Consider the following 108,975-nt stretch of genomic DNA (forward strand, 5'->3'; position numbering starts at 1 on the left):
ATTTACATGCAGCTGTCCAACTCGCCCAACACCCCTTGCTGAAGAGACTGTCTTTTCCCCATTGTATATTCTTGCTTCCTTTGTGGAAGATTAATTGACCATATGTGAAGGTTTAAAGAACAGAAATCTTTATTGTTATTGTTTTAGTCAGATAGTAAATGAATTAGCAGACACTTAATGTGTTTCATGAGGACAGTTGGTACCATGTTTTCTCTTGCAGTGCCTGGCACTTAGTGAATGAACATATATCTTTGCATAATTAATTAATGGTATTCACTTGGGGGACCCAATACAATTATATGTAATTCATTAGCATTGTAAGAAAACTTAGAAGTTAACTAGTATAATTTGCATTTTTTAATTCAGGAAATTGAGACTCAAATAACTAACCAATTCATATATCTAATTAAAAGTGACCAAGTTTCCTTATGACTAGGTCAGTGTAGAGACGAATTTAGATTGTACTCATGCAGGAGGCAAAGTTCATTTTCTACTGACTTGTTCTATGCCTTACGTAGTATTGTTAAATCTGTCCTCAATGTGTTGGTGCTCATATATTTGAAGACTACACAGAGGTTAAGAAAATAAACTCAGGTCCAATTCAGAAGTAAACAGGCTCATCAAGGCCACAAATACCAAAACTGTCTTGAGAGTTCTGTGTCTCTAGGGATTGGTGCACTATCTGGCTTATGGCAGGTGCTCTACAGGGCTTCCCAGGTGGTGCCAGTGGAAAAGAATCTGCCTGCCAATGCAGGAGATGTAAGAGATGTGGGTTTGATTCCTGGGTTGGGAAGATCCCCTGGAGGAGGGCATGGCAACCCACTTCAGTATTCTTGCCTCGAGAATCCCCATGGACACAAGAGCGTGGTAGGCTACAGTTGGATACAACTGAAGTGACTATCACATGTGCAGGTGCTCTATTGTTGCAAGAATAAAAGGGTAAAATAAAAGAATATAAATTAAAAAGTGCTTTTAAATTTTTAAAGCTCTTATTCATGGGAGATTTGCCTGTATTTTAGTAAAGAGTAGCAAACTATAGCCATGTGAACCAGTGAACACAAGGGCCTTTGAAACCCTGAGAGCAATTTAAAGCAGCAAATGGATATCTAAAGTAGCACTTATTGTGCAAACCAATCCCAAGGGAGTGTGGAACACTGTCTAAAGGGTATTGCTGGGTGGATCAAATATAGAATATTTTCCAGTTTCATTAATTTGAGTCTGGTCAACTAAACACTCTTAAAAGGGAAATTTGGAAAAAAAAAAAGTGAAATTTGTAAGAAAAATAGAAAAATAAATGCATAAAATGAAATCCAAAGTACTAAAACTGATGGGATGCAAATTCACAGATGTAGAGAACAGACTTGTGGTTGCCAGGGAAAAGAGAGGGCAGAGGGGGGAAGGAACGGGAGTCTGGAATTAGCAGAGGTGAACTATTATATATAGAATGGATAAACAATTAGATCCTACTGTATAGCACAGGGAATCTATTCAATATCCTGTGACAACCATAATGGAAAAGAATATGAAAAATAATATGAAAAAATATAACAGTCATTTTGTGGCACAGAAGAAATTAACACATTGTAAATCAGTTCAGTTCAATTGCTCAGTTGTGTCCAACTCTTTGTGACCCCATGGACTATAGCACGCCAGGCTTCCCTGTCCATCACCAACTCCCAGAGCTTACTCAAACTCATGTCCATCGAGGTGATGATGCCATCCAGCCATCTCATGCTCAGTCGTCCCCTTCTCCTCCCACCTTCGATCTTTCCCAGCATCAGGATCTTTTCCAATGAGTCAATTCTTCGAATCGGGGGCCAAACTATTGGAGTTTCACCTTCAGCACCAGTCCTTCCAATAAATATTCAGGACTGATTTCCTTTAAGATGGACTGGTTGGATCTCCTTGCAGTCCAAGGGACTCTCAAGAGTCTTCTCCAAGCACCATAGTTCAAAAGCATCAATTCTTCTGTGCTCAGCTTTCTTTATAGTCCAGCTCCCATATCCATACATGACTACTGGAAAAACCATAGCTTTGACTAGACGGACCTTTGTTGGCAAAGTAATGTCTCTGCTTTTTAATATGCTGTCTATGTTGGTCATAGCTTTTCTTCCAAGGAGTAAGTGTCTTTTAATTTCATGGTTGCAGTTACCATCTGCAGTGATTTTGGAGCCCCCCAAAATAAAGTCTTTCACTGTTTCCACTGTTTCCCCATTTATTTGCCATGAAGTGATGGGACCAGATGCTATGATCTTCGTTTTCTGAATGTTGAGCTTTAAGCCAACTTTTTCACTCTCCTTTTTCACTTTCATCAAGAGGCTCTTCAGTTCTTCTTCACTTTCTGCTATAAAGGTGGTGCCATCTGGATATCTGAGGTTCTGGATATTTCTCCCAGAAATCGTGATTCCAGCTTGAGCTTCATCCAGCCCAGCATTTCGCATGATGTACTCTACGTATATAAGCTGCTGCTGCTGCTGCTAAGTCGCTTCAGTCATGTCCAACTCTGTGCGACCCCAGAGACGGCAGCCCACCAGGCTCCCCCATCCCTGGGATTCTCCAGGCAAGAACACTGGAGTGGGTTGCCATTTCCTTCTCCAGTGCATGAAAGTGAAAAGTGAAAATTGAAAGTGAAGTCGCTCAGTCGTGTCCAACTCTTAGCGACCCCATGGACTGCAGCCCACCAGGCTCCTCCGCCCATGGGATTTTCCAGGCAAGAGTACTGGAGTGGGGTGCCATTGCCTTCTCCGACATATATAAGCAGGGTGACAATATACAGCCTTGACAGACTCCTTTCCCTATTCAGAACCAATCTGTTTTTCCATGTCCAATTCTAACGGTTGCTTCTTGACCTGCATACAGAATTCTCAGGAGGCAGGTCAGGTGGTCTGGTATTCCCATCTCTTTCAGAATTTTCCACAGTTTGTTGTGATCCACACAGTCAAAGGCTTTGCTGTAGTCAATAAAGCAGAAGTAGATTTTTTCCTGGAACTCTCTTGCTTTTTTGATGATCCAACGGATGTTGGCAATTTGATCTCTGGTTCCTCTGCCTTTTCTAAATCCAGCTTGAATATCTGGAAGTTCATCGTTCACGGACTGTTGAAGCCTGACTTGGAGAATTTTAAACACGTCCTTCTACTCCGCCATTTTTCAGGTTGGGCAGCAGCCACCGTCTCTCCAGGGATCAGGACCATCTGTGCAGTGGGGTCTCCACGTTTCCTCTCAGTCTCTCGGGCGGGGTGGGCAAGTGAGGGGGATGAGAAAGGTGGGCGATGCCCTCGACGCTGGGCTCCTCACTGGCCGCAGCGGCTCGTTGCCCCAGCAGGCTGCCCGCCGGCAGCAGCCATGTCTGGGGCATGTCAGTTCGCCGCATTGTAAATCAACTATACTTTAATAAAAACTTTTAAAATGTCATTTTCTTCTCATGTTCAAAGTATAAAGTACAGATAAACAAAAAGAGAAAAATAATTCTGTGACCCGAAGAGAACTGAAAGCATTTTAAAATGAAACCTTCAGATATGTGTGTGTGTATATATATATATACACACATATATTAGCAGAAGGTTAAAATGTGACTCTTTCTGTTCACTTTCGGCTGATGCCCTAAAGGTTGATAAAAATACAATAGGTGTCCAAAGATCCCACATCCTAAATATTCAAGTTAAGGTGCTATGACTTCTATGCAAGGGTAAACTGAGAGATTATGAAACAGGTTCTGCCAGGACTGAGCAATCACCCCATCAGCCTAAAAAGTAAGAATTGGAGTAGTGAGGGAAAATTTCATGGAAAGCCTCCCCCAGCAGGAAGAGAAGTACATTTCCTCCTTCAAAGCCAAGTGAGAGGGCCTTCTAAGACCCACTTAGAGAGCTAGACACATCCTTCTAGAGCTTGGGGACTGGTGTCTGCCTTTCGACAAGAGAAGCCCACAGATGAGCGGCTGGCTGGACCTAAGACTGAAACAACAGCAAGGAGAGGGAAGGACTGTGCTTCATGCTGGCAAGCCAAGATGTGTGAGCTTTGCCAGTGCTGTGTGGATCTGAGGAGGGATCTAGCCTGCCTTTTTTCAAAAGGAGACCACGAGGAGTTCCCTGATAGCCCAGTGGTTAAGACTCCAAGCTTCCCCTGCAGGGGACACGGGAGATCCCTGTTCAGGGAACTAAGATCCTGCCTGCCCGGTGTCTCAGTCAAAAAGATGAAAAAGGGACAACTACATAAGAGGAAGCCTGAGTGGGACGGCAGAGAGTCCAAGAGAGAGGGTTAGTGGAAGGAGATGACTGAACACTCCGTGGGTGGAAGGAAGAACTGAAAGCTTCCACCTGGACAAGAGGCTGCCTCCTCAACAATGAATCCTGGGAGCAACCTGCAAAGGCATCTGCCAGAGAAAGAGGCCGCAAAGGTGCTTGTGCCACACTTACAGAAATCAATGATGGACCTAGACAAGCATGCCAGAGGAGACTGCCCTTCCCCCAGTTGTATCCCAAGGCCCCAGCCTTGGAGGGGCGGGAGCTGAAGGGAGGCCAGGGAGCTATGAGAGAGAAGATGGCAGCATGCAGCCTCTCAGGCATCCAAGCTCACAGCAGGCTGACCTGGAAGAGAAGATTCCCTTTAAAAGTTCAGATTGAACTGCACATTCAAGTTACTGAATTAAGACTGCCCTTCTGACTGAAAGGCACCAAAAAAGCTTTGCAACCTGCCTGAGACTTCATCCACAGGCAGGAAAAGGACAAATCCAGAAAATAGGTTTGAAGTAAATGTGGGGGAAAGAAAACAGTTACTGTATTATCAAATTTGTGGCCATCTTAACGACAAAATAATAACAAACAGTAAAAAAAAAAATACTTTTAAACAAGTATTGGATCATACTGGGTTCTTATGTAAATTAAATGTTTGATGTTTGGCACATAATAGCATAATTTTGGCACATAATAAAAACTATATGAGTGTTAACTATTATTTTTCTTAATAATAAGAATACTTACATTCTAACCCGCTTTAAAAAAATTTTTTTTTCCAAACCTTAAACTTTTTATTTTCTATTGGGTTAATAATGTTGTGACAGTTTCTGTGAACAGTGAAGGGACTCAGCCATATATATACATGTATCCATTCTCCCCCCACACTCCCCTTGCATCCAGGCTGACACATAATATTGAGTAGAGTTCCATGTGCTATATTGCCTTTTAAATTTAGCAATCTATTTTCATGTTAATAAACACAATCATGGCACATTACCAGAATGTTGAGATCCACATCGTCTGTTCTATTCACTTATATCCTTCTATCTACAATAGTGACTGGCACACAACAGGTAATCAATACACAATTGTTAAATGAATCATTTCAAGTGGCTATACTGTGTTGTATGAAATGCACTATATTTATTCATTGATCTATTATTGGTTAGAAAACATTGGAAACAACCACATCTATCATCTTTCACAACAATAGACCAAACTCTAATAAACATCCTTATTTTTGGATCTTCCTCTATATCCTTCATTACTTTCTTGGTTTAAGTTCTTAGAATTGCTGAGTCAAAAGATATGAATGTTTTACTAAAACTTTGAAAACTGTTGCCAAATTGCCCTCTGGAGGGATTCTGAGGCTATGGAAGAATTAGAAATTTCCAAGCACGAGATTATTTTTATTATCTTTGCATATCACTGATATTTCCCAGTTCGAAAAGCTTTGGCATGGTTTCAACCAAGAAGGCTTTCTGCAAGTTTGAAAATTTAAGCTATATTTTGGGAACTTTTTCTAGGACATAGTTGACTGAATGAAGTGGAAGGGAAAACAAAGCAATTCAGCTGTGATGAATAACTCCTCAGCCCAGGAAGTCTCCGAAGAGAACAGATTCCTCTCCAAGTATCACGGAGAAGAATTTGAAATAAAAAATACAGCTAACTATTTATTTTCTTTTATTATTTATTTGGCTGCCCTGGAGCAGGATCTTTTTAACTGTAGCAAGTGGGATCTAGTTCCCTGACCAGGGATCGAACCAGGGTACCCTGCATTGGGAGCGTGGAGTCTTAGCCACTGGACCACCTGGGAAGTACCGACAACTATTTATTGAGCACCCACTAGGAATGGCGTGGTGCTGGCTGCTGCGGACACACAATACCCAGGACATGCCTTTCCACAGCACGGACCACTTCAACCCTCTCTGCTCCCCCTAACCTTCCTTCCCTGCCTTCTCCCTCCACACCCAGAGTATAAGCTTTTCAGGGAAGCAATTTTGTTGGTTTTATCTTGCATCCCTGTCACACAGCAGGAAAAATGAGTAGATGCAGTGCATGTTTGTGAGCCTGAACAGAACTCCCCTAGGAAAATTTAGAGGGGCTGGCCCAACATCTGGAAGCACACACGTGCATTTGAATGGCTAATGCCAGATGTGAGAAGCTCAACCATTGTCATCTTGAATTCTCACAGTAGACACTCAGGCAGATTTTGAGTTTTGAACCCCTTCTCAGATCCGTCTGCTGACCCAGATTTGTTCAGTGCCAGGATCTAGTCAGAATCGATCACTGTGATGAAGTGTCACATTGCTCCTGTGCAGGGAATAGCATACAAATATTGAAGCCCACATAAGCTTGAGGTCCTGAGCTAAGCAACCCAAAAGACTGCATGCCCTTCTTAGCACCTGTGTCTTACATCTGCTTTTGGGGTTTTGGCAGGATCTCTGAACATTATCAGTGGGTGAAGTAATATGGTAGAGACGACTGGCTGCCTACCCAATGTCCATTCACTCTGGCTTCTTCACTATGGAACTGATTATTATTAGAGACAGCAAAGTGCCTAATTACATTTGTAGGCCTCTTTGAGGACAGGGGTAGCTAATGAGATATAAAGGTAGTTGTTGGGAGAGACTTCTAGAAATATTTCTAAAGGAGACTTATTCATTTACTACATGGTTTTGCTCTTCCTGACTTTTCCCCTTCTTTCTTTATCTTAACTAAATCATAGATACAGTAGCTGGGGTTCCAGCAGCCATTCTGTGACCATGAACTTAAGGATGGATATCAGTACTAGGAATGTTGGAAAAGAAAAGATAGGAGACTTGGAAAAAATCAGCCCAAGACTGCTGCTTCCAGATTTGTTTTACCTGAGAGAAAAATATTGTCTCTCAAGTCTGTTAGTAGAAGCTAATTGTAATTGCTAATAGAATGACTTGCTATTGAGTGAAGGGCACAGTACTACCCCAGGAGCATTTGGGACTTTTGGGGAGGTGGTTGTATTTTTTTTGTTGTCACAATAAATCACACTACTTGTAATACAATAAAATGGTGGATAAGAGCCAAGGGATGTCCTGTCTCAGATGCTCATGTAGCTTTAAAATGACAACAACGATAGTATTTATAACTACCTGTGCCTCAAACTTAACTACATTTTACACATAAATAAAATGTATATTTGCATGGTTTCAGAGACACTTAATTTTCCAAGAATGCAGCTGCCACATGAAGCAAAGTAATCTGGTACTTTGGTTTTTGGAAGTTTACTAGGATTTGTTTACAGCACTAGCTGTATGCAACATGATACAATTATTGAATTGATCTACATTTATAGTTGTCCCATTTATGGTGAATGTATGAATAATTACATTTGACTCCTTCATCTTATCTTCTAAGATAGTTGGGCCCAAGCATTTCCATATTGAAATATGTATTACTTTATTAGAAATTATCTCTGTCTTATTTCTCCTTTGAATCTTTCCAGTCAAGGCAATACGTTGGTTTTATTTTTGATAAGGTAGGGGCTTATGTAGATAGGGGCTTCCCAGGTAGCTCAGTGGTGCAGAATCCGTCTGCCAATGCAGGAGATGAGGGTTCGATCCCCAGAAGAACCCTGGAGGAGATTCCCTGGAGGAGGAAATGGTAACCCACTCCAGTATTCTTGCAGAGAAAATACCATAGACAGAGGAGCCTGATGGGCTACAGTCCATGGAGTCACAAAGCATTGTACATGACTGAGTGACTGAGCCCAGCACTGCACATGTATACGTAGGTTATATTATTTTATACATTTCATCTCAGGGTCATAGTATTTATTTCATAAAAGGGAGGAAGGTATTGAACTTGACCTTGTGTCCATTGTCCTAACTGATCAGACTAATACACGTTCAGCCTTTGTCTGCCTTCTTTGTTTTCATGCTAAGAGGCAGGAAGGACTGGCCTTAGAGAGCTGAGTGTTTGGGGTTTGTATGCCAAAGCAAAACAGGCATGATTTTTACATTCATTGGTCACAAGGCTGGCTTTGGACATAAATACGGAAGATGCCTCGTGTGCAATGTCATTAGAGAGTTACTTATTTGTGAGAGACTCTAAGTATTACCTTTTTTTATGGTAATTCTTTAAGTATTACCATGCCATTTACCACTGACAACTCTATACATGTTAGTTTATCAGAGGACACAAAATTAGGACAGAACTGTCCATTGATAGGGGAGGAGCCAGGGCAAGGCACAGTTCTGGAACTCCAGGGACTCAGAAAGGAAGGAGCGGGGAGGGGAAGAAACCACAGAGGCCATCTGGGGGTAGGAAGAATGCCAGGGGAAGCAGCACGGCCAGGGGCATCGGGGGACTTGCAGCCAGCATGGCCAGCCCCCTGTTCACCCTGGTCACCCTACTGGAGTGACTGAATTAACCACATCTCACACGCCTTAATTGGAGCAGATAATTGGCGAGTTGGCTTTGTGGAGAGGAAATGTGTTCAGATAAACTTGGCAGAGTGGAACAGGAAGAATGGGACCACCTGATTCCATCTCGTGCCAAGGAGGGAGACACAGAGTGGCGGTGTCTCCTATGCAGCCTGGCCCGGGCAAGGCGAGGTGGGGAGACCCCTGTGTATACTGCAGGTCAGTGGAATCTTCCTGCAGCAGATGATGCTCAGAAGCTCTGGGACTGGGCTAGGGGGTTAAGCTGCTTTGGGCAAGTAGCTTCACCTTTCTGGGTCTGTTTCCTCACCTGTGAAAACAATTGAGGAAAAAAATGTTATGATATCCTTAAAGTCATGTCACTTCATTCCATCTAATCACAACTGTGGCTTGATTGCCTCCTCTGTGGGTAGGGCTATGCCAGGGGCTATGCCTGCTTCTTTGAACCTTATAGGAGTAAAAATGGATATAAAACCAACAAATTTAAGCATTTTTTTCAGGGCAGTGAAAATCTTTACCTTTTCCCCAGATACATCCTAACCACCTTGCACTTCAGGCTAGGCTATATCTTGATCAAAACTCCTGACTCCACCCTTCGGCCATCTTCTTTGGGGGTGTCTGGAAGAGGAACTGTTCAGAGATGACATTGCCAGGACGACAGAACCCAAATGCAGGCAAAGGTGTCATCATTTCTAAGGATGGGATGAGTGATGTTTGCCTGATGACCACCCCAGGACTGTCCGGGGCTCTTTTCCAGGTACATTTTAGAATCTTCATCCTTAGAAAACCCTTTGTTTTGAAATGCTCTCAGGTCCAGAAAGGAAGTAAGGATCAGTCAGTGATGTCACCAGTGTGAGCTCTGGAATAGCATCTTCTTTTGAAAGATGTATCCTCTTTTGCTTTTGGCCTACGATTGGTTTATGATGACTGTTTCCTGGGGATTTCCAACCTGAATGGAAAGGATCCCAGCCCCCAACTTGTGCCCACATGGAGAGCAGAGACACCTGTATTTCACTCATGGCTTTCTCTGTCCAGCCAGAGGCAGACAAAGGGCAGCCAGAGACTGAGCTTGTGTGACCTCGAGCAAGTCTCTTTACTTTTTGGAGTATCAGTATAGCAACTGAGGCACTTAACAACTTGTGTCCTTAAGGAAATGTTTAGAGCAAGTTATCAAAGCACACTGAATACACATTTGTCATGAATATTATTATTATTTTGGCTCAAGATTTATTCTTCATGATCTAACAGTTACTTAAGTGAGCATTTTCATTTAATAAAATCACTTGACTTAGAACTGTTCACGAATAAAGTACCACTCATTAAAAATGTTGAAATCCTGAAATACATTATTGTTTTTCTTATTAAACTTGGTTATCATGTATAACTTAACCTGAATTACAGGCAGTGTAGTCCTATAAAAGTGGTTAAGTGGGAAAAAAATTGACCTTGCTGTAAAAATCTTCAAACATCTCCAAAGAGAAAATGTATCAGAAAGTCTTATGTCATTCCCAAGACTAGCTTGTAACAGATTTATTCATCAGAGGTTCTATTAACATTTTCCTCACGGGGTTGTGAAGATTCAATGAGAGTATTAAGTTATTGGTGCCCAATGGGAATATAACATAGAGTAACATAGTTATTAATAGTTAATAACATAGTTGATAATAATTGATAATATAGTTATTAACATGTTTATGGGCTTCCGAGGTGGCTCAGTGGTGCAGAATCCACCTGCCAAACAGGGGACACAGATTCGATCCCTGGGTTGGGAAGATCCGCTGGAGTAGGAAATGGCAACCCACTTCAGTATCCTTGCCTGGGAAATCCCATGGACAGAGGAGCCTGGCGGGCTACAGTCCATGGAGTCACAAAGAGTCAGACAAAACTTAGCGACTAAATGACAACAAAAACAACAATATGTTTATTCTCTCAAAAATAGATACACACCTGCATTCGGGCATGTGTGCATACAGAAACATACACACACACACATGCACACTCTTCCGGTCCTCTTCAGAGAACCCAACTCTAGTAGAGACAATAGATACACTCCTCACAGTCTGAGCATGAAAGGTGGCATCCACTCTTTCCTTTCTCGGGTGCAGGTCATTGTCTGAGAAGAGTAAGTACCCCTGAGAGCCTCTGGGAGTCTAGTGCTGAATTCATACTTGCAGGCTAACTACAAAAATGAAGCTTACTGAAAAACAACCCCGACTGTCACTGAGGAAGTAATCACTGGTTTTGTGGAGCAGGCAGGCTTTGGGCTGCTGATCTGTCCAGAACAGTCTACAGGCCTGTAGCTGCACATGTTGTGGAAGGGGTACATGCCTTGTGGAAGGGATACTCATGTGCCCTGTGCATGGAGGAGAAGCTATCTGTAGGGTGGGAAAAGTCAGCTTCCTCCCAGAGAGATGGACCAGATTGCTGATGACGAGGCTTTTACAGTGCTATAAAAAAATGACGCCTTGGGATGATCCTACACAGCCTTGTTAAGGCGCAACTTTCAGAACTTTCAGGCCAGTTTGTCTTGTGTTGTTGAGTCAGCCACCGAGTCCTGACCTGTTCTTTCTCCTCCCATCACACACACCTTATCTAAGGTGTGATGTCAGGTGAAGATGTGGGTGTTAGAGATAACCCTGGCCACGTGAATTTTCAACAGCAAACAAGCAGGTAAAGTTACAGTCTCTTGTTCTGTCTACACATTCTGTCCTCACCCAATACTCCTGGCCTCTTGTCCCTTCTGGAAACAAGGGCTTGGTCTAAGGAAGGGCTCTGTGTTCTGTCAATGATGTGGTAGAGCGAATCATGGCCAACCAATAGGTATATATTCATACCCAGTTGAGTGTGCAACCTGCCTTGTACGGCCTAAGGCATACCCACGCAGTCACCCCTTGGATTGACGCTGAGAATTTCCCAGCCCCCTCAGAGAGGCATGTGCATTTAAGCTACATTTCTAATATAATAAATTCATTTGTCCTCTGGAAAAGATATCTTTGGTTGGGAGATAAGTGGGGGAATGGGAGGAGGTTTGTAAAGGTAAGACTCACGTCAATCAGCTGATCAGTTAACTTACTGAACAAACAGGTACGACATGCCCACGGTGCTCTGTGGTCCACATGCAAGGATGGCTTTGGGACTCGTACCAGGCCCTCCCTCCTCTTCCTCCTCCTCCCTCCAGCCTCACCACCACCGTCCAGGTGAAATGCCAGCTCTGTGCTGTGCTGATCAATGCTACAGCCTCCTAACTGATCTCACTACGTCTGGATTCTTTAGTTATTTCTTCTTCTTATGAACCTAGGCACATGCTTCTCTGCTAAAATCCCATTAGGGGCTCTGCCCTGGCTACAGCCTGAGTCCTGCTCTCTCTGGTGGGGGGCAGTCTTCTGTTCAGCCCCGACCACAGCCTCTGCGCATATAACTGGCTCACTAACCACACCCCTTCCTTGTTTTTTGTTTCCCCAAATGCAACATGTGCTCACAACAGGACTCTCACAGTCTGTTCCCTGTGCCTGGAATGCTTTTCCTCTCATCACCCCCAAACCTTCCACTAAACCTCAGCGCCATCCTGTGTTGCTTTCTTTCTCTCACATCCCACATCCAGTCCACCAAGAAACCAGGTGGATTTCAATATACCTCCTTCGGAATACACCCACAATCTGTCCAGGACTCACGGTCTCTGCTGTCCTCTCTCAGCTTGATCTTGGCACCAGCTTCCAACGTGGCCCCCTGCTTTGGCCTTTGCGCTCCCGCCCACCCATGGGTGCTCTCAATACAGCAGCCAGAGTGACCTTCTTAAGACACAAGTCAGATCGTGTCACACTTTTCTCAAAACCCTCCAAGGCAATGGTGGGCTGGAGGAGCTGGTCCCAGCTGGTGAGAAGGCACCCTGATATACCTTCTGTACTGTGTTCACTGGTGTCACATTGGTAGCTTAGAATAAGCCACGGTGGGAGTATTTATACCACAGAAGTTGGCAGATGCTTAAAAAAAAAAAAAGTTTCTTTTTTTGAGACTCAATTTACCAGCACACAATTGCTCCAATGGTGACCCATTTCTCTCAGAGTAAAAGTCGAACTTGTCACAACTGCCTGCAAGTCCCCCTGGAAACCGATTCCTTCTCCAAGTTCCTCCGCTTTGCTCCAGGCACATGGGCCTCCTAGCCTTCCAAGACACTCTCACTTCCAGGGACTGGCCCTGCCTGCTCCCCGTGCTTGAAACACTCCCCGCAGAGACCCAGGGGAAGGGGGGCTTATTCCTGCTCTTCTGGAAGTCCTTGCTCAAATCTCGCTTTCTTGGTGAAGCTCACCTGACCCTCTCACCATAAACTCCACCGAGCTGCCCTGTGTTCCTTCCATTCTAACCTGGAGGTACTGATTATGTTTACTAATGTTTACACATGCTCTGCATCTCCCACCACAATGCCACCTCCACAAGAGTATGGGTTGGGGACTATTTTTTTCCTCGTGCATCCCAGTATCCAAAACAGTGTCCGACACACGAGACCCTCAGTAAGCATTTTCTGGCTGACCGGCTGACTGAATCTCCAGTTGCCCACCTCCTCTGTAAACCTTCCCTAATCTCAGTACTTTCCTCATCTCCATTCACAAAAGGTCCAAATTTTTTCTCTCTGTGTTAGTTCAGAGCCTCATTGTATAATATGTGTGGCTTAAAACTCAACATTCAGAAAACTAAGATCATGGCATCTGGTCCCATCACTTCATGGCAAATAAATGGGGAAACAGTGGAAACAGTGACAGACTTTATTTTGGGGGGCTCCAAAATCACTGCAGATGGTGACTGTAACTATGAAATTAAAAGACTCTTACTCCTTGGAAGAAAAGTTATGACCAACCTAGATAGCATATTAAAAAGCAGAGACAACAAAGATCCGTCTAATCAAAGCTATGGTTTTTCTAGTGGTCATGTAAGAGTTGGACTATAAAGTAAGCTGAGCGCTAAAGAATTAATGCTTTTGAAATGTGGTGTTGGAGAAGACTCTTGAGAGTCCCTTGGACTGCAAGGAAATCCAATCAGTCAATCTTAAAGGAAATCAGTCCTGAATATTCATTGGAAGGACTGATGCTGAAGCTGAAACTCCAATACTTTGGCCACCTGATGTGAAGAACTGACTCACTCGAAAAGACCCTGATGCTGGGAAAGATTGAAGGTGGGAGGAGAAGGGGACAACAGAACATGAGATGATTGGATGGCATCATCGACTCAATGGGCATAAGTTTGAGTAAACTCCAGGAGTTGGTGATGGACAGAGATGCCTGGTGCGCTGCAGTCCACGGGGTCACAAAGAGTCAGACACAACTGAACAACTGAACTGAACTGAAGAGCTTATGCTGTTTCCTTATGATTTTATGATCTGCTTCCCCCAGCAGATGGCTGTTGGTGGGCTCTTTGAGGTACTTCCAACACCTATCCCAGTGCCTGGCACACACCACTCCCACTAATATCAGTGAACTAGAGTGGGTTGCCATTTCCTGTTCCAGGGACTCTTCCTGACCCAGGAATTGAACCTGTATCTCTTGCGTTTCCTGCATTGGCAGGCGGATTCTTTGCCACTAGTGCCACTTGGGGAACCCCCTCAATGAACCCATGAAGGTATAAGTGAGTGGTGACCAGAATGTAATTCCGACACGGATTCCTCTTCTCATCAGGAGCACCCCTCTGCTGATGGCTGTGTTGGGAAGGCCTGCAGTTGAGAGAGAGTCGGCCCTCCTTTTCTCATCCTCTCCCTCAAGCCCCTTGTCTTCTGGGGCCTTGCACAAGGGGCAGGAATGTGGCCTTGAATCCCGTGGTCTCTTGGAACGTGGCTGAAAGGAACAGGAGGGCCTAGGATGTGCTGGAGAATCTGCTTCCGGGGTTTGTAGAACACACGGCACCACCTCTCCGGGCTCTTCTCCAGCACAGAGGCTTCCTAAGGCTGTATCTCCTGGCTCAGGAGGCTGCCAGAGAGGCCCCCCGTCTTCTCACGGAAGCCCTGTCCACAAAGGCCAGCCTACCCAGAACAAAGGAGGGTCTGCGCCTTGTGGAGAGGGGTGGCTTGTCTCCTTTCCCAGCCATCAGGTGAGGAGGAAGGGTCCACGCCCTAACTCTAAGCCTCAAGGGAATACCGGATGTCCCAATGCATTCTGCAGAATGACTTAGTAATTTTCCAGTTACTAATTTGCCTTGCCTGTTCTGTTCAAACAGGCCACTTGTTTCCTCAAAAAGAATCAGGTATAGTGGGATGAGGTCACTAGAGACGTGCCTAAACAACTACAAACACTGGCCATACATAGTTCGTGCGCAAAGACACAACCAGCCACTCGGACTGTCATCTGATTTTTATCTTTTCTAGACAAATTCGGTGAGGGCGCGCCCCCTGCTGGCAACATGAGATTATACCAGGCAGAAACCTATGCTAGAATAATTAATTGGGCGTCAGTTCAGTTCAGTTCAGTCGCTCAGTCGTGTCCACTCTTTGAGACCCCATGGACTGCAGCACGCCAGACTTCCCTGTCCATCACCAACTCCAAGAGCTTACTCAAACTCATGTCCATCGAGTCGGTGATGCCATCCAACTATCTCATCCTCTGTTTTCCCCTTCTTCTCCCGCCTTCAATCTTTCCCAGCATCAAGGTCTTTTCAAATGAGTCAGTTCTTTGCATCAGGTGGCCAAAGTATTGGAGTTTCAGCTTCAGCATCAGTCCTTCCAATGAATATTCAGGACTGATTTCCTTTAAGATTGACTGGTTGGATTTCCTTGCAGTCCAAGGGACTGTCAAGAGTCTTCTCCAACACCACAGTTCAAAAGCATCATTTCTTCAGCGCTCAGCTTTCTTTATAGTCTAACTCTCACATCCATACATGACTACTGGAAAAACCAAAGCTTTGACTAGATGGACCTTTGCTGGCAAAGTAATGTCTCTGCTTTTTACTATGCTGTCTAGGTCGGTCATAGCTTTTCTTCCAAGGAGCATGCGTCTTTTAATTTCATGGCTGCAGTCACCATCTGTAGTGATTTTGAAGCCCCCCAAAATAAGGTCTTTCACTGTTTCCATTGTTTCCCCATCTATTTGCCCTGAAGTGATGGGATCGGATGCCATGATCTTAGATTTGCTGTGGTATACAGATGGGACAGGATGCCATGATCTTAGATTCTGTGTGCTATAAATTTTTATTGCTTATCTATTTTATGTATAGTAGTTTGTATCTGTTAATTCCATACCTGTGATTTCTCCCTCCACCTTTCCCTCTCCTTATTGGTAACCATAAATTTGTTTTCTATATCTGTTACTCTGCTTCTATTTTGTATGTGTATTCATTTGTATTAGTTTTTAGATTTCACATATGAGTGATATCGCTTATATTTGTCTTTCACTAACATATATCACTAAGCAGAATATTATTTAGGTCTATCCACATTACTGAAAAAGGTAGGATTTCATTCTGTTTTTATGGATGCGTTATAGTTTTATATATACTGACCTAAGAAAATATTGCCATGATTTATGTTAGACTGTTTCAGTTATGTTCTCTTCTAGGAGTTTCATGGTGTCATGTCTTACATTTAGATCTTTAAACCATTTTAATTTATTTTTATGTATGGTATGAGGGAATGTTCTAATTTCATTTTACATGTAGCTGTTCAGCTTTCTCAGCTCCAATTGTTAGAAACTTTTTAAAAGGCTAAGGCAAGAAAAGCTCTTATAATTAAGTACTATTCAAAATGCAAATGTAAGAATTTGCTCACCTGGCTTTAAGAAAACATGTCCCTAATATAGAAGAACATTGATGTATCAGTGGACTTGGATAGATTGTGAGCTAAAAGTAACACCATCCGTTGGATTTTCCAGGCAAGAATACTGGAGTGGGTTGCCATTTCCTTGTCCAGGAGCTCTTCCAGACCCAGGGATTGAACCCGGGTCTCCTGCATTGTAGGCATACGCTTTACTGTCTGAGCCACCAGGGAAGTCTCTTGCTTAATAATAGTAGCTACTAACATTGTAATGATAGTAGCTATTAATGTTTATGAAACATTTCCTATTGATTTAAGTTAATTATCGAACAATGATAATCTATTAATTATGGAAAAATAAGAGTGCTAGTTATTCTGAGCATGGGCTTCAATAGTTGTAGCGTGCGGGACTTGTTGCTCTGTGGCATATAGGATCTTAGTTTCCTGAACCCATGTCCCCTGCATTGCAAGGCAGATTCTTAACTGCTGGACCACCAGGGAAGTCCCCAGGAGTCTTTTCTTGAGTGCTCACTGCATTAGGAAAATAAAGATGAATTAGACCCAGACTCTGTGAGACCTCAGCAGCCTAACAGTTGAGTTTTCCTTCAGTAGTTCCTGGGTCTTGCCTCACACATATGTTTACAGTCTTTGTTGTGAAAAATAAAAAGAGCACCCCGAAGCTGTAGGGAACACTCCAAAGTTAGGTATCCTTTGTCCTATACACAGGTGGCAAATTGTAACCAACTGTGGAGTGGAGGGAACCCCTATTTGTAGCATCTGCCTATTTCCACAGTGTAAATCCTCCATCATGGCCAGTTTCAAGCTACCAACATGATGTCACTGAATGCAGAGTTGCAAAGATAGGCATAGCACATCACTGTATAGTATTGTATAGATACAGTAAAAGTAAATAATTCCAAGAGCTTAGATAATAGTTACATATAGCAAATATAGTGAAATAAGAAAGTGATGAATTTAGAGTATTTATGTTTGTAATATAACTTATTTAACACTCATATAGTTTAATCTTCAGTGATGGCTGTGTTCAATAACTTATTTGCACAACTCCTGAAAATTTAACAAATGGCTCTCTCAAGCTAGTAGGAGCCTGCTTCCATGCACCACAGATTTACCTGTCACAATACTGCAGGGTAGCCATGGTCATACACAGCATGTGGCTGGGAACTGGAAACAAGGTGGGTGGGATGACTCTGACCCATGGATGATCAATGACCTTGGGTCACAGTAGAAGGAAGGAGCTGGGAGTAGCACTATGAGTTACCTCAATTATGCAGGTTATTTAGTTTTCTGTTAATGGTGTATTACATTTCTCCAAACTTGCTGCTGCTGCTGCTAAGTCGCTTCAGTAGTGTCCGACTCTGTGTGACCCCAGAGACGGCAGTACAGCAGGTTCCCCCGTCCCTGGGATTCTCCAGGCAAGAACACTGGAGTGGGTTGCCATTTCCTTCTCCAATGCATGAAAGTGAAAAGTGAAAGTGAAGTCGCTCAGTCGTGTCTGACTCCTAGCAACCCCATGGACTGCAGCCTACCAGGCTGCTCTGTCCATGGGATTTTCTAGGCAAGAGTACTGGAGTGGGGTGCCATTGCCTTCTCCGTCTCCAAACTTAGTGGTTGACAATAACAGAAATTTGTCATCTCACAGTTTTGGAGGTTATTAGTCAGAAAGGGGTCTCACTGAGCTAAAAACAATCTCTTGGCAGGGTTGTGGTCCTTTTGGAGGCTGTGATCTCTAGGGGAGAATCCTTTTTCTTGCTTTCACCAGCTTCTAGAGACCACCTGCATTCCTTGGCTTTGTGGACTCCTTCTCCATCCTCAAAGCCAGCAACGTTGGGCTGATTCCTTTTCATGCTCCCATCTCTTTGGTTCTCTCTTTGGAAAGCTGATTAGCAAACTTAATTTCATGTGTAACCTTAATTTATGTAACTGAATTTATATAATTTATGTAATTGTCTGTATAATTTATGTATACATACAATATAAATGCCAAAGACTAGAACATGGATATCTTTGAGAGGCCATTTTTCTGTCTAACCTAGAATGTTATGTCTGCAACTAGTTCTGCATAGACAGGGCCCCCAAACCCTTCTGGAGAAGTTGCTTAGAGTCCTAAAAGGTGAGATACATGGAGGATTTCATGAAAGCTGCTAATTTGCCTCCGGTAATTTCAAATGGCAATAAGTTTTATGGTGACAATAAAACAGAGCAGAGAGAGATGGGAAAGGGAAATATCTAAGTAGGTGCTCAAGAAATGTCTCTCTTAATTGGCAGTGTGTGGGCTAGCACCTGAATGTTGAGAAGGATGCAACTGTACTCAGTTCTGGGAAAGGCCAGGCTAAATATAATGAGCAGCAGCACTAAGGAAGGGCTGGCGGTATCTGGGGTTTAGCTCCCTTGAACCATCCTGAATAAGTACAGTGGGTTCACTATCCAAACTCATCTCTACGTGTCTCCTATTCCAACTAGATTTAGCCTTCTAAATTCTCCCTACAGAGAAATTCTGGAGTGCCACTGGAAAAAAAAACAGGTATAAAGTTTTTGAGGAACAGAAAGTATACGAGGTGAGGGGTGGTCAGTCAGTCAGTTTAGTCGCTCAGTTGTGTCTGACTCTTTGCAACCCCATGAATTGCAGCACACCAGGCCTCCCTGTCTATCACCAACTCCCGGAGTTCACTCAGACTCACGTCCATCGAGTTGGTGATGCCATCCAGCCATCTCATCCTCTGTCGTTGCCTTCTCCTCCTTCCCCCAATCCCTCCCAGCATCAGAGTCTTTTCCGATGAGTCAACTCTTCGCATGAGGTGGCCAAAGTACTAGAGTTTCAGCTTTAGCACCATCCCTTCATAGATTGTTCTAATATAAGGCCCTCAGTGAATCAGGCTTCTCTTTGTTCATACTCTTTACAATTGACCTTCCTCCTCCTTCTATCAAGAGGCAGTGTGTATTTCTCCAGTCCCTTCAATCTAGTCAACCAGACTGATGATCTGGCCATGTGATTTGCTTTGATCAATAGGATGTGGCAGCGGTGAGGTACAAATTCTAGAACCTAGACCTTAGGAAGGCTCAAGACTCGGCTATTTGCCCTTTTGGAACATGAAGTGGGGAGGTCACAGCAACTAGAGTATGTAAAGCCTTAGTAGCATGGTAAGGAATATGGACTTTGTTCCCAGTGCTCTGTGGGTTCTTGAAGGTTTTAATAAGAATGTTATGCTTCAGAATATCACACTGCATGCTCTGTGGAGGAAAGATTTCAGCAGGGCAAGGATGGAAGAAGGGTGACCAGTTGGAAGGTTTTTTAAGGCATCTAGACAAGAGTTGGTAGCAATGGAGGTAAGAAACAGTGGACAATGAATTGGCTTGGGAAGAAAATAGTGAATAACAGTCTTCTTTCTACAAATGCAAGGCTACATAAATACATATAGAATAAAGTTATAAACTTTAGAAAACCTAACAGGTTAATGTATATAAATCTGGATGTTGTATGTGACCATTTCCTCCAGTAAGACTGGCGACAGAGAAAACCAGAGGGAAAAAAACAATTATGAAGCAAAAGCACAGAGTGGAACAGGGGTGTGAGACATGAGGTCTGAGCAGTAAAATGTTACTACTTCCCACCTGCACATCCCCTACCTCCTGGACCTTGCCCTTGGGTTAAGTGAGAGACCTCTGGGTAGACCAGCCCCACCCCTTCCCTTTAGACAGCTCTAAAGGTATCTGTTTTATGAAGGTACAAGTCCAGATAAATACCAAGGAACACGACGTACCCTTTGGCATCCTGACACCTAATCTAGGACTCATTCACTTTATTTGAACTAAATATTAAGGGTTTCCTACATGTGGACACTTAACCTAAGGGACAAAAATACATTCTGCAGTGAAGGTTGAAGGACTTGGTTCCAGTTTTGCTCTGTCAGTGTGTTTCATGTGACTTGGGCAAGATGCGTCAGGGCTCTGCGCTAATTCGGTTATTCTTCTTTCTTGCTGTGACGGAAATAGGCAAAGCGTAAGAGTTTGGTCAAATGAAAAAGTTACAAAATTTCAAGCCCAGAATTCTGATTTTTAGTAGAGCTCCTCAAAGTTACAAATCTTCAGATTTCACCTCACTGATTACTCTTTACAAAATACAAACTTTGGTGCTAACTGCTCAGGAAGACTCCTGAGAAGGAAAGTTCTTTTCTTTTCTTATTCCCTCCCCACTTTTTAAAATTTCCCTGTGTAGCATGACATACATTTTCTGACTGGATTAACATAATAAATATTAACAAAGACAATACGTCATCATAAAAGATTCATAAATTGCTTTCTTTAATCCTTTCCTTATGTCCACTCATATAAACACTCTTTGTTGTCCATTACCTCAATAATTATGTGTGGTGACTGGCCACAGGAATGTGAAACCAGGCCAGAGAAAATCTTTACTTAGCTTTTGGAATGACTGTATGGGGAGGTGCTAGTGGGGGTAGCTGAGCTCCCAGTGTCACTCTAAGAGCTGCTGCGCATAGCAGGTTTTGAAGCAGAATGGGTGGAGCTTTGAAGCTTGAAGGAAGTTCTTGATTTTCAGATGTATGCAAGGACAGAGAACGCATGACTCTACTGTACCATGAAATGATGTTTACTCAGAGACTGACAATATCATCTAACTAACCCAGTGTCAAGTCTGGTCATTGTCCATATGACCAAAGGAAGTTCCACACTGCTCTCAATGTATACATAACTGATTCCCTTTATTTGCAGAGTAGTACTCTATAAAATCATCACATCCACTGAATTAGTGAAGAGCACGGCTCCTAGGGAAAACACAGGGATAGGATCATGACAGCCTCTGGTCACACTTTTGTCAACCAAACAACATATAACCTAGTTTTCGGTGTGTTTCTATTTAAAGGCAACTTACTTAATATATATTGTTGATTCACTAACACTGAACTAATGGCCAACAACTCTGAACTTGAGCTCTGCAGCTCCTGTTTTCTTCCTGCTGTTCTCTGAGCTACCCACACATACTTCTAGGAAAGTACTCCTTTGGAGCCAAGATAGTTTGAGTCAGTTCCTGACACCTGCAACTGAAAAAAATTTCTAAAACAGTATGCTGTTAAATGTTTTAACAATCATCACGGTGTTTGCATATTTGTAGTAATTCCAAGTGATCTTCATTTATGCCACTCCCTACAAGTATATCATGGTTAGAAGTTGAGAACCATCACTGGCAAGCATATGAGTTAACAGAAAAATTCTAAAATTTTGTTATTGTGAAATGTAACACCCATACAAAAAAGGTGCACACACAAAAAATGTACCTCATGAGGAATTAACACAAAGTTAACACCTTTGTAACTATCACACATAAATAGAACATTGCCAATACTACCTGAAGCCCATCTCACGGCCTCTTCCAGTACTTATCATCCTCTTCCACCCAAAAACAGTAAAGCTCCCGACTTTTATGGCTATCACTCTTAATTTTCTTTCTAGTTTTAATACTTAGGCATGCATCCTGAATCTTATAGTTGAATTCTGCCATTTTTGAATGATATATAAATGAAGTTATATAGTATATTTTGGGGGAAATTTGGTTTCTCTTGTTCTGTATTATTTTTTGAGATTCATCCAGTAGTTAATTGTAGTTGTAGTTCAGCTTTTTTTCATTGCTATTTAGTATTCCATGATACCAATATACAATTATTTCTAGTAACTATTCATTGATAAGCTTTTTTGGCTATTATGAATAATACTGCTATGAATATTCTTGGTGAATACATGCACACATGTTTTGAGTATATACATGAGAAGAATTGTTGGATCCTGAATATGTATCTTTTCAGGTGAGTGGATAATACCAAGCTCTTTCCTAAGTGTCTCTTCCAGGTTATATTCCTACCAACATTTAAATTTTTATTTTATTTTTGGGGGGTGTTGGGTCTTCATTGCTGCGCATGGGCTTTCCCTGGTTGTGGAGAGTGGGGGCTGCCCTCTAGTTGAGGTGGGTAATCTTGTCGTGGTGGTGGCTTCTCATAGTGTACAGCACAGGCTCAAAGCTGCAGTAGCTGCAGCATGTGGGCTCAGTAGCTGCAGCTTACAGGCCCTAGACCATGGGCTTCAGTAGTTGGCACATGGGATTAGTTGCTTCATGGCATATGGGATCTTCCCAGACAAGGGATCTAACCCATGTCCCCTGCACTGGCAGGTGGATTCCTACCCATTGCACCACTAGGGAAGGCTCTCATCAATATGTTATGACAGTTTCTCATTTTATATTCTCATTCACTCTTCTCAATCTTTTAAATATTAGCCGTTTGTGTGGGTGTGTATGGCATTTCACTGTGGTTTTAATTTCACTTCCTCCTGGTTGCTAATGAAACTTAACACCCCTTTGCACGTTTAATGGCCCATTTGTGTATTTTCCTTTGTGAATTGCCTGTTGGAAGTCCCTTGCTCATTTTTCTATCTGGTTGCTGGTCTTTTTTCTTATTGATTTGTAAGAGCTCTTTATATATCTGGATAAGGGACACCTTTGTTTGATATATATATTGCAAATGCCTTTTCAGTCACTTAATGGTGTCTTTTGAGGAAGAGATTCTGCAATGTGCTCGATTTAGCAGTCGGGATTTGAAAACAATTTTTTTGCAACTGACAGAACGGCTAGATTAAGCAGTGGAAATATAAATTTCTCAGGTCAGTACATAGGCTCTCTAACCAAAGTTGCATATTCTTTCTTTGGAATGTTAGTTCTGAAATAGCATTTTATTTTTAAATAATTGAAACTTCCATTACAGTACAAACTACAGAAATACACTTAACAATATTTAATTCTGCCGCTTGGTGGTGCCATGGAAAACTAATAATAATAATTTAAAAAATTCTGCAAGTTTGCTGGATAGTAGGGCTTGGCTGTCAACTGAAAAGTATAAACAACATTTTTAAAAGTTTGTAATCCTTTCCTTACATTACAGTGGCTGAAAAGTGCATATACCAGCTTATGCTTTCACTTTAAAATTCCAGGCATACTCAGAGTCGAATGTCAAACAGGAAAATAGGAGGTGTTTTTTTAATCATGGAAAATATCAAACGTTCTAAAATAACAATATAACTAACATCCCTTTTCCTATTACCTGGATAATAAATGTTAACTTCCAGTCACATTCACTTGAAAAAATTAAATAAAAATAAAATTTATGCTTCTTTGTTCTTTTTCATTCCCCTTTCTTCGTTTTCTCACTAGAGGCAATCACAAGCCAGAATTAGATGTGTATCCTTCCAGTTCTTGTTTCTCTATTTTTAGTACATGTTCATGTGTCCATGAGCAGCACAAATGTTGCTTTATATTCTTCAAATGTATCTTTTCATGCTGTAGTATACTGCAATTTGCTTTTTACAAACAGTGTTTTGTCATGTTGATAGAGATTCATGCAGATATATACAGATCTAGGTTATTAGTTTTGTTAAACTGCAGTGCTGTAATTTATGGCAACCAAGTATCCTAAATTATTTATTCCTCTATGAACATTTCAATGTTGCAATAAATGCAATGCTTAGAATATCTAACATATAATACGTCCTCAAAACATATTTAATGAGCAAAGCGGCATAAAGTATTTCAGGCAGACTACTATTTGCTTCAATTGTCCAGTTACATGTCGTTAACGTCCACCCTATCTGCTTGCGTGGCAGGGATCATTCCCTGAAATTTCCTAAAAGCTTTTTACCCAATTCTCTGAGAAAACGCTCTGATGCAGTGCCAGTGTGGGGGCAGGGCTGGGCGGGTGGAATGGGTAGAGAATGGACACAAAGACATCTCAACGTCAAAATATAAGACAAAGGTTTGTCTGGAGCAGAACAGGGTGAAGTAGCGCGCGTTATAAAATTGGGGGAAAGTTTATAATGCAGGCCATGTCCGGTGCTACCATATCCGGATAGCAGGTAGCGGAATACAGAGGTCTTTCTCTCCGAGCACCTTCTGAAAGATGTAACCATCAAACGACAGACAGTTGCCATGGGAACCAGTGGGGGAGGACAGTGTGTTCGACCAGAATTCTTGATGCGCTTAGAATGTTTCTTCTTCCGGTCCTCGATTCTTCGCACCACCGCCCCTCTCCGCCGTCCCCCGCCCATTCTGTGGGCTCTTATCATTTTCTTCCCCTTTTAATGCTGTCCTTCCCTGTTCTGGGTCGCCATCTTGGACCATGCGTCAAGATGGCGCCCCTTGCCCCCTCCAGAGGCAGAGCCCACGAGCGCCAGAGATTCTGCGCGCGTACGTGCTCGGGCGCGGGAGGGTGGGGCGGTGATGTCAGACGTCGCCCCGCCCACGGTGGTCGCTCCACCCCTGGCCCCACTCCTCCTTCCTCTCACCCGGAGAACCCGGAAGTGGAGGAGGAGGCGCGGCGGCGGTGGCAGAGCGGGCAGGAGCTGGTGGAGCCATACCCGGCAGCGTGTCTGGGGTTGGGGGCGGGGGGTGGGGCTGAGTGGCCTGGGCAGTCTGGCCTGGACAGGGCGGGGGAGGCCATGGCCTCGGCAGAGTTGCAGGGGAAGTACCAGAAGCTGGCTCAGGAGTACTCTAAGGTACCCGTCGTATGCGGGGAGTAGGGGGTCCCCGGTCCTGCGGCCTCGGGTTGCCTTGGCAGCGACTTGTCGGGACAGAGGGAGAAGGCGGAGGGGGCATGCGAGCGCGCCCCTCCTGTCTCCTCCGCCTTCTGTATCCACCATTACCGCGCTTCCACCTGCAGTTCCCAGGAGATGGGGCCGGGCGGTGTCTGGTCGGTGTGCGTTTCTGCGGGAAGGAGCAGGAGTTTGATTCTTCCTTCTCACTGAACTAGCGGGCATGGACAGGGATGTCAGAAATCCTGGCTTCCGCCTCTGGTGCTGGTCGGGAGGGGCAGGGAAAGGTGAGGACCATCGCTTTCCTGCTGCTTCCTCAATTTTCCCAGCCCGGCGATGGGAAGGATCAAGCTTTCTCCTTTCCCACAGGAATGATGTGAGGATAAAGAGATTTATCTGCCTCCCCCCCACCCCCCACAATTAAATCTGAAGTGTGAATAGAGTCATGCGTGTAAACTACTTCACCAGAGATAGGTGGTTACAAATGGATTCAGTGCTTTGGAAAGACGTTGTCTGAAAATGATTTTGAAAGCTGGAGTGCTAGGGCTGTGTCCTTTTCTCTTTTTCTTGGGTCACCTGGAGTGGGGCAGAGCACCCAGAAGATGCTCAGAACATGTTGAATTAAGCAAAATAGTGACCTTTCCCTTTGTCATATTTATGGCATCAGTCTTTTAACTGATGGGACCCTTTTCTTGGAAAAGGGCGGTGCTGCTTTTCTGTGTAGTGTGGTTCTGCCTCAGGAATATTCTAATGAAGTTCTAAAAGCAGAATCTTGCATCTTTGGAAATAGATTCAGTAGTCATTAAACTTGGTTTTCGGTGATCTTGGCATTCAAGGGAGCATGGGGAAGCTTAGACTCTTTTTTACTTTGGAGAAACTGAGACACGCTTTAAAAAATTTCATATAACGGATATGCACCAAGGTGAAATGCATTGTTTTGTGAAAAATAAAACCTGTGCCTAAACATACACATTTAAGTCCTCACAATCACATGGAAGCCTTTTGAGATACTGTTATTCCAGTGGTGCTACTATTGGCAAGAGCTTCCCCAGTAGCTCAGAAGGTAAAGAATCCACCTGCAAAGTGGGAGGCCTGGGTTGGGAAGATCCCCTGGAGGAGGGCATGGCAAACCACTCCAGTATTCTTCCCTGGAGAATCCCCATGGACAGAGGAGCCTGGTGGGCTACAGCCCAAGGGGTCGCAAAGAGTAGGACAGACTGAGCATCTAAGCACGACCATTGGCAAAACTTCTGCATTTCCATTTGAATTTGTCTCTAAGAGCCTCTGGCAAGATGTTAGCGATGGCAAGTTTTTATTCTCTGAAGGCATTTTTTGTTTGTTTGAAAGGTCCAGAAATTATTTGGAACAAATCCATGTGATGAAGTGTGGTGGGTAGAGGATGGCAGTCCAGACACTTGGCTTTCCTATTTTGGGGTGAAAATGTTTCATGAGTATAAAGTAAGGGGATTGATTTTCTTTTCCAGATAGTAAACAAGCTCAGAAGGCAATTCCAAATGGCAGAAGAGAGTTCCAGAAATATTTTGAGCAGTGACCACACTGCTGAAATAACAGCCTCCCAAAAGTAGTGGAAACTTTGAAAAGATTTTATTCTTTTGGCTATGTAAGCTCTTTTGTTTAGCAAACAGTTATATGCCACCTGTGAACAGTCCCAGGCCCCATTGAGTGAGGCAGAGTTCCACCTTAAGGAGAACCCTTTAATAGAATATTCAAATGTTGTACATAAAATTAATACAAGACGACAAGTGTTAGACCAGTGGGCGCACAGAAGAAATGGCAGGTAAGAGTAGAAGTTACTCAGACTGGGGAGTAGCGGATAGGGAGGAAATGATGGATGGTAGTATTCCAGGCAAAGGAGACAGTCTCTGCTGACATGAAGACACGGTCAGATACATGACAGAGAGTGGTGAAGTATGGTTGGAGGGATAATTTGGACCCGATCATGAAGAGTTGTGGATGTCAAGTAAGAAATTTGAATTTTGAATAAATGGAATAGACACTAAAGGTTTTCAAATGGGAGAGTGACATTGCTTTTAGAAAGATAACTGGTAGCTATGAGGAAGATGGACTGAAATGGGGAAAGACTGGAGAAAAGGAGACCAGACTGCAGGCTTTTTGAATAGTATCAGGGAGAGTTACATAGGATTAAATAAAATTTGTGACTGTTTAGATGGAAAAGGCTTAAATTTAGGAATTATGGTTGACAAGTATGGTTTAGCTTATCTGTTTTTTGAGTGCCTGCTTTGCACGCAGCTGCAAACTTATGAAGAATATGGATGGAAGTGTCAGGGCACTCATCCTTGTGTCTCATTCATTCTGTGGGACGTGATGAATGAGGGAAGACTGAGAGTTGACCCTGAAATTAACGCATGGACTGCTCTGACAGAACACCGCTGCCAACTGGCAGAGGAGGGTGGGTCAGAAGGCACGCCAGTTTGCAGTGAAGGTTAGATGTAATCATAATATTATGGTTGGAAGGCATGCTGAGGCCATCTGATTCACATAGTAGGTTGAAGTAATGTTGGGGTCATTGTCAAAAATTTCTAGTGGAGGCAGACTGGCTGAAAGTCAGGACAAAGGCCAGAACTTTTAAAATAATTCCCCTAAACATGATAGTTGAACTTGGAGAGTTAATCACTTTAGGTAGATTCTTTGGGGAACACCTGTGGGAAGGCTGGGACAGTAGGAGATGCTAAGGGTACTGTAGGGGGTCTGCCAGCCTTGAAGTTGTCTCCCTGTTGGGCCAGACCATTTTTCATCCTTTTAACTGCATGTGATGGAAATTTCAGAATGTGAGAACAGGGATTGGTCAAAAGATTTCATGTGATTTTTGTTCCCTGTTGATTCTAGTGCCAAGCAATTTCTAGATAAGATTTGTGCTACCAGCTAAGCCTACTAACTTAGGGGTAAAGAATCCACCTGCAATGCAGGAGATGCAGTTTGATCCTTGCATCAGGAAGATTCCCCTGGAGAAGGGAATGGCTACCCACTCCAGTATTCTTTCCTGGAGAATCCCATGGACAGAGGAGCCTGGTGAGCTGCAGTCAATGGGGTTACAAGAGTCAGACTCAAGTGAGTGACCCAGCAAGCAGTGTGCATGCTACCTTCAGCCCTGTGCCTATGGAAGGGGGTATTTTACCTTTTTGTTAGCTTTGTTTGTGGGCTGATGTTGAATTTCAGTTTTGTCTCCCTTTTTCCTTATTTAGGATACAAAGAAAAATGATGTCCTTTTAAGCTATAGAAGGAGGCCTAAATATCAAGAGAGCAGCAAGCATGATCCCTCAACCAATGACACTTGCAGAATCTTCTTGTTCTTATTTAATGCAGATCTCAGTCTGTGTGCCAGGAAGGGGCCCATTTCTCCCTTTATAACTTCTGTCATAATCTTTTTTGCCCCTGAGAAAGAGCAAAATCAGTCTGAGGAGCTTCCATTAAAAGAGACTGAGAGTTTCGTTAGATAAAAGATGAACCATGGAGGCTGAAGCAGATGACAATTTCTGAGGCAGACAGGTTGCTAAAACATAAAGTGTATGGAAAGGCCAGTTAAAGTGGAGGTTAAGACATTAGTGGTTTGGGCAATTAGGCAATCATTGTAGGCTTTTAAAATTTCTGGTTTAACAGTTTTGGGGCGGGGAAGGGGTTAGAAGCTGGTTTTCAGAGATTTATGAAGTTAATAGGTAATAGTTGGAGGCTGCCTCTTTGAGATGTGAGGGAGAGTTAATCAGGGCCTCATTTTGACTACACTGTTGACTTAAGAACCAGAGACCATTTCTTACTTGGTGTGTATCTTTCTGGAAAAGAGGCTGAGGGCACACAGTCCTGACCCATTTGATTTCAGTCTGCTTTCTCTGCACAGGCTTCTGCATTCTTGCCTGACACAATGTCCGTGTGGAAACAAGTGTCAAATCTAACCATCTTTCCATTGTTTGTGGTATCCTGGGTCAGTGGTTCAAAGCGTAGCCCTGGGATCAGCAGCATCAGTGTTGGGAATGGGGTGCATCTACCCTGGATTTACTGAATCTGAAACTGGTGGTCAGACCTGGGAATCTGTGTTGTAACAAACCTCTCCAGTGATTTGCGTGCACACCAGAGTTTGAGAACCACCAAGAAATGGTGTCAGTTTAGTAGCTTTTGCTCAGATAAAGGTAATCTTTTTAAAGCTCTTTTCAAAGCTGTAAAAACCAGTGGGAAAGCTGGATCCTATTTCTCTAACGGTTTACCTTGCAATTGATGCTTCTTGTAGTTATGAAGGAGATTGCCTTTGGAAACTTTTTAGATTGGTACTCTTAGATGTGCTCATTTTAGGAAAGGATCAGTTTTGCTTACCGGACAGCAGAGCTTGGCTGAATCTGATTGCTTCCTCTTGTAAAAGAAGTAAGACTCAGGAGCTGGACTAAAGTAAAATGGAGTATCAGTTTTTCTACCCTAGTGTATTGGGTTCACTACTAAAGGTGCTGTGCACTGGAGCTTTCCAGGAGAATGAAAATGTTCTGCATGTTTGCTGTCTGGTAGGGCATCCACTAGCACGTGGGGCTGTTGAGTACTTGAGACGTGGCTAGCTCAGCTGAGGAACTGAATTTTGGATTTTATTTAAGTCATTTAAGTTTATTTTTTATTTTATTTTTGATTGCATCAGATCTTAGTTGCAGCACGCAGGCTCCTCTTTGCACCTCATAGGCTTTTCTCTAATTGTGGCATGGGGGATCCCAGTTCCCCAACCAGGGATTGAACCCATGTCCCTTGCACTGGAAGGTGGATTTCCATCCACTGGATCACCAGGGAAGTCCCAGTAATTTAAGTTTTAATAGGAACATGTGGCTATGGACCACCTTGCTGAACTGTGCTAGGTTACCCCCTAGATCAGGGCATCGCAAACGTAAATATCCGTGTGACTCACCTGAGAGGTGAAAGGGGTAGTCACTCAGTCATGTCTGATTCTTTGCCATTCCATGGACTGTAGCTCGCTAGGCTCCTCTGTCCATGAAATCCTCCAGGTAAGAATACTGCTGTGGGTTGCCATGCCCTTCTCCAGGGAATCTTTCTGACCCAGGGATTGAACCTGGGTCTCTTGCATTGCAGGCAGATTCTTTACCATCTGAGCCATCAGGGAAGCGCCATGTTAAACTGCAGATTCTCGTTCAGTAGGTCTGGGGTGGGGCCTAGATTCTGCTCCCAGGTGATCCTGCTACAGCTGTCCCTAGACCACACTTTGAATAGCAAGGCCTTAGAGAGTCAAGGGGTATCCTACTCTTAATTCAGCTGAATTGCCAAGCAGTCACTGATGAGGCAGACTGCAGAGTTGGGGTGGGGGTTTTGTCCTACTGAATTTCCCTACACGCAGGGAAATTCAGTAGGGACAAGAGAAACAGTTTTGTTTGAAGGCAGGTCTGAAAGGAGGTTTTCTTCCCAACTCAGTGACAAAAGGATCTCAACCTTTAGTACACAGTATGTAGCCCACAGTTACTTTATGCTTTTCCAGGGCGAGGAGCAAGTTAGTAGGTGGAGAGAAAGACTGAGTGGTATTCCCACAGCTGTAGAATACCTAAAATGTTACAACTGGGAGTTTTTTAAAGGCTCATCCAGGCTAGAGACACTGAAACTGGTCTGCTGGTGACTTAAGTATTCTGAAATCAGGGTTTTTGGTGAGGCTTAGGAATGGGCTTCAGGTTGTCTGCTGCATACATTATTTTGTAATAGAGAAAAGCTAGATGTCTAAAGATGTGTTTTATAGGGTTGTAAAACATGTATAAGGGCTTCCCAGATGGCACTGTGATAAAGAACCTGCCTGCCAATGCAGGAAATGCAGGTTTGATGCCTAGGTCAGGGAGATCCCCCGGAGGAGGAAATGGCAACCCACTCCGGTATTCTTGCCTGAAAAATTCCATGGACAGAGAGGCCTGGCAGGCTATAGTCCATGGGGTCACAAAGAGCTGGACTGAGCACGCACGAAAACATACATAAACGTCAGAAGGCCCATTGTATGGAAGCAGTTATGTAAGAGTGAACACAGTCTTGCTGAGGATTAAATGAGAAATAGCATATAAGCTATTCACCTCTTTCCCCACAAACTCTTCTAGTAGTTTGTGATAGAACATAGTAAATCTCTAATCTTGGGCCAGTTATTCTACCACACATTGGCAGAGCGGCATGAGAGAGATCGTAGGTGACTCACCCCACTCTCTGTGTCCCTGGAGAAACAGCTTTGTGGTAAGTCTGACTGAAGCCGGGCTGATCCAGAAGCAGAGTCACACAGAGTAGTCCGTGCACTGGTTGTCAGAGAGGTAGGCTCAGGACTTTTGAAGGTGCTGGGTGTCCAGTAGGACTATGAGGTTCAAATCATTTGGAGAAGGGCTTTAAAGAGGGACTGTTGAAGTAATGATGGTCTCTTGTAGAATGCATTGCATTTATTGTTTATTTTTGGCTGTGTTGGGTCTTAGTTGCAGCATGCAGGCTCTTCTTGCAGCATGAGGGCTTCTCTCTAATTGCAGCACCCATGGCTTAGTTGCCCCCATGGCATGCGGGATCTTAGTTCCTTGACCAGGGTTTGAACCTGTGTCTCCTGCACTAGTGGGTAGGTTCTTGACCACTGAGCCACCAGGAAAGTCCCTACGAAGGGTTACATTTAGACACCTTATAGTTACATTAGTGGTCCTCAACCTTTTTGGTACCAGGGATCAATTTTGTGGAAGACAGGTTTTCCACAGACTGGCAGAGGGGAGGGGTGGTCTCAGGATGATTCAAGCATATTACATCTATTGTGCACTTTGTTTCTATTATTATTACATTGTGATATATAATGAAGTAATTATATAGCTCACCGTAATGCAGAATCAGTGGGAGCCCAGAACTTGTTTTCCTACAACTAGATGGTCCCATCTGGGGGTGTTGGGAGGGCAATGGGCAACAGCTGTAAATATACCCACAACTTCACTCCCTCGCATGCAGCTCACTCCCTGCTGTGTGGCCTGGTTCCTGCTGCTGCTGCTGCTGCTAAATCGCTTCAGTCGTGTTCGACTCTGTGCGACCCCAGAGACGGCAGCCCATCAGGCTCCCTGTCCCTGGGATTCTCCAGGCAAGAACACTGGAGTGGGTTGCCATTTCCTTCTCCAATGCGTGAAAGTGAAAAGTGAAAGTAAAGTCGCTCAGTTGTGTCCGACTCTTAGCGACCCCATGGACTGCAGCCTACCAGGCTCCTGCGTCCATGGGATTTTCCAGGCAAGAGTACTGGAGTGGGGTGCCATTGCCTTCTTCAGGCCTGGTTCCTAACAGGCCAGTTATCAGTTGTGGAAGGTGGCCTGGGGGTTGGGGACCCCTGCTTTATAGCATTTAATGTGATAATTAAACATTTATCAAATGCTTTCTCTGTCCATATTATTGATCTTTCATTGTAGGCAGGAGATATAAGGGATTATACTGTAGTTTCTACTGTGAAGGATAGTTTAATTGGCAGATGGGACATGAGTGTAGAAATCATACATAAATTAGTGAATGTAAAATGTACTATAAAGACTGAATACTTTTATAAGTGATGTCCTGTTACTAGTAAGTGCCCAGGAAACTGAGGGCATTGTCTCTGAGGGCATTGTCTCTGTCTCTATAGGGGCACTATAGAGAATGATTGGGAAAAATTTTTGGAAGTAGGATCAGAGTAGAAAGTAGGTTCTAGAAGAACAGTTGGGGTTTGGTTGGTCAACATGAGAAAATGCTGTGTTTTTGAGTCAAGGTAAAGCTAGTCAGAAGATCACAAGACCATGAAAAATGAGTTTGAAAAGACCAGGAGGGTTTCTGAGTTGGGATTCAGAGGACTGTTTCTCTACTGAATGGAACAGTAGTGCATGGCACAGCTGCTGGAAATAGGCTGTATCATCTCCTGGAGAATTTCCTTGTCCTAATGGAGACTTCAGGGCAGTTGTTTCTCAGTTACGTCCACGTCCACTGGAGTCTCCACACTCGTCTCCTAGAGGCATTAGTGACCACCTGTAACTGTTTCTAAGACAAACACTGCATTTGCCTTCCCACTGTGGTGAATGCTGGTGAGGAGAAAGATAAGATTCTGAAAGACCAGACTGGTTATAGCAGTATCTGCATTTGACAAAATGCTGGTCAGTAATGCAGAGATGTGACAGTGGCTGAAATGCAGGAAGATGCTAAATGCCAAGTGTAATTAACAAGGCAGTGGAGAGCTCGGCCGAACTCATCCTTTTCTACCTACCAAATAGTAGAAGGGGATTTTAGATAAATATTTCTAAAAGCTGCATTTTTCTGTTGAGTGGTACCATTGGAACACTGTGTTTGAATTGTTATCAATTCAGCCAACAGTATTTTCCAAAGGAAAATCAAAATCATTTTTCTTTATGATCAGATTAACTTCCAAACAGTAGGGATTTGAAAAATTTAATTTTGCTTTTTTTGACAAAGTAGGCTGTTCAGTTTGCTTTAAATAGCTTCTAAGTGTGCCTTAGGAATTACAGGTGAGGTTTTCCTGTTTGCTTGTTTTAAAAATGTTTGCAGTTCTGGTCCTACAGAAAATTATCAGTTCAGCAAATTTCAGACTTCATCCCTAGTCTTTGAGGCAGTCAGTCAGAGGTTCTAAAGACCGCACAAAGAAGATGATCATAGATCAAAGTTAGAATGGGGGTACAAAATGAAACCTAAACCCTCAAGTAATACTGCTGTCCTTTGGCTATATGAGTTTGAAAATATTTATTGAATTCTGTTACCTAGGTTACACGTTATCCAAAAAATATATTGAGATTGCTTAAAGGGTAGTATACCATGTGTTGGAAGTCAGTACTAAAGTAGTGGTTTAATCTCTCTTTTGTACTTCTAGAGCAGATAGGCTTGAGGCCATATGGTTTCCATTGTATCTACTCATTTCTGTCACTATAACTCAAAAGCAATCATAGACAATTCATCAGTAATGAGTTTGGCTGTGTTCCTGCAAAACTTTAAAATAGGTAGCTGTCCAGTTTGGCCCAGGTACTTTAGTTTGATTGGAGAAGGAAATGGCAACCCACTCCAGTACTCTTGCCTAGAAAATTCCTTGGATGGAGGAGCCTGGTGGGCTACAGTCCATGGGGTCACGAAGAGTCGGACATGACTGAGTGACTTCACGACGACCTTAGTTTGATAACTCCTGTTCTAGAAAATTTAATGTCCACATTTTTTTAAGCAGGAAATGCTTGTATGATTATCTTTTCTCTTCCCTTTAAATTGTAAACTTTTTGAAATAGGGACCATTTCTTTTACTTCTTTCTCCCCTATATCATTAGCATAGTCCCTTTGTTTTGTTTAGTCACTCAGTCATGTCTAGTTCTTTGTGACTCCACGGACTGCAGCACGCCAGACTTCCCTTTCCTTCACTATCTCCCAGAGTTTGCTCAAACCTTTGTCCATTGAGTTGATGATGTCAACCAACCGTCTCATTCTCTGTCACCCTCTTCTCCTGCCTTCAGTCTTTCCCAGCATCAGAGTCTTTTCCAGTGAGTTGGCTCTTCGCATCAGGTGGCCAAAGTATTAGAGCTTCAGTATCAGTCCTTCCAATGAATATGCAGGGTTGATTTCCTTTAGGATGGACTGGTTTGATCTCTTTATTGTCCAAGGGACCGTCAAAAGTCTTCTCCAACACCACAGTTTGAAAGCATCAGTTCTTCAGCACTCAGCCTTCTTTATGGTCCAACTGTCACATCCATATGTGACTACTGGAAAAACCATAGCTATGACTATATGGACTTTTGTAGGCAAAGTGATTTCTCTGCTTTTTAGTCCACTGTCTAGGTTTGTCATAGCTTCTCTTCTAAAGAGCAAGTGTCTTTTAATTTCATGGCTGGAGTTACTGTCCACAGTGATTTTGGAGCCCAAGAAAATGAAGTCTGTTACTGTTTCCACTTTTTCCCCATCAATTTGCCTTGAAGTGATGGAACTGGATGTCATGATCTTAGTTTTTGGAATGTTGAGTTTTAAGCCAGCATTTTCACTCTCCTCTTTCACCTTTATCAAGAGGCTCTTTAGTTTCTTTTTGCTTTCTGCCATTAGGGCGGTATCATCTTCATATCTGAGGTTATTGATATTTCTGGCAATCTTGATTGCAGCTTGGGCTTCATCCAGCCTGGCATTTTGCATGATGTGGAGGTTTAATCACTAAATCTTGTACAACTCTTGCAACCCCATGCACTGTAGCCTGCCATGCTCCTCTGTCCAAGGGGATTCTCCAGGCAAGAATGCTGGAGTAGGTTGCCAGTTCCTTCTCCAGAGGAATCTTCCTGACCCAGGAATCAAACCTTGGTCTCCTGCATTGCAGGCAGATTCTTTACAGACTAATCTACAAGGGAAGGCCTATGATGATGTACTCTGCATATAAGTTAAATATATATAGCCTTGACGTACTCCTTTCCCAGTTTTGAACCAGTCTGTTGTTCCATGTCTGGTTCTAGCTGTTGCTTCTTGACCTGCAATACAGGTTTCTCAGGAGGCAGGTAACATGGTCTGTTAATTTCATCTCTAAGAATTTTCCACAGTTCATTGTAATCCACACAGTCAAAGGTTTTAGCATAGTCAATGAAGCAGAAGTAGATTTTTTTTTTAAATTCTCTTGCTTTTTCTATGGTGCAACAGTTGTTGGCAATTTGATCTCTGGTTCCTCTGCATTGTCTAAATCCTTGTTGTACATCTAGAAGTTATTGGTTCATGTACTATTGAAGCCTAGCTTGAAAGATTTTGAGCATTACCTGGCTAGCATGTGAAATGAGTACAATTGTGCTGTAGTTGGAACATTCTTTGGCATTGCCTTTCTTTGGGATTGGAATGAAAACAGACCTTTTCCAGTCCTGTGGCCACTGCTGAGTTTTCCAAATTTGTTGGCGTATTGAGTGCAGCACTTTAACAGCATCTTCTTTCAGGATCTGATGATCTGAACCACAGTTAGCTCCTGGTCATATGGCAAACTAGAAGTGTATCTGTTGTCCCTTTGATTCTACTCTCTTAATAAGAGCTCTGTTACTATTTGTGGAGCATGTTATCATTTAGAAAGTGCTTTGACATATCTTTTCTTATCTGATTCTCACGACAACCTCAGAAGAATGAAGATAGGGTAGGTGTATTGCCCCACTTTGTAGTCCATATAACAAAAGATTAAGTGAGTATCTCTAGTTTATATTGTCTAGGACGAGACAGAGCAAAATTTGGATCTTCTTTTGTGGTAGTGAACCCTGATCTCTAACTTTCTAAAAACAGAAGCAGCTCATCTTTTTAGTCTGTCTTGCTCAAACTGTATATCCTGCAGTGTTCCTGTTTTTCTTAGAATCTTAGCTCAGTTTTCCCTTGAGTGTCAAATGCTCAGTTTAAAGTTTAGCATTCAAATATTCCTATTCTTTTGGCACAGAAAAGGGTCATTTCTGTTTTCAAGACAGAGATGTGAGCTGCACAGAATTAGAAATAGATATATTTTTTTTAAGCTCATGGATAAAATCACCCCATTCATTTAGTTTCTCAGAGAAGAACCTGGTCTTTCATGGTCTTTATACTGAGTCCTGAGACTGTGTGTGTGTAACCCTTTGGTGTCAGCTATGCTGCGCTGGTGTATTTGTACGCACGTGCTCTGTGTTGTGCTTGTTGATAATTGCAGAAGGGGATTGCTGCAGAAGATTTATCTTTCAAATCCCTGCTGGTGATGGTGATACAGATGTAACCATGAATAAAAATTCATCAAGCTGTATAATTTTGCTTTGTATATTTTAAGATAAAGATCGACCCCAACTTAAAAAAGTTAACTACAAAAGAAACCCAAGTCCTGCCTCCCCCAAAACTTCTTCCATCTCACCAGCCTACTACTGTTCTCATTTATATTTAGCTTTATAAAACAATAGCCAGTATTGTCTAAACGGCATTATGCCTGGAGTCAGAACTACTGGAGTCTGATTCTCAGCATTGCCACTTACCTTCTCTGTACCTTAGTTTGCTCACTTGTGAAGTGGTGGTAATTATAGCACCTGTTTCATCGGGTTGTGAGGATTGATGAGGTAGTACATTACATGTAAAGTATTTAGGAATGAGCATTCAAATGCTAGCTGCTATTGTTATTAATTTCTGAATTAAACTTGCTTCTCAGTTGCTTTTGTACACTGCTTCTGCTGATGCCTGATTGTAAGTCCTCCCTTCCTGAGGCTGAAGTGAGTGATAGTTGCATGGCTAATATTAGGCACAGTATCCTGCTGGGTGTGTTGATGCCCTATAGTTTGGTTCTCTGTAGAATTCTTATTCCATACTTAGTCCAGTTGTATGTATTTTACAGGTGAATGGTATGTCAGAGTTATAAGGAAAATGGCATACTTAATACCCTATTGTATATTGTATATATATATTTTTTATTGTATAGTTTTTATTTAGGGAGGTGATTGGTTTCATGGAAAGAACCATGTACATGGGAGGTCAAGAGACCTGGATTTTAGTCTTAATTTTGCATTGTTTAGTTTTATGTCATTGGGCAGCTCAGCCTCTATGTCTTTATTTGTAGAATGGCACGCTGGTTGTCTCTGCTTTCCTCTTGAGGGCTCATTTGTATGTGAGCTGATAGTTACTCAGTGTACAGATTCCTATAAAGTGATGGTAAGTGATTTCCTTGCTGTAAGTGGTTGCTTTATATTAAAAATTAATTATTACTTCCTCTGTTTTCAGCTTCGGGCTCAGAATCAGGTCTTGAAGAAAGGTGTCGTGGATGAACAAGCGAATTCTGCTGCTTTGAAGGTAGGCTACTGTTTGTGTTGTGAGAGTTAGATTAGTGTTTAGTGAAGCTTACAGCAGGGGATTCAGCCCATTTTGTGGGTTAAATTCCCAACTCTGACACTGATTCACTAGGGATAGGGGAGGGTAATCGAATTTTTTTGTGTGTGTTTAACTTTCTTACTCATTTAGGTATGAATGTGATGTGCTTTGACTTCTTAGCTGGAGATTACAAAAATGTCTTATGGGACTGCATCTAATGCATTTCTCTCATACCCAGCTTCTTTCATAGCTAAACTCATCAGGACAAATGGGGCTTCTTATCTGGCTTGATCTGACAGCACTCTGCAGGGACTGGGTCATACTCATGTTTATATCCCTAGCATTCAGCAGATTGTCCCCTGATAAATGGGTCTGAAAGTGTGAATCATTTAGTGCATTAATCTTGCTTTGGGTTGAGCTGTTTAATAGTAATAACCTGTGTTAATGATGACTGAGTGATCCATCAGCACCTTTAACTGAGAGGAGAAATATGATGGGAGAAGAAGAATTTGTTTCTACCTCATTTTAGCAGACATGTAATAAATACTGCTTGAAAGTGTTAGTTGTTCAGTCATGGCCAGCTCTTTGTGACCGCAGGGACTATATAGCCTGCCACACTCCTCTGTCCATGGGATTCTCCAGGCAAGAATACTGGAGTGGGTTACAGTTCCCTTCTCCAGGGGAATCTTTCCGACCCAGGGATCAAACCTAGATCTCCCACATTACAGGGAAATTCTTTACCATCTGAGCCACCAGGGAGGCACAGATACTGCTTAGTGATATTCTTAATTGGATAAATTGATTCTAGGATATGGATTCCTTCTTGGCCAAGTTTCAGTAAAATACACTGCCTGCCTCATTCTTTCACTGCCTCCCTTGCTCCCTCTTCAGAAAAAAGGGCTTAGGAGTCCCTTTACTTTTCTGTCTTTCTGGAGTAGCCCACGACCAGTGACACACGAACAGTCACCAGGATCGTGAGATGCGTCCTTTCACTTGGCTAGTGTTGGACCCTTCTCTAGTCCCCTCTGTCTCTTGAGGAGAGCTCCCTCCTTGGGTGTTGTTGCACAGACTCGGGGCTGAGATGGGTCAGAGTACCTTACCCTACGCTCTCTGCACTTAAGCTGAGATGATAAATAGTCAGAATTTGTTAGCTAAGTTACTGTTTTGTTTAAATCACTGAAGAAATTGATCATTATCTATTTCCTTATGATGTCTAAAACCTACCCCTGGAGAAAGTATTTCCGAACTCATCTTAGTCGCCCGCACTGGTGTTTCACACCCTCCTGTGGCTGATTGTGTCTGATTAATGCTGGTAGCAGCTGTGGTGGTGATGGTGACAGCAGGCCCTCTCACTGAATGCTCGCCGTGTGTCAGGCAGGCATTGCACTCAGCACCTTGCACCCGTGTTCTCAGTTTTCCCAACGACCCTGTGCGGGCACATGCCACTGTCATCACTGTCATTGCAGGAACTAGGATTTATAGAGAGATTGGGATGGATGTCTTCCGAAATCAATGATTGGTTAATGGGGAATATTAGTCACCTAGTGATTAATTAATTATAAGGATGTAAAGAGATTACTTTTAATTGAACTGTGCATTGCAGTCAGCATTTTGATTATATTAGATTTGTATCTTCAGTGAGTTATTAGATGCAATGAGCATTTATTGATTTGAGTTTCCTTAAATTGAAATATAAAATAATTTGGACATGGGCTGGGCCTATGTTTACCATTGAACTTCAAGCAAACATTAAGGACTTAGTAAACAAAAAATAAAAAAGGAAATTTTTTTTCTCTTTAATGGAAACATATTCTACCCCTCTAGCTATGCCCTCAACATGCAAATAATGTCAGCAGATTGCAGAACTAGGCTCTCGTTTTTAGGTTGCTGTTTCAAAATCCACTATTCAAAATTGGGAAAGTAGCATTGACATATATATACACTATCACGTGTAGAATAGGTAACTAGCAGGAAGCTGCTCTAAAACACAGGGAGCCCAGCCTGGTGCTCTACTGACAACCGGGAGCCGGGAATGGAGTGGGAGAGGGAGGCTTAAGGGGGACGGGATATATATGCACTTATGACTGATTCAGTTGATGTATGGCAGAGACCACCACAACATTGTAAAGCAATTATCCTCCAATTAAAAAAATCCCCTGTTCATTAAAACTTGACCTCTCTTAGCTTTATAGTGGTTTCTCAATGAAGGTAAAGTAAATGTACAGATCTTTCAGTTTATGGTAGTGTATAGCCGTTTGTGTTTGATTACGAGTGAACACAAAGTTACCAGAATGTCATAAGGAAAATATAGTTAGAATAATATTATTTTTAAAAATAGAGTGAAACTAAATATTTCTCGTTTCCCATTTTCTTACCTTGTTGTGATATACACAGTACAGCGTGGTCAGTAGAAGACGTGTTGTTTACATTTTAGATTTTGTTCCTATTTTCGCTTTAAAGTGAACTGAGAATATTCTTTGTTAGGATAATAACAAAGATTTTTTGTTTGATTTGATTTTTGTCTTTGACAGATCAGAATAATTTAAAGTTAAAGAGTATTGAAAAGACTTCATTTTGACTGACTTAAATTCAAGGAGGATTTATAGGAAAAAGTGAATACAAATATATTTCTTCCATTCTTTCTTACCTGAAGGGCATCATCAGTGAGTCTGAGGTTCTCATTAAAATTTCAAATTTATAAAATTGTAGCCTCAGACTTTGTGACTCCTCACCACCAAACACATGAATAACAACATTATATAAAAGCGTGTTGTTGTGGATATTTAAGTTGTTGTTGTGGATATTTAAGTTGATCAATGTTACTTCAGTAGTAGACTCTTTAGCTTTATTTTTAAGTTTGCTTGATTGGACCAGAAAATGAAATTGTCACCAAACAGAGCTAAAAAAAACATAGGAACTAGAATGATAAACATATAACTTTAATTCCTTAAAGAAAGAGGTTTTGATTATATTTTGGTGAAACAAAAAAATTTTTTTTCATTATTTTTAAATGTTAAGACTAAATTACAAGGAATGGTCTGTTTTCACATTGATGTAGGAACAGCTGAAAATGAAGGATCAATCACTGAGGAAACTGCAGCAGGAAATGGACAGTTTGACATTCCGAAATCTGCAGCTTGCCAAAAGGGTCGAGCTCCTTCAAGATGAACTGGCTCTAAGTGAACCCCGAGGCAAGAAAAACAAGGTAGGTCAAGTCAAAACAAGGTAGGGGGACCTTGCCATTAGGTGCCGACATCTCCAGGCCACCCTGGTTTTAGCAGAAGACCTCGCCTCCAAATACTCTAAAGGTCTGTTTATTACACCTGCTTATTGGGTCCAGAAAGCAAACATTTATTATTAATGTATACTAAGTATTTATTGGGCTTCCCTAGTGGTTCAGATGGTAAAGCATCTGTCTGCAATGCAGGAGACCCGGGTTCGATCCCTGGGTTGGGAAGATCCCCTGGAGAAGGAAATGGCAGCCCACTCCAGTATTCTTGCCTGGAAAATCCCATGGACCGTGGAGCATTAGAGCCATTTTCACATGGAAATGAGTTTTCAAGAGTTTATGAGAAATCAGCATGCACATAGTTGATTTAGTGGCTAAGAAAAATGAATAGTATATCTCACATTGGTCAAAATTACTGTTTTTTTTTAGTTATACTAAGCTGCCATTTAACTCAAGGTAGGGCAGATAGAATGAGAAGCGCTGTCCACATGAAGCACTGTCTATGGAAGTGGCAGTTGAAGTACTCATACATGAGGCTTATAAGTTTGCTGCAGATGTATTTTCTTTGTTTTTATTGTTAGGAGTTCAGTTTGTGTGTGTTTTGTTTGTTTGTTTGTTTGTTATTTTAGAGAAACATTGTGTTTAATGGTAAAGTTTAGCACATTCCACCACCAGGCATGGCCTGGAGCAGCAGGGATGGGTAGGTGACCTCCGTGGAGGTTCACATGGCAAAGATGATGAGAAAGGCAACCGTTAAACAGAGGAGCTCCACAGCCTCAGACAAGGCAAAGCCCAAAAGAGCCTAGGAGAAGAGCTGCTGCTTCAGAGATGGGTTCCTGGCATAGCCAATGATCAAGCTGCCAAACAGTGCTCCAGTGCCAGCCCTGAGCCAGCCACACCAACCGTGGCAGCCCCAAAGCCAATAAACTTGGCTGCTGTGTCAATATCCCAGGAGAAAACACTGGTCTGGTACTCCTGCCTGGCCACCTGGAGTGGGACACTGCTGTGGGAAGGCTGTTCAGTTGATATCTCTGGCCTACTCAGGAAGGAGGCAAAGGCCTGATGGGACCCTGGTCGAACAGTGGATCAGAGCAGGAGGAATGAGTAGTGCCCTGGTGGTCTGTGTTTTTTCAGTCTCTTGGCTTTTACTCTTCTGTCTGATGCTCGTCTTACTCATTCTCTTCACTACATGAAGCTCCATGGAGGTCACCTACCCACCCCTCCTGCTTCGACTTCAGGTCATGCCCGATACTGGAGTGTGCTAAGCTTTACCTTTAAACACAATGTTTCTCTTTAAGTCCCCAGGTGTAAATATAAATTTCTTTCCCTTCTGGTTTTATATAGTGAGGTGAGATTCTGATTGATCTAAGATGGATGATCTGATACTTTTGATCATACTGTGGTTAAGAAGTTGCTTCTTTTTTCAAGGGCAGAAGCTAGGGACTGAGTCTTTAAAAGTCTTGGACAGCACCCCAAAAATGTGTGGACTGAGGCAATGATGACAAATGGTTGGAGGGAAGAAGGTTCACAGTAACTCTGAAGCAGTGTGTGGGGAGGAAAGAGTGCAGACTTTGGAGCTGAGCCCAGATTTGAATTCTTTGTCTTCCATTTGTAGGTCTATGACCTTAGGCAAGTTTTTTAGCCTTGCAGCCTCAGTTGTGGGAAAGACTTTCAGGTTTGTTGTCAGGATTAAATGAATCATGTAAAGTACCCAGGACTGTATGTGGATATGATGGACATGGTGACATAATTATGTCTCATTTCCCCTCCATGGAAGAATTCTCCAGAGTGGTAATTTTTCAGGTAAGTGGGGAACAGTTCAGTTTAGTCACTCAGTTGTGTCTGACTCTTTGTGACTCCATGAACTACTGCACGCCAGGCTTCCCTGTCCATCACCAACTCCTGAAGCTTACTCAAACTCATGTCCATTGAGTTGGTGATGCCATCCAACCATCGCATTCTCTGTCATACCCTTCTCTGCCTGCCTTCAATCTTTCCCAGCATCAGGGTCTTTTCAAGTGAGTCAGTTTTTCATATCAGGAAGCCAAAGTATTGCAGTTTCAGCTTCAGCATCAGTCCTTCCAATGAATATTCAGGACTGATTTCCTTCAGGATGGACTGGTTGGATCGCCTTGCAGTGCAATAGACGCTTGAGAATCTTCTCCAACACAACAGTTGAAAAGCATCAATTCTTCAGCATTCAGCTTTCTTTATAGTCCAACTCTCACATCCATACATGACTACTAGAAAAACCATAGCTGTGACTAGACAGACCTTTGCTGGCAAAGTAATGTCTCTGCTTTTTAATATGCTATCTAGGTTGGTCATAGCTTTTCTTCCAAGAAGTAAGCGTCTTTTAATTTCATGGCTGCAGTTACCATCTGCAGTGATTTTGGAGCCCAAGAAAATAAAGTCTCTCACTGTTTCTATTGTTTCCCCATCTATCTGCCATGAAGTGATGAGACCAGATGCCATGATCTTAGTTTTCTGAATGTTGAGTTTTAAGCCAACTTCACTCTCCTCTTTCACTTTCCTCAAGAGGCTCTTTGGTTCTTTGCTTTCTGCCACAAGGGTGGTGTCATCTGCATATCTGAATTTATTGATATTTCTCCCGGCAATCTTGATTCCAGCTTGTGCTTTATCCAGTCCTGCATTTCTCACAATGTACTCTGCATAGAAGTTAAATAAACAGGGTGACAGTATGCAGCCTTGACATACTCCTTTCCTGATTTGGAACTAGTCTGTTGTTCCATGTCCAGTTCTAATTATTGATTCCTGACCTGCATACAGATTTCTCAAGAGACAGGTCACGTGTTCCGGTATTCCCATCTCCTTCAGAATTTTCCACAGTTTATTATGATCCACACAGTCAAAGGCTTTGGCATAGTTAATAAAGCAGAAATAGATGTTTTTCTGGAACTCTCTTGCTTTTTCAATGATCCAGCAGATGTTGGCACTTTGATCTGTGGTTCCTCTGCCTTTTCTAAAACCAGCTTGAACATCAGGAAGTTCACAGTTCACGTATTGCTGAAGCCTGGATTGGAGAATTCTGAGCATTACTTTACTAGCGTGTGAGATGAGTGCAGTTGTGCAGTAGTTTGAGCATTCTTTGGCATTGCCTTTCTTTGGGATTGGAATGAAAACTGACCTGTTCCAGTCCTGTGGCCACTGACATGTTGCTAATTTTGTCACATGTTTTCTAAATTTGCTGACATGTTGAGGGCAGCACTTTAACAGCATCATCTTTTAGGATTTGAAATTGCTCGACTGGAATTCCATCACCTCCACTAGCTTTGTTCATAGTGATGCTTCCTAAGGCCCACTTGACTTCACATTCCAGGATGTCTGGCTCTAGATAAGTGGTCACACCATCATTGTTATCTGGGTTGTGAAGATCTTTTTTGTATAGTTCTTCTGTGTATTCCTGCCACCTCTTCTTAATATCTTCTGCTTCTGTTAGGTCCATACCATTTCTGTCCTTTACTGTGCCCATCTTTGCATGAAATGTGCCCTTGGTGTCTCTAATTTACTTGAAAAGGTCTCTAGTCTTTCCCATTCTATTGTTTTCCTCTATTTCTTTGCATTGATCAGTGAGGAAGGCTTTCTTATCTCTCCTTGCTGTTCTTTGGAACTGTGCATTCAAATGGGTATATCTTTCCTTTTTTTCTTTGCCTTTAGCTTCTCTTCTCAGCTATTTGTAAGGCCTCCTCAGACAACTATTTTGCCTTTTTGCATTTCTTTTTCTTGGGGATGATCTTGATCATTGCCTCCTATACAGTGTCACGAACATCTGTCCATAGTTTTTCAGGCACTCTGTCTATCAGATCTAATTCCTTGTATCTATTTGTCACTTCCACTCTATAATCGTAAGGGATTTGATTTAGGTTATAAAGCTCAACATTCAGAAAACTAAGATCATGGCATCTGGTCCCATCACTTCATGGGAAGTAGATGCGGAAACAATGGAAACAGTGTCAGACTTTATTTTTTTGGGCTCCAAAATCACTGCAGATGGTGATTGCAGCCATGAAATTAAAGGACGCATACTCCTTGGAAGGAAAGTTATGACCAACCTAGATAGCATATTAAAAAGCAGAGACATTACTTTGCCAACAAAGGTCCGTCTGGTCAAAGCTATGGTTTTTCCAGTGGTCATGTATGGATGTGAGAATTGGACTGTGATAAAAGCTGAGCGCCGAAGAATTGATGCTTTTGAACTGTGGTGTTGGAGAAGACTCTTGAGAGTCCCTTGGACTGCAAGGAGATCCAACCAGTCCATTCTAAAGGAGATCAGTCCTGGGTGTTCTTTGGAAGGCTTGATGTTAAAGCTGAAACTTCAATACTTAGGCTACCTCATGCGAAGAGTTGACTCATTGGAAAAGACTCTGATGCTGGGAAGGATTGGGGTCAAGGGATTGAGGAGAAGGGGACAACAGAAGATGTGATGGCTGGATGGCATCACTGACTCGATGGACATGAGTTTGAGTGAACTCCGGGAGTTGGTGATGGACAGGGAGGCCTGGTGTGCTGCAATTCATGGGGATTGCAAAGAGTCGGATACGACTGAACGACTGAACTGAACTGAACTGAATGGTCTAGTGGTTTTCCCTACTTTATTCAATTTAAGTCTGATATTGGCAATAAGGAGTTCATCATCTGAGCCACAGTCATCTCCCAGTCTTGTTTTTGCTGACTATATAGAGTTTCTCCATCTTTGACTGCAAAGAATATAATCAGTCTGATTTCAGTATTGACCATCTGGCGATGTCCATGTGTAGAATGGGAGTGTCATTGGCAGAGGCTGTTTGCTATGACCAGCGTGTTCTCTTGGCAAAACTCTGTTAGCCTTTACCCTGCTTCATTCTGTACTCCAAGACCAAATTTGCCTCTTACTCTAGGTATCTCTTGACTTCCTACTTTTGCATTCCAGTCCCCTATAATGAAAAGGACATCTTTTTTGGGTGTTAGTTCTAGAAGGTCTTGAAGGTTTTCATAGAACCGTTCAACTTTCAGCTTCTTCAGCATTAGTGGTTGGGGCCTAGACTTGGATTACCCTGATACTGAATGGTTTGCCTTGGAAACGAACAGAGATCATTCTGTCGTTTTTGATTCGGACTCTTGTTAACTATGGCTACTCCATTTCTTTTAAGGGATTCTTGCCCACAGTAGTAGATATAATGGTCGTCTGAGTTAAATTGACCCATTCCAGTCCATTTTAGTTCACTGACTACTAAAATGTCAATGTTCACTCTTGCCATCTCCTGTTTGACTACTTCCTTTTTATCTTGAAATTGGAACAGAGAGTACAAAACAGATATGTATCCGAATCACTTGGAAAACTTTGTCAAAATACACATGCTGTGGAAATTCTGGAAGACGCTTGGGGAGGGGAAATAGCCATCTGTATTTCATCCCCAGGTTAATGAGATCCTCTCTCAGGGCTGTTTCAGTAGATTTAGGTGTAATTACTTCTGAATTAGTTTTAATAAAAACTTTCCAAATTTGGAATTACTGAACAACCAGAATATGTCATTCAGCAGTGTTCCTTGTGTGAATGTATATCTTGTGTTCACATTTGGTGTTTATGTATTTGTTTATTACATAGCTGCTCCATTTTCAGAGGGCTTTCTAATCGTGGGTTCACGTTGGATCAGTAAGTGACTTCATTTTAAGTGAGGAGTGAAGTACAAGAAAGGCAGAGGAGGGTGGTGACTGATGTCTGAACAGTTTCATTGTTAGGCTGTCCCTTGAATAGTGTCATCTCTGTGTGTATTCCATGAAAACAAATGTTCATTATTGGCTCTTAAATAGTGCTATTCTTCTATGTAGAAAAAGTTAATATTGATATAAGGGCAAAAGGAATGTATTTTTGGTAGTTTTGTGCTTTTTTCCTTCTATTTATTTGTAATAGCTTTATCTTGTATTTTTATTTTATTTTATTTTTAAACTTTACAAATGTATTAGTTTTGCCAAATATCAAAATGAATCCGCCACAGGTATACATGTGTTCCCCATCCTGAACCCTCCTCCCTCCTCCCTCCCCATACCATCCCTCTGGGTCGTCCCAGTGCACTAGCCCCAAGCATCCAGTATCATGCATTGAACCTGGACTGGGAACTCATTTCATACATGATATTGTACATGTTTCAATGCCATTCTCCCAAATCTTCCCACCCTCTCCCTCTGCAGCAGAGTCCATAAGACTGTTCTATACATCAGTGTTTCTTTTGCTATCTCGTACACAGGCTTATTGTTAGCATCTTTCTAAATTCCATATATATGCGTTAGTATACTGTATTGGTGTTTTTCTTTCTGGCTTACTTCACTCTGTAATAATAGGCTGTATTTTTTAAAATTAGAAATGTATGTGAACTTTTGTATAAATGTAGTTTTGTGAATGCTGTTAATTCTTTAAAGGAGTTTAACAGCTCAGACTCATGGAATTGCTAAAACTGTCATTTTTTAAACCGGGAGATCAATTGTTAAAATGATACTTATTAACATATTTATGTTGCTGACTTTCTGGATCTACTCTGTCTTCCAGCACAACTACTCTCAAATTCATCTGCAAAGAATAGTGAGCCTTATCTGTTCTTTTTTTCCTCTCTCTTTTAAGCTTTTCTGCTCATTGCAGTATTTGCATTTCCAACTTATATCACATAGGAAAAGTTAAATGATGGACTGTATACCTTTTGCAGGATTGTTTGACAGCCGTGAACACATAGAAGAGACAAGCTACTAAGGTGATAGAAAATCTGTGTACCTTAGAATGTTTCTCTAAAGGGTGACAGTTATGTGGACATAACTTATTCTTTCCATCAGAAAAGTGGAGAATCTTCTTCTCAGTTGAGTCAAGAGCAGAAGAGTGTCTTTGATGAAGACCTGCAAAAGAAGATAGAAGAGAATGAACGGTTGCATATACAAGTGAGAAAATCTTCTATTTTTCCGTATGAGTTAAAAAATGGGTTGTATGATCTGGAATGTGGAAAAAACAACCCAGGATAGAGTATTTTGTATATGGGTAGGTGTTTTAACGTTTCCTGTGGTTGGTGGGTATGTACGTCACTGTCGTTCATTCGTTTCTAAGATCTCACATTGTAATACGGATGTGTGCTTTGAATATGCACTTGTTCAGAGAACAGCTGAATAGCTTTATATGTTAGTGATACAGAAGTATAATGGGGACTCTTCCTTTTATATAGGACATGTTTAGATGGATTATTTAGATGGGGCTTATCATTTTAATTTGTGACAGTTGGTTTTTGTCTGTTTCCCTTTTAGTCTGTAAGGTCTCACTAGGGTACAGACCATGTCACTTTTTCTGCCCAGCCTCAGAACGGCCTCACTCATGGCACGCCTTCAGATATTTATGGAATGTTGAGTAATCAATGTCTACTCCAAAACAGTCAGCATATTTTAAGAGTCATAGTATAGTGTATTCAACTCTGCCTCCTGTTTTTTCTTGTGTGAAATGGTGAGCATAATCAAACAGTGGAAAATAAATTTTCATTCTTAGTGTTTGAAAATGTTTACAAAATGAACTTTTGACCTCATGAATTTTGGGTGAAGTAGTCATAATTCTTAATTACTGTTGAATTCTCATTGGGCTTCCCTGATGGCTCGGTTGGTAAAGAATCCACCTGCAATGCAGGAGATCCTGGTTCATTTCCTGAGTCAGGAAGATCTGTTGGAGAAGGGATAGGCTAGGATTCTCATTAAGGAAAGGAGCTTTACATTACGCAGGAGTATGTTATATAGGAGTAACATCTGTTTGAATTTTGATTATTTAATTGTAGAAGTTCGCATAACAGTATAGCAAGAGTTGTGCTCAACTGGTCAGTTGAGTTAGTTCTCCGTGTGCCAGAGGTAGGTTGAAATAGAAGTCCATGAGATAGGTTGGGGAAGAAATGTAGGCTTTGAAGTCTGTTTGTGCCTGTGAAACAGTTGATAGTTAGGTAGCCCCTTGAAGCTTCAGGTTCCCCATCTGTAAAGGAGGGTCTGCAAGTAACACCGCCTCTGACCTACTGTGAGGATCCACTGAGCTCTTGCCTGTGCAGTTTCGCACACTGAGCATATGGAACCTTATGGAAGTCACTCAATGATCAGTCACTGCCATTGTTTGCTCTTCATTTGTGTGTATGAGGAGGTTCTGAGAAGAAGACGTGATCTTTTCTTTTCAGTTTTTTGAAGCTGATGAGCAGCACAAGCACGTGGAAGCAGAGCTGAGGAGTCGGCTGTCCACTCTGGAAATGGAGGCGGCTCAGCACCAGGCCGTGGTCGATGGCCTGACGCGGAAGTACATGGAGACCATCGAGAAACTGCAGAACGACAAGGCTAAACTAGAGGTAAGCCCCGCTGTTGGTGAGAGCTTGTTCAGAAATAGTCTGGGCTTTTGTAAATCGTCTGCCTGCTTTGGAGAACAGAAGTTAGGCACTCAAGGCAGGACTGCAGCCTACAGTGTCTACTCAGCGTGTTGTCATCCGTGGCCTGATTCATCTGCTTTTCTTTTTTTCTCACGGACAGATATGCATATAATTTTGGCTAATAGTGGTTGTCATACCACATTTCTAGCAAACAGAACACAGTTTCAAATGAATAGCTATATAAAATTTATAGGGGAAAACCAAAAAGAAAAAAGAGTAGAAAAAATTTTTCACCACTTCCAGGATTTCAAAATGGAAAGCCAAGGAATATAGTTTGGCATAGTTTATTTTTTATTTTTAAAAATTTTATTGGAATATAGTTGATATACAATGTTGTCTTAGTTTCAAGTGTTCAGCAAAGTGATTCAGTTATACATATACATATAGTCATTCTTTTTCAGATTTTTTTCCCCATATAAGTTATTACAGACCATTGAGTAGAGTTCCCTGTGCTATGCTTTTCTTTTCCTTCTAAAATTTAGGTAAAATCTCAGACTCTAGAAAAGGAGGCCAAGGAATGTCGACTTCGGACAGAAGAATGGTATGTGGAAATGTGAATTCCAAGGGGCCCTAAAGTGAGAATCAGAAGACCTGAATTTTGGTTTAGCAGCTTCTCTGTCTCAATTTTCTCACGTTTGCAGTGAGACAGAAGTAGGTCATTTCTAGGGGCCTTTTCAGTTCTTTTATCTCTGGGACCTTAAAAATTCTTGGCAGAGTGGCTTGTGCAGCAGTCCTCAGCCTGCAGATGTTCTGGCGTGGCAGATACCATTCTGGGGCACCTGCACTGAGGACTGGGTGCTTTCTGGGGCAGACTACTCTAAAGAGACGGTCTTCTCATAGTCCAAGGCAGGAAAACTGACTGTTGATCGTGGTGTCAGCCTTTTAATGTTTAGTTGCTAAGTCGTGTCTGACTCTTAGAGACCCCAGGGACTGTAGCTCGCCAGGCTCCTCCATCCATGGGATTTCCCAGGCGAGAATACTGGAGTGGTTTGCCATTTCCTTCTCCAGGGGATCTTCCTGACTCAGGGATTGAACTCACATGTCCTATGTCTCCTGCATGTAGGCAGATTCTTTACTGCTGAGCCACCAGGGAAGCCCAACATTTTAATAAAATGGTACCTTTTAAATAAAATGAGGTTGTGTAATCTAATGTGGAGATATTTATCTGTTAAAATATTACTTATCTCTGGATGGTAAGAGCATGTGCCAACATTTATTTGATAAATGACATATTTTAGGTTTTGATAGGATCAATCAAGTGAAGTTCTTCAATTTAGTTGTACTGAAAATGCATGATGTACCTATAATCTTAATTGAATCAAAACCAAAAATGATCAGATTTTGAGCTCAAGGTAAAAATCTGCTATAATACTTTAAAAAATTTTACTGTTATACTTGAACAAATACTTGTGTTATAAAGAGAAAAATCTATAAGTTTGAAATGGCTCTAAGATGATTTTGAGCTTGGGGAAATAAACTTAAAATTGTATAAGATAGTGGGACTGTGATAAATTCTTTGCAACTTCCAGTTATTCAGCAGGAGTCTCAAGGGCTTTAAAATCAAGACTTAGTATTTTTCTTATCTTCATTTTTTTTTTAAACAACTCTCTACTACCAAGGGTATACAGATGTCAGATAAGCCTGTCAGTCTGAAAGCCTGATACCAGCTATTGAGGTAACATGCAAATGTTGATCATATGGTTTTGTATTTTTTCTTTCAGTCAGTTACAGTTAAAGAATCTTCATGAAGATTTGTCAAGTAGATTAGAAGAATCTTTATCAATCATCAGTGAGAAAGTACCTTTTAATGATACAAGTAGGTATTATGTATAGTTTTCCATTATTTGCAACTCTGAACTTCTTTAGGATAGCCATCTTATTAAAATAGTTTCTAATGTACTTGGCTGAAAACCTCTCTCGCCCAACAGAGGGTTGCTTTCTTTTTGTCCTTTTGATCAGCTTTCACCCTCATGTCTCATAGGGAGATTTTAAGTTGTCACATAACTATTCTGAAGCTAGTCTTCTTGGAAAAAGCCCAAAGCTACATTTTTCAATTGCATGTATTTAACATATCCCAACGTGAAAACCAGCCTGTGCACATAAAGTACCTGAATACTTGTACAAGAAATGCTGATCACAATGGACGGCAAGGTGGAAGAGGAGTAAGGGGATGGGTGGGAGGTGAATCTTCTCTGTCAGATATCTCCTGCCCTTTGGACAATGCGCAGCGCTAGTTCCGGAGCTGACTTGGGTATGCCTGCTTCCCCCTCATCCTGGGAAGGCTCTGGTAATTTACATAACCAAGAGCACCAAAGAGAACTTTAAAAAAAAATTGACTTCTGTGTATGTGTTTGAAAGTGTTAGTCACTTTGTCGTGTTCGACTCTTTTCAACCCCATGGACTGTAGCCCACCAGGCTCCTCTGTCCATTGAACTCACCAGGCAAGAATACTGGAGGGGGTAGCCATTCCCTTCTCCAGGGTAATCTTCCTGACCCAGGGATCAAACCCAGGTCTCCTGCACTACAAGCAGATTCTTACTTTCTGAACTACCAGGGAAGCCCAAGTATTAAGTCAAAATCTTAAAGACAAAGAAAACGGTTTGAAACTTAAATTCAATGTGGTATACATTTTCTTTTTTACAATTATATGATTGAAATTAATTTTTGACTTCTCAATTTTTCTTAGGAAAGACCTAAAAAAAGAGGGAAGAAAAGACAAAAATAGCAGTTTGTTCTAAAACTGAAATCAGCATATGTCATTATCATATCAAAAACCTAAATTCCTCTGAAAACAACACCTGTTACTGCTTTCTATATTAATGTAAATAGTATCAGCATACTTTGATCCACTAGACTTGAATCCTTGACGTTTCATTTGCTCCTTAATCCTTAGTCATCACATTCTAATCATTTCCGTCTGAATCTCTTTGGGTTTATCCTTTCTTTTCCAGTACTAGTTGTCACCCTATTTTAGGTCTTTATCATTTCACAAGTAGAGTTACTACTTTTAGTTCTGAAATATTTAGAGATTATTTGCTGAAGATCTAAATTTTGCATAGGATATGCAAAAATGTATAAGACAAAAATCTCTACCCTCAAGGAATTTATAGTCCAGTAGGGGGAAAATAAGATAGAGAAATATATGAAATATAAGCTAAGTTATTCCATGAAGAACTTCTTGGGGTTTCAGAGGAAGGGTGATTATTGCTGGTGGGATTGTTTGGGGAAACCTTCTGGAAGAAGTGGGCTTTGGGCTGGGCCAGGATGTGAAAGTAGGTTTTATTGGTCAGAGAGGTGAGGGAGAACCAGGGAGGGAATTGCATTGAGTGTGGTATGTAGGATAAAGGTGCTGTCAGGGCCTGGTGGTAGTAATTAGTTAAGTATGACTGGAGGCTAGAGTGGATGGGATGTGGAAGCCAATGATAGGTAAGTTCTGAAAGGGTGGGTGGGACTGGACCCTCAAGTTCTGGGCAGAGGACTTGGGATTTCATTCACAAGGCAGTAGGTTGTTGGAGAAGATTTTAGAAATGTCCCTTTTTAAAGAAAATTATTTATTTATATTTGGCTGTGCTCGGTCTTTACTGCTGCATGTGCTTTTCTCTAGTTGTGGCAAGTGGGGGTTACTCTCTAGTTGCGCTATGAGGGCTTCTCATTGCAGGGGCTTCTCTTGTTGCAGAGCACAGGCTCTAGGGTGCACAGGCTGCAGTAGCTGCGGCACACGGGCTTAGTTGCTTCTCCCAGGCTCTAGAGCACAGGCTCAGTAGCTCCGAGGCACGTGGGATTCTTCCAGATTAGGGATCGAACCTGTGTCTCCTGCATTGGCAGGCGGATTCTTTACCACTGAGCCACCAGGGAAGCCCTGGAAATGTCTTGATGAGATTTGTGCACTCACTTGGTTAATCTGGCAACAGAGTATAGACTACACTGGAATGGGTGAAGGAGACTGATGCTGTTGTGGTGATAGTCCTGGTGTGCTGGGATGGGGGCTGGAGCCTGAGATGTCAGGAGACGCAAGGAGGCAAGGCAGAGAGAGCAGGCAGTGTGGGGAAAAGACGTGGTGCGGTTGACAGAGATCAGAGAGGCAGATGGGGAGCAAGTTTATGGGAGAGATGAGGAGGTTAACTTGGATGTGGCTTAATAGTCTAACCGATTGGTGTGCATCTCTTTACCTGCTGGTGTGCACATTTGTAAATAAAAGTCTAGAGCTGGGGAGAGAAGCTGATGTTGACCCAGTTGGGATGGATGAGCCCCTCTGTTGGGAATGAGGGTTATAGAGTACAAAGAGGCCTGTGTAGAGTGCACCCCAGTGGTCAGGAAGGGAAGGGGCTGAGTGGAGACGAGCTGGCAAATGGGTGAGCATTTATTATTTCTTAGTTAAGCTCTTTTTCTGTAAATGTAAAAGTGACTTAATGTACATCCATTTTTGTTTTGTAGAATATAGCCAGTATAATGCTCTGAATGTTCCAGTCCACAATAGGAGACATCAGGTAAAGATGAAGTTTTTATTTTCAGTAATGTATATGTCAAACTTTTCAGAAACACCAGTTAGTTGTTTGGGTCTCTGTTTAGTGCACCAAATCATTGCATTTAACTTTTACTTTCTTTTCTCATACATTTAAAAAAATTGTGGAACACGCTATTTTTTGAATTTGTAAATAATACAGATTTTTGCTGTCTCTTGTCTTATAACATTAAAACTGAATTGTGGGATGCACTGATTTTTGTCATACATTTCTTTTAGGTTGGTGGGCTTTGCACTTTAGGTTAAGTAGAAGAGGTATATTAGCCAATATGGATGGCTTTCTACTTTACTTAGATGGTAGTATTAAAATATAAGTGGGAACAAATGAATTTAAGGCATAATTATTTTAGAGTTCAAATGTTTTCTCCAAAAGCAGACTTAATAAAGTTGTTTGGGTGTAATAACCTGATAGTTGACTTTAACTGTATCTTTCTCATTTTAAAGCTGAAGATGCGGGATATCGCTGGGCAGGCCCTGGCTTTTGTTCAAGATCTTGTCAAGGCTCTTCTGAACTTTCACACCTATACAGAACAGAGGATTCAGATTTTTCCTATTGATTCTGCCATTGACACAATATCTCCATTGAATCAGAAGGTACGTTTAACTCAGGATACCTTTTGTCTGCCCTGAACAAATCTGGAGACTTGCTACTTATTAGACTAGTTCTGTGTTTCAGCCAAGTACTATAGAGGACGTGGGGAGAAACTCTAAGTCATAGTCTTTATCGTCAAGAAACAGGGTAAACATGGAGATTCTTATGAAATGGAATAGTGAGGGATATGTTAGAAGACCTAAGTGTGAATAAGTGGTCAGGGCAGTAAGTGAATATGACGTCATCAAGGAGGGGAGACTGCTGTTGGTGGTAGTGTCTGGAAGACTCTGGTGATTTGACTGGGCTTTGAAAAATGAGCATGGTTTGCATAGGAGGAGAGAAGTGGGGTAGGTGTTTTTTCCCTATAAAACTTTTCACCACAAACCTTTTGAAGTTCATAAAAATTAAAGTTTGAAATGCTCTTTAATATCACCATGGGAAAAAGCTTTCAGATGACTTGGGTAAGGAAAATGGACCTGTAGCATTTTAAGGCAGTTATATTTTCTTTTATGCTTCCTATAATATAAAAGCATTTTCCCCGCCCTGGTTCTTTGTCCATTATTTTATTTTTATTTTTTTGTTTTTGGGGCCTTTTTTGGCCATACCATGCAGCATGTGGGATCTTAGTTTCCCAGCTAGGAACTGAACCTGGGCCCCAGCAGTGAAAGCATTGCGTTTTAACCACTGGACTGCCAGGGAATTCCCACCATTATTTTACTTAGCTTGTTACCATGTTATGCTCACATGGTGAGAATCAAATATGTTAATCATAATGGAAATATTTCATTACTCTGAAGAATTCATATTTTTCTCAGTATTTTACCTTTGGTACTTTTATCTCTGAGAGACCCTCTGTGACTTTTCCGTTAAGCCTCTATTATTGAAGATTCAGTAACCATTTGTTAAAAGATGACCAAAGCATTTAGACTTGTTCATAAAATCATAAAGTAGACTTTTATACCTGAGCTTAGAGTTCAACTTATTTTATAGCCCAGAGAGACTGAGTTTCCTAGGGCCATATGTCTGTGTAGCTTGCAGTTGGACTAGTTGAATCACATTTCTGCAAAATGAGACTTTACATTTGTATACACAGAACTCAAAATTTGAGCCATTATACAATATTTAAAAAGCTGAGATATTTCACATGTGAAAAATTAACTTCTTGTTTCTCAATTGTCTCAAAGCTTGGGGGATCTTTTTCTGAATCTGTTCTTCATACTGAATTAGTTCTTCATGAGTATTACAGTATCCATGACAGTTATAAAAGTTTTTATAGTCTCATTTTGATGATAGCTACATTCCTAGAATGTGTTAACCTTGAACATTTTATGCAATGAATATAAGCTGTACTCAAAAGTCTTGTTTTTAAAAAATGAGGTCAGTTCAGTTCAGTTGCTCAGTTGTGTCCAACTCTTTGCAACCCCATGAATTGCAGCACGCCAGGCCTCCCTGTCCATCACCAACTCCCGGAGTTCACTCAAACTCACGCCCATCGAGTCGGTGATGCCATCAAGCCATCTCATCCTCTGTCGTCCCCTTCTCCTCCTGCCCCCAATCCCTCCCAGCATCAGAGTCTTTTCCAATGAGTCAACTCTTCTCACGAGGTGGCCAAAGTACTGGAGTTTCAGCTTTAACATCAGTCCTTCCAAAGAATACCCAGGACTGATCTCCTTTAGAATGGACTGGTTGGATCTCCTTGTAGTCCAAGAGACTCTAAAGAGTCTTCTCCAACACCACAGTTCAAAAGCATCAATTCTTCAGCGCTCAGCTTTCTTCACAGTCCAACTCTCGCATCCATACATGACCACTGGAAAAACCATAGCCTTGACTAGACGGACCTTTGTTGGTAAAGTAATGTCTCTGCTTTTAAATATGCTATCTAGGCTGGTCATAACTTTCCTTCCAAGGAGTAAGCGTCTTTTAATTTCACGGCTGCAATCACCATCTACAGCGATTTATGTAAACACAAAAATCTGTCCTACAGTTTTGACTCAAATATCAAATCTTTTTTTTTTTTAATATTAACTTGCATCCCTAATGAAGAAGTGGTTGTTTCGGAAAGAAGGCCTATTGGTGGTGTGTTGTTAATAGTATCCCCTCCCCACTTGCCTCATGCCCAGTTGTTAATTATATCATCCGTCTGCTGGTTTGTCACTTTGCCATGGAATGAGCACTTGGGTTTAGTATCTGAGATTGTTAGAGGGAACTTTGTGTAAAAGTCAAATTTCCCAAAAAAAAGTTTGCAAAAGTATTAAGGTTTATAACTCAGTGGGTCCATTTACAGATGTTTTGATATCCTTTATTTTCCAGTGACTTAACTCAGAATTCTTCTCCTATTTAGTTCTCACAGTATCTTCATGAAAATGCATCTTACGTCCGCCCTCTTGAGGAAGGAATGCTTCATTTATTTGAAAGTATTACTGAGGATACTGTAACCGTCCTGGTAATTTACTTCTGCTTTACTTCTGGAAGTGGGAGTGCTTCTTTATCAAACAAAATTATTAATCTTGAAATTGTTTTTCTTTTCCAGGAGACAACTGTGAAATTGAAAACTTTTTCAGAGCATTTAACCTCTTACATATGTTTTCTTAGGAAGATTCTTCCTTATCAATTAAAAAGGTACTTACTGTTCTGGGCCAGGGAGCTTGGGGAATTGTGAGGTGTCATCTGAGCTGTGCTGGAGTTAATAAAGTAACAACTTGTGCCTCTTGAGCTCTGCCTGACCTTTTTGCACTACAACCAATTTGGATGTTTGTGAAAAAGGAAAATCATGGCTTGAGCAGCACAAACTTATATTTAAGAAAACTGAATTGTAGTTTCTCAGCTAGAGTTTCTTCAATAGTTTTGAACTGTGATCAGTGCAATAACCATGTAATGCAACATGAACCAGTATTTTTAGTGATTGTGAATGACACATTTATTAAAGGAAATAGTTTTGGGTATTGTTACCCTTTTACTGAAAACGTCTAGATGGGGGTAATAATAGTTAACCTCTATATTTGAATCTGTAATCCTTAGGTTTCTTTTAAATAGTATGCTGTTTTTACTATTGGTGATTTAAGTTATAAAATAAAAACTGTACATCCTCCAGCCCTCATAGGATGAGTCATTTAGTAACCTTAAATATTGCATCTTAAACATTCCTGAAAAGGCAAGAGAAAATAATTTATATAACTGGAAATTTGAGACTACTGATTGTATATTTTGATACTTTTGATGTAAAACTACAAAGACTCCTAATTCATCTAAATCTTTTAATCCTGAGATCTAGTCTTTAAAAAAGGCGAAGAATAATGCAACTGGAAATAAGAGAAATAAGAACATATATGTACTATTATTGATATGTATTATTATTGTTGTTGTTTATTCCCTAAATCATGGCTGACTTTTTGCAACCCTGTGGACTGTAGCCTGACAGGCTCCTCTGTCCTTGGGGATTCTCTAGGCAAGAATGCTGGAGTATGTTGCCATTCCTTCTCTAGGGCATCTTCCCGACCCAGGGATTGAACCTGTCTCCTGCATTGCCAGGCAGATTCTTTACTGCTGAGCTACCTGGGAAGCCCATAGGTATTATAGTAGATTGCAAAACAAGGTTTAGGAAAAACATAGATGAAAAGCTTATAGATACTGAAAATATACAAGTAATTGTAGTTTTTTAGTCCTTATAAACTAAAGTAGTAGGTTTAGCTTTTCAAAAATATGAAATTTTGTTATTAAAAAATTTATGTATGTTAAGAACCATCTTATTTCCTAATTCTAACCTAACAAGGTATTTTAGTAACTGAATTCTGTGATTTGTGCACATGACAGAATTTTAGGGCTCAGGGAATTATGAGCTCATAATTGTGAATTATAGTTTCCTTCAGATCCTTAAATGTTTTAGTTCAGTATAATTAAAGTTTTTCTGAAAATTGACTCTGAAAGTTTAACACTGAATTGAATATACCTTATTGATTCGGCTTATGTTTAAAAGATTGTAAGAACCATTGTAAAAGTGGTGTTTACTACTTGAAAGAGTTAATGCATTTTTATTTTATCTTAATTTATTTTTTCACTATTACATTTTTAGAAACGCTGGGTAAGTCCTTTCTTGATCTAAGATTCCTATTCTTGGGAATGTTCTGTCGCATATGCTTTCAGCCCTACCTTATCAGATTTTCATGTATTTTAGGCAATTTTTTTGCCATTGGTTTAAATACCACTCTAGTTGGCAAGATAACATGTTCATTAGTAATAAATGGGTTTAGTATTGAATGAAGCTGTCTGCTATAAATAAATAGAGCAGAAGTGTCAAGGTCAAGGGAATGGATGTGATTCTTGATATCACATCACAAGCATATCATTCTTGTGCTAATAACTTTTCTAGCTTTGTGTAAAAAGCATTTTACTTGATTATTGCACATTTTAATAAGTACTCTTAAGAGTCTACATAGTTTTTAACCTTATAATTAAGTTTTCCCAAGCACCATTTAAAATGGAAAATGGTTATATTTTTATGAATGTTAAGGAATTACTTTTATATTGCGCTTATAGATTGGTTTTTCCAATCTGTCTGACTTTTGAAATTACATACACTTCCCTGGTGGCTCAGTGATAAAGAATCCGCCTGCTAATACAGGAGACAGGTTCAATCCGTGGGTCAGGAAGATCCCCTGGAGAAGGAAATGACAACCCACAACAGTATTCTTGCCTGGGAAATCCCACTACAGAGGAACCTAGCGAGCTACAGTTTATGGGGTCACAAAGAGTCGGACATGAGTTAGTGACTAAACAACTCACTGAACAAGGTTTCTTACTGATTCTCTCTCCCAGTTCCTATTTAATTCTCTTTAGAAATTCAGCCTATGAAGTATTTTTCTCCTGAAAATATTTTGAAGGAAGCATTTTTGTGCTGCTCTCAGGATGGAAGACGGTGAGCACCTTTTCTTCCATTTAGTCGTCTTTTGCTTCATTGGCATTGGAGGAAGCCAGTGTGTACATGATGATATAACAAAATGGAACCTTGTCAGTGAGCTCAAGTTTCTTTTTTTGGTTCATTCTCTCTTTGGATATAGATGTTTGACAATTTAGGTAGTTTCTTATAGCTGATTGAAAATCATTCGGGATGCTCACTTTTATAAACTCTGCCCATTCCTAGCCTAGAAGAAGAATGTGAAGCTTCCCTTTGCACGTCTGCATTACGAGCCAGGAATCTAGAGCTGTCCCAGGACATGAAAAAGATGACAGCTGTGTTTGAGAAGCTGCAGACTTACATTGCCCTTCTTGCCTTGCCAAGTAAGTGTCTTTGTTACTCATGGTTCAATGTGAAGAACTTAGAGTACAAGAAGTTGGAGAAGGGAGGCTGTTTGGCATGTTTGAGTGAGAAGAGCCTAGGATCTGGGACCAGAAAAACTTGGATTCATATCCTGCAGCCCTTTATACATTTATGGCCTTGGGCAAATCGCTTTACTTTTCTGCTTCTGTTTTCCCACTTATAAAATGAAGGTAAATGAGTTAAATTAAGAATGTACAGGGACTTCCCTGGTGGTCTAGTGACTAAGACTTGTTGTTCAGTCACTCAGTTGTATTGTGACCCCATGGACTGCAGCACTCCAGGCTTCCCTATCCTATCTCCCAGAGGTTGCTCAAACTCATGTCCATTGAGTCGATGATGCCATCCAACTGTCTTATCCTCGGTCTCCCCCTTCTCCTCTTGCCCTCAATCTTGCCCAGCATCAGTGTCTTTTCCAGGGGGTCAGCTCTTCACATCAGGTGGCCAAAGTATTGGAGGTTCAGATTGGAGGTTCAGCTTCAGCATCAGTCCTTCCAGTGAATATTCAGTGTTGATTTCCTTTATTATTGACTGGTTTGATCTCCTGGCTGTCCAGAGAACTCTCAAGAGTCTTCTCCAGCACTATGGTTCGAAAGCATCAATGCTTTGGTGCTGAACCTTCTTTATGATTCAGCTCTCACATCCGTACATGACTACTGGAAAAACCATAGCTTTGACTATACAGACCTTTGTTGGCAAAGTAATAGCTGTGGTTTTTAATACGATGTATACGTTCGCCATTGCTTAGAAGGCTCTTCTATCTCTCCTTGCTATGCTTTGGAACTCTGCACTCAGTTGGTTATATCTTTCCCTTTCTACTTTGCTTTTTGTTCCTCTTCTTTTCTCAACTATTTGTAAGGCCTCCTCAGACAACCATTTTTCCTGCTTGTGTTCTTTTTCTTGGGGATCCTTTTGGTCACCACCTCATGTACAATGTTGCAAACTTCCTTCCATAGTTCTTCAGGCACTCTGTTGACCAGATCTAATCCCTTGAATCTGTTCATCATCTCTACTGTGTATTGATTTAGGTCATACCTGAATGGCCTGGTGGTTTTTCCTGCTTTCTTCAATTTGAGCCTGAATTTTACTACAAGAAGCTGATGATCTGAGCCATAGTCAGCTCTAGGTCTTGCTTTTGCTGACTGTATAGATCTTCTCCATGTTTGGCTGCAAAGAATATAATCAATCTGATTTTAGTATTGACCATCTGATGATGTCCATGTTTAGAGTCCTCTCTTGCATTGTTGGAAGAGGGTGTTTGCTATGACCAGTGCATTCTCTTGGCAAAATTCTGTTAAGCCTTTGCCCTGCTTCATTCCGTATTCCAAGGCCAAGTTTGCCTCTTATTTCAGGTATCATTTTGTACTCCAAGGCCAAACTTGGCTTGTTACTCCAGATGTCTCTTGACTTCTTACTTTTGCATTCCAGTCCTCTATGAAGAAAAGAACATCTTTTTTTGGTGTTAGTTCTAGAAGGTCTTGTAGGTCTTCATAGAACCGTTCAGCTTCTTTGGCATTAGTGGTTTGGGCATAGACATGGGTTTACTGGGATGCTGAATGGTTTGTCTTGAAAATGAACTGAGATCATTCTGTCATTTTTGAGATTGCATGCAAGTACTGCATTTTGGACTCTTTTGTTGACCATGAGGGCTACTCCATTTCTTCTAAGGGATTCTTGCCCACCCTTAGGTTTTCTTTTGTTTTATACTTTTAGTTCTTACATTAGGTCTTTGGTCCATTTTGAGTTAATTTTTGTATATAGTGTGAGGTAAAGGTCCAGCTTCATCTTTTGCATATGACTGTCCAGTTGTCTCAGTACCATTTATTGAAAAGACTGTTTCTTCCATATTGAATGGTCTCGGCACCCTTGTTAAGAATTGATTGATCATCCTTGTCTGTTTACCCTATATCTCTAATGAACCTACCAATTTCCTCCTAATTACCTTCAGCACAGGTGCCATTATTTTTGAGGGTACCCTTGGGCTTGAACTTATCCGTAGTCTGTTGTGAATAAAGTTAATTCCTTTGGGAAGAGATTCAGAGTTTTCTGTTTAAATAACTCTTTCTCCCTTGGGTTAAAGCCCTGAGCCATAGTTCTGTGCTGGGGGTGAGGACAATGATATACTTCTCTTAGAGTGACATCCCTGTAGGTATAGCGGAGTACTCCATGGAGAGGGTAGCAGCCCCCAGTCGCTTCTACTTGCCTCTTTCAGCGAGGAACTCCTTTTACTGAGCTGGAGCCAGGGTGTTCATGGCCACAGATTCTCAGCATCCCACAAGTCAGGGCTGGGTGAAAGAAGAGAACCCCCACCCCTGAGTCATACTTAACTAGAATTTAGCCTCAGCAACAGGGAGCTGAGAGCAGGATTAGGAATGAGGCTCTCTACTGAATTAGGGGCGAGGGAGTCTGGTGTTCTTTGCTGCACTCTCTGTACTGGGATTGCTAGCTCACTGACTGGCCAGGGGTAGGGAGTGGGTTCTGGTTCAGATACCACAGATTGTTGTTGTTGTCACTGAATTGATACAGATTTTCTTGAGTAACTGTTTCTTCATTAGCTGGATGCCCTTAAGATAATTTCCAGAGTTTTAAGTGGTTGTTTTTAAATAATTTTCATCAGTTGGGCTGGAGAGTGGATATGAGGAGCTTGCTTATGCTGTCATGCTGGAATTAGAATTATGATGTTTGAATAACAGTGTTTTTAGTGATGTTCAGCAAACAGTAATATGTAGGGAAAAGAACAAAATGAGAAATGTGTTCTGTAGTAACAGGTGAAATTCACAAAGACTTTTCATTTCATAGAGATCATGAAAGACATAATCCTGCAGTTTAATTTTGATTCTTAACCATTACTGACTGTGGACATGGGGGATCCAAATCCATTTCAGTTCAGTTTAGTTCAGTCGCTCAGTTGTGTCAGACGCTTTGCGACCCCGTAGACTACAGCACACCAGGCCTTCCTGTCCATCACCAATTCCTGGAGCTTACTCAAACTTTTGTCCATTGAGTCGGTGATGCCATGCAACCATCTCGCCCTCTGTTGTCTCCTCCTCCCACCTTCAATCTTTCCCAGCATCAGGGTCTTTTCAAATGAGTCAGTTCTTCACATCAGGTGGCCAGAGTATTGGAGTTTCAGCTTCAGCATCAGTCCTTCCAGTGAATATTCAGGATGGATTTCCTTTAAGATGGACTGGTTGGATCCCTTTGCTGTCCAGGGGACTCTCAAGAGTCTTCTCCAAAACTACAGTTCAGAAGCATCAGTTCTTTGATATTCAGGTTTCTTTATAGTCCAACTCTCACATCCATACATGACTACTGGAAAAACCAAAGCTTTGACGAGACAGACCTTTGTTGGCAAAATAATGTCTCTGCTTTCTAATATGCTATCTAGGTTGGTCATAACTTTTCTTCCAAGGAGCAAGCGTCTTTTAATTTCATGGCTGCAATCAGGATATTCAGTGCTTTTTGAGCCCCCAAAATAAAGTTTGTCACTGTTTCCATTGTTTCCCCATCTATCTGCCATGAAGTGATGGGATCAGATGCCATGATCTTAGTTTTCTGAATGTTGAGTTTTAAGCCAACTTTACTTTCCTCTTTGACTTTCATCAAGAGGCTCTTAGTTCTTCTTTGCTTTCTGCCATAAGGGTGGTGTCATCTGCATATCTGAGATTATTGATATTTCTCTCAGCAATCTTGATTCCAGCTCATGCTTTATTCAGTCCAGTATTTCTCATGCTGTACTCTGCATGGAAGTTAAATAAGTAGGATGACAATATGCAGCCTGGACATACTCCTTTCCTGATTTGGAACTAGTCTGTTGTTCCATGTCCAGTTCTAACCATTGCTTCTTGACCTGCATACAGATTTCTCAAGAGGCACGTCAGGTGGTGCCTGATTCCCATCTCTTTAAGAATTTTCCACAGTTTGTTGTGATCCACACAGTCAAAGGCTTTGGTGTAGTCAATAAAGCAGATGTTTTTCTGGAACTCTTTTGCTTTTTCAGTGATCCAACAGATGTGGGCAATTTGATCTCTGGTTCCTCTGCGTTTTCTAAATCCCTGGAAGTTCACAGTTCATGTACTGTTGAAGCCTGGCTTGGAGGATTTTGAGCATTACTTTGCTAGAATGTAAGATGAGTGCAGTTGTGCAGTACTTTGAGCATTCTTTGGCATTGCCTTTCTTTGGGACTGGAATGAAAACTGACCTTTTCCAGTCCTGTGGCCACTACTGAGTTTTCCAATTTGCTGACATATTGACTGCAGCACTTTTACAGCATCATCTTTTAGGATTTGAAATAGCTCAATTAGAATTCCATCACCCCCACTAGCTTTGCGCACTTGACTTTGCATTCCAGGGTGTCTGGCTCTAGGTGAGTGGTCACACCATCGTGATTATCTGGGTCATGAAGATCTTTTTTGTACGAGGAGTTCTGTGTATTCTTGCCACCTCTTCTTAATATCTTCTGCTTCTGTTAGGTCCATACCATTTCTGTCCTTTATTGTGCACACCTTTGCATGAAATGTTCTCTTGGTATCTCTAATTTTCTTGAAGAGATTTCTAGTCTTTCCCATTCTATTGTTTTCCTCTATTTCTTTGCATTGATCAGTGAGGAAGGCTTTCTTATCTCTCCTTGCTGTTATTTGGAACTGCATTCAAATGGGTATATCTTTCCTTTTCTCCTTTGCCTTTGGCTTCTCTTCTTTTCACAGCTATTTGGTTGTCCTCAGATGACCATTTTGCCATTTTGCATTTCTTTTTCTTGGTAATGGTCTTGATCACTGCCTCTTGCACAATGTCATGAACCTCCATCCATAGTTCTTCAGGCACTCTGCCTATCAGATCTAATCCCTTGAATCTATTTGTCACTTCCACTGTATAATCTTAAGGGATTTGATTTAGGTTATACCTGAATGGTCTAGTGGTTTTCCCTACTTTCTTCAATCTAAGTTTGAATTTGGCAATAAGGAGTTCATGATCTGAGCCACATTCATCTCTTGGTCTTGTTTTTGTTGACCGTATAGAGCTTCTCCATCTTTGGCTGCAAAGAATATAATCAGTCTGATTTCAGTATTGACCATCTGGTGATGTCCATGTGTAGAGTCTTCTCTTGTGTTGTTGGAAAAGTGTTTACTATGACCAGTGCATTCTCTTGACAAAGCTCTATTAGACTTTGCCCTGCTTCATTCTGTACTCCAAGGCCAAATTGGCCTGTTACTCCAGGTATTTCTTCACTCTTACTTTTGAATTCCAGTCCCCTATAATGAAAAGGACATCTTTTTTGGATGTTAGTTCTAGAAGGTTTTCTTGGTCTTTGTAGAACTGTTCAACTTCAACTTCTTCAGCATTACTGGTTGGGGTGTAAACTTGGATTACTGTGATATTGAATGGTTTGCCTTAGAAACGAACAGAGATCATTCTGTCATTTTTTAGATTGCATCCAAGAACTGCATTTCAGACTCTTTTGTTGACTATGATGGCTACTCCATTTCCTCTGAGGGATCTTGCCCACAGTAGTAGATATAATGGTCATCTGAATTAAATTAATCCATTCCAGTCCATTTTAGTTTGCTGTTTCCTAAAATGTTAATGTTCACTCTTGCCATCTCCTCTTTGACCACTTCCAATTTGCCTTGATTCATGGACCTAACAGATCTTCCCTGTAGCTCAAAGGGTTAAGAGTTCTCCTGCAATGCAGGAGACCATGGTTTGATTCCTGGGTCAGGAAGATCCTCTGGAGAAGGGGATGGCAATCCACTCCAGTATTCTTGCCTGGAAAATCCCATGGACAGAGGAGACTGGTGGGCTATAGTCCGTGGGGTCACAATGAGTCGGACACCACTGAGCAACTAACACTAACTCTGTGGACCTAACATTCTATATTCCTATGCAATATTGCTCTTTACAGCATTGGACTTTGCTTCTACCACCAGTCACATCCACAACTGGGTGTCGTTTTTGCTTTGGCTCCGTCTCTTTCTTCTTTCTGGAGTTATTTCTCCACTGATCTCCAGTAGCATATTGGGCATCAAACAACCTGGGGAGTTCATCTTTCAGTGTCCTGTCTTTTTGCCTTTTCATACTGTTTATGGGGTTCTCTAGGCAAGAATACTGAAGTAGTTTGCCATTCTCTTCTCCAGTGACCCACATTTTGTCAGAACTCTCCACTATGACCCGTCCATCTTGGGTGGCCCTAGACACCATGGCTCATAGTTTCATTGATTTAGACAAGACTGTGGTCCATGTTATCAGATTGGTTAGTTTTCTGTGATTGTGGTTTTCAGTCTGTCTGCCCTCTGATAGAGAAGGGATATGAGGCTTATGGAATCTTCCTGATGGGAGAGACTGAGGAAGAAACTGGGTCTTGTTCTGATGGGCAGGGCCACGCTCAGTAAATCTTTAATCCAATTTTCTGTTTATGAGTGGGGCTGTGTTCCCTCCCTGTTGTTTAACCTGATGCCAAACTCTGGTGGAGGTAATGAAGATAATGGTGACCTCCTTCAAAAGGTCCCATGCAGGCACTGCTGCACTCAGTGCCCCTAACCCTGCAGCAGGCCACCACTGATCCACACCTCCGCTGGAGACCCCTGGACATCCCCGGGGAAGTCTGGGTCAGTCTCTTGTGGGGTCACTGCTCCTTTCTCCTTGGTCCTGGTGCACACAAGGTTTTGTTTGTGCCCTCCAAGAGTCTATTTCCCAGTCCTGTGTAAGTTCTGGCAGCTCTATGGTTAATGGCGACCTCCTCCAAGAGGGCTTATGCCATACCCAAGTCTGCTGCACCCAGAACCTCTGCCCCTGTAGCAGTCCAGTGCTGACCCCGTACCTCCTCAGGGGACATTCAAACACAGTTCTGTCTCAGTCTCTGTGTGGTCTCTGTGTCCTGGTATGCACAGGGCTTATTTGAACCCTCTGAGCATCTCTGGCAGGTATGGGGTTTGATTCTAAACACGATATTGCCCGTCCTACCATCTTGCTGGGGCTTCTCTGCCCTTTAGTTCAGTCACTCAGTTGTGTCCGACTCTTTGCGACCCCATGGACCACAGTATGCCAGGCCTTCCTGTCTATCAACAACTCCCGGAGTTTACTTAAACTCACGTCCATTGAGTTGGTGATGCCATTCATCCATCTCTTCCTCTGTCGTCCCCTTCTCCTCCCGCCTTCAATCTTTCCCAGCATCAGGGTCTTTTCCAGTGAGTCAATTCTTCACATCAGGTGGCCAGAGTATTGGAGTTTCAGCTTCAGCATCAGTCCTTCCAATGAATATTCAGGACTGATTTCCTTTAAGATTGACTGGTTGAATCTCCTTGCAGTCCAAGGGATTCTCAAGAGTCTTCTCCAACACCACAGTTCAAAAGCATCAATTCTTTGGAGCTCAGTTGGAGCTCAGCTTTCTTTATAGTCCAACTCTTGCATCCATACATGATTATTGGAAAAACCATAGCTTTGACTAGATGGACTTCTGTTGGCAAAGTAATGTCCCTGCTTTTTAATATGCTGTCTAGTTTGGTCATAACTTTTCTTCCAAGGAGTAAGTGTCTTTTAATTTCATGACTTCAGTCACCATTTGCATTAATTTGGGAGCCCAAAAAATAAAGTCTGTCACTGTTTGCATTGTTTCCCCATCCACTGGCCATGAAGTGATGGGACCAGATGTCATGATCTTAGTTTTCTGAATGTTGAGCTTTAAGCCAACTTTTTCACTCTCACTCATGAGATACTCCACGTCCAAGGTCAGAGAAGCCTCAGCAAGACAGTAGGTGCTGGAGCTGCGGCTGTGCAGCATTGGAGCAGCTGTGAGAAGATACCCCACGTACAAGAGCAAAGGGGAAGCCCCGGCAAGACGGTAGGAGGGGTGAGTTCACATTTACAATCAAACCCCATGCCCGCCAGAGATGCTCAGAGGGCTCAAACAAGCCTTGTGTGCACCAGGACCCAGAAACCACACAGAGACTGAGGCAGAACTGTGTTTGTGCATCTCCTGTGGAGGTACAGATCAGCAGTGGACTGCCACAGGGGCAGGAGCTCTGGGTGCAGCAGACTTGGGTATGGCATAAGCCCTCTTGGAGGATGTCACCATTAACCCCACCATAGAGCTGCCAGAACTTACACAGGACTGGGAAATAGACTCTTGGAGGGCACAAACAAAACCTTGTGTGCACCAGGACCAAGGAGAAAGGAGCAGTGACCCCACAAGAGACTGACCCAGACTTGCCCAGGAGAATCCAAGAGTCTCTGGTGAAGGCATGGGTCGGCAGTGGTTGGCGGTGCCTGCTGCAGGGTTAGGGGCACTGAGTGTAGCAGTTCCTGCAAAGGACCTTTTGAAAGAGGTCACCATTATCTTCATTACCTCTAACATAGTTTGCACCCAGGTAAATAACAGGGAGGGAACACAGCCCCACCCATCAACAGAAGATTGGATTAAAGATTTACTGAGCATGGCCCTGCCCATCAGAACAGGACCCAGTTTCCCCTCAGTCAGTCTCTCCTATCAGGAAGCTTCCATAAGCCTCTTATCCTTCTCTATCAGAGGGCAGACAGACTGAAAACCACAATCATAGAAAACTAACCAATCTGATCACATGGACCACAGTCTTGTCTGAATCAATGAAACTATGAAACTATGCCATGTACGGGTCGTGGTGGAGAATTCTGACAAAATGTGGGTCACTGGAGAAGGGAATGGCAAACCACTCCAGTATTCTTGCCTGCTGCTGCTAAGTCGCTTCAGTCATGTCCAACTCTGTGCGACCCCACAGACTGCAGCCCACCAGGCTCCCCCATCCCTGGGATTCTCCAGGCAAGAACACTGGAGTGGGTTGCCATTTCCTTCTCCAATGCATGAAAGTGAAAAGTGAAAGTGAAGCCCCTCAGTCATGTCCAACTCTTAGCAACCTCATGGACTGCAGCCCACCAGGCTCCTCCGTCCATGGGATTTTCCAGGCAAGAGTACTGGAGTGGGGTGCCATCGCCTTCTCCAGTATTCTTGCCTAGAGAACCCCATAAACAGTATGAAAAGGCAAAAAGATAGGACACTGATAGATGAACTCCCCACGTCAGTAGGTGCCCAATATGCTACTGGAGATTAGTGGAGAAATAACTCCAGAAAGAATGAAGAGACGGAACCACAGCAACACCCAGTTGTGGATGTGACTGGTGGTAGAAGCAAAGTCCAATGCTGTAAAGAGCAATATTGCATAGGGATCTTCTTTGTGAGGTCCATGAATCAAGGCAAATTGGAAGTGGTCAAGTAGGAGATGGCAAGAGTGAACGTCGACATTTTAGGAATCAGCGAACTAAAATGGACTGGGATGGATGGATTTACCTCCGATGGCCATTATATCTCTGCCCCTGGACGTGAAGTATCTCCTCACAGTCGCTCCAGTGCTGCACCGCTGTCGCTCCAGATCAGTTTAGGTGTCTGTAATCATCACCATTCTGTCTGCATGTGTCTGCAGGAATTTTGAGAGCCATTATGTTCAACATGTCACAAGTGATACTGATTCTCTTCCCAAGGGTGGAGAGAAGATGGTGGGCTCAGTGTTTTGGGTGAAGTCCTCTGGGACAGTGCTTAGGTCTGTGATCTTGGTTTCCTAGGTACAGAGCCAGATGGACTCCTTCGGACAAACTACAGTTGTGTGTTAACAAATGTTGGTGCTGCTCTGCATGGATTCCATGATGTCATGAAAGGTGAGACTTGAAAAAGAACATAAATAAGCTTCGTCCCTTTTCTGAGATCTGCCTGAATGAGATTTAAACAAATACTGCCAAGGCTAATAGACCCTAGATAAAGGCTTAGTAGCATTTGGCTTACGTTAAAGTACACAGCTTACTGCCTTCTGCTTTTTCCATCTGCTTCTTTCCTGAAGGTAAACAAAGTACTGATGAGAAACCCTTGTGTGCAGAACTTTAGCCAAAAATACATTATACTGATTTAAGGGAGGTGTATGAATTTTATCAAGTCAGACATGCTATTCAGAGGCATTTAGCAAAATACCACACTTGTTAGAGCCCAAGCATGAAGGGACTGAGGAAACAAAGGTGTAAAGTTCCTGGAAATAATGTACTGGTTTTCCACCCTCCTGTGCATTTTTTTGTTGAGAGTACCCATTATAAATCCTGTTTCGTTCAGGAGAAACTTACAGACTGAAGGTCTGTTTTTAAACTTTCATCAGTTTTTGCTTGCCGTGTGCTCCTAAGAATACGCTTGTCGAAAGGCATTTCTTTTGCTTCTTAGCATATGATTCTGAGTCCTGACTTTTTAATTTATATCTCTGCATGGCTTTTGGTTTCTTTCCCCTCTCTCTTTTCCTTTTGGTGGCTATTGGAGCAGGAGCAGAAAGAGAGGGCAGAGCAGTTATTAAGGACTATTGGAAGTAGGGCTTCCCTTGTAGCTCAGTAGGTAAAGAATCCACTTGCAATGCAAGAGACCTGGGTTCGATTCCTGTTTTGGGGAGATCCCCTGGAGAAGGAAATGGCAACCCACTCCAGTATTCTTGCCTGGAGAATCCCATGGACAGAGGAGCCTGGCAGGGTACAGTCCATGGGGTCGCAAGAGACAGACATGACGTAGTGACTAAACCACCACCTTTGGAAGTAGCCCAGGTACCTAGATTTTTCACTGTGGTGTTTAATGTATGGTTAGTGACCAATTAATGGTTTCACAGAAAATATATTTTAAAAACTTAAGATTTTGTCGGATTGCATATATAAAATGTGTATATTGGGGGCCCTTCTATAAACTGACACATAACCTGTGTTGCTGGGAATCTATCTTAGTCCCAGTAGTATTACCTAATACCGCCTTAGTCTTGAGAATGGTCCTTTTTGAGGCTTGTCTTCAATTATAAGGAACTGTAGAAGTCGCTGTACTTCTGGAGCTAGCTCTGGTTGCAGAAATCACAGCTTGCATAGACAGATTTGGTGGCAGGTAACGATAATGAGTCCCAACGCTGCAGAACCTAGTCTGGTCCATAGAAAGCCCAAGGGACTAGAACTTTTTTCCTGTGCAGCTTTTGATTTGGGGAGCTCAGACTTAACCACAGTCTTCTGTTCCAGAACTAGGCCATTGAAACCACAAACTGCTCTGTGACTACAGATTCTTTGGTTTTGTTTCCTAAGTTTTCCTGTGCTAATATTATGATTTGTTCCTACTAGTATTTTCTCTAGAATTTTGATAAAGGAGGGGCTAGAGCCATGGAGGGGGGCTATCCATTGAGAAGGATTAAAGCTTTATTTACATTGAAAAATCTTGATTTTATTTATATTTCTATAAATAATAATAATGTGTTTCTAAGTTTTCTGAAGGTGCTTTTGTTCATATGTGGCATTAGATGCTGAGTGGTCCAAATCAAAGGATGCTGCTGTTACCATTTGTCAAGAGCTGGTGGAGATTATGGGAGGATCAGAGGCCCCCTAAGCCCTCTTTGTGCCTCTGCTTGTTTCTGTTCTTGAAAGTGTACATAATATAAATTTAAAATATTGGGAAACATGAAGAATGGTTGGCAAGCAGATTATGGGCTCTTGCTGACAGGTTTACAGTTCAAATCTGTCTTCTTACCTAGTTGGAAGAGTGTTGTGTATCTCTCATATCTCTCAGAGTCAGCATTAACTGGCATTAACAGAATAAACTTTGTTTTTAAGAGAGCTCTTATTTCAAATCTTTTCCCTTGATCCTTTGCCTTGCATAATTGCTTGGTCCAAGTTGGGAAAAAGGAAGGAAGGCAGGCAAGCAAGCAGGCAGGCTGGTCTTAATATAAAAAGTGAGAGAGAGAGATTTATAAAAATGTGTGTCCTACAAGGAATTAAAATGGGAGTGAATTAATCTTTTAACAAGTGAGAATTGTTTGATCTTTAGTCTCAAGTCTAAAGCAGGTAGACTGATAGGAAACATTAAACAAAAATAAATCTCTAGTCTAGGTCACATGATTTCCTTGTTCTTTTTGAAGTTAAAATTTAACGTCAAGGAACATCCTAAATAATTAAAATATTTAGATTCAATAAATAAAGAGTAAACAGTTGAATGGGGAGAATTATTATAGTCAAACTACAGTAGCTTTGATCCACTAGAAGCCATGGGAGGGTTCTTAGTATTATACATCTTTTATAAGTATTTTAATTACCTATGCAGTCAGCCAAGATTGCCTGCCAGCCCAGTTGTATTATAGCATTGTATACAGACAGTAAAATATTGAGTAAAACTTTCTGTGGTGTGTAGAAAGATGATGTCTGCTTTGGGAGCTAGCAAGTTCAGTATACCAAAAATGTCCAGCATTCCAACTGAATTTTTATTCACTTGGCTGTCTTATGAATTTATAGAAGATAATCATTTATTTTTTAAAATATATTAGACATAATAGTAATGTACCAATTAGTTGGTTTCTTCACTGTGACAGCTGTACCATATTAACATAGGATGTTAACCATAGTGAAAACTGGCTAAGGGTATCTGGAAACTCTGTAAATTTTTTATAAATCTAAGCCTATCCTAAAAGCTTTTGTATGTAACAGTTTACATATATTTGTATATATACATACAATGTATATAAATAACACAATTTCTTAGCTTTAAATTTTAGAAAAAGAAATTTCATAAAACAGTGATTTTATGCTAAAAATATTATGATCATACCACGTTAAATCTTTCTAGTCTTTAATAAATAAATTTAAATTGTGCTGAAATATCATGGTTATACCACGTTAAATCTCTTATTTCTAAATAGTCTTATTTCCTCTTATTTATCTATAGTCTAAAATCAACTAAATTTCTTGATTCTGAATAAATGAAGGTCTTCGTATACATGCCTGCTATAACAATTAATTTCCATGTCTTGTGATCTATTTTTCGCTTTGTTGGTAGTGATAATGCTGTTGTAACTGAAGTAGTCTAAAAATTCAAAAAAATAAAGAAATAAAAATTCAGAGGAGGCTGTATTGTAAGCTCTTTATTATTTACAAATATAGTTGTCCTTCCTCACAAATCAATGTTGTCTTGCTAATTCTGTTCCCCCTTATTTTCAGGATGAAATTATTTTATTTCTCAGAGACCCAGAAAACCCCAAGTTTAGCTGTTTGGCGAGTTTTACCTACTGCTGTTTCTCTCTACATGTTTCTGTCTAAGCCTCTCTTCTATGCTTTTAGAACCACAGGCCTTTGTTGTAATTTTCTTGGACTGGAGGCAGTAGAATGTGAAGCCAGACATTGCAGTGTTCAATCCTTATTTGGCTGTGCAGACCTTTCTTATTGTTAAAGTATGTTCTGGCAAACTGGTTAAGATCCAATAAGGACTGTGGATCACCATGCCTATGTTGGCTGTTCTTTTCCAGCCTCATGGTTTGTTTATATAAGCACAATAAAAATTCTCATTTGTGCCTACTAGACTGTCAAAACAAAGTTTTTAACTGGTAAATACTGGTTAGGGTCATTTACGCAGCACAAGAATAAGGACTGACTCTCAAATGAAAGAGACTGAGACCAACATGCTCTAGGCCATAATAGTGACCCCAGGATGGTGTTAAGAGACCCTCAGTGCTCTCTATTCTTTGCATGTGGACTTGAAACCTAATTGAGATTCAGCCCAATTATGATATTTGGGACCGTCTTTTGTCAGACTTGTTTTGTAAATTTGTAAGCATAGAAATGAGAGGTCAACGGGTTGGTTGACTGTATCCAACTTGTATATAGATACTGATGAGTTTTCATTTAATTGGATTCATAGATATTTCCAAACATTATAGTCAAAAGGCTACAATAGAGCTTGAACTTCCAACAACAACCCAGAAGCTCATAACAACTAATGACTGCATCCTGTCATCAGTAGTGGCATTGACAAATGGAGCAGGAAAGGTAATTTTTCTCTGGTTTATATTGACGTTAAATTAAATTCTTTTTTTTTTTTTAATTCTAGATTTTATTTTATTTATTTATTTTTTTAATTTTATTTTATTTTTAAACTTTACATAATTGTATTAGTTTTGCCAAATATCAAAATGAATCCGCCACAGGTATACATGTGTTCCCCATCCTGAACCCTCCTCCCTCCTCCCTCCCCATACCATCCCTCTGGGTCGTCCCAGTGCTCTAGCCCCAAGCATCCAGTATCGTGCATCGATCCTGGACTGGCATCTCTTTTTTTTTTTTTTCTTGATTGACATAGTAGAAAAATTAATCTGTAAAACGATTTTAGATTATCAGCCTTTTTCGTAAAATAAAGTTGTCTCCCTTTTCCTCCTTCCTACCTAATATGTGACACAATACGGAATGCTGTTAAATGTTTGTGATGAGTAAGTGGGTCACTCACTGTTGATGTTTTAGATACCAGGTGGTCTCACTATAGATCCTGATGTATATTCAAGGTCTGCTGTACAGAAATTGGGGTATAGAAAAAGATTTATAAGACTTTTATTATATTTTGTTTTTTCTCCACCAAGATTTTTGTTTGTACCTTTGTGGTTTTGTACCTTAATTCGTACTTTTAAGGTGACTTCAACACATGTCTTCTCATTGAATTCTTAATATTAGATAATGATCATTTGGATCATGAAGTACTTAATTATTGTCATAAACTGACCGGAGTGCAGTTTCGTTAAAAATTGTTCTATGTGGGCTAACTCCTTTCAGTAGATGTCATATTCTAATTGCATGTTAATGTAAGTCAAAGTTGCTTAGTTGTTTCTGACTCTTTGCGACCCCATGAACTATATATAGTCCATGGAATTCTCCAGGCCAGAATTCTAGAGTGGGGTAGCCTTTCCCTTCTCCAGGGGATCTTCCCAACCCAGGGATCGAACCCGGGTCTCCCACATTGCAGGTGGATTCTTTTTTTTTTTTTTGGTGTTGATTCTTTTTTTTTTTTTTTAATTTATTTATTTTTTTACTTTAAATATTGTATTGGTTTTGCCATACATTGACATGAATCTGCCATGGGTGTACATGTGTTCCCCCTCCTGAACCCCCCTCCCACCTCCCTCCCCATCCCATTCCTCTGGGTCATCCCAGTGCACCAGCCCCGAGCACCCTGTATCATGCATCGAACCTGGACTGGCGATTCATTTCACATGTGATAATTTACATGTTTCAATGCCATTCTCCCATATCATCCCACCCTCGCCCTCTCCCACAGAGTCTAAAAGACTGTTCTATACATCTGTGTCTCTTTTCCTGTCTCGCATATAGGGTTATCATTACCATCTTTCTAAATTCCATATATATGCATTAGTATTACTGTATTGGTGTTTTTCTTTCTGGCTTACTTCACTCTGTATAATAGGCTCCAGTTTCATCCACCTCCTTAGAACTGATTCAAATGTATTCTTTTTAATGGCCGAGTAATACTCCATTGTGTATATGTACCACAGCTTTCTTATCCATTCATCTGCTGATGGACATCTAGGTTGCTTCCATGTCCTGGCTATTATAAACAGTGCTGCAATGAACACTGGGGTAACAAGTGTCTCTTTGAATTCTGGTTTCCTCGGTGTGTGTGCCCAGCAGTGGGATTGCTGGGTCATATGGCAGTTCTATTTCCAGTTTTTTAAGGAATCTCCATACTGTTCTCCGTAGTGGCTCTACTAGTTTGCATTCCCACCAACTGTGTAAGAGGGTTGCAGGCGGATTCTTTACCAGCTGAGCCATAAGAGAAGCCCAAGAATACTGGAGTGGGTAGCCTATCCCTTCTCCAGTGGATCTTCCCAACCCAGGAATCATACTGGGGCCTCCTGCATTGCAGGCAGATTCTTTACCAACTGAGTTCTCAGGGAAGACATGTTCATGTGCCTGTCATCAAAGCCTTTAGTGACTAAGATTTCTCTGAGAACTACCCATACATATAAAACTGAAAGGGCTGTATTCAGGACTATCTTAGCCCATTTATTTCAACAGATCCAACATAATTTCTCAAGAAAATGCTAATCTCTATCTGTGTTATATACCATTATTTTTCTGACAGGTTGACCTTAGTAGGAGGGAGCATACTTTTTTCAAGTGGTTTAAGTTAATCAGAAATGATCATAGATTATATTAGATATTCAGTGTTATCTTTCCCAAAGTCAGACTGGTCTTCGTGACAGTTTGCTCTTGTTTAGGGCTGTAGTTAAAGGGTGTTATGAGATTCTGTCAACTCATCAGTGCCTACAGGACTCCTTAGCCAGATTATCCTTACTGCCTCCTCTGTAACACTTTCATCTACACGCATTCTGGAAACTTTCTGATGATGATTTTAACTTTGATTCAATTAAGGAAAATTCTGAAAAAAAGAGAATATTGACATTTTACAGGAGTCTTTGTATTTGTCACTTTTTAATGAGAACTCTGGAATGTTAAATTCCTGAATACTTCATAGTTTATTTTAGATTTACTTTGCCTGAAACCTTAACAGTTGTCTCAAGGAAAGGTTTTGATCTTCACTCAGAAATTTTTATTAAAATGGTTTTTAACTAAAATAATTATCTGAATTAAGTATTAGTTGGTGGCAGCTGAATACTTAGCTAATGTGATTTGATTAAACTAAATTTTATCATTTGTAATTTTTAAAAAACCCGCTAGGAAGGTATAACATATGCATATTAAAGAACACCTGGGGAATACAGAAATACTAGAGAGGAAAGAAAGTAAACTTTACTATATACTGCCACGACCTAAATGCAGCTTCTAGGTATGTCTCGTCTGTGTCATGTAAATGGAATATACAACTCAAGATTTTTAGAGTTTTGATTTTTCTAAATACTACCTAACATAGAATTTCATTTGATATAGTAAAATATTGATGAAAAAGATAACCTTTTAGACCATTAGTGAGTGCTTACTTTTTGAGCAGTGTTTGCCAAGGTAAAATACTCTTGTTTCACAAGTCACTTGTTCTTATTTATTGAAATTGAATACTCCTGAATGTATCCAAGACTTTAATTTTTCTGGCTAATAACTTTCTTAGACGTTTTAATTTATAACACCATTTTGTATAGACTGTAGATTCAAAATCATGGCTCAGAAAAAATACAGTCATGGATTTTTGTTGTTGTAAGCAAGTGTTAAATCTGTAAATGACAAGGGTGTACTGAATTTTCAGTCAATTTCTTTCCTATTTTATTTGTAATGCACAGATTGAGATTTACAGAGTGAAATTTAAGTAGAAATTATATATTCAAGATGCTTGTGTCATTTCTTGTGTTGGAGTATGAAACAGTCAAAGTTAAGATGCAAATGGAATGTATAAACCCAAACATACATGTTTGGAGCACAGGCGCAGATTTGGTGAGGTAAACAGCTCATAAACATTGTCTACAGAATAAATCAGAATCAGCCTTGGTTTTCAGAAACAGTAGAATACACACGTCACCAGTCTGGACTGAAAATTTAAACTGATGTTGTGTTTATTATAAATCATTGCCTAAGTATTCTCTTCAAATAAGTAAATGTGGGCTTTTGAGCATGTGTTGAACTTTCATTTGCATTCTCAGTATCCTTAATTTGCTCTGAAAACTGTTAGATATATATTTTAAATATATTATTGGAAAACAAAATCGATCTTCTTGTCACGCTTGGTTTAGATTGCATCTTTCTTCAGCAACAACGTGGACTACTTCATTGCTTCCCTGAGCTATGGGCCCAAGACAGGGAGTGGATTCATCAGTCCTCTTTCAGCCGAATGCATGCTGCAGTATAAGAAAAAAGCTGCTGCCTATATGAAGGCTTTGAGAAAGGTTTGTGAACTCCTGTTAACATTTAAATTAGAGGGAAAATCTGAAATAATTCCAGAGAATGGAAGTAGTTTCCCCACAGTTGATATTTATGCTTTATTCAATTTTGAGGAGCAGGTGCTTGGTGGGTATTACAAGGGTGGAAGGACTTTGGAAAGTAGGATATGACGGAGACCCAAACCTCACCTCTTAGGCTGTGTTAGATTTCCGTTTCCAGCGCCTGACAGAGTTTAGGGTGAGACAGCCAGGCAGCCAATAAGTGTCAAACTTCAGGAAATCTTAAGTTTGTAGAAAAAACAAAAAAATTGAAGTACATTTATAATTTTTTCTCAATATAATGCAAATACATGATCATTACAAAAAGAAATCAGAAGAAATATTTCTGTACAAGAAGAAAATTATGGTACATCAAATTTCACCATCCAAAGGTAGCTACTGTTAACTTTGTTACAGTATATCTCTAGCTCCCTAAAATTTTAAAGTATATACATTCATGCATGTGCACACACACTATAAAAGCAGTAATTCTGGATACATACACTGTTTTAGAATTGTTTTTTTTCCTTTTAATGCATTGTGGATATTTTTATGTATCAAAAATATGTATCTATACTTATAAATTGCTATCATTTTAATGCATCTAGTATTTTATATATAGTATTTCACTCTGTAAATGTGTAATAATTTAGTTAAGCCAAGCCATCATTGCTCATGGAGTTTTAGGTTGCTTCCTATTTTTCACTGTTATATGCAACACTACATGGCATATTCTTGCACATGGAACTTTGTGTATTTGTTTTTACCTTCTCATTTCTTTTTAACTTTTAGTTACACATAATGCATAAAATTACATGACAACATTATAGGTAAATTACAATTCCTAATTCCAGTTCCTTTTCAGTGGTAGTTGTAGTTATCAGTTTGATGTGTAACTTTCCAGACTCTTTTGGAATATTTATACTCATCTGTATAAATTTTGAACTATACATAATATAAAGACTTTTCTAAATTTGTTTTTTAAAAAAAAACTTGTATGCATGTTTCATTGTGTAGCTTTCTTCATTTAAAGTAAGTTTTAGAGATCTATATCAATACATATGATGGCTACTATATTCATTTTAAACACAGCATGGAATTCTATAATGTAAACGTTCCATGGTTCATTTAGGTATTCTCCTTTCGGAGGGCATTTAGATTGATTCCAGTTTTTCACTGTTAGAATTATACTTCAATGGATAACTTTGTAAATGCCTCCTTGGGCGTATGTGTGGAATACTGAGAGGTGGAACATTCTGATGATGTGATTTGCCTATTTTAAATTTTAATATTTACTGCCAGATTACCTTTAAGGGCAGTTGTATACTCCTAGTAACGTATAAGGTGACCTAAATGTTTTAATTATTAATTCCTAAAGATGGAATTGTTTGTTCAGAGTGTGTAAATGTTTCACATTTTGATGTTTTTTCCCTGTCTACACTTCGAGAAGGTTACCTGTTTATAATTTACCAGCAATAGAGGTATAAATCTAACCCGTAAATTTCATTTGTCAATCTCAGAGATAAGAGCTTTCTTGTTATTGTTTTAACTTGCATTTCTCTGCTTATTATTGAAATGGAACGTCCTTTCATAAATTACTGTTTATATTATTCTATCAATTCCTGCTTAAATTGTTCACCTATTTTTAAATAAATGTTCCTAATTAGGTTTGAAAAGAGCTCTCTTTGTGTTAAGGATTCTAGTCCTTTGTTTATGTTGGAAATATTTTCCCCTCAGTTTGCTGCAGTAATTTTTCAAAGTTTAGAAGTTTCAATTTTTTTTATCATCAAGCCATTCTTTTTCCTTTATGGTGATGATTCTCAGGGCAATCTTGGAAAGTCAGGGTACTTTTCAACATTATAGATGTGTTCACCTGTATTTTTTTTTTCTTTAATATTTAGATTTTTTATTTTATAATTACCAAAAGAGTTTTCTTTAGACATAAACATAAATTATATTAATCATTTTGATCACTCTTGAATATTTTATATGCACACGTGTGTGTGCGCTCAGTGATTCAGTCATGTCCAGCTCTTTATGACACTGTGCCCTGTAGCCCGCCAGGCTTCTCTGTCCATGGAATTTTCCAGGCTAGAATACTGGGGTGGGTTGTCATTTCCTACTCCAGGGCACCTGTTTTTTTCTTCCAGTATTTTTGTGGTCTAAACTTTTTAGATTGAAATCTTCAACCCATCTTGAATTTATTTATTTTGATATACAGTATGAAATCAGGGTCTAAATTTTCTGAATTATTAGCTGGTTGTCCTTGCATGATTTATCCAGTTTATCTTTTCTCAATTGATGTAAAAATGCAACATTTGTCACATAATACATTTTTGTATGTGCTTTTATCTGTTTCTAGATTTTCTGTGTCATTCTTTTATCTGTCTATTTTGGTGTAAGTCCTATGATTTTAGACAGTGTTGCTTATAACTGGTATGACATGTTCCCCTTCATTGTTTGTTTTTTTAAGTTTCTTTTTCACATGTATTAAAGGAACTAGTCTGTATAGACACACACCTGAATTTGATTATTAAACTTCATTTAGCACTTTTATTTGTAAGGTCAGGGAAATCATGCAGCTTTTTTCTTTAATTCTTATGATGCTTTCTCCATAGCCCCTCTTGGAATCTGTGCCTTATGAAGAAGCTCTGGCAAACCGCCGGGTCCTTCTCAGCTCTACTGAAAGTCGAGAAGGCCTTGCGCAACAGGTATGGCGTTGGGAAAATCATGATGCTTGCTAAAGATGATGAACGTTAAATCCCCTGTGGAAGGTTTTTAACATACATTGAGAGATTTAAAAGGCTATGTAAGTAAACGTCTAAAATTAACACATGTACCATAAGCGTAATTCATTGAAAAACACTTGTTGATACTCTAAGTCATCCTGATTCAGTTGGTGTTAAAATTGCCAATAAAGAAATATCAGTATACTTTTGCCATGCTGATTAATAATTTAGGCTAGATTTAAATGTCTGAAGTAATAAGGCAAAAAGTGGAGAAGGCTAGAGAGTCAGTGAGTTATTTTTATTTCTTAAAGGAGCAGGAATGAAAAATTTCCAGTACTCTATTGGTCAGTTGAATTTGGAGGTAGGTGGAGGTAGGCAGTACTGGTTTTTTCAGAAGTTGGTACAATCTGACACCAGTTTAGCATTTGCCAGCAGTTTATTTACTTTAAATTTATTTACTTTACCAGGCTTGCTTTTAGTTTTAGAAATATTTCTTTTAAAGAGGGCACAGATTTATGTGAGAGTGTTTTGCCTAAGCTGACCTTGTTTTCATTTTTGGATATGTATCACTTATCTTTTCAACATTAATCCGAGAGGATGTTGAAACTGAAAATTTAATCCACATAATAATTCCTAAAAAACAAAATTCCTGAGACAGTGAAATGTGGAGTATCTTAATTTATTTTGGATTTTTGTCTTATTTTATGTGAGGAAGGTTAAGGCTTGAAGCAATTAAGAAGTTTTTATCCAAAGGATTAATAACTAATAAGTGGCAGAATGGTCTGACATCAGAGCTATTGCTTTTCCCACTCTGGCACAGACCAGCTGCAGGCTAATCTGATAAGAACTCCAGTCTCACACCTGCCTGTCTAAATTGAGAACAAAAGGGTCCTAAATGCGGTACTTGGATGCAATCTCAAAAACGACAGAATGATCTCTGTTCGTTTCCAAGGCAAACCATTCAATATAACAGTAATCCAAGTCTATGCCCCAACCAGTAATGCTGAAGAAGCTGAAGTTGAACGGTTCTATGAAGACCTACAAGACCTTTTAGAACTAACACCCCAAAAAAATGTCCTTTTCATTATAGGGGACTGGAATGCAAAAGTAGGAAGTCAAGAAACACCTGGGGTAACAGGCAAATTTGGCCTTGAAATACAGAATGAAGCAGGGCAAAGACTAATAGAGTTTTGCCAAGAAAATGCACTCGTCATAATAAACACCCTCTTCGAACAACACAAGAGAAGACTCTATACATGGACATCACCAGATGGTCAACACCGAAATCAGACTGATTATATTCTTTGCAGCCAAAGATGGAGAAGCTCTATACAGTCAGCAAAAACAAGACCAGGAGCTGACTGTGGCTCAGACCATGAACTCCTTATTGCCAAATTCAGACTTAAATTGAAGAAAGTAGGGAAAACCACTAGACCATTCAGGTATGACCTAAATCAAATCCCTTATGATTATACAGTGGAAGTGAGAAATAGATTTAAGGGCCTAGATCTGATAGATAGAGTGCCTGATGAACTATGGAATGAGGTTTGTGACATTGTACAGGAGACAGGGATCAAGACCATCCCCGAGGAAAAGAAGTGCAAAAAAGCCAAATGGCTGTCTGGGGAGGCCTTACAAATAGCTGTGAAAAGAAGAGAAGTGAAAAGCATCTGAATGCAGAGTTCTGAATGCAGAGTTCCAAAGAATAGCAAGAAGAGATAAGAAAGCCTTCTTCAGCGATCAATGCAAAGAAATAGAGGAAAGCAACAGAATGGGAAAGACTAGGGAATCTCTTCAAGAACACCAGAGATACCAAAGGAACATTTCATACAAAGATGGGCTCGATAAAGGACAGAAATGGTATGGACCTAACAGAAGCAGAAGATATTAAGAAGAGGTGGCAAGAATACACAGAAGAACTGTACAAAAAAGATTTTCATGACCCAGATAATCATGATGGTGTGATCACTGACGTAGAGCCAGACATCCTGGAACGTGAAGTCAAGTGGGCCTTAGAAAGCATCACTACGAACAAAGCTAGTGGAGGTGATGGAATTCCAGTGGAGCTGTTCCAGGTCCTGAAAGATGATGCTGTGAAAGTGCTGCACTCAACATGCCAGCAAATCTGGAAAACTCAGCAGTGGCCACAGGACTGGAAAAGATCAGTTTTCATTCCAATCCCAAAGAAAGGCAATGCCAAAGAATGCTCAAACTACCACACAATTGCACTCATCTCACTCGCTAGTAAAGTAATGCTTAAAATTCTCCAAGCCAGGCTTCAACAATATGTGAACCGTGAACTTACTGATGTTCAAGCTGGTTTTAGAAAAGGCAGAGGAACCAGAGATCAAATTGCCAACATCCACTGGATCATGGAAAAAGCAAGAGAGTTCCAGAAAAACATCTATTTCTGCTTTATTGACTATGCCAAAGCCTTTGACTGTGTGGATCACAATAAACTGTGGAAAATTCTGAAAGAGATGGGAATACCAGACCACCTGATCTGCCTCTTGAGAAATTTGTATGCAGGTCAGGAAGCAACAGTTAGAACTGGACATGGAACAACAGGCTGGTTCCAGATAGGAAAGGGAGTACGTCAAGGCTGTATATTGTCACCCTGTTTATTTAACTTCTATGCAGAGTACATCATGAGAAATGCTGGACTGGAAGAAACACAAACTGGAATCAAGATTGCTGGGAGAAATATCAATAATCCCAGATATGCAGATGACACCACCCTCATGGCAGAAAGGGAAGAGGAACTAAAAAGTCTCTTGATGAAAGTGAAAGTGGAGAGTGAAAAAGTTGGCTTAAAGCTCAACATTCAGAAAACGAAGATCATGGCATCCGGTCCCATCACTTCATGGCAAATAGATGGGGAAACAGTGGAAACAGTGTCAGACTTTATTTTTCTGGGCTCCAAAATCACTGCAGATGGTGACTGCAGCCATGAAATTAAAAGATGCTTACTCCTTGGAAGGAAAGTTATGACCAACCTAGATAGCATATTCAAAAGCAGAGACATTCCTTTGCCAACAAAGGTTCGTCTAGTCAAGGCTATGGTTTTTCCTGTGGTTATATATGGATGTGAGAGTTGGATTGTGAAGAAGGCTGAGCACCGAAGAATTGATGCTTTTGAAGTGTGGTATTGGAGAAGACTCTTGAGAGTCCCTTGGACTGCAAGGAGATCCAACCAGTCCATTCTGAAGGAGATCAGCCCTGGGATTTCTTTGGAAGGAATGATGCTAAAGCTGAAACCCCAGTACTTTGGCCACCTCATGCGAAGAGTTGACTCATTGGAAAAGACTCTGATGCTGGGAGGGATTGGGGGCAAGAGGAGAAGGGGACGACAGAGGATGAGATGGCTGGATGGCATCACTGACTCGATGGACGTGAGTCTGAGTGAACTCCGGGAGTTGGTGATGGACAGGGAGGCCTGGCGTGCTGCGATTCATGGGGTTGATTCATGGGGTCGCAAATAGTCGGACACGACTGAGCGACTGATCTGATCTGATCTGATCTACCCTGTAGGGTCTCATAAGGATTAATTGAATTGAGCCAGTAGGAGGCAGTGTAACATGGTGAAAAGAATCAGACTAATGAACCAGACATGTGAGGTCCCCAATCCTGGCTCAGCCTTTAGCTTAGCAAGGATTCAGCTCCTGGAACTTCAGGTCTCCTCTTTGAAAAGTGAGAATTGTAGGACTGTTAGGAGGCTTCCGTGGGATACCGGCAGGAAAATATATGAACAGTGTCTGCTACGTGGTAATTGTTCAATCATTTGGTAAAGCATTTGGAATTCACTGAAAGATCGCTTTTATTTTTATTTAATTCTCAAGCTTTCATTTGCCTTGAGAATTAGCTTTTTAAAAACTCCTTATTTAAGTACAACATAAAGAAAAGTATATAAATTATTAATATATTCCAGTGAATTTTCACAAGTAAACACTCTAACCAGTAGCTAGATGAAAGTTTTGGAAAAGATATAATCTTACATGAAGAAATGTATTTAAAAAAATATTGCTGGGACCCCAGAAACCTCCCTCATGCCCCTCTCCAGTTGCTGCTCTCCTCTTTTCCAAAGATAACTATAATCCTGCATTCTTTGTTTTGTTACATGATACTGAACTTTATATTAAAAGAGAACTATGCTGCATCTCTTTCAGATCTGGCTTCTTTTGTTCAACATTATGTATGTGATATTCCATCCATGTTACATGTTGTTGTGTTTGGTCCATTTTCATTCATGTTGAGTATTCTACTGTGTGAATTACATAATTTATCCATTCTTATAGCTTATGGAAAAGGTCCGTTTTTATTCCAGTCCCAAAGAAAGACAATGCCAGAGAATGTTCAAACTACCGTACAATTGCACTCATTTCACACGCTAGCAAAGTAATGGTCAAAATTCTCCAAGCCAGGCTTCAATGGTACGTGAACCGAGAACTTCCACATGTTCAAGCTGGTTCTAGAAAAGGCAGAGGAACCAGATATCAAACTGCCAACATACATTAGGTCATAGAAAAAGCAAGAGAATTCCAGAAAAGCATCTACTTCTGCTTCATTGACTATGCCAAAGCCTTTGAATGTGGATCACAGCAAACTGTGGAAAATATTTAAAGAGATAGGAATATGAAGCCACCTTACCTGCCTCCTGAGAAACCTGTATGCAGGACAGGAAGCAGCAGTTAGAACATGGAACAACAGACTAGTACCAAATTGGGAAAGGACTGTGTCAAGATTGTATATTGTCACCCTGCTTATTTAACTTCTATGCAGAGTACATCATGAAAAATGCTGGGCTGGATGTAGCACAAGCTGGAATCAAGATTGCCGGGAGAAGTATCAATAACCTTAGATATGCAGATGACAACACTCTTACGGCAGAAAGCGAAGAACTAAAGAGCTTCTTGATGAAAGTGAAAGAGGAGAGTGAAAAAGTTGGTTTAAAACTCATCATTCAGAAAACTAAGATCATGGCATCTGGTCCCATCACTTCATGGCAAATAGATGGGGAAACAGTGTCAGACTTTATTTTTTGGGGGGCTCCAAAATCACTGTAGATGGTGACTGCAGCCATGAAATTAAAAGACGCTTACTCCTTGGAAAGAGAGGTATGACCAACCTAGACAGCATATTAAAAAGCAGAGACATTTCTTTGTCAACAAAGGTCTGTCTCATCAAAGCTTTGGTTTTTCCAGTAGTCATGTATGGATGTAAAAGTTGGACCATAAAGAAAGCTGAGTGCCGAAGAATTGATGCTTTTGAACTATGGTGTTAGGGGAGACTCTTGAGAGTCCCTTGGACTGTAAGGAGATCCAGCCAGTCCATCCTAAAGGAAATCAGTCCTGAATATTCATTGGAGGGACTGATTGAAACTGAAGCTCCAATACTTTGGCTACCTGATGCAAAGAGCAGACTAAGTCCCTAATGCTGGGAAAGATAGAAGGCAGGAGGAAAAGGGGACAACAGAGGATGAGATGGTTGGATGGCATCACTGACTCAATGGACATGAGTTTGAGCAAGCTCTGGGAGATGGTGATGGACGAGGAAGCCTGGCATGCTGCAGTCCATGGGGTCGCAGCATGACTGAGTGACTGAACAACAATAGCTTATGAGTATTTTCAAGTGTTTAGTTATCATAGGGCTGCTATGGGCATCATATACCTGTTTTTTGATAAACATGCATATTTTTCTGTTGGGCATATATTTAGAAGTGGAATTGCTGAGTCCACATGGTGCTACTGGTAAAGAACCCACCTGCCATTGCAGGAGACAGAAGAGACTCAGATTCGATGCCTGGGTCAGGAAGATCCTCTAGAGGAGGGCATGTCAACCCACTCCAGTATTCTTGCCTGGAGAATCCCATGGATGGAGGAGCCTGGTGGTCTACAGTCCATAGGGTTGAAAAGAGTCGGACACAGCTGAGGCAACTTAGCATGATGCACAGGATATAAGTTCAATTTTCAAAAATCCTGCCAAACTGTTTTCAAAGTGTTCATCCCGAATTCCACCTCTCCCGGCACTGTGTGATAGTTCCAATTGCTCCATAAATATGTCTGTCTTTGTATTTCCTGTCTTTCATTTTAGTCATTTGGGTGGTCTTAAATTGCTTTTCTTTGATAAATAGTGACATTGAATACCTTCTTTTTTATGTTTATGGTATTATTCAAGTGCATATTCAAGTCTTTTTTTCTGCTGTTTCTCTGTTGGGTTGTCTGTCTTTTTGTCATTGATTTACAGAAGTTCTTTATATTTTCTGGATATTAGTCCTCCTTTGGATACATGCTTCTTTTTACTCTTTATTTATACCTTGTGATGAATAAAATTTTTAAAAAATTTTATTCTTGTTGAATTTCTCAATTTATGGTTGTGCCTTTTGCATCTTCTAAAACTGAAAAATAAAAATTTTCCTGTATCAAGTGGTTTTGTTCTCACACCTGTGAAGTAGTTTTGGTTTGCATTTCATAAAGTGTTTTTTTGGCCACTAAGTTTTGTCCACATCATCCTCTAAGGTTCAGAATTCTCTGTTGCTTTCAAGGTTCAGCAGAGTTTGGAGAAGATTTCTAAACTGGAGCAGGAAAAGGAACATTGGATGTTGGAAGCACAGTTAGCTAAAATCAAGCTGGAGAAAGAAAACCAGCGAATTGCAGATAAACTGAAGAGTACAAGTAGTGGGCAGGTGGTAGGGGTGGCCCAGGAAAAGGCTGCTGTGGCGACTGCTACGGGCCAGGAAGAAGCGTCCGCTAAGGCTGTGCCAGAACCCGTCCACAGTGCCAGTGAGGTAAGTGTCTTTTTTTTTTATAATGGTAACTAGTGGGGATCCACCTGAGTGTTCGGAGTTTACCATGTAAATTACAGGAATTTATAACAGGAATAATCCATGTGCTCTGGAAAACTCAGGTTGGTGAGCAGGATGCTCCCTTCAAAACACAACTTTATTCAATTCTCTTTGATTTTACCTGCTACAGTTCCCCATGGTAAGGGCTGTGTTTCTGGTGAAGATACACTAAGTCAAGTTATGATGATTCTGTTCTTCCATTGAAATGTTTGTGATATGGGGCTTATGTTTCTGACAAAGGAGTAAATGCCTAACTTTTTATAGAAATGACCATAAATACGTTTTAAAACCAATAGTATGGTATATTCCTAGGTAATATAAAGCTTTATGATTTACATATTAATACAGTTAGACTTCCTAAGGCAATATAGTGACAAGTTATTTTGCAGTTTTGTATTTCTTATATTTAATTGCAGTGATTTAGAAGGTAAGGAAACATCTCTACTGGAATTACAGAATTCAGAGTTATATGGAGAAAAAATTTCTGATTATAGTATTTTGCCCACCGTAAAAAAATAACTAAAAATCTAGAAAAATGAGAAATCAGGAAAGGAAGGGAAAAAAGACCCTCAAATTAGAAGGAACTCATTAAATGTATTTTTGTAAGCATTTTTTCTTGAGAAACTTGAGGGGAGCCGTGGTACTTGCTGATGGCCCTGTCCTAAGGCGTGCGATTCCCCTTATAGCTTCTGATGCTATTGAAGAGCAAGTCCTGGTCCCTTTCACATCTACCTTCTGTCTGATTCAGAGCATACTTAATAGTAACATATACAAGTTAACTTTTATTTTCAAGATGTATACAGACCTCACTGCACCTTAACAGTGTCAGAAACCTGGAATTATTGTTAGTTTTCTTAGATGTGATAATGATACTCTGATTATTTAGGAGAATATCTTTATTTTTTGGAGGTAAATGCCAAAGTACTTAGAGTAAGATATCATCATATTTGCAGCTTACTTTCAGATACTTCAGAAAATGTACACACACAGGTAAATAAAGTAAATGTAACATTGTTCATTATCAAATGTATCAATGTATTGATAATTGTATTGATAATACGTCGATAAATGTATAAATGTATTAATACATTGTGGGTGCACAGGTGTTTATTATCCTTTTTTGCCCAAATTTACTATGTATTTACCTATTTTCATAATAAAATATAGGAGAGGAAAAAAGAATTAAAATTCTTAGAAAAGTGGAAAGCACACCAAACTTCCCAGAGCAGTGAGCTGAACGGCCAGTATGCTCACTGGAGGATCCTAGAAGCCCGATGGCGAGGTTGAATCCTAGCCACAGGTGTTGCCCTCTGCCCCTGACAGGGAGGGTGGCTGCCTAGCAGGACATTTCACCAACAGAACAGAATTCTGGCATCAGTTTAGGTACCGTTTGGGGAAGTGCAACATTGCCAGTACTTATCTGTGGACTTCCCTTCAGAGTCCGTCTCATTGATCAGATCAGACTGAATGTTTTCATGATCTTTATTGCTAAATTATTTTCTAAAGGGCTGTATTAGTTTATACTCTTTATCAGCAGCATATGAGAAAATGCCCACAGCAGTGAGAAAATGTTTAGTTATTAGGGTCACCATGAAACCATGAAACTATCTTTAGGTCTTCTTGCCTGCTTTGGAAATAAGCGTAGAAATGACTCAGAGTTAAAATCTGTTCTCCCTGTCTTTCTTCTCAGACCATTTGTTGGGTTTCAGTAAAAATGGCTAACAGCGTTTGGATAGAGGAGATAGTGATGGTCATATCCATTATTGCCGTATGACAGAAATCATGAATGTGGTTATATATCTGAAGGGCCAGCTTGTGTTGAAAGATGATTTGTATCAAAAAATGATTGATAGGGTGATTGATAGGGTGATAGGGTGAAGGGTGATCTTCCAGAATTCCACTGTTAGTGTGCTTTTGTTTTATTTATTTCAATGTTGCTTGTTTCATTTTATTTTTTGGCAACACCACAGGGCTTATGAGATGTTAGTTCCTCAACCAGGGATTGAAACTGGGCCCACAGCAGTGAAAACACCAAGTCCTAACCACTGGCCCACCAAGGAATTCTCCTTAGTGTGCTTTCAAACAATGTGAACAATGTGAACAATGAGAAGAGAAAAAAATATTACAAGGGTTTAAGCTGTTGTGTTTAAAGTATAAACAGTCTGTTCTAAAGCTTTTTCTCCCTTGTGTTCTAGATTGGAATTTTAACCAGGACATCTGACAGTGAGGTAATATGTGCTTAACATCAAGTTGTTTGTTAGTAAATATCTGGCCACATGTTTGTTGACAAAGTCCAGTAAAAGTCAGCTTCATCTAATACATTTCTGACAATTCTAGTCAATGTGGATCCATGTTGCTTTTCTCTTGGGTCAGTGTTAACTGTCACCAACAAATCACAGCCTGTTTCTGTAATTGTCTTCTTGAATGACTTGACTTGGCAGTTTGACAGGGTGTGGCATGAGCTCGGCCATCAGCTTGCTGGTATGTGGCTGGAGGCTGCGAGCCATTACCTTCCAGTGGGCCAGCTGGCAGAGCAAGGCTTTTCAGGGGCTTGACCATCAATGGGCTTGTAGTTCTTTCCAGCCCTCAAATGACTGACTCCAGGTCAGATTTGGCCTGTCAAATAGGTTTGCACCTTTTCGTTTTGAAATACTGCAAGTGTAAACTTACAAATAATCATTAAAAGAACACTGAAGTCATTCAGCCTAACAGTCAGAATGGTGAACTGGCAAACATAGTTCAAGTAGGTTGGTAGATTCTTTGGTTTCCTTATTGGCCTTATACTTCAGGTAATCTTGAACTTACGCATATATTTCTAAACTCAACTGAGTAGGTGCCAATGCTAGTGTAATTAGAAAACTAGTCTGGGACAAGGGCCATAAATTGTTCATTATAGAAATAGTTTAATTCGTTAGTATGTTTAGAAGCATTAGAGCTATCTTAAGATAATGTGGGGGAAAAGAATGTTCATATTTTTAGGAATGCCAATAAATGCTCCCCTTCTCCCTGTTTTCTAGTTAGTGGAAGACATAGGAGACAGGCAGATAGAGATTTTGAAAGTTAGATATGTGGCACCTAACTGAGAGACATGGCCTCATGGCTGGGGGGCCTCCCAAGACTTCACTTCTGCTTTCTTCTCTTGAAGCCACACCTTCACTGTGAGATGGGCAGGGAGCTGAATAAAAGCTTCTGTCTTGTTTAAAGTTTTTCCAAAAGGTGGGAAAACTATGATTTCCCATCAAATTTCAAATGAAAATGTAGGAAATGTCGTCTTCTTTTTATTTGGCTAAAGTGATAGTAATCTTTTTTTTTCCCTCTCAGAACGGCTTCATCCCACTGGCATTTATTCACTCAGTTACGTGTGCTCTCTTTAGGCTCCAGATGTGGAGTCTCGGGAAGACTTAATCAGAAATCACTACATGACAAGGATAGTGGAACTGACGTCTCAGCTGCAGCTAGCTGACAGCAAGTCAGTGCACTTTTATGCTGAGGTGAGTGGAGAGTCAATCGGATCAGGTGGATTTTCCTAACCTCTTCAGCAATTAGGTCACTGTCTTGGCCTCCTGCTGCTGCTGCTGCTAAGTCGCTTCAGTCGTGTCTGACTCTGTGTGACCCCAGAGACGGCAGCCCACCAGGCTCCCCCATCCCTGGGATTCTCCAGGCAAGAACACTGGAGTGGGTTGCCATTTCCTCCTGCTGTTCACCACAAAAGAGAGATCAGAGTCAGTGTGTCTGCAGTGTGGATTTGGTTAGAGTTCATGTAGGTTGGTCCACACACCAACCAAAAATCTTAATCGGTAGACTTTCTTAGGGTTATATAACATGTTTTGAACATTATTATTATAGATTCCTTGTTTTAGAGAGTTATAAGCTGGTAACATTCATAGGTGAAGGAATTTTCGTTTAGGGGAATTCAAAGCAAAGTATGTCTTTGTTTCTCTTTAGTATACTCTTTAGTTACTAAATGACAACTTGTGGTAATGAGTTTTTATAAATGATAAAATGCAAAATGTAACCTTTTTCAACTTTTAAAAAATATAAAATGTTGCTTTTTGTTACATTTTATTCTTCCATCACCATATAATTCATTTTCTTAAGAGGATTAGAAAAAGGTTATGCAAGATAATAAAATTATACAAATTCCTTGATGAAGAGGAGAAAATGAAAGAAGAAATTACAGATACCAAGAAGTGAGAAACAAATTATAAGATAGAATGGAAATTGCTCAACATATAAGGATACATGTAAGGTCTCTGATTAGAAACTTTTTCTTAAAATGTTAGTTGTAGATGTCAGACAGAGATGTATAATCCTTTAAACTGTTAAGGAAATTGACAAAGGAAAGATCAAACCCTTTACTAGAATGTGACTTTGTGATTTTCTCCTGTTCTGCAGAGACAGGGAGGTTGATAGGAAGCCAGGTGCTAGAAGTTAAGAGAGGCTTTGCTTCTCTCTTCTTGCTGAAATAAATGATATGCATAGCTTAGTGTTGCATACCTGTTTGAGAAGATGATCAGTAGTGATAACTGTTGGATTGTAGAAAAATGAGGACAGCAAGTTGGATGCTGTAGTACCCTACTGTTTGAACCATGTGGCACAGAACATCATCTTGTCCTGCTTTGGATCCCTAACTACCTTCTGAGTTACTCTCCCAGAGTTGATTGTCCTCCTCACAAGGGCCTGTGTTTTGCAGAGCTCTCTCCCTCTTTCTCTGGTTCAATGGCTGAGCACATAAATGTGTAATTAATAGAGAGTGGTTGATTTGGTTGGCTGAACTTGCCTGAAATTCTCTTATGAGGAATGAAATAAGTAACTGGGGAATTTCTGAGGATTTCCAAGAGATTTGCTTATCTTAGTAAATTCTTTTAGCACAATTGTGATACAGGAATTTTAAAATTGTTCTAGTTTTTCCTTGTCTGTAAACAGGAAGTGGTGACCCTCAATATGACTTTACTGGAATGGTCAGTCTGAGCATTTGATGTTGACACAGCATTCAAATGTGTCTCAACAGATTCTCCGTGTCAACCTCGTGGTTTATCAGAAAATTTAGTGATCCTTTTAATGGCATGCCTTCTTTTAACAATAGCATGAAATAGAATTTTTCTTTTTTCTTCTTCATGTACTGTCTCCAGATAGCCTCAGTTTAGTAGACTGCACCCCCCCGCCCCCGCGCCCCCCAAAAAATAAAAGCCAACTGGGGTCTTTAAACTGCTCTCACTTTTTTTTCCCCTCATCGACAGAGTGAGGCTGTAAAGATCTTTTGGTTCCTATGATATGGTCTCCAATAAAGGGCTTAAAACACAAGAAGAAAAGTATCTTAGAATTCATACTGCTTGATGCCATTGATCACTTTTGAAATAACCACTTCCTTTCTCATCCAGTGAACATGAATCTTGGGTAAATATAGAAAACTTCTTATACTTTTTGTAACCTGTGGTCATCAGGCTAGAGTTTGGAAAGAAATACTGATGAACTTGGGTTAGTAGATGTTTTTCCCTCATTAAACTGACGTGAGTGAGGCCCACTCACATTTCTTACATGTGCTCCAGGGTGTGGCACAGGGCCTATGGATGGAGATTCAGCAGATGTTTGTGGGATGAAGGGAGGAAGTGTGGTCCTGGGGATTGTTTTCTAGTTACCTTCCCTGAAGTAAATTCGGTCTGGGGAAATGCTTCCTGAGATTATGGTGTGTTTTCTGATTTCGCAGTGCCGAGCACTCTCTAAAAGGCTGGCCTTGGCTGAAAAGTCTAAAGAGGCACTGACAGAAGAGATGAAAGTAGCCAGTCAGAGCATTAGCCGACTTCAGGTGAGTTTCACGTTACCTACACAGTGTGTTTTTTCATTGAAAGTTCTTAGGCTGAAAAATCAGCATTTCCCTTCTAAAATGGTGACATTTGACCTCTAGATATAATACTTTTCTTACCATTTTATTTCTAGCTCATTTTCAAGTTACAGCTCATTTATGGCAGGCAAGAAGTGGTTGTATTATTTGTTTCTCTAGTTTGATTTTAATTATAAATAGTTTTGTAGTCAGCATTTCTTTAAATAATACTTATTTATCCATAGTCCTTCCTTTTTCTCTTCCTCCCAGTTGATAATCCCTGTCATGGCTGGCTGGAAGTTTATTTTCTTCATATGACTCAATTCCTTCTCTTTATTGATTCATAAAACTGACATAAACTGAAAGATAGGGCTTCATAATATTCCTTCTTACTCACTGCTTTGTTTTAAAGCCTTGTTTCCAGAAGCCTTTAGTAAATATAAACATGCTACAGGCAAAGAAATAACTCATTAACAGCAATACACACTTCCTTCTGGTTTCAGATTCATATATAGATTTTCTAGAATCACAAGATTAGATGTTAAAAGGCCAAAGAGAGCCTGAGAGATGAGAGGAGAGAGGAAGGTGCTTTTTCTAGGGAGAGTCATGCCCAGAGGGCTGTGGGATCCCCATCGAGTGTGGGATGGTGGGAATGTGCTAGAGACCACCTTCTCCGCCTCACCAGAGGCTCAGGAAAACCTGAGGGAAAGAGCATGAAGCCCTCTTGGTTTTTTTTTTTTGTTGTTGTTGTTTTTTGTGACACTTTTATACCTGGCATAGAAGGAAACTCATTTCTGCAAAGAAATTCAGAACCCATTTTGAAGGTTGAGAAAAACTTCTTCCCCATTTGTACTTGTTCTCTTGTTAGACCTGTGGCTTAACCTGCTTCTTAATTGATCAGATAGGTCATCTTGATAGGTTGCTTTTCCAACATTTTTTTTTTTTCTTAAATTAAAAGAACTTTCAAGTGGTATAACTGGTGGAGTTTTGCTTTCTCTTTTCTTTTTTCCCTGGCCATTCAGGATGAGCTGACAACTACCAAGAGGAGTTATGAGGATCAGTTAAGTATGATGAGCGACCACCTGTGCAGCATGAACGAGACGCTATCTAAACAAAGAGAGGAGATTGACACACTAAAGATGTCCAGTAAGGTAGGGGAGGGACGGGCCTCTCTGAGGAGTAATAGTTAATATTTAATGTGTTTCATGTAAGGTACTTCATTGTTGAGTGTTTCAGGAGCAAAGGATTAAGAGATTTGAAGTGTTTATAAATCATTTCACTTGTCCTCTTATCCGAAAGTAAAATGAAGATTGTTTGATTGAGTTACAAGTTGAGAGAAGGTCTGACCTCCAGGTCCTAACTCTGTGTTGCTTGCTTTTTGGTATTTGGGGCAATTCTGCTACTGTTGTGTTAGTTAGGAGCACTCTTAAGAGGGTTTATGATGGGGATTACTCTTTTATTTATATGAATCTAAAACGGTCTCATTGAAAAGTAACCTTCTTAGCAAATTTATTCTCATAACATATCCATATAACCAAGGGCTATTTTGTCCTTTTAATTCCAAAGACTTCTTAAATTTCATTTCCAATAAAGCCTCTGCTTGTCCAGGCTGGGGTCAGTAGATATGGGTAGTGTTTTTGTGTTGAAGGGCATATCCATGTATCATGTATCTTTGTTGTATCATTATACACACACACACACACACACACACACACACTCTTACCATGAGAGGTAGGCTTCAAGAGGCCAGAGAGCTGGTTTCATGCATGATCTCAGATGCTTGGCATATTTTGATAACTCAGACAACACCCTGCCACCAGCAGCTTGGATCTGCTGTGTCCAGCCTGTGCTCTTTACAGTCCACGCTGCCCCTCACTGATCTTGCAGGTATGTGCTGAGTTCCTGTTGCGTGCTGGCCCTGGGAAGGACATAGAGATGAACATTTTCGCATCTGCCAGTGGTGGTGCAGAGCTGCATCCCGCTCAGTTGATGTCTCCTTGGAAGTGTATCATGTTAATGCACTAGAATTTGCCTTACAGAATTTTGTTTCTCAGTGTAGTTTGGTGGTATTGATTGGCCTCTGGCTGCTTCGGAGAATGTTTGTGATGCTTTTCTGGGACATTTTGTGATGGTTGTGACTGGCCTATGTGGTGCTGATTAGGGTTCTCTGGTTACTGGTGCTTGGGGAAACTTGGGCTTGTAGGTAAAGGGTAGGGTATTGGTCCTTTTGAAGAATGCCTCCTTAACCCTTTTGGCCTCTTGGTATTCCATCAGGGCAATAGCTGACTCATGTAGAAAGCACATGCGTTAGTGGGAGTAGCAGGAAAAAGCCTGCTTCTAGCACCTAACATTTGAAGAAAAGTAGCAGTCATTATAGGGAAAGTTTTCAGACCTCAGAGCTGCAGAGGGCATTTGGTTCTGAATTGAGGAGGGTTAATGTTGGGGATAGGCGCTTCCCTGGTGGCAATCAGGAGACCTGGGTTCGATCCCTGGGTCTGGAAGATCCCCTGGAGAAGTGAATGGCAACCCACTCCAGTATTCTTGTCTGGAGAATTCCAATGACAGAGGAGCTTGGTGAGCTAGCAAAGCTCATTGTCCCAAAGGTAATTAATTGTATTGCAGTCACTTTGGAAGTGAGGAAATTTTTAAGCCCTCTTGGAAATTTTTAATCTAGTCCTTAGAATATCTGTGATTAATAAAGCATAGAGTTAGCGATCCTTCTTTACTTTCTAGTTTCTGTTGTTAACCTTTCTTTGATCTTTCTGTGGTCCCTATATTTTGTCCCCCCCACACCACCCCCCATTTATTAGTCATTTAAATTGCTATAGCATCAGACAGCTGAGTTGACGTGGTCTCCATTGGATACCAAGTAAACATCCTGAAGCCATTTGTTTGCTGTTATCTTGCTCTGAATGTCTGTGTTTTGTAACCATTTCCCACATTTATATGCAATAGTTAAATGTAGGAATTAAATTAGAATGCTTTCCCTAAAAGTGAACTTCTCCAGAAAAAAGAAAAGTTACATAAAACTGGAAAGTCCAAATCTCTGTATATGAGGGAATCGGGAATTAAGACATTTTCCAAGTTGCTCTCAGCTGGTATCTGAGCTTCCTTTTATCCTGAGATTATCTTTGCCACTGAGATGTTAGTTGGCACATATTAAAAATAAGTTCTTATTAAGACCTTTTAAAAGGTGTTCATTTTAACAGCAAAGGAACAAGTTTAGGCTAAAATATTTTATTCAGCTTTATGAAATCATAAAGTACCTTGTCTTTGAAACAAAATGAATATATGAGGTTTGATAAATCCAAGATATGCTTTCTTTTCTTTATTACCTGTGCTCAGACACCAGGGAAATAAGGTAGATGGAGAAAAGCGGGGAGAGTGAAAAGTAACAAACTGCTCTGTGATTCCTAAATAAAAGTTAGCGATGGAAGGTTATCAGCTCTTCTCCTTCTTGGAAGCTAAAGTTTTCCACAGTGAACTATGGCTTCCAGACAGCTTGGTCTCTAAACTGTGTGGATGATTTTTCTAGAAGTTGGCATTCTTATTGTTGATATTTTTCTTTGCACAGGGAAATTCTAAAAAGAACAAGAGTCGATAGTTTACGGATAGCGGGTTGGCGACTTCTTTCCAGAGCTGCTACTGCTGAGCGGAGCTGCGGGGCCGACCCTCCACGTCCAGTGCTGGCCGCCTTCAGGAAGCTGGAGTGTTGTTGGGCCTAGTGAAGTAGTCAGTGTTGTAAATGGCCTTGAAATATTTAAAATATATTTGTAATCAGTAAGGCAAATACAGAATTTGATGTTGACAGTAAAATGGAAAACAATACACATACCGTGGATATTGTAGGTTTCCTTATGCTGTTTTTACTGTGCACTTTTTAAAATTAGGTTTTAATTTCAGTATGTAAGAACAACAAATATTTTGTATATTTTCAAACTCTATGATATGGTAATCAATTTGGTATCTATGGAATAGATATATGTTTCTGGATAAAATGCTTACATTGTCAAACTGTCATTACTTCTCGCTATAATTGAAAACAGTCTCCAATTCCTTTTGAAGACTTATTCATTCTCTCTGTCTCTCTTTCTCTGTTCTGGAGGGACTGGGCCTTGAAAACTCCAGATCTTGTGGTTTATTATCATTGTCTTCGGCTCTTCAGTACCTTCTCTGTGTTGGAATAATAGCTTAAGGAAATTGATGTCAATAAATCCATACATATATCAAACTTTCAGTCTTCTGAGAATCTGATGAAGGAAACTGAAACGTACTAAAGTAGGCTTCACAGAATTACCAAATCCCAGTTGATTTAGATATAATCTTTCTAATCCTTCAAATTGGAATAATTGTACAGTTAATCCTTTATTAAGGCTTTGAGTACCTCTCAAGGTACTTGTAACTATACTTCAGGCAAGGTTGCTAAGCCCTTTCAGGCTCCTATTGGTTTATTTCATAAACATTGTGTCATTTTAGTGTACATTTCAGAGGTGTCTCTCCCAGCACCTCCCTCCCCAAGTCTTTAGTTAGTTTCTCTTTTCCTCCGAGTCTCCTACACATGCCCATTTCACTCCATGTCTACATCCCCAGACTGAAGCCCCTCCTTTCCCACCTCCCTGCCTGCAGCTTCATCTCCTTTGAGCCTCTTCACTGGGCAGTTGCTAGTCACCCTCCAGAATGCACTCTGTTTCACCTCAGTGCTCAGCACCGCTTCCCTCTGTGCTCAGCACAAAGGCCAACTCCTTGGCCCCCTGTTCTTGGCTGCCTGCTGTAGAGACAGACTGGCCGTTGTGCCCAGTCTTCACAGTAATGGAAGTATTTGAATCCTGCCTCAGGGATCTCTGGGTGAGTCCAGCTCGGTCCCATTTCCCCTAGCCCCTTGGCCCTTTCTGTTTTGTGTGATCTGTTCATTTTCATTCTCTGTCACCTGAACCAGCAGTGTTCACTGTAGCTGCGCCTAAGTCCCCAAGCACCATGTTGCTTAGCTCCACCGTAAACCTAGAGTTTCCAACCCCTGCTAGACCCTCAGTGTTCTGTGACCCTGCGTTCTGAATTTCTCGTCCATTTCTCTTCCTCCTTTGGAGGGTTTGGAACTAAGGAGTGATGTCATCTGGCTTATGCTTTAATGGAATCATGGGTTGCTTGGCTGAAAATCGATTGTAGGGGAGCAAGGATGGAAGTAAACAGAAGAGTTAGGAGGCTATTCAGTAGCAGGAGGCTGTTGAGAGATGATGGTGGCCTGGACCATGCTGATATCAGTGGAAGTTGTATGAAGGCTATTTCTGGATTTGTTTTGAAGAGAGTAGATAGGAATTGCTGAAATCCCAACTCTTTCCTCTCTGTACTTCTATTACTCTTTATAGTTCTGTTACTCTTCTCTGCTTTTACTCCTAATACTTACCATAATCTAACGTACAATATGTTTTGCTTATTAATCTTGTTTATTGCCTGTTTCTCCCCTTTAGAGGATACAGTTTCATAAGGGCAGGTTTTTGGTCTGGTTTGCTCACTGTTGTCTTCCCTGTACCTAAAACACTGCCTGGCATTCAGTGAATGTTTGTCAAAGGAATGCTGCCTGGGCAGGAACGTGGAGTGTGAGAGAAAGAAGAGTCAGTCAAAGGGGAAGCCAGGGATTCTGACCTGAATGCATCTGAGTGCAAGGGAAGATCGAGGGAGTAGCATCTTGCTTCTACCTGGCTATGAGTTAAGCTGAACATCTGGGAGTCACCTTGACTTCCTCCTCAGCTCACATATCTCGTTTTTTACCTTGTCTTGCTGAACCTTCCTGCCTTTTCACATATCTCGGCTCTAACTTCTTATCTGATGCCTTAAATTGAGCCCTGGCTCCCTGCTGCCTGCATGACTCACTCGTCTTCCTGTTCTCCAAACATCTCTCTCTCCACTTAGCACATTTCTGCAGAGCCCATCTCCTGGATGGAAAGAAAGCCTTCACAGTGGCCCTTCATTGCGCTCTGGCTGTAGTGTGTACATGTGAGACATGTATACTAACTGTCACTCACTTTTTCCTTATTCTCTTACAAGCGCTCCCCCCTCCACCTGCCCCTGCCCCTGCCCCCTTGCTATAGTCTCTGTGGAAGGAAATGGCAACCCCTCCAGTGTTCTTGCCTGGAGAATCCCAGGGACAGGGGAGCCTGGTGGGCTGCCGTCTGTGGGGTCGCACAGAGTCGGACATGACTAAAGTGACTTAGCAGCAGCAGCAGCAGTGAAAGTAAAGTCGCTCAGTTGTGTTGGACTCTTTGAGACCCCATGGACTGTAGCCTACCAGTCTCCTCTGTCCATGGGATTTTCCAGGCAAGAGTACTGGAGTGGGTTGCCAATCCCTTCTCCAAGTCTCTATCTACCTTTATGAAAATCCTCAGACCTCTGGGTCAGGAAGAGTGTCACTTCTCCTGAGAGATGGACCTGCTTTTCTCATAGAGAAAATGTGAATCTTGGGTTGTCCTTCTTTGCTTTGGTGGCCGGGACTTGTATCTCTCCCCAACTGAGAGCTGCCAGAGCTCCCAGACCAGCAGTCCCTATCGCCCAGCATGGTGCCTGGTCCCACAGACCTGCTGGCAGTCCCTGTGGAAGGCTTGACCTTTGTGTAGGGGTCAGTGCCTCTGGGAGGTTTCCTAGGTCTGAGCAACAGGGCAGGACTGTAGAGGGTGCAGTTGGTTTCCTGGTAAAATTGTCCCTTTTTAACTTAATTGCTAAGATCTTTGTTCTTTAGGCAGAGTCTCTTGGCAAAGTATATAATGACCACCACTGGGTAACCATTTATTTAAGTCAGGCATGGTAAAGACTTATTTCTTTTAAACTTCCCATAACTGTATCTCATTGGTGCTAATACTGTCCCTGTTTTACAGGTAGAAAACTAAGGCTTAGAGAGGGTAAGCAGTTTGTCCATATCACACAGCTAGTCCATGTGGGGCTGGGATTCAGATCCAGGCTTGTCTGATTCCAGAGCCTGGCTTATTCACTACTGTAGTATGAGCCTTTTGAATTGAGGACATTCAGTTCTCTTCCTACAAGTACTATATATTTGGAGGATAAAATACTAAATTTCTCAGTAACTCCTGTACTTAATGCAACTTTCCCTTTCCATGTCTTCAGTAAGTATTCCTACCCCTTCTTTCAGCATTTATTTAGCTTCTTGAGCTAATGGGCTGGGTACAAGGTTTGCCTTTGATACCATTTTTTTTTCTTCTCTGACCCCTATTTTTATTTACATATTCCTCGTTACATAAACCTTCCCAGCTACCAAATTCTGAATTTAATAAATTTATGCCATGAGTCTGCCCCTTATAATCCACTTTCTGTACAAACTTTGTTGTTATTTTTTTTAAAAGGAATTTAGTAACCACAAAACTAGAGATTAGTATGAACCCTTTTGTCTCCATCACTTCTTACAAACATTTTGTTAATCTTGTTTCATCTTTTTTTCCACATGGCTTCTTTTCTGGGAGTGTTTTAAGGCAAGTCCCAGACATTGGACCCTTTCCCCTGTGAACACTTGAGTCATGCGTATCTTTTGTAAAGATGAGAGTGCTAACTTCTTAATCTGCCTCACCCAGTGCCTGCTGAGTGCTTGGTGCAGATGAGACTGTGATAAGCAAGGCAGTCTGCTGGGTGCCCTTGAGAGCTTACAGTCTGCTAGTGAAGCAACAGTGATCCTGTAAACGCACAATTACAAACTGCCATATGTCCTGTCTTGCCCTGGGCTTGTCTCAGACAAGGCGGCAAGTGAGAGAGAAAACATAGAGGCTGCTGCTTCCTTGATTAAATGTCTGTATTTTTACCAAAATTATAAACTCAATTTGCGTCAAGCTGTTCTAAAATACTTATTACAGGAATGTCCCTCGTGGTCCAAGACTCTTTGCTCCCAATGCAGGGACCCCAGTTTGATCCCTGGTCAGGAACTAGATCCCACATGTTGCAGCCAAGAGTCTGAGTGCCACAGCTAAAGATCCTGCATGCTGAAACTAAGACCTGGCACAGCCAAATAAATATTTAAAAATAGTACTTATTACAAAGAGAAAACAAGGCAAAAGAGACAGTCTCCTGATTTTCACCCTCATTTCATGCTCCCCAGAGAAAAGCACTTTCACTCACTGTCTAGATCCAGCTCCCTATTTCCAAATGGCATGCTACTTTCACTTTTCCTGTTAGGCATTGTCAGTTGATTTCCCAGTTAGAAGATGAGGATTTGTCTCTGTTTCATCTGCCTCCCTTTCCCTACTGTTCACATACATATACACGCTTTCTGTTTTCGTGTTGTCTCTTTCAGACTAGTTATATCAACATTTTGATTAGATCGATGCTCCATGTATATTTTAATATGATCATTTAAATGCTGTTGGTAACTGAGTCATGTAATGTACTGTGATGCCTTTTCCTTTCTTGTACAACTTTTTTTGTTTTCCCTGGAGTTAATAACTGTATCTGTCTTCCATGGTGCTTATCACTAATTTATTCCTAAATTCTCTCCCAGGTGCCCAGGTGCATAATTCTCATCTCAGTGTGATCAGATTCAACTGGGTGTTTAGCTAAATTTATCTTCTTCAAGAAGTCTCTCCTAGGGAATTCCCTGGCTGTCCAAGGGTTAGAACTCAGTGCTCTCAATGCTGGGGTTCTGGGTTTGATCCCTGTTCTGAGAACTAAGATCCCACAAGCCATGTGGTGCAGCCAGAAAAAGGAAGGAAAGGAAGAAATCGCTCCGAGAGTCCTTTGATCTGTGCCAGGCTATCCTGGTTGATCTCTAGGCCAGCGGTACTGCTGCTCTCTTGGGATCTTCCTCCCTTATCATCCTGGGCATTGTGTCTCCTCTTAAAATAACTCTCCACAAGCCTTTCCAGTGAGCGTCTTTTGTCTCTACTTGCCATTGCTGTGCCCTCTCAAAGAATCATCTGTTCTCTCTAGGCCTCTTAAAACACGGAAAGTGAAAGATGAGAGATAATTCTCAGTCCAGGCACAGATAGGGACTCAGTTGACTGAAGTTCACATAGGAGCAAATAAAAAGGACTTTAATCATTCATTGCTTCCTGGAGATGATGGAATTTTCAGAACTTACTGAAACAATATTTCTGACTTTTTCTTCATTAGATACTATATGCTTATTGTGGAAAATTTGGAAAATGAGGAAAAGTGTTGAATACACATCTTTTTGGAGATTCAGCTATTAATATTTTTGTTTATTCCTGTTCTTTTTTCATGCATATATATGGTACATGTTTTCAGTAAAAATTGGGATTATAAGAAATTCCAAATGAGAAAAAGAGGCTCTTTAATATGAAGTAGCAGGGAGGGGGGGTGTAGGTTTGCTGGCTGCACAACTCCAGGGGGCACTGTTCACATTCTGTTCTATAGCAGGCCTGGGTGAAGGGAGAAGACGCTCCAGGTTCAGCGTGAGCAACTGTGATAAATAGCATGTATTTTGTTAGGTCATTTAACATACCACCCCCTACTATGCTTGTTATAAGCAATACTGTTCACTTTTCAAAGCTGATAAATAAAACTGGATTCTCCACTGCTTTTGGGAAGACTTAACTCCATCACTTATGCTAACAGATACTTTTTAGCAACACAACCATTTTCCAAGTTCATTAGCTACTAAAACAAAACAAAAATTCATCTGCACTATTTCCAAACAAAAATGTGAGAGAAAAAAACAAAATGAGGAACCAATTAGCTGAGAAAGCCACCAACAATGTTGGAGCAAAAGGCTCTCTCCAAATGATCATGAATTAAAGCTTTCTTCATCATAAAAACCCTCAGACAGAAGAATGAGCAGTTTATAGTTTTGTTCTATGCAGCATTGACCCTGGAAGTTGTTCCCAGCTCTTAAAAGGCTGGAGATAGCAACTTGGTTGATGAAGGCTAAGAAACCATCTGGCAGGGCCACACTGACAAGGAATAGGCTGTCTTGGGACAGAAGAGAAGCTTCTGTTCTCAGCTAAGGGCCACTTTCTCAGACACTGTGGTGATAAATGGAAAGCTTGTCAGTAACTTTTGCCTGTGCTATACATTTTTAAGCAGTTTGGTAATTAGCTCCAAAATAGGAAACTAACTGGCAATCAGCACATTAGAGCAGGAAAACCCATTACATTTCTTCCAAATCTTTGAAAGAAAAGGTCATACAGCAGGATTAGAATAACTGTTTTTGTAAAGAGAGGATCAGAAGAATTGACTCCTGGGTGGAAACATGCTGAAGGCTATTATTGTCTGGCTTGTAGGTTTAGGCCCCTCAATAGGCACCTCCCCCACTTAAATCCTTTGTATTGTTTTAAATGATCTCTGTTCCTTCAGTGGCCCGCTGCTCCCCAAACGCCAGTGGGATAGCTGGGTGGTGACACCTCATAGGTCCAAGAATAGAAAAAACATGGTTCAGTTAACTAACAACAACAAAAAAAACAACGTTGCTTACTATCTCACTTAGAGGCTGAAGAATATTTTCCCTTAAAACATGGAAAGTGAAAAATGAGAGAGTCCAGGCAGAGTAGGGACTCAGTTGGCTGAAGTTCACATAGGAGCAAAAAAAAGAAAAAGGACTTTAATCATTCATTGCTTCCTGGAAGAGATGGAATTTTCAGAACTTATTGAAAAAACATTTCTGAATTTTTCAGCTTTCCTATATTTCCTCTTCTGCTGTGTTGTCGACACATCTCATGTTGTCATTTTCACGTATGCCATCTCCCTCCACAACTACAGGTGCCATGAAGCAGGGACCGTGCCTTATACTGACTCCCTGACAGTGCTTAGCAGAATGCCTTGTACACAGTAGGTGTTCAGTTAATGCTAGTTGGATACATGTTAGGAAGCAGGCCAAGGTACTATACACAACTGTAGCTCAAGCCATACCTAGGGGTGTCCTATCTCCAAAACAAAGGATAGCCAGTCTCAGGCCATTCTGAGTTGATTAAGTGATCGTTTCTCTATGTATTACTGATTTCATTTGGCATTCTCAGTGAGGATGTACGCTTTTTATTTATCTCTGGAAATTGCTTTTGAAAGAGTATTTTAGTTTCCTCATGGATAAAGTTGTTTAAAAACATCAGTTCAGAATGTATCATGTACCTAAAATGGTGTGTGTTTTTATTTTTTTCCTGTTTCTTTTTCACTGCTGTTGAAGCCATCACTGGTTAATTTTTTGTTTAATACAGTCTTCCACAAGGCTTTATCTTGAATGAATGTTGTAATATAAACAGACTGTTGTAAAGTTTTTAGAGAGGGATGTTCTTATCAAGCATTTTGGGCTAAGATTGTCCTAGATCTGAAGTCCTCACTTTCCAATAAAGTCCCTTTTCACATTGGGCATTTCCAGAAGCTGGTTTGAATTTATATTGATCCTGACAGCTTCAGCTAATTCGAGATTTGAGGAATTCCAAGTTAATCTTCTAGATCATATTTATAGACAACTTGCTGCTGCTGCTAAGTCGCTTCAGTTGTGTCCAACTCTGTGCAACCCCATAGACAGCAGCCCACCAGGCTCCCCTGTCCCTGGGATTCTCCAGGCAAGAACACTGGAGTGGGTTGCCATTTCCTTCTCCAATGCATGAAAGTGAAAAGTGAAAGTGAAGTCGCTCAGTCATGTCTGACTCCTTGAGACCCCAAGGACTGCAGCCTACCAGGCTCCTCCGTCCATGGGATTTTCCAGGCAAGAGTACTGGAGTGGGGTGCCATCGCCTTCTCTAATAGACAATTTGGGGACTGTTAAACAGTGTGGAAATTCTAAATGGGTTCTATAAAAGGCTGCCAGGAAAGGGAAACCTGCTAATGAAAAGAATGATATAGCCTGAGGGTCTCTTTACTGAAGAGCAAAGAAAAGGACAGGAACTGGAGGAAAATGAGGTCACAGCTGGCCATGAACAGCTGTGGTCGCCTGGCTAGTTAGGCCAGACTGAGCTGTTTACCACCAGATTTTGATACAAACGGACACTGCCAGAAAGAGTCCTTTGAAAATAGGTGAAAGTATTATAAGAAATAAATCTGCATTCGTGAAAATGGCAACCTTTGGGGCTATGCTGAGTCACACAGAATAGGAGGGCTTGTCCCTTGCAAAAGATAAATGGTTTTCAGTCAACTGCATTTGGCCTTTAGAAGATTATGGGCCTGTTTGCTTTGCAAAAGTGTCAAAGTTTCCAAAAAAGATTTCTTTCACTGGGTGGGCTACCTACTAATCAAGATCATAATGCTTGGAATTAAAAAGAAGATGGAATTTAAAAGGTGAACTCAGGGCTCTGTTTAAGCCAGTGGTAATTACTGGTTTGTCCAATGTGTCCTTTCCTTTCTGTAGTTACCTGTGGCATTTTCTGTGATGGGCTGGCCTTTTGGATGGCCCAGTGGCTAGACACAGTTATTTCAGTTTGGGATTTCAGCCAGAATGCCTGGAGTCAAGACATCTCTTGTTTATACTTAAGATTATCTTTTCTCAGATCATGAAATAATCATCACTTCAGTTCAGTTCAGTCGCTCAGTCGTGTCCGACTCTTTGCGACCCCATGAATAGCAGCACGCCAAGCCTCCCTGTCCATCATCAACTCCCGGATTTTACTCAAACTCACGTCCATCGAGTTGGTGATGCCATCCAGCCATCTCATCCTCTGTCGTCCCCTTCTCCTCCTGCCCCCAATCCCTCCCAGCATCAGAGTCTTTTCCAGTGAGTCAACTCTTCGCATGAGGTGGCCAAAGTACTGGAGTTTCAGCTTTAGCATCATTCCTTCCAAAGAACACCCAGGGCTGATCTCCTTCAGAATGGATTGGTTGGATCTCCTTGCAGTCCAAGGGACTCTCAAGAGTCTTCCCCAACACCACGGTTCGAAAGCATCAATTCTTCGCTTAGCTTCATTATTTAATCTTGTTTCATATCCCCAGTCTTCCCCTCAGAAGTTTTCTTGCATTCAAAAGGGATGATGATATTTTATCATGTTCTTTTATGCTTTGTATTGCCATCATGTAACTTTTCCCAGGTCTGTTAACATCTCTTTTCTTTTCTTCTGCCTCCCTCTTCCTTTGTCCTTGTTCTGCACTTTGCTCAGCTCCTTACCAGAAGGCTTGGGCCCGGTACCTGTCTCGGTACTGTAGCTGGCTTGGGCCCAGTACCTGTCTAATTCCATAGAAGAGTCTCTGAAAAGTTACCAATCATTTGACTTCCTATGTTTTAGACTCCTTTTTCTCCCTCAACCCTTGATCATCACAGGGATGGTAGCTGGAGGACAGGGACTATAAGGAGGACCTGATGTCTTTTTCTGTTTGCCTAGGGCGTCTTAAGCTTAAGCACAGTTAGAAATTTGATCTGAAACTAAATGTTTCCTAAACAGATCCCAGCTGTGTGACTTGAGGTACTCCTGTGCCCTCTCTGAATATTTCCTTCCTTCCTCAAAGCCCTCACACAGGTTCTAACCACTGGCTACTGGTTGAATAGGATACTGATTATCTTTTCCATTTCACCAAGGAATTCCAAGGTCAAACACAAGACTACACTTTAAACAGCATTAAAAAGAAAACCACACTGCTGTGCAAACACAAGGAAGTGTTCAATCAGAATTCCCTCATTTCCTCTCTATCATCCAGGCACTGCACTTCAAGTCAAGATACTCACTAGGGCCTCCTAACTCCTCTCCTTGGACCCAAGCCCTCTCTTCCCAGAGGGGAAAGATTTACTGAGTGCCTACTGGGTGCCAGGCTCTAGGGATACAAAAGTGAATTGTATTTTTATATATATGTATATGTATATATACACTTATATAAAAATATTCCTTTGCTTAAGAACTTTCACAAATTTCCCATTTCCTTCTTTATATATAGTTCCACCTTCTCATCCAAACATATCCCACCTTTCCTAAGATTTCCAGTCTTGCCAGCCTCCAAAGGTCCGTATCCCAGGGCCTGGAATGCCCTCTTTTCTCGCCTTCTGAGCCTGTTCAAAGTCCACCCAAGTCTCCCATCCTGGATTTGGGTGTCTCTTCAGTGAACCTTCTTTTTCCAGTGAGGTAGCTACACTTGTGGAAGAGATTCAGATGTCAAGTGACTTGCCCAGAGTCATCTGCTTGCAACTGATGGATCAGGGACTAAATGTCAGCCTCTAACCTTTCCTCGGAGGACAGCTCTCCTCTTCTACATTCTGCAGGGGGCCTCCTGCTGCATCCATACAGCCTGGCCCTTCACTAGGCATCTCTGTCCTCCTCTTTCTCTTAATGGGCCTATTGATGCGCCCTGGAAGGTGGGGTTCCATCTTAGCCTCTGAATAGGGTTAGTCTCACCTTAGGGGAAAAGAAGGAGTCATTCAACAGAGGCTTAAAAAATAATTCTTAGTCAAGATATGGATGCAACCCAGTATCCATCAACAGACGAATGGATAAAAAAGATATGGTGAGATATAAATATATAGACTACACTAAAGCCTTTGACTGTGAAGATCACAACAAACTGAAAAATTGTTAGATGGGAATACCAGACCACCTTTACGTGCCTCCTGAGAAACCTTTATGCAGGACAAGAAGCAACAGTTAGACCTGGACATGGAACAATGGACTGGTTCCAAATTGAGAAAGGAGTACATCAAGGTTGTATCTTGTCACCCTGCTTATTTAACTTCTATGTGGAGTACATCATGTGAAATGCTGGGCTGGATGCATCTCAAGCTGAAATCAAGATTGCAGGGAGAAATATCAACAACCTCAGATATGCAGATGATACCACTCTTAATGGCAGAAAGTGAAGAGGAACTAAAGAGTCTCTTGATGAGGGTGAAAGGAGAATGAAAAAGCTGGCTTCAAACTTAACATTCAAAAACTAAGATGATGGCATCATCCCCTCACTTCATGCCAGATAGATGGGGAAAAAATGGAAACAGTGGCATATTTTATTTTCTTAGGTTCCAAAATCACTGTGGACAGTGACTGTATCCACAAAATTAAAAGATGCTTGCTCCTTGAAAGAAGACTATGACAAACCTAGACAGTGTACTGAAAAGCGGAGACATCACTTTGCCGACAAAGGTCCGTATAGTCAAAGTTATGGTTTTTCCAGTAGTCATGTACAGATGTGAGAGTTGGCTCATAAAGAAGGCTGAATGCTGAAGAATTGATGCTTTTGAATTGTAGTGCTGGAGAAAACTCTTGAGAATCCCTTGGACTGCAGGGAGAACAAACCAGTCAATCCTAAAGGAAATCAACACTGAATATTCATCAGAAGGCCTATACTTTGGCCACCTGATGCAAAGAACTGACTCATTGGAAAAGCCCCTGATGCTGGGAAAGATTGAAGTCAGGAGAAGGGAGCAACAGGGGATGAGATGGTTGTATGGCATCACTGAATCACTGGACATGAATCTGAGCAAACTCTGGCAGATAGTGAAGGTCAGGGAAGCCTGGCATGCTGCAGTTCGTGGGGCTGCAGTGTCAGACACAACTTAGTGACTGAAAAGCAACAACATATGTGTGAGTGTATACACATAAGAATGAAAATCTGCCATTTGCAGCAATATGGATGGACCTAGGGAATATTTTATGCAGTGAAATGTCAGAAAATGACAAATACTATATGATATCACTTACATGTTGAATCTATAGAATAATGCAAAGGAATGTAGATAGCAAATCAGAAACAGACTCATGAAAACAAATTAGTGATTACCAGAGAGGAAGGGGGAAGGGAGGGGTAAATTAAAGGTGTGGGATTAAGAGACAAACTACTATGTAAAAAATAGATAAGCAACAAGGTTATACTGTATTCCACAGGAAATTACAGAAATTATTTTCTAATAACTTTTAATGGGGTATAATCTGTAAAAATACTGAATCACTATGCCATATACCTGAAACTAAAATAACATCATAAATCAGTTATACTTAAAATTTTTAAGACGGCAAAAAAATCTTCAGTTCTAATCACAAGAGAAAACAAAAGCCCAAAGCGCAATGAAGCAACGTGGAAAGCATGACCCCCAAGTCACCTCACCTGTCTCCCACCGCCGCCCTCCCCACCCCCTCATGTCCAGCCCCAATCATCCCACGACCCCAAA

The 108,975-nt window shown here is 41.0% G+C and overlaps 1 protein-coding gene across 2 annotated transcripts; it reads left to right on the forward strand.

Annotated features, from left to right (window-relative positions):
* Positions 1-24,769: 24,769 nt before the first annotated feature.
* PPP1R21 (protein phosphatase 1 regulatory subunit 21) lies at positions 24,770-97,185 on the forward strand. 2 transcript variants are annotated; one of them, XM_027555207.1, is made up of 22 exons: positions 24,770-24,953; positions 37,680-37,748; positions 40,825-40,971; positions 47,818-47,919; positions 49,176-49,340; positions 49,901-49,959; positions 51,140-51,234; positions 53,853-53,905; positions 54,385-54,534; positions 56,874-56,975; positions 57,063-57,151; positions 59,670-59,806; positions 69,432-69,524; positions 73,552-73,679; positions 77,378-77,530; positions 80,182-80,274; positions 86,834-87,076; positions 89,329-89,361; positions 90,508-90,624; positions 92,841-92,939; positions 93,977-94,105; positions 96,529-97,185. In XM_027555207.1, exons 1-22 carry the CDS (start codon positions 24,897-24,899, stop codon positions 96,556-96,558), a joined length of 2,343 nt encoding a protein of 780 aa, XP_027411008.1. In that variant the 5' UTR covers positions 24,770-24,896; the 3' UTR covers positions 96,559-97,185. The 2 variants fall into 2 exon arrangements, with proteins under 2 accessions (XP_027411008.1, XP_027411010.1); XM_027555209.1 differs by lacking the exon at positions 24,770-24,953 and adding an exon at positions 25,004-25,276.
* The last annotated feature ends 11,790 nt before the right edge of the window (positions 97,186-108,975 follow it).

This window comes from Bos indicus x Bos taurus, chromosome 11, assembly GCF_003369695.1.
Source record: "Bos indicus x Bos taurus breed Angus x Brahman F1 hybrid chromosome 11, Bos_hybrid_MaternalHap_v2.0, whole genome shotgun sequence".
In the NCBI taxonomy this organism is placed as follows: Eukaryota; Metazoa; Chordata; class Mammalia; order Artiodactyla; family Bovidae; genus Bos; species Bos indicus x Bos taurus.

Excerpts from the sequence above, each read along its gene's own strand:
- PPP1R21 (XM_027555207.1), top strand. The coding sequence starts at position 24,897 with ATGGCCTCGGCAGAGTTGCAGGGGAAGTACCAGAAGCTGGCTCAGGAG. Across the intron at positions 54,535-56,873 it reads TATCTCCATTGAATCAGAAG|TTCTCACAGTATCTTCATGA; the intron begins GTACGTTTAACT and ends TCTCCTATTTAG. Across the intron at positions 57,152-59,669 it reads CTTCCTTATCAATTAAAAAG|CCTAGAAGAAGAATGTGAAG; the intron begins GTACTTACTGTT and ends GCCCATTCCTAG.